The 144179-nt window shown below is 37.9% G+C and overlaps 1 protein-coding gene across 3 annotated transcripts; it reads left to right on the top strand.

Moving 5' to 3' along the window:
• The first annotated feature begins 55006 nt into the window (after window positions 1-55006).
• Window positions 55007-131344, top strand: Tmem161b (transmembrane protein 161B). Of its 3 annotated transcripts, XM_041663750.1 has the most exons (14): window positions 55007-55142; window positions 78178-78281; window positions 82966-82991; window positions 90603-90686; window positions 92865-92962; window positions 93186-93203; window positions 99357-99513; window positions 118769-118920; window positions 119350-119410; window positions 119999-120139; window positions 122785-122898; window positions 127941-128115; window positions 128939-129035; window positions 130123-131344. In XM_041663750.1, the coding sequence occupies exons 7-14, from the start codon at window positions 99449-99451 to the stop codon at window positions 130395-130397; spliced, it is 1080 nt and encodes a 359-aa protein (XP_041519684.1). In that variant the 5' UTR covers window positions 55007-55142; window positions 78178-78281; window positions 82966-82991; window positions 90603-90686; window positions 92865-92962; window positions 93186-93203; window positions 99357-99448; the 3' UTR covers window positions 130398-131344. The 3 variants fall into 3 exon arrangements, with proteins under 3 accessions (XP_041519684.1, XP_041519683.1, XP_041519682.1); XM_041663749.1 differs by lacking the exon at window positions 93186-93203; XM_041663748.1 differs by lacking the exons at window positions 82966-82991; window positions 93186-93203.
• Window positions 131345-144179: the final 12835 nt, after the last annotated feature.

Raw genomic sequence — 144179 nt, 5'->3', positions numbered from 1 at the left:
TGAATTAAAGAAAGAGATGCCTATAAAGGTACAGGAAGCTTACAAATCACCAAACTTAATGGACCAGAAAAGGAAGTTCCCGTGCCACATATTAATCAAAACACTAAATGTACAGAACAAAGAAAGAATATTAAAAGCCACAAGTCAAAAAGGCCAAGTAACATATAAAGGTAGACCTATCAGAATTACATCCGACTTCTCAACAAAGACTTTAAAAGCCAGAAGAGCCTAGACAGATGTGCTGCAAACTCTAAGAGACTACAGATGCCATCCCAGACTACTATACCCAGGAAGACTTTCAATTACCATACAAGATATTCCATTAAAAAGTCAAATTTCAACATATCTATTCACAAGTCCAGCCCTAAGGAAGGTACTAGACTAAAATTCCACCCTAAGGAGGTTAACTACACCCAAGAAAACACAGAAAATATACACCCAAGAAAACAGGGGAAATATGTAATTTTACATCAGCAAAACCAAAAGAAGGGAAGCACACACACACACACACACACACACACACACACAAAAAAAAAAAACAGCGTGACCACTGACAACAAAAACAAAATAAACAGAAACTAACGATCAGTTTTCATCATTAATACCACTCAGTATAATGGACTTGATTCTCCCTGCCCAAAATACAACAGGCTAACAGAATGAATGAGAAAACAGGATCGATCCCTTCACTGAATACCAGAAGCACACCTCAACATCAAAGATATATATTATCTCAGAGTAAAGGATTGGAAAAAGTTTTCCTTGCAAATGGACCAAAGAAGCAATCTGGTGTAGCTGTTTGTTTGTACCCAACAAAAGAGACTTCCAACTAAAATTATCAAAAGAGATGGGGAAGGACACTACATACTCAACAAAAAGAAATTCATCAAAATGGCATCTCAAATCTGAACATCTAATTCCAAAACACAAAAGCGCCAAAATTTGTAAAAGAAACATTACTAAAGCTTAAACCACACATCAAACCCTAAACATTAACTGTAGGACACTTCAACAATCTACTATTGCTAACAGACAGGTCATCTAGATAGAAACTAAACAGAGAAATAATGGAGTTAACAGACATTATGAATCAAATGGACCTAACAAATATCTACAGAGCATTTTATCCAAACATATACCCTATTCTCAGCACTTCAGGGAACATTATCCAAAATTGACCACATATTCAGTCACAATGCAAGTCTCAACAGATACAAGAAAATAAAAATAATCCCTGGTGTCCTATCTCACTACCATGGATCAAAGCTCAATTTCAACAACAAAAACAAGAGAAAGTCTACAAACTCATGGAGAATGAATGACTCCCTAAAGAATGACCACTGGGTCAAGGAAGAAATAAAGAAATATATTAAAGACTTCCTAGAACTCAGTGAAAATGAATGCCAAATTTATAGGAATCATTGAAAGTGGTGCTAAGAGGAAACTTCATAGCACAAGGCACCTTCATAAAGAAACTAGAGAGATCTTTGTACTAACAATTTAACAGCACACCTAGAAGTTCTAGAGCAAATAAGCAAACACACCCAAGAAGAGTAGATGGCAGGAAATAAGCAAACTAAGGACCAAAATCAACAAAATAGGAAAAAAGAGAACAATACAAAGAAACATTGAAACAAAGAGTTGGTTCTCTGCAAAAATCACCAAGAAAGACAAACTGACTAAAAGACACAAAAAGAATATCCAAATTAACAGAATCAGAAATAAAAATAGACACTGAAGAAATCCAAAGAATCATTAGATCATACTTAAAAACTTGTTCTTCATAAAAATTGGAAAAAGAAATGCACATCTTTTTGGTGGATACCACTTACTAAAGTTAAAGCAAGATCAGATGAACAAAATAAATAGGCCTCTAACTCCTAAAAAAATAGAAGTAGTCTTTAAAAGCTCCGCCTCAAAAAAACAAGAAAAACAAAAAACCAAGGCCAGACAATTTTAGTGCAGAATTCCACAAGACTTTCAAAGACCTAAGAACAATTCTCCTCAAATTATTCCACAAAATGGAAACAGAAGGAACATTGCCAAATTCATTTTACGAGGCCACAGTTATACTGATATCCAAACCACACAACAATTATAAAAGAATTTCCCTCATGAAAATCAATGCAAAAATACTCAATAAAATACTGGCAAACCAAATTCAAGAAACCATTAAAAAAACCATCCACCATGATGAAGTACACTTCATCCCAGAGATGTAGGGATGGATCAACATATGAAAATTTGTTAATATATTCAACCATATAAACAAATTAAGAGGCAGAAAAAAGCACATGATCATCTATTAGATGCTAAAAGGTCCTTTGACAAAATTTGAAACACCTTTGTGATAAAAGTCTTGGGGAGATCAAAAATACAAGGGATATACCTGCATATCATAAAGGCAGTTCATACCAAGTCAAATGCCAACATCAAATTAAATGAAGATAAACTCAAAGAAATTCCACTAAAATCAGGAACAAAGCAAGGCTTTCTACTTTGTCCTTATCGATTCAATATAGTACTTGAAGTTCAAGCTAGAACAATAAAGCAACTAAAGGAGAACAAGGGGACACCAATTGGAAAAGAAAATGTCAAAGTACTGCTATTTTGCCAATGACATGATAGTATACATAAGTGACCCAAAAAAATCTACCAAGGAACTCCTACAGTTTGTAATCATCTTCAGTAAAGTGGCAGGATACAGGATTAACTTAAAACAAAAACAAAAAAAGTAGCCTTCCCATATACAAATGATAAATATGTTGAGAAAGAAATCAGGGAAACAACACACCTCACAATAGCCACATATGATATAAAATATCTTGTTGTAACTCTAACTAAGCGAGTAAAAAATCTGTATGAAAATAATTACTAATCTTTGTAGAAAGAAATTGGAGACGATATCAAAAGATAGAAAGATATCCCAGACTCATGGATCAGTAGGATTAACATAGTAAAAATGGTCATGCTACCCAAAACAATGTACAGATTTAATGCAATCCCCACCAAAATTCCAAGACAATTCTTTATAGACCGTGAAAGGACAATTCTCAATTTCATGTGGAAGAACAAACAACAAACAAAAACAGGATAGTATTGGTGTGGGATTCTATGAATATGTTTTATTTCCATTGGTAATTAAAAAGCTGTTTTGGCCAGTGGCTTGGTATTGGCATAAAAATAGACACATTTGGTGTGGGACAATGGTCTGTATTCTGTCAATTTTATTTTAAATAAATGCTCATTGGTCAGTAGCCAGGCAGGAAGTATAGGTGGGACAACCAGATAGGAAGTAGAGGCAGGTCAGGGAGGACAGAAGAATTCTGGGAAGAAGGAAGTCCTATTTGGCAATCCTGTTCCCAGCCACAGAAGAAGCAAGATGTGACAACCCTGCTGAATAAGGTACCAAGCCATGTGGTTATCACAGATAAGAATAATGGGATAATATAAGTTGTTAGAGCTAATAAGAAGCCTGAGATACTGGGCCAATCAGTTTATAACTAATGTAGACCTCTGTGTGATTTCTTTGGGACTTAACGATTGTGGGGACCAGGTGGGACAGAAAACTCAGTCCATACACATTAATCAATGGAATCAAATTGAAGATCCAGATGTAAATCCAAACACGTATGGATAGCTGATTTTTTTGTAATGAAGCCAGAAATATACAATGGAAAAAAAAAGAAAGCATCTTCAACCAATTGTGTTGGTTTAACTGGATGCCTGCATATAGAAGAATGCAAATAGATCCATATCTATCATCCTGCAGAAAATTCAAGTCCAAGTGGATCAAAGACCTCAATATAAAAATAGATACACTGAACCTGATAGAAGAGGAAGTAGGGAACAGTATCAATACATTGACACAGGAAACAAACTTCTGAGCAGAAAACCAATAATGCAGGCATTAAGACTAACAATTAATGAATTGGACCTCATGAAACTGAAAAATTGCTATAAAGCAAAGGACACTGTCAATAGGACAAAAGGGAATTCTATGGAATGGGAAAAGACCTTCATCATTCCCACATCTGACGGAGGGCTGATTGCCAAAACATAAAGAACTCAAAAAACTAGACATCAAAACTCAAATAATCCAATTTTAAAAGGGATACAGATCTAGACAGAGAATTCAACAAAGGAATCCGAAATGGTCAAGAAGCATTTAAAGAAATGTTCAACACCCTTATTCATCAGGGAAATGCAAATCAAAACTCTGAGATTCCTTCTTAAACCTGCCAGAATGGCTAAGATCAAAAACACATATGAAAGTTTGTGCTGGCAAGGATGTGGATCAAGGGAAACACTCCTCTACTGCTGTTGGGAGTGCTAATTTTTACATCAATATAGGAAACCAATATGACAGTTTCTCAGAAAATTGGGAATCAATTTACCTCAAGACCCAGCAATATCATTCCTGGGTATATACCCAAAGGATGCTTATCCTACCAGAAGGACACTTTCTCAAATAAGTTCATAGCAATTTTATTCATAATTATCAAAAACTGAAATCAAACCAGATGTCCATCAACCAAATAATGGATAAAGAAAATATGGTACATTTACACGATGGAGTATTATTTAGCTGTTTAAAAAAATAACATCATGAAATTTGAAGGCAAATAGGTGGAACTAGAAAAAATAATCCCAGGTGAGATAACCCAGAGCCTGAAAGACAAATATGGCGTGTACTAATTTACAAATTGATGCTAACTGTAAAGGATAACCATGTTACAATCCACAAACCCAGAGAAGCTAAGTAACAAGGAGGTCTTAAGAGAATATGAATGAATCCCCCTGGGAAGGGAAAATAGAATAGACATTGAGGATGGGGTGGAGAGCTGGAGATGGGAACAGGAGGGATAGGGTAGGGGAAGGATGGAGAGGGAGAGTACTGGGAGAGACAAATGGGATGCATTTTGGGGAACAAGTTAGAAACCTAGTGCAATGGAAACTCCCAGAAATCTATGAAGGTGACCCAAGCAATAGGATATATGGGGCCTGAACTGGCCATTTCCTATAACTAGGCATGATTTCCAGCAGTAGGATTGGGACACCAATTCAGCCATTCCACAGGGGCATGGGGAGATATCTAGAAGGGTGCAGTGGGGATAAGAACAGGATGGATCAGGTCAGGAGAGGATGACGCCACAAAACACTGGGAGAGACAATTGGAATGGGATGAGCTAGAAACCTGCTGCAATGGAAATTCCCAGGAATCTGTGAAGGTGACCCTAAGATTCCTACCAATGGAAGATATGGAGCCTGAATCAGCCATCTACTATAACCAGTGGAGGGATTGGGACACAGCTACAAAATCTTCAATATATAACTTGTCCTAGTGTGTGGGTACATCCCTCGCGGTCCTGAGTTCCTTGCTCGTGCTCCCTCTCCTTCTGCTCCTGATTTGGACCTTGAGATTTCTGTCCAGTGCTCCAATGTGGGTCTCTGTCTTTGTCTCCTTTCATCGCCTGATGAAGGTTAATATTCAGGAGGATGCCTATGTGTTTGTCTTTGGATTCACCTTCTTATTTAGTTTCTCTAGGAACATGAATTATAAGCTCAATGTCCTTTATTTATGGCTAGAAACCAAATATGAGTGAGTATATCCCATGGGGATGTTCTATTGGGAACTCACCAAGGCCAGCTGGTCTGGGTCTGAAAAAGCATGGGACAAATCCGGACTAGCTGAACATAGCGGACAATGAGGAATACTGAGAACTCAAGAACAATGGCAGTGGGTTTTTGATCCTACTGCACGTTCTGGCTTTGGGGGAGCCTAGGCAGTTTGGATGCTCACCTTACTAGACCTGGATAGAGGTGGGCGGTCCTTGGACTTCCCACAGGTCAGGGAACCCTGATTGCTCTTTGAGCAGATGAGGGAGGGGAACTTGATCGGGGGAGGGGGAGGGAAATGGGAGGCGGTGGCGGGGAGGAGGCAGAAATCCTTAATAAATTAATTAAAAAAAAAAACTTGTCCTGCCTACAAGATGTGTTGGGGTAAATGTGGCCCAGAAATTGTGGGAGTGGCAAACTAATGACTGGTCCAGCTTGAAAGCCATACTGTGAAAGAGAACCACCCACGGAACTTCCCAGAGAGCCAGGACCCTGAGGATAGATAACCCAGAGACCTAGGATAGAACCAAACAGAACTGGCATAAAACAAAAAAAAAAAAAGTCAATGAAATGATTCCTAATAGCATTCTGCTACACTCATAGACTGATGCTTAGTCCAGGTGTCACCAGAGAAACTTCATTCAGCAACTGATGGAAACAGATGCAGAGAGCCACACCCAAACATTAGGTAGAATTCAGGGAATCATTTAGAGGAGGGGGGAAAAAGGACTGTAGGAATCAGAGGGGTCAAAGACACCATAAAGAAACTCACAGAATCAACTAACCTGGGCTTATAGAGGCTCACAGAGACTGAAGTGACAACTAGGGAGCCTGTAGGGTACCTATCTAGGCCTGTTGTATGAGGTTTCTGTCCCACCCAGTCACACAATAAGCACACAGAAACTAAATTATTTGCAATACTATCTGGCCAATAGCTTATGCATATTTCTGGCTAACTCATATCTTAAATTAACCCATTTCCATTAATCTGTATATCGCCATGAGGCTGTGGTTTACAGGGTAAAGTTCCGGCGTTTGTCTCTGGTAGGGCTACATGGCTTCTCTCTGTTAAAGTTTTGTAGTTCTGTCTTCTTAATAATGGACACAGGGGTTGTCTGTCTCTTTTGCCTGCTTTTGGGACCCTTTTCCTCATACTGGGTTGCCTAGTTCAGTCTTAAAATGAAGGGAGGTGTATAGTCTTCCTGCAACTTGATATGCCATGTTTGGTTGATATCGATGGGAACATACCCTTTTCTGGAGAGAACCAGAAGATGAGGTAGGAGAGGGGCAGGCGAGAGATGAAAGGAGGGGCTGGGAGAATAGGAGGAAGATGAAATGGCAGTCGGAATGTGAATAATAATAATAAAAAGAAAAAGAAATTAAACACTGAGCTCTATCAGTTATTTTTATAATTGTTGTGATTTATTTTAGAAGAGACATACTGCATTTAAAATGAAGAAATTCTGTTTAACATTTTAAACCTTGAACCTAAAATCTATGTGGTCAATAACAATTTAGTATTAACCTTGATAATTATTAATTAGAATTAGTTGTTTTCTGTTTACTTCCATTTCCAGAATATTTCTAATATAGTATTATGCTCAATTTTCTAGAGATATTGCAGAGCTTACCAACATGCTTTCACTCAGCAATTGTAAGAGTATTCGGTATACTAAACAAATATGGTATTTGACAGATTTTATAGGGTACCATACAATTAACCTTAATGCTTCATGGTGATTGCCTATGACTACATTACAGATATTATAGTTATATATGTTATATATAGATACATATGCACGGTGTGATGGTACATGCTCATAATTCTACCACTTGAGAGGTAAGGGAGGAAGGATCAGAGCCTACTAGTCATCCTCTGCTTCATTGTAAGCTGAAGGCCAGTTTGAGCCATAGGAGACTGTCTCAAAACACCAACAGAAGTTGGCATGGTGGCACATGCCTTTAACACCAATAATGAGGAAGTGGAGGTAGACATATCTCTATGAGTTACAGGTTAGCTGAAATTGCATAGTGAGATTCTGTCTCAAAAATAAAGCAAAACAATACCTTCTAAAATGTAAAATATTAGCAATTTAATAAATACATGTACATCCTGTTATATAAATGCTGCCTTTCTATGAAACATTGAGTGAATGTTATTTGTTCAACTATACTATGTTCTCTTAGATGGCACTTTCTTGTTTATAATATAAATCAGTTATACTAATCTAGGTCCACCTTAATAAGGGATAGGAATAAGCCCCCATTGAAGGGGGCCGCAAAGGTTCTGAAAGCAGAGGAACGGTAACGAAGCCCAGGGGCTGGCACTAATAGCAGGATTAATGGTAATCCAACCCACTTCTCCTTGGATTTATATTTGCAATTATCTGAGGTCATGTAAATATTTTTATGTGTTAACAGAGTAACTTTTCCTTCCCATGTCTTAGCTTCATAATTAGGATTTGTCATTAAAAAAAAAAATGTTGCTGAATCTCTCTCTAGAGAATGTGAAATAGTTGCCCTAATGGGAATCAGCTGAGTACAAATCAATTGCCACTTGTCACTCCTGGCCTTTTTAAAAGCCATTGCTTGCCTGTTTTTGGTTTGTTTGTTTTTTTTCAGCATGTCTTGTTGCCTATGGCAGACCTCTCCTAGAGCAGTCACACTAAAAGATTATCGCATTTTGGAATCTTTGGTTTCAATCAGACCATTGTAAATATAACTTCAAATATGGTTGAAGTTAGTTCTAAACCTTTTACAAAATGAAATAATGGACAAATAGAATGCAGCTTACAGAGTTTTCTCTCACAGAGATTCTATGATAGAAGAACATAGAATAAATATATCATTGTTCAACATAAACTTAAATCTTCTGCTCTTGATTGAAAAGTAGAAATATGACCTATGTTACATCATTTTTATTCACTTCACACATTTATTTTTCATTAACTCTGTAAAGAAGGTATTTTATTGTCTGCATTTGTATAGAGGACAACAGCTTTTTCAGAGCCCCCAAATGAGAAAGGGTAGGAGTCACTACAGTTTCATCAACGTTTAGGGTTTAGATCCCTAAGTATTGCATACCTATTTAACCTGGAGGTAGTGAAAAGCTAATTAAGAAAGAAACAAGTGAATTCAAAGCCAGTATGGTATACAAAGTGAGTCCAGAACAGCTGGACCATCCCGCAGAGAAACCCTATCTTGAAAAACAAAAGCAAAAACAAACAACAATGACAAAAAAAAAATACAAAGAATCCAAAAGAAAAAATCGGGCATGTAATCCCAACACTTGGGAGATGGTGGGGGTGGGTGCAGGTGTATATCTTTGTAAATTCAAGGTTTATCAAGTCTACATAGTAAATTCCAAGCCAGCTAGGGCTGCATAGCAATACTTTTCCTTAAACAGTAGCATTAACCAAAAAAGAAACAAGCAGAAAGTTATAAGATTAGTGTCATAGTTAGAGTGTCTACTGCTCTGGAGGAACACCATGACCATGACAAACCTTATAAAGGAAAACATTTAACTGGAGTTGCTCACTTACAGTTCAGATGTTCAGTCTATTAACATCATGGCAACAAGCATGTGGGTAGACATTGTACTGGAGAAGGAGCTGAGAGTTCTTACATCTTGACCCTAAGACAACAAGAAGTAATCTGTCTCATTGGGAGTGGTTTGGGCATATCTGAGGTCTCGAAGACCTCCTCTACAATGATACACTCCAACAAGACCATACTTACTCCAACAAGGCCATACATCCTAATAGTGCCTCTCCCTTTGAAGGGTCATTTTCTTTCAAATCACCACAATTACTAAAGAATTGCATCACATTTGATGAGAGTTACATAGCAATAAATAGCTATTAAAGTGCCTATAGGACTGCTTTTTACATACACCTTTTACTGACTTACACCTGTGTGTATGGCAGTAGGGCACATTCAACACATTTTAAGAAAAATAAGTGCTCATAATCTCAAAGTACAAATTTCTACTATAGCTGAACATTCCTTCAGAGTCAGTGATTAATTCTAGATGTTATTTTGTTTACTTGTCTGTTTCCATTCCTCCTTAATCTCTATCTCCCTCAGGGAATTTTATTTTTTTTGGGGGGGGGGGGAGCACCACTTTTCTAGATACCAGTCATTGGTGAAGTGTAAACACTTACAGTTCAGCTCCCACTACTAAGGAAGATCGTGTTAGAGTCTACGGAAATGTCTTCAAGAGTTTGTCATTTCTTAAACAAGACATTAAAGTCTTTAACCCTTTCCATCTTTCTTCTTTTTTCCCCTTCTTTCTCCTTTTTTTAAATTGTAAACTATCCATTGATAAACTCTCCAATTGATCTTTGCAGTTCTATGCTCAAGACAAAATTATTTGGAGTGAATCTGGTACAGCGTAGAGTCTGATAGCTGATGCTTTCTGGCATGGGCTGGCAATTGCCAAGTCTAGTTTCCCGATTCCATTCAGTCAGTTCCTAGAGTTCACTTGAATACCTTTCTTTGACCACTTTTCAGGTTGCCGTCTGAACTACTAGGATGCTGTTATCCCCCTCCACCTCTCATCAGTCTTTCCCTAAGTCCATCAGCTTCCTGTGAACTCCTGAATTGTTTGCTTAGTTGTATTTTAAGTCAAACAAAAACATGCTATGTTTAATTCTGTTTAGAACCTGGCAGTCTCTTGCATTTATTTGTAAATGCATCAGAGATCATGAAACTAAAAACAGTCTTCAGAGAGAACTGCCTCTTCTCCATTTTGGTATGAGTTCAGGTGGATCAATGGAATTGAATCAAACACCCAGGCATAAATCTATAGATCTATGGGCACATGATTTTGTATAAAGAAAAATTATACAATGAAAAAGCATATCTAACAAATTCTTCTGACATAACTGGATGCCTGAATGTGGAAGAATGCAAATAGATCCATATCTATTAACCTAAATAAAACTTAAGTCCAAGTGGATCAAAGACCTAAATATAAATCCAGTTATACTGAACTTGGTAGAAGAGAACGCAGGAAACTGCCTTAACATATTGGCTCAGGAGACAACTTCCTGAATAGAACACCAGCAGCATAGATACTTATATCGACAATTAATAAATTGGACCTCATGAAACTGAAAAGCTTCTGTAAGGAAAAGGACATCAGGACATCATCAATAGATCAAAATGGCAGCCTATAGAATAGGAAAAGATCTTCACCAGCCCCACATCTGACAGGGCTGATCTCTAACACACACACACACACACAATTAAAAAAACTCAAGAAACTAGACATCACCAAACCAAATAATTCAATTAAAAACAGGGTACAGATTTAAAACTCTCAATGGAAGAATCTCAAGTGTCAGAGAAACACTTAAGAAGTGTTCAACATCCTTAGCCATCAGTGAAATGCGAATCAAAATGATTTTGAGGTTCCATCTTATACCTTTCAAAATTGCTAAGATCAAAAACACAAATGACAGCTTATGTTGGCAAGGATGTAGAGCAAGGTGAACACTCTTCTTTTGCAGTTGGGAGTGCAAACTTGTACATCCACTTTGGAAAGCAATATTGTGGTTTCTTAAAAAATTGGGAATCTAGCTCAAGACCCAATGATACCACTCCTGGGTATATACCCAAAGGATGCTCAGTCATACATACCACAAGGACAATTGTTCAACTATGTTCATAGCAGCTTTATTTGTAATAGCCAGAACCTGGAAAGAACCTAGATGCCCATTAACTAGAGAATGGATAAGGAAAATGTGGTACATTTACACAACAAAGTATTACTCAGCTGTTAAAAACAAAGACATCAGAAAACAAAAGAATGAAACTAGTTAAAAAAAATCCTGAGTGAGTTAACCTAGACTCAGCAAGACAAACAAGGTATGTACTCACTCATAAGTAGATATTAGCTGTAAAGTAAAGAACAACTATCCTAGACCCAGAGAGGCTAGGTAACAAGAGGTTTCAAGCGGGGAATGCATGGATTTCCCTGGCAAGGGGAAATAGAAGCGATTCCCTAGGTGGATCAGGAGTGGATGGGGATGGGAAATTGGAGATCATGTTGGGAAGTAGATGGAGTGGGAGAGAACTGAAAGAGATGACTGGAAATGGGGGGATGCTTTTTGAGATCAGGCAAAAATCTGATGCAAGGGAAACTCCCACTAATCTACAGGATGACCTGATCTAACACTCCTAGTAATGGTGGATGTAGGTGGCCCGAATTGGCCATCTCCTATGATCAGATTGACACCTACCCCAATGACTATAAGAAAGCCTTTGCTCAGTAACTAATGGAAACAGATGCAGAGACCCACGTGCAGACATTATGCTGAGCTCAAGAAATCCTGCTGAAGAGACGAAAAAAGGATTGTAGTTTTTACATTTTAAATCAAAAAACTTCAGGAAAAATAGTAGAATTAAAAGCATTTATTAGTAGCAACATTTTCTACTTTAAATATGTATCTGCTTTTAAAAATTACTCTTTAATTAAAGTTAAACACAATCAGTGAAACAATCAGTGAAAATACAGTAGCACTTCCTTTTGAAGTGGGAAATAAAACAGGCCTTGGTCCAACTAGGGAATGCTGATGTGGAAAAATTGGTAGTTTGACACCGTAGAAGAAATAAAATTGTCATGAACAAAGGTGAGGAGGGATTGTATTTGTCAGGAAGAGACTCCTTCAGGATGAACTGCCTGGGCTGTGGCATGTCACATCTTGTCACAGAGAGGTAATGACTAGTAATGTTGGAGGAATAGGTCTTTTGTCAGATCATTATGGTAGTCCCAGCTACAACTGCCTCAGGATGTAGTGACTGTTTCACGGAAAGGCCAAAATACTTCAGGTGAAACATGGCTCAATCCTTTTTCCTGATTAGGAAAAAGAACAAAGCCAGTTTTTATCTAGACAGCACTGAAGGTGAGCCCTAGGGCAAGAACATGGAGCTGCCTTTGGTACCCAGGAAATGAGAACTGAGCATTTGCTTGGCCTTTGATTCTGTGCAACTGGCTGGCTACACTTTGTCTTGCTTTACTAACCACTGAACATGATTAATTTTGTAACTTACTCTTCTTACTTAAGCATCTTGGAAGAGCAGAGAGGGAAAAAATTGAGCTAGAGAAGTGATGTGGTTAAATGAGTCATCCCATTGCTCCAGAATTAATTAAATGAAGTCTTATGTTGCGTCTTAGCAGGAAGAATCAGGTCTTTAAGTATCTCAACAAAGTCGGAAAGGGAATAGAAAAGGTAACTGTTTACATTTACAAAAGTCTCAGAGGTCAAATGTAGGGCTGAGAGACATTGAATAAAAATTGAGAGTTCTTACTCATTACTACATCCTTATTTCTGTTATAATTAGAAAATTCTTATTGGGGGAGAAATCAGTCTTCTCCACGAATGAGCCATCTGTTTAGTCATCCATCCCAAGTGATCACCCTACACACATATTTATAAGGGCGACATTAAATTGGCTAGTAGCTTGCATGCCTGTCTGTCTGTGTGCTGTGTGTAACCATAACAATTATAGAAGAATTGGACACAAATCTGAGGTGGAGTAGAGTCACAAGGGAAGAGCTGGAGGAGAGAGGGGGAGAATTGATGCAAATACAGTACTCTTCTATGAAATTAGGAATTAAGTTAGAGAAAAATGAAATTCTTACTTAAAAAATCTTTAATGAGTATTTTTATGACAGAAATACATTTTTCATAAGGTGACTCATTTTAAAATCACTTTTCTAAGTTAAGGAAGTTATAGAAGTTATAAATGATAACGCCTAGTTTTCTGTCCCACTCGGGGTGGATACTCAGCGTGTGTACGTTGCTGATTCTCTTGGTGCTGTGGTAAGCACCCTGACAAAAGCAACTTCAAGGAGAAAGGGCTTATTTTGACTCTAGGGAGGTGAGTGTACATTGGTGACAGTAAGTTAGAGCAGGATGAGCTGTGGTCACAATCTATCCACAGTGGAAAGCAGTGTGATGGAGGCTTGCTTTCAGCATATTTTCTCCTCCTTTTATTCCAGAGTCCTGCACAGAGGGCAATGCCATGCTCAGTGCATTGCTCTCCACACCTCAGAGGGCCATCAAGTTGGCAGTTGAGATTAACCATCACCCCTGCTAACATCTTTCTATTTTTTTTTCATTCAAAACTTTGCATTTTCTGTGTCTTATCCTGGAATACTAAAAGGATGTTCTCCAACATATCCAACTTCGGTGAGTCCAAAATGATGTGAAAAATCTCAAGCTAGCCACATGGAGAAGCCACAATGAGAGTCACATTCCTTACCAGCACCCTGATGTTCCATTACAGGGTCTAGACAGGCCAGTGAACAATTCTTGTTTGGCCAGCTGGTATTTAATTGTAAGTATATGAGAGCCTACAAGGGAGACCAATTTACAAGACCATGAAAATTAGTAATGACTTGTTTTCAAGCTACGTTTAGAGCAAGAAAAATAGATAACTAGAACCGACTATAAATGACCATTTTAATAAGACACGGCTAGTTCTCTTATCAAACAAACTGAAGAGCAATAAGTTAAAGAGGGAATAGAGAGAGAACAAAAGAGGCAGGGGAATCTCTCTAAAGGAAATGTCTGTGCTCAGTCTTACAGTGTGATGAAAGAATAAGTCAAATGGGGGTATCGAAAAGAATGAATTATAGGGAGAAATCACACCATAACCCAGGGCCAGGAGTGTGAAATACAAGGTGATACAGATAAAGTGATATACTGAGGCATGTAATTCAAAATAACCAGCACATGAGGTCTAGGTAAGTAAAGCGGGTTTGGAGAGGGAATGTGGAATCGGCATTTGGATGTTTTGAATGTCATGACAAGGAAACTGAACACTAATTTGTAGTCTCAATTTCATACTTTTCAGCTTGTACAGAGAGTGGAGCTGTACGATAAACACGATTTATCTTTTTTGGAACGTCTATTTTACTGAGAAGCAAGTAATTTAATGTAGTATTGTTTTTATATTTAAGCAAACAAATGCATTCAGGTGTAGAAGGCAATGTTCTCTGAATTTTAAAGATAATTTACAAGGTTTCAAAGTGGAATGCAATGTGCCTATGGCATCTCCGTGGTTGGGCAAGTTTATCCATTTCTCACATCTTGTCTCTGGAGAAGCTTGACAAAGCAATGAGGAACTATTAAAAACACACAAACATATTCTCAGCTCTTCAGTTTTGTTTTTGTGATGGGGTCTTTCTGTGTAGCATAGGTTGGTCTCAAACTCTTGGAAAATCTTCTGCCTCAGTTACTCCAAATGTTGGGATTACAGGCATGCACCACCAGACACAGCCTGGTTTTTGTTTTATTGAACCATGGGACACCTGTGACCCCCGACTCAGCCTAAGCCTATGTCTTAGATTACTAATTCTTTTTTTTTTTTTTGATTTTTCGAGACAGGGTTTCTCCATAGCTTTTGGTTCCTGTCCTGGAACTAGCTCTTGTAGACCAGGCTGGCCTCGAACTCACAGAGATCCGCCTGCCTCTGCCTCCCGAGTGCTGGGATTAAAGGCGTGCGCCACCACCGCCCGGCTAGATTACTAATTCTTTGCCATGTGTTCATATTTACTCTCCAACCCTCTTTTTTCCCCCAGTACTAAATTTCTATCTCCAGCCTGACTAGAAACTGACCACACTAAAGACTTCCATGGTTAGAATTTTCATATTTGGCTGAAGTTTGGGTATTATAACAGCTACCTGGAACTGCTTAGTCCTGGGATTTCATTCTCTGCTGCATTCATATTTGCTGTGACTATATTCATAACATCCAGGTTATGGAACAAGCCTATATGTCCAACAGAAAAAGGGATTTTAAAAGTGTAGTATGTATATGCAATAGAACTTTTTTGTTTTTTTTTTCCTCAGGGTAAAGTGGGTGGTATGCATGTCTTTACGGGTATATGCAAATGGGCAAATGCATCAGGGCAGAAGAGGACATTGGATATCTTACTTTACCATTCTCTGCCCCTTTCAACTGAAACAGGGTCCCTCTGAACACAGAGTTCACTGCTTCTGTTAGAATGGCTGGCCAGTGAACTCCCAGGATTCTCCTGTCTCCACCCCTCAGCACTGGGGTTAGAGAAGCTTGCAGTCATACCCAGCTTCTGTTTGGGTGGAAGAGAACTCATGTCTTTATGCTTGAGAAGCAAACTATAACCCTCTAAGTCATCTTCCCAGGCCTCATAATAGAGTTTTATGTAGACAGAAAGGACAATGAAGTTGTTTTCAGGTTGAAAATGGAGATTGTCATATAAAGCAAAATAAGCCAGATTCAGAAAGTCAAATATCATATTTTCTCTTACAGTCAAAACTCTGATTGTAAAATACACACATAGAGATATATCTATACATATTTATCTTTATCTATCTACATGTAGGCTATTTTGCAGAGAGAAAAAAAGAGAGGATGGAAGGTAAATATGAGCCAAGTAATGACTTACTTGTATAAAGATACTATAATGAAATCCAGTATCTTTTTTTTTTGAAATCCAGTATCTTGTATACTAATTTAAAAAGTAATTTTCAAAACTTGTTGCTACGCTCTTAAGGGCCAATCCTAATAGATAAGACGATTTCCCAGGTGCAGCTTCCCATTTCCAAACTTTCTGTCTGAAAACTGTTGAGCTTCCCATATGCCTTACAAAGAAGACTGTTTCAAAAAAAATTATACTTTACAAATGCATTCTATAGAAGTGATAGGATAAAATAAACTGCTTCTTATAGTTTAATTTTAAAACTCATAATGTCATGAAGAAGTTCAAATAGAAAATATCTGAGACTTATAGTTTAGCATGTTAAAAAGTGATCCTAATTAATGATTTAAATATACCAGCAAGATGAGGTAAAGATAGTGTTTTCATAAAACTGTCTGATAAAAATCTTCAGGGGGAAAAGCTAAAGAAAAGAGTCCCATGGCTTTAAAAGAATAGGTTCTACTTACAAACCAAAATTTTTAAGCAATACATGAAAGCACAAACGATACAAGAATCAATATGCAGAGAGAGCTCCTACAAAACCTGCCAGACGCTCTGCAGCCTCTTGTCTTGCCTCGACACCTTTATGTGTGTGACATGAGATCCTGGTGAGGCATAGAAGAAACCTCCTAGGAAAAGGCATGGCTTAAGAAGTTCTCAGCAGAATAGAGGATAAAATAGAGTCCCATTTTCATGGAACTTTAAATATGGTAATAAAATATACAAGAAACAATCAAGTAAATGTTATATGTCTCACAATGACAAGTACAACAAATAAAATATACAAAAATTGGAATAGAGAAGATGGACTTGGGTCGAGGAGCATTACAGAGCTCTTTGTCCCTCTTCCTAGTGTGGCCACAGTGAAGAAATCTCTCTTTCATGCTTTACACTAATAATTTGACTCTTTTGATTAGCATATTGAGGATGGATGGCGAAACTTGACTCATTGGGGTGGGGGCACAGACTGTGAACCTTAAGTCTAGAAACAATCTTTTGAAGGGACAAAAGGCACAGTTGTGGGTATTTGGTTACCTTAGCAAAATAGTCAGCATATGGAAAGGAAATTTTTTTTACTTAGCTAGCTAAAATACAAAGATTTAGGTACAATTTTAATTTGAGACAGAAAGGTACTGGTTTTACTGGACTTTACTTCAGGAAGACTCATCTGAAATGCCAAATGAGAAGTTGATTTTCAACTTACTTCTTAATAATTTGGGTCTGGTGCTTCCAAATATTAGTTTTACAAACTGAGACCAAAGAAATTTTTGATTAGAGACTTTAGGAGAGAGAATCTGAATATAGTATAAAATATAAATATATATATACTATGAATATAGTATAAAATATAATATATATTGTTGGCTTTCAACAATGTTTTATTGCCATGAAGAGACACCATGACCACAGCTACACAGGAAAGCTTTTAACTGCGGCTTTCTTGCAGTTAGTCCATTATCTTCATGGAAGGTAGTATAGTGGCACACAGCCGAATGTGGTGCTGGAGAGGTAGCTAAGAGTTCTACAAGCAGATTCACAGGCAGCAGAAAGAAAACACTGATAGACCCAGCATGGGTTTTTAAAATGACAAAGCCTAACCTCAATGGCATACTTCCTTTAATAAGGCCATGCCTACCCCAGCAAGGCCACACCTCCTAAACCTTCTCAAGTAGAGCCACTTCCTGATGATTACACATTAAAATATATAAGCCTATGGGCCATTCTTATTATTCAAACCACTACAAAGGCTAAGAAATTTTTAGAATTGGTTTTCCTAAGCAAACCTGAAGTGTAAAATTCAAAGGTTGATTTTAAGCCAGGTAGTGGTGATACACACCTTTAATCCCAGCACGCAGAAAGCAGAGGCAGGCAGATAACTATGAGTCAGAGGCCAGCCTGGTCTACAGAGTTGGCTTCAAGAGAACCATTGAAATTATTTCTAACAGATATTTTTATGTTTTTTATTAAGTTGAGGGTCAGAAAAAGCAAGTAAATTTAACAATAAAGATCTGTGGATAACTGCAATGAGAGAGAAGATAATGGCACGTAATATAATCGTCAGGAAGACTTAATCTTCACCCAGCACAAGAAACAGAAGTGAGATTCTATTCTTTTAATGAAGAAGTTGTCTCTGTTTAGATTAACAAGATGGAGTTTTTGTTCCAGTCTTTCCAAAAGTAACTAAAAGCCAAGAAATTATTCAGAAATGTTTACTATGTGTGGGAATCTGATGCTAACTGATTGCATTCTGATTTTGATTTCTACTTGTAGTCTGTTTGTGATATTTGTTTAAGACCCAGGCATATTTCACTTCCCAATTGAGGAATTAAACAGAGTGAGGAAATGTCACCAACCTGCCTGGCAGAATGAAGATATTCTAAAGAGACATTTCTGTTCTTCTCTTTGGCTGTAAGACTATTGAAAGAATTGATTCCAAGAAGTTAGAACCTCCTCAAGAATCTTCCACTAAAAGAGGAAATGGATGAAGTCCTGGGATTGCCAGAAGAGAAGCCTGTTCCTGGAGAAAGATTTAGCACTCACTAGACATCCTTGTAGGAGAGACTGAGAGCTAAGACAAAGGTGTGCCGTGGACCGCACCTTGTTACCATCAGGGGGTTTTAGAGAGGGTAGGTTTTCATTACTAAAGAATTAAAAAGCAAGAGATGCAGCAGTCTTAGCACACAGCCAAGTTTTATGGAAAAGCATATACACAGCACACTGCCAGACTCCCATGAGAGGTTATCTGACGCCAATCCATTCCTCCCTGGACCATCTAGGTTTGTATATCTGGGGTATGGGATAAACTGGCTTTTTCTCCTTCTAGACCAGTTAGGTTAGTTCTGGCTGCCATAGGCGATTGTGATGCCGAGTGGAAGAAGAGGTGAACCCTGCTCATGAATTCTTTGTTCTGAAGGGGAACGATCCCAGAAGTCTAAGATCTTTTTGTAAGTTGGAGAAAAAACATTGTCTGCTCATGGTTCTCTGGTGATTTGCCTATCAGGAGGTAGGCTAATTTCTATGATCCCTTGGCAAGTCCTAGATATGCATATTGCTTGCTTTTCATTAGAACCCTGTTCCACTATCAGGAGCTTGAAGATGAACTTGAGGGGAGGGTTACTGAATCTTGTCATCTCTATTCTGAATATGTCCACATTAAATAAATCTTGTTTTCCTGATTTTTACTATGAGATTGTGTGTGTGTGGTAGTGGGGATGGGGTGAGACACTTCAGTGTAAAGTAGGTTCCATGTAATGGTCAGAGAAAGGCTCTCTGATGAGGTAACGTCTAAACAGACATCTGAAGGAAGTGTGTTACCTTGCCACCTGGGGGAAACAGTTCAGATATAGTAAACACAGAGAAAATCCCCTGTGAGTGGCGTCTGCTTGGTGCCCTGAGAACAACGAGTCAGTGGCTACAGTAAGATCAGCAGTGTGCTGTTGCAGCTCCTGAGTGTGGCGGCAGCTGAGCAGAGGACAGGTTGGGCTGCAGTGGGGACTCAGAGTTTTGTTCCAAGTGTGATGAGATGACACGAGTGTTTTGGTGTGATTTGATTTATGTTTTGAACAGGATTAGTCCTGCTTTTACGTGGCAAGTAGAGAACATGAGGGAGGCTGGGCAGAAAAACAGTATGAAGTTGGAGTTGGAGTGACAGGGATATTCTAAAAGATGGTGGTAGTTTCATTGAGGGGAGTGGCCATGGAGGCTGAGTAGGAAAGAAACAAAAACAAAAGCATTGTAAATATGTCAAGATAATTAATAATTATTTGAATTTAAAATAAATTATTTGATTAATCAATGTTTATTTTAGGTCACGAAAATATTCTTCTGTTTTCCTTCAAACACTTCCTTGTTTGGTCTTCACACTTAGAACTTTGACACATTTTCAATTGATTTTGTTTATAATGAGAAGAAATAGTAACAAACAAAACTCACAACTAGAAGATAAAACTTTGGGGTTTTAGCAGGAATGATGCCAGGCAGTGTTACAAAAAAGGCACAGAGATTATGTTGGCTGATTGAGATTCCTGTCTGCATGCTGTGAATATGTTTTATTACCATTGGATAATAAAGAAGCTCCTTTGGCCTAGGGCAGGGCAGAATATAACTAGGTGGGAAAACTAAACTGAATGCAGGAAGAAAGAAGGGTCAGTCAGATGCCATGTAGCTGCCGAAGGAGAAGAATGCCAGAAAGTTACCAGTAAGCCATAGCCTTATGGCGATACACAGATTAATACAAATTATTTAATTAAGATGTAAGAGCTAGCTAGGAATATGCCTGAACCATTGGCCAAATGGTGTTGTAATTGTTATAGTTTTTGTGTGACTTTACGGTTCTGTGGGACCAGAAAACAAAAGTGCAGTCTCTGTTTACAGTCGGCAAAGACAGGCTAGGGTGCTACTAACTCTAGTCTTTCAAAGAGAACATGTATAAAACGGACTATAAAACAAACCTCTATATGCAGAATATAACTATGTATAATGCCTAAGCTAATACAGAAAGAAAGAAAACAACTTGACCAATTTAATCAAGAGAGAAAAGAGAAATTAATGAATGACAGGTTAAAACATCGGGAAGAAGCCACATCACAATACATATAAGCAAATTAAGCCTTGCTGATAACATGAGGCCTTTATCTAGTTTGGGCTTTTGGAAAATCCTTCTATGCAGGGCATGGTGGCTATAATCTCAGCACTAGGAAAGTTAAGGCAGGACCTTCCTAAGTTCTAGACCAACCTCACCACAGTGTGAGACTGTCTCAAAAACAAAATTGCATGCACATCACTAGGCTGGGCATGGGGCCTATAATCTCAGCACTCTGGAGGCTCTGTGAGGCAAGAGGATCACTGAGAGTTTGAGGCCAACCTGGGCTACACAGGAAGTTGCAGGTTAGCTTACACTATACATGGGGACTATTTCAAAGAAATAAATATCCTGCCGTATGCTTTTGAAGGGAGGACAGAAAACAGACTTTTTATATTATACTGGAGCATGGTGTCAGAGCCACAAGAAACTGCTCAACAAAATTATTTGAAATGGGCATTGTGTTAAAAATCAAAGAATATAGAGTATGGGATAAATTTTTTTCTGTGGTATTTAAAATGAAGCTGAGCTACTTGCTCACCAGGACACCACACATGTGGTTGTTTCTGTGAGAAAGAAACAGAGGATACCAAGTGTGTCAGAGTATAAATGACCTGTGCTCTTATGTCCTTGAATTCAGTTTATTAACTCATTTGTTTCTGAATTTTCAACCTATTAAATATGTCTTTTACTCAAGTAATGAGTGTTTTTAAAAGAGCATTTGGGAAAGTTTCACACTTAAACAAGATTTGTAAACCAATATGCAGTTCAGTGGAGAAAGGGTGACTTTTGAAACCAATGATTCTGTATTAAATATCAACATGAAAGAAAACAAACTATGCCTCTTTACTCTCGTTATGTACAAAATTAATTGAAAATATGTGTTAGAGTGCTAAATGTGAAGGGCAAACAAGGAAACTTCTAGAAGAAAACAGACTATGGTCATGACCTAAAAGAAACAATGATTCCTTAACTATAAATTATGGTTTATGATATGAGTTTTACACCTGCCTTCATTGGAGTAAGATATTTTGCCCAAATAGAAACAAAAGACTATACACATATGATTAAGCTGGGCATGAGGCTCATACTTGCAATCTCAGTGTTCTGGGGGCTGTGACAAAAGACACAAAAAGCTGCATACAATACACTTCGTTAAAACTAACTCATGTTCATTAAAGAACACCAGTGAGGAGACAATACAGAAATGAAAGACATAAAAATGACCATTGATAAAAGATTAACATTAAAACCATATAAAGCACTTCTACCAAAGGATAGGAGAAAGCCAGTGTTCTTTATTTATTGTTTTTATTGAGCTATATATCTTTCTCTGCTCTTCTCCCTTTTTCATCCCTTCCCTTCAATTCTCTTCCATGGTCCCCATGCTCCCAAATTACTCAGGAGATCTTGTCTTTTTCTACTTCCCATGTAGATTAGATCCATGTATATCTCTCTTAGGGTCCTCTTTGTTGTCTAGGTTCTCTGGTGTTGTAAATTATAGGCTGGTTTTTCTTTACTTTGTGTCTAAAAGCCACTTATGAGTACATATGATATGTGTCATTCTGGGTCTGGGTTACCTCACTCAGTATGATGTTTTCTAGATACACCATTTGCTTACAAATTTTACATTATATTTTCTGTTGTGTAGTACTTCATGGTGTAAATGTACTACATTTTCCTTATCCATTCTTCAGTTGAGGGCATTTAGGTTGTTTCCAGGTTCTGGCTATGACAAACAATGCTGCTATAGTGTTCGTAAAAATAAATAAAACTTGAGAAAAACCCTTCATTGTTGTGGGAGCTGCGGGCCTGCTTTTCGTCCTGCCCGGCTCCCGCACAGCTAGCTTTACACCAGAAATAACAACACACAAATTGTATTCTTTTAAACACTGCCTGGCCCATTAGTTTCAGCCTCTTAACAAATTTATAATAATCTATGAAGCACCACGAGGTGCGCTTACCAGGAAAGATTCAGCATGTCTGACCTGGTTGCCTGGCTGCATCGTGTCTGCCCTGGAGAGAGCTGCATGGCGTCTGAGCTCACTTCCTCTTCCTCCCAGCATTCTGTTCTGTTTACTCTGCCTATCTAAATTTTAACCTATCAGGGCCAAGGCAGTTTCTTTATTTAACCAATGACCTTCCTCCATCACTTCATAAATTTAGTTTTCTAAATGGCCAACAAGTTTGAAAAAGAAACATTAATCAGGGAAATTCAAATGCAAGCCATGCCTTAGCTTCTTTTCCTGTTACCATGATATAGAATCTTGACAAAGTTGGTTAAGAGAGAAGGGATTCTATTTAGCTCACTGTTCAGGGTATAGTCCACTTGATGGGGAAGTTAAGACAGCAAGAGATGGAAGCAGCTGGTCACATGGTATCTTCAGTGATGGCATAGAGAGTGATGAATGCATGCTACTCGGCTCTCTTCTACATTTATACAGATCAGGGGCCCCTGCCCAGGAAATGGTGCTGCTCACAATTAAAATGGGCTATCCTATATTAACACAATCAAGGTAATTCCTCACAGACAATTTCAGAGACTACCATGAGTCTAGATAATGCCCCATAGGTATGCTTGTCCGCCATGTGGTTCTAGATTATGTGAAACCGACAACGAACGCTAATGATTGCATTACTATACACTAAGATGATCAAAATTGGACATTACTATTCTCAAAATTGCTGTTAGAAGCTGGGTGTAGTAATGTACACCTGTAGTTACAGTACTGATGGGGCTAACACAAGAGTTCAAATCTTCCCTGGGCTACATAGAAAGTTCCAGACCACCTTGTTTCCGAAAGCCAAAATGAACCAAAAAGAAAAAAATGCTGGTAGTATATAAATTGACATAACCTGTGTTCCTGCCATGTTCATCTCTCCTTCACACTCAAGCATATTCCATGTCTTCCACTGTTGACTGATTTTTCTGTCCTGTCTGGCTCCCACGGCCATTTAGTCCCAAAGAAAATCCCACAGAGTCTACATTAGTTAGAAACTGATTGGCCCATTAGCTTGGGCTTCTTATTAACTCATAACTTATATTAGCCTATTATTCTTATCTATGTTAGCCACACGGCTCAGCATCTTTTTCAGTGAAGCAATCATATCTTCCTTCTCCGGTGTCTGGGCAAGACTGGGGAGGAAGGGGCTTCCTCCTTCCCAGAATTCTCCTGTTCTCCTTGATCCACCTCTACTTCCTGTCTGGTTGTCCCACCTATACTTCCTGACTGGATACTGGCCAATCAGTGTTTATTTAAAACATAATTGACAGAATACAGAATTGTCCCACACCATTCCACAAAACCTCTTTGCAGGTGAGAGCATTTATTTTTAATCATGATTTTAAAATATTAACTTACATTTATTTGTGTGTGTAGGTCTTTGTGTATTTGTGTATCTGTGTGTGTGTGTACTTGTGCACATGCCACAGGCCATATGCAGGTAAGGGAACAATTTTCTGAGTCATTTCTCTCTTTCCACTATGTGGGGCCTGGAAATTGACTTCAAGTCATCAGTCTTAGAGGCAAGTGCTTTACCAGCTCTATATTTTCTTCCTTTCCACTACAAGTGACAAATATCAAGTATATAGTGACAAGTTAAAGCCTAAAATCCACACCAGCTTCCTGTTTTGTCTGTTCATCTTGTCTTTACTTAGCTATTTGTTGTCAGACAAAGTGTGTTTTCAACTATCTGTGGAAAGAGCATCATCCATTGTACTAGTGAGGAGTTACTAGAAGAGAGGAGAGCATTGTGAAGATTTAAAGATGGAAACAAAAACTTTCCTACCTTCGGGGGTTCTGTATATCATTCCATAAAGATATATCACATTAGTGTAGTTATGAAAACAGGTAGGAGGTACATGAGCATCCACGGGTCATTTGGCAGGAGTTGAGCATAAACAGAGATCTTCACAAGGACAGAACTATCTTAAGACAAGGCCATAGTTCCTCCATCTTGTCCTTGCTGCAATCAAAGTCTAAGAGATGACCTCCCCCCACCCCCATTCTCTCTCCCCTGGGAAAGTCCCTTAGAAAATCACACAACCCTGTCCCAGGGACTTGAGATAGATATCCCAGCTACCTGCCCTTTTTGTTTCGGTTAAACTACTTGCTTGCTCTACTTACTCCTACAAATGACACCCAGGCTGTGGTTCTTATTTTTAAAATCTCCCTGCAGAAAGCAGTTGGGTCTGCTCCGTGTAAACTATTTCTCTCTAGCCAGTTCTTGGGGGTCTTCGTTTCATGACAGTGTTTAGTAATTTCATAATTCTTTTATATATAGATATAGATATAGACATATATATATAGATATAGATATATACTGTTTGATTTTTTTCCTTCTTTAAATTATTTGAATTGTTAGTACCAAGTCAGTCAGTGTCTTGAGTACCTCTCAGACTCATTCTGATGTCCTGCTTGCTGCCTCAAGGATGAGCTATTAGCTAAACAGCCCCTTAGCAAAGAATGGATCTGCCTCCCAGATGGTCCAGCTGTTTTAAAAGGCAAAAGATTTATATAGTCTGAATAGAAACAAAGGGATAGTTGCACTGATGTAAATAGTTCACTAATATGCAATGAACACTTTACTCCAGCTTCTAAGACAGCTCTGACTGAAGCTGCAGCTCCCAACCCAAAGACTTATCTCTGTTCACATCTCTCTAGACGATCTACATTGGCCATGGAAGACAACACTCCAAGCTGAGCCTTAGTCAACTCTGTAGCCACTGCTCACTCTGCAGGTGTTCTTGCTTAAGCACGAGGTAAGAAGCATTTCCCTTCGTGGCTCAGCAATTACAGTGTAAGGACAATGATTGGCTGCCTGGTAAGGCTTGTAATTAGTAAAACTGGGAGATCTACTATGATTGATAAAAATTACATAACTAAATCTACATGTCACACATATGTGCCATGACATACCATTGTTCTGGTCATATAACTAGGTTTCCTAAGTCAGAGTTTCTATTGCTGTGATGAAACACTATGACCGAAGCAACTTTGGAAGAAAGGATTTATATAGCTTGTTTCCAGGTCACTGTTCATCACTGGAGGAAGTCAGGACAGGAACTCAAACAGGCAGAAACCTGGAGGCAGGAGCTGATTTGGGGGTGACAGAGGAGTGCAGTTTACTGGGTTGCTCCACATGGCTTGCTTTCCTATAGAGCTGAGGACCACCAGCCCAGGGATGGTACCATCCACAATGGGCTGGGCCTTCTCCCATCAATCACTAGTAAAGAAAATGCCCTGCAGCTGGGTCTTAGGGAGGCATTTTCACAATTAGAGGTTCCTCCTTTGAAATGATTCTAGCTTGCGTTGAGCTGACATAAAACTAGCTAGCACATTAGACTCTTTGCCTTACTTTTCAAGTCATTTGGGAGACTGGCCTGTCTTGTCTGGCCTGAGCAGTAACATGGAAATATTAGAACTTCCCCAAAAGCAGTCTTCTCTTGTTACATTGTCCTCTCGATCATGGGTAGAATGGGCTGGGCTGTGAAGTGAAGCAGAGATGGCAGCAGTAGTGGTAGCAGGAGCATCCTGATAACAAAAGGGACAGCAATTGCTGTCCTGGCAGTGGCCATAGCACTAGCAACAAGTGGCAGCAGTGGCAGAAGCAGCAACAGAGCCTCGAGACAGTGGGATGCAGAGGCGGTAGAGATGACAAAGTAGGAAGTACAGAAGTGAGAGAAGGCAGTCAGCTAAGAAGCCGAAGGTGGAAGGCTAGAAAGAGCCAAGCACCAGGAGCCATGGGTCCTGGTCACAGGAACAGTTCCAGGGATTTCCGCAGTTCTAAGAGTTGAGGGTGCTGATGCTAAAACAGAAGAGAAGTGTTAGTAGCCACTGAAAGACCTGAAGTCCCAGTAATTGGAAGTGTAGCACAGCTGAGATGAACTGATCGGAGACACTAGATGCTATTATAGGAACCATATATCCAACACCACGAGCTGTTCCTCTAGCTTGCAAGACCTCTATTACTGCTCACTCCTGTTAACCCAGGATAACCTCAGCTGCTGAGTGCCAGGCTGCAGATTCTAAATGTCCCCAGCAGTAAGCATCTAACCTGAATGCCTACAGTCATGAGCTCTTAGTTTTCCAGACCTAGGGATATACCTCTCTGGGTGTATCAGCCAGTTCACAAGTCTTTGGCACTCCAAGCCACAAAACTGCCAACATTTGAAAAGCTGCCTTTTGCCTAATCACATTTCTGAGTAGTCTGAAAGGACCCTGGCCCTCTGCTTGATAACATCATCAGGGAAATGAAAAACTAATCACTCAAATATTTAAGAAAGTGAAGTTGCTCTAACGGTCTTGGCTTTACAAAGAGATGGTGCTGCCATTTTATCTGAGTGTGCCTTTGGATATATGCACTGCTGATGTAAGTGCAATGCTTATTGTCTTTCTTATCTATATTATTGCATTATTTTTTCTATTATAAATCTCAAGTAAGAAATTTTAAAATCCACTTTCTTTTCCTTTTTCTCCTCATAGTCATCCTCTTCCTCCATTGTCATCAAATGGAGCCTGTTCCTCTGTCCTTTCTCCAGCACAGAGCATCTAGGTTCAGATCAGAGCTTCAGAAGGTAAAGGTAACACTTGGTCTCAGAAATTCCAAAATTCATCTTCGAGAAGATGATTTGATAGAAGTCTTACTGTTAAATCAGAATTATCTCTTAAAATCTTTGAAATTGTTTTTGAAATGAATTTCTAGCAGTAGAGTTTTAAATTCTGAGCAAGCTGGTAGGATAGTCCTTGGATTTTTAGGTTCATGTTCTTCCCTGTAACCTTTACTCTGCCCCCTGTAGATTCAACCCATGAATCTTCTCCAGTAAAGATGATTCTCTTTTCAGCGGCTACAAGTACAGCCATCCGATCGGCCCTCAGTCCCAAGTAACTCTCATCTATTTTCTTTCAGCAACATCAGCTGCTCAAAAAGCCATGATCTAGGAAAAAGTTGAAAATGTTTCCCCCTCTTTTACCCAAACTGAAAAGACCAAATTTGCAAGGGCTGGGGAATCTCGGATATCTCCAGAAAGTACAAGGTTGTTTTCCCTGATTGGTGGGGAGGTAGGGGGAAGAGGAAGAAACTGTATTAGCAGCAGTACAACCACAACCCTCCAGTCTACTCCCTAAACAGGCAGTCCTTTGTGATGGCCATGTCTACAGGTGGGCACAGGGCATGATAAAATGCCACACTTACAACTTTGTAAGAGACATTAGCTGCCTTCTCAATGGAACAGCGCCACTGTCCAACAAGAAGGAAGCGGCAGCTTTAACATTTAATGTCAGTATCTGAGTGTGGAAGCTCTCAGACAGTCCAAAGAGACCAACAGTGTTTTATATGATTTTAATAGGTTGCCATTATTGAGGCTAAAATTAAGATTGATAACGGAGTCTCACAATTAAGTAACCAATCTACAAAATCTGTATAGGAAATGGACTCAACTATTTCTGGTGACTATTATTTAAAAAAAAAACAGAAAAGTATAGAATTTTTGAGATGTGCTCCCTTGATGCTTTACATAAATAGCAAAATACCAAACAACCACCAACAGCTTAGTATTAGCAGCAGGATCCTTATACCTAAGTCAAACTGAACAGTTCAAAGAAGATTTCAGCCACTACTGTGTCTATTTGTTTTTGACACAGTTTCTTATTTACATATAGACACTAGATAGTCTATATTTACAAAAAACAAAACTGAAAAAAAAACAGTGAAGTTATTCAAGGAACTAGTGGTGTGGAACACTCAGTGTGTTACTAATACTAATGAATGCAGTCACCACATACAGTATCTACTTTGTAACAGTATCTACTTTGTATTAGGCATTAAGACTTCGTTATATATTAACTCATTTAAGAATTTTCAAATTTGCTGGGCAGTGCTGGCGAACACCTTTAATCCCAGTGCTCAGGAGGCAGAGGGGCAGGCAGATCTCTGTGAATTGAATGCCATCCTGGTCTACAAGAACTAGTTCCAGGACAGGCTCCAAAGTTACTGAAAAACCCTGTCTCAAAAAAAAAAAATTAAAAATCAGCAAAATGATTGTTTTCAAATACCAGAGACCAACTCTAATGGAACAATGCATTAAAGTCATCCTTAATATTACAGAGTTAGGAGATGACATAATTTAAACCTTGATAGTCTGGTTCTAAAGAAGCATTCATAGTCAAATGAACTCATTAAATTAGGTAATCAGTTATTCATTTTTTTCATAAAATATGTAATATTCCCCCAGTACTGTAGTAAGCATTAGGGAATACATAAGTGAATGATAGCAGATATGGTGCCTGTTCTCATAGTAGGTAGGATATATCTATAAGGGAACCTTATTATTAATCAAATAATGTAAACAATGCCACAAACAAATGTAAAAGTTAATATAATGGGTGTATAAAGAACAAATGTACAATGCTATGAAAATCAAAAGGAAATATCTTGGTAAGAATGTGACAGCTCCATTAACTACTAAGGGTATAAAGCCTTGAGTGGACAAAGAGGAAAAGGAAGGGATTTAAGCACATATAATCATCATTGGTTGCCTGGGCATATTGCATGTGCTTACAGTTCCAACTGCTCCAGAGGCTAATAAAGGAAGAGAAGCTGAGTATAGCAGTTTGAGACCAGCCTGAGAAAGATGGAGAGACCATGTCTCAAAATTAAATGAAGCATCTTTAATGGTCAGAGAAAGCAAGAATACTAATCGCTGAAGGAAGGTTAGTATTGGGAGAATCGCAAAAGCAAGGTGAAGAACGGAAGACAAGGATGGAACGCTCAGACCCAGCAAAGGTTATGTAGGACAGGTTTTGTCTTCATAACTTTTGCTTAATTAACTCTTACAAGCATTTAAAGATTTTTAAATGGGAGAAGAGCAGTGGTGGAATTATAGGTATGTGTTTTTAAAGGATCATTATAACTTTAATGGTTGCGATGAAATGGAAAAGAGCCACTAGATATAAATTAATTAGAAGTTTATGGTAATAGTCCAGGTGAGAGATGATTATATTAGAGTGATGATGGTAATAAAGACAAGTGCATAAAGTCAAACTATTACAAGCATAAATTCAACTTGAACCTCAAAATAACAGAAGACAATTTGATCAGATACAACTATTTGCTTTTATAGATAGATAAAACTAGTATTTATATAGATGGTAGGGATAGCTACAGGGAAAACAAACTTCATAGAAAGACATCGGTGGCATTTATTTTATATTTTGATAATTCCTTACTTGATTCTACCCTTCCCTCTCCCTTTTCTAAATCCTCCCATATTCCCTTTCAAATTCATTATATATATATATATCTTATCATTATATATATATAAAACTTATGTATGCTTTATACATATTCTCTTTCCATTAACAATCATTGACAGCTTATAGTTCTTCGACTCAGGTTGGACTTTGTGAGCCTTCCCCTCTCCATGTTGGCATGTCAGCTGCTGTGGCAGGCTTAATACATTAGTGAGCTCACGGGTGAAACAGTCCTAAAAGAACCAGAAGATGGTATCTCACAGCAGTCCTCCCAGTCCTTGACCCTTACAGTCTTTCCACCTCCTCTTCCTCAATGTTCCCTGAACCTTAGTTGTGTTGTAGATATCCCATTTGGAGATAACCCCTTACTTATTATCTATAATAGTCTTTGTCAACAACAAAAAGAAACTGCTTGACCAAAAGTTGCGCTTATGTATGGCTACAAGGGTGAATATACAGCTGGCAGTTGGAAACTGTAGGTTCTGTAGCAGCTCTCTCCAAAGGTTATTAGCTAGGTTCACAGTCCCGGGTATGAGTTTTCTCCTATTGAGTGGGCCTTAAGTCCAATAAGTAGGTGTTGATTACATCTGCGATATTTCTGCCACTAGTTTACTAATGGAGATATCTTGCTGGCCTGGTCTTTATTGTAGTGTATAGGATTTGGAGCTGGGTGAGACTATTGACAGCTTTTCTCCCTCAGTAGCTTGTGTAGCACCTTCTCATATGATGAGAGCTAGCTTTCAGGGGGGAAACTTCCAGATCAGTACTGGGTTGATTTCTCCAAATCCTGTGGCCAAAATGTGTACTGTCTTTGGCATATTTTGTTTTATTTTTGACAAAGTTTTGCTATGTGGTCCAGGATGATCTTAAACTCTTGATCCTCTGACCTCAGCTTCCTGAATATTGGGGTTATAGACATATACCTTCACACTAAGCTCTGCAAAGATATTTTATATATGAATACTTATTAACAATGAGGCATTTACCAGTTCATATAATCTCCTCTATAAGCAAATTTAAATTTCAGAACTTGGTCCTTTTATGTGTGGTAATAGTTATCTATTTTTCTGTAGCAAATTACTGTTGTGGGTGCCACTGTTAGTTCCTAGTTGCTCAGCCCTGAAATAACAACACAGAAACTGTATTAATTAAATCACTACTTTTCTCATTAGCTCTAGTTTCTTACTTGCTAACTCTTACATATTAATTTAATCCATTTCTATTAATCTGTGTATAGCCTGTGGCTGTGGCTTACCAGCAAAGTTTTGGCCTGTCTGTTTCTGGTAGCAGCTACCTGGATTCTCTGTGACTCCCCCTTCCTTCTCCCAGCATTCAGTTTAGTTTTCCCCACCTAGCTAAGCTCTCCCTTGTTATAGGCCAAAGTAGTTTCTTTATTTATTAACGAATAAAAGCAACACATAGACAGAAGGACCTCCCACACAGAAAAGGGGAGGTGATGTGGGATTCCCCTCTGTATGCTGTGATTACCACTGGTTAATAAAGAAACTAGCTTGGCCTGATAGAGTAGAGTAGAGCTAGGCAGATAAAACTAAACTGAATGCTGGGAGAAAGGAGGCAGAGTGAAGAAGAAGCTATGTAGTGACCACCAGAGACAGACATGCCAAAACTTTGCCAGTAAGCCACAACCACATGGCAATATACAGATTAATAGAAATGAGTTAAATTAAGAAGTAAGAGTTAGCCAATAAGAAGGTAGAGCTAATGGACCAAGCAGTGATTTAATTAATACAGTTTCTATGTGGTTATATTGAGAGTCTGAGTGGATGGGTAATGAACAAGCAGCCTCCTACAACAAATGATCCTATAACTTACTGATGTAAAACAATGTTAAGTGTTGTTTGCCCCAGTTTTTGTAGTTCGGAAATTTGAGAACAGCTTGGCTTCATAGATTTGTTTTAGGTATCCGTCTTGATTTAAGATGGTGTTACCAAATGGCATAAGCATCTTCCATCTTGGCTCATTCCCATGTTTAGCCAAGTTAGCCTATAATGGTGTTAGATGTTGTTAGCTCCTACCAATGTGAATCTCTTCACAGTTTCAACAATGTCACTGCATGGAGCTGTTTTCTTATAGAAGAGATCATCCACATAATATGAAATCTGCAATGTCTTTTAAGACATATACTCAGAAGTAACTAAGCTTTATCCAATATCTTATTGATTACATAGGTCTGGTCTATTTGATCTGAGAGAATACTGTGTGAAGGGACACAAACTAAGGATCACCAGTGTTAGGTCACAAAGGATGTCCCTTAAAGGTCATGTATAAAAACATGGGTTAGTCCTTTAGGAAGTAATTGGGTTAGGAGGGCTCTGCTTTCTCAAGAGTATTAATTAATTCAAAAGTTAATAAAAAATCAATTAAATTATTACAAGTGATTTTGATTAAAAAAAAAACCTGAGCTCTGTCTGTAAAGTTTCTTTCCATGTGATGCTTTCTGCCATGTCATAATGTAGTAAGAAGTCCCTCATTAAAAGCTGGCATCATGTTTTTGGACTTTCTAGTGTACAGAACTATAGCCAGATACATTGGTGTGTCTTGCCTGATACCACTAAAGCAGTTTCTCTCCCATCTACTGGTTCCTGCAGCCTCTTACAAAATAATCATTCAAATGTTTAACATTAATTATAATTGCCAGGATGATGGCTCAGGTTATTACTGACAAGCTCTCTCTATATATTAACCTATTTTAAATAATCTGTATATCGCCATGTGTCCTGTGGCTTACCAGTAATGCCCTGACATCTTAGTCCTCTGGAAACTGTTGGTTTCTCCCTAACTCAGCCTTTTTTCTCCTTTTATCTCTGTTTGGATTCCTGCCTGGCACTATTCTGACTGGCTATTGGTCAAATGAGCTCTGTTTTGAACCAATAGTAATAAAACATATTCACAGCTTACAGAGGGCATCCCACATCACAGAACTATATGTGAAATAAGCCTCTATTTTTTTAATGCCATATCTGGTCTCCAGTATTCTGTTACAGCAGTAGATAGCAACATAAGATGGCCATTTTGAAGGCTGGCCAACACACTTGTGCACACTTGCTTTATTGATGTGGATGTATGCTTTGAAGTAGGCTTTTTGGAACCAGCATACTCTTGAATCAAGAACTGGAAAGAAGATGTTTAGTGTTCAAATTTTGGGTTCCATTTTTCTTATTAATTAGTTTTTATTATTTGACAGTTTCAAATATTTATTAATGAATTTTAGTCATTTTCACAATCCCCCCCCCTCCAATTCTCCTCTCTCACGCAGGTAGAAAGAATATAAGAGACAAAAAATAGGGAGCTGTACAGGACAAAAATATCTTTTGGACATGAAATAGCTGGACTCCAGAATGCAGTGCAGCAGTATCTGTCTGTAATGAGACCTACACATGATTCAGTCCTCAACATTCCATCAAGGATGAAGGGAGGCCTCTTCCTGAGGGCCTATTGGGGAAAGCAAGTACCATTCTCTTCAGTGGCAGAGTCACTGATAAGCTGTCCTAGGGTCCAGTAATTAACTTCCCATCCATGCTAAGACAAGAAACTAATAGAACACAGATGATTAGGCACAAAAATATTGAAAGGATGAATGAGACTTGATGTGAAGAAAGGATCAATTATTAAGGATAGGATTATGATGTTTGCTAGTCTTTTATACTTTGCAAAGAAATATGGAAAATAAATTAGTTATATATTATATGGAGAACAACATTAACTTTACCAAACAAACCTTTTGCTAACATTCACTATGTTAAATAGAAAATTATGGTTTCTATGACCATATACTTGTCATAGCTGTCTTAATGCCTGATCAATTGAAAACTCAGTGAGAGAAATTGGGGATCAACCTGAAGACCCAAAAAGCAAAGCAGCCAACCACTGGCTCTTACCTCAACCTCAGTCCAAAATGTCAATCCCTCCAGGAATCTCAGAAAAGACTGTGTCTGAGAGGTTTGCCCCCACAATCTTATAATCTCTCTAGGGCTGGGATTAAAGGCTTGCACCACTGGGATTAAAGGCATGCACCACCCAGTTTCTATGACAACTAGTGGGGCTACTGGGATTAAAGGTGTGTGTAACCACTGCCTAGCTGTAAGGTTGATCAGTGTGGCTATTTTATATTCCCTATCCCCAAGGAAGCTTTATTTATTAAAATACAATTGAAATACCACTGCATTTTCTCTTTTTGCCTAAAATAAAAAAGAAGGCTGTAACTAATATAAGAAAAACTATATACAATAAGTATAATAACTATATACACTATTTACAGGCAATAAATACATCAACAATGTCTAGTCCATTTGAATTGAAAAATTCAAAGAAAATACTTCATATCTATCCCATCTTGGTGAGTTCAAAGTCTTGTACCTAGTTTACTTTTTATCATTAATTGCTTTCTGTAACAGGTAAACAAGGAAAACTATAACTATGTAGTTTTCAACTCCCTCAGAGATCCGAGAAGGAAATAATATTAACTAAGTAAGCAGGAAGTGCAAGCAAATGGCTTTTAGAAAATGTGAGTAATGACAGAAACAGCTAGCTGCCTGGACAGTCACCCAAAGTTTCTCCACAATGTTGGGACATCCATCTTTGGCCTACAGGCCTAGTATATTCAACAGACTTTCCTGTGAAGCAGGATATCTTGTGTCCTGCTTGTCTAATTAGGACATCATACTGTAAGCAGTTGAGGCAGGGCATTTTCTTTCCCAGTGTCTTACTTTTTCCACAAAGAAAGTAAACTCCATGTGGCGTTTCTTCAATGCCCATTATCTTCTCTGAAGTAGATTGGTACTGCCGGTAGCAGACATGTCTCCTTGTCAAAAAAAAAAAAAAAAAAAAAAACCTAGGTTATTAAAACTTCTTAAATGCCATATTCTGTAGATCTCTGAAGTCTTTGAAGATGAACTGTCTATCTAAAATATATCTTTGTTTGACCTTGAAAACTACCTAATGTGACTACAAGTTCAACTATACTAAGTAATTACTATTAACCTACATTTCCTTATCATTCTAAACAGTTGGTAATAATAATTTTCAAGGATTAGAAAGTTACATTACATTGTTAAATCAGCTATATAGGTACAATACCTTGAACAAGATTAGAAATGTATGTACAGTATATTTTAACAAAATTAATCTCAAATTTGTATCAATACACAAAATTTTTATAAATTATATAAAAGTCCAATCCAGTGTAAAACATTTAAAACTAGTAGTCACTTTTTAAAAGTAGATTCAACAATCTACCATTTTATCTTAACATATCTACCCTTTTTCTTTTCAGAGTAGATTCATTAATATACCCTTTTATCCTATCATATCTATATCTCCTTTTTTTACTTTTCTTAACAAGAAGCTTGAATCTAATTTCCTTTGTTTAGCTTTTGTCCTGACCATTATCCATAACAACTTGTAACCAACACTAAGCAAAGACAAACATCCCTAATCCATTTTTTGGGAATGTTGGCATAGATTTTCAAGCTACATCCTGCTGTTTGGGGCACTGATAATCTTATGGGGACCTAAAGAAAATTTAAGATTATGGTCAAGTCCAGACTGGAGTATTCTGTGAAACTGAATCATCTCAGCCAGCAGTCTTGAAGCTGTCCTTGATGTAGAATTCAAAGAAAACTGCAACAGAAGTGCTCTAAAATGTTAAATCATCTGGAGATTTTTCAGTGGGTCTTCTTTGATTAAACCTTATTTTTCTTAACACAGAATGAATCCACAGCCTCTCACTTCTTGTGCTCATAAAAGCAAAACCTCTTCTCCAAAGTAAAATATCCTTTGACTTAAATTTTGAAGTCAAGGAATTTTCAAAATATATAGATTATATTAGTCCAGTAGTATTTATAATTAAATGTCTTTTAGCAGCTGCTGCTTCTTCCACAGAAGTCAAACAATTCAAAGACAACACAATAACATACAGTATCCAGTTTCGCTGTCTATTTTCCATCTTTACACGGAAGCTAAGCAGGGGTGGATGGGAGTTGGGAGTGCTAGTTTTTCTTCCAAATCCAGATGACTAGATATGGGTCCAGCTCTGACCTGTGCCAGTGGATAAAAAGACTCGGGCAAATGACTTTTTTGTAAATTCATGCCCCAAAAGTTGTGTGCCAAAATGAAGCACAATTAATTAAAAACTCAGAGAGAGAACTTGAGGTTCAATCTGAAGACCCAAAAAGCAAAGCAGCCAACCACTGGTTCTTACCTCAACCTCAGTTCAAAATGGCAATCCTGCCTCCAAGAATCTCAGAATGAGACTGTGTCTGAGAGCTGTCTCCTCCTGTTTAATAATCCTAAATCTGGAATTAAAGGTGTGCACCCCCTGGTTTCTATGGCAACCAGTGTGAATACTGGGATCAAAGGTGTGTGTCACCACTGCCTGGCTGCAAGGCTGACCAGTGTGGCTGTTTTACTTTCTCTTTGCCCAGGCAAGCTGTACTAGGTAACATACAACTGAAACATCACTACACTTTCCCTGAAATATCTCTGTATTAGTTAGGGTTACTTTTGCTGTGATGAAGCATTGTGATCCAAAGCAACTCGGAGAGAAAAGTGTTTATTTTACTTACACTTTCACATTGCTGTTCATCCTGAAGTGACATCAGGGCAGGAACTCAAACTCTCCAGGACTCTTAAGCCAAGAAGTGATCCAAGAGACATTTAGGGTTGCTGCACACTGGCTGGCTCCCCATGGCTTCTCTGCCAGCATTTTTCCAAGACCCAGGACCACCAGCCCAGGGATGGCACCACTCACAATGGGTTTGACCCTCACCCATCAATCACTAATTAAGAAAGTTTTCTACAGGCTTGCCTGCAGTATGATTTTATGGTGGCAATTTCTCGGTTAAGCATTCTTCCTCTCAGATGCATTGTGTCAAGTTCACATAAAACTGGGCAGCAAGGTGTCCTTTTCACTAAAAATCAGTTAACCATACCCAAAAATATGATTTTTAAATTTTGGAGGGCAAGGACACAATGCTAAATTAACAAATACACATGCATCAACACACATATTACATATCCTCAGTTATTAAGAGTACACTACAGACCTCTTAAGACATCTGTGATTAGACAGTGCAACCATGGAAAAACTATTCTGGCCAATGACTGCCATCAAATGGGGCTACTCATACTGGGCAGAGTAATTTTCAAGAAAATTACTGAATACCTGCTAATAAATCATTTCTACTTTGGGACATGTTTCAGGGGGGAAAAAACATGCTCAAAATTTTCAGATTAAGCCATATTTAGATTACAAAGGGTTATTTTGACAATTGCATGAGTTAATAATTTGAAAGCACTTAAGACATAAAGTGCATGGCATAAAGCAACATTATTAGTACATTTTGGTAGTGGTTATTGTTATGCAGGCAGACACATGCCTTTTCATGATTATCAGTTGTATCAAACACTGGGATATACTGACATCCTTATTTATGTCCAAAAGATGAATTTGCTCAACTGCTAGGAATACACAATTCTCAAAATGTTAATTCCAAATAGGAATTGCCCTCAGTTTCAGTCAAGGTCCTATCCACTTTTTGAGGGCAGCCTTTCCAGTGTCTGGCCCTGATAGTTATGCCAAGTTTTAGCATCCTGTCTCAAGTCGGAACGCATTTGAGAGGCTATGTTAGGTTCAGAGCCACCCACAGAGTTGGCGTGTGCTTTACTATAACTGCCTTAGCTCTTCCCTCTGTTCAAGACTGTATTTCTCCACAGTTTTGTGTCCAGGAATACTTCTCAAAAGATTAATGTGTGTGTGTACATTTCAACCTCAAATTCTATTTCCAAGGAAACAGGATAAGATGCCAATGTTATTAGGAAATTTCAAGACTGCTTAAACCAATGTGTCTATTTTTATTGATTAAAAAATTAGTATATTATGGTATAAGTTTGAAAAAAGGTATACATAATAAAAGGTGTTTAAAGCTTTCTTCATTTTGATTAGAAAATTTAATGTTAAAGACTAATGACACAAATTATTGGTTGAGCTGTTTTGTATGTTAAGTACTTTTTGGAAAAGGTAATGATTTACATATAACTAAGTGAGGCATGCTCATCTGAACTATAGAAGCACAAAAAGCCAAGAAAGCTTTCAACTCTCAAGATAATTAGATGTGAGAGGGACATATTTGAACAAGTGAACTAGATAAGTTTTTTCCAGAGATTTCTTTGAAAAGATTATTGTACAACTTTTAAAAAAAAAGATAAACTGAGCTTTCCTTGATCAAATTCACTTGCATATTTTATTGCTCACTCCGTTATGAATAAAAGGAGTAAAACAACCCTGCATCACAACCATTTCACACACCCTTTGTCTTAGTTAGGGTTTCTATTGATGTGGTGAAACACCATGACCAAAAGGCAAGTTGAGAAGGAAGGGTTTATTTCACTTATACTTGCAGATTGTAGTCCTTCACTGCAGGACAGGAATTAAAGTAGGGCTGGAACCTGGAGGCAGAAGCTGATGCAGAGACCATGGAGGAGTGATGCTAACAGGCTTGTTTCCCCTGGTTTGCTCAGCCTGCTTTCTTATAGAACCCAGGACCACCAACTTGATGGCACCACTCATAAAATGGGTTGGGCCCTCCCACATTGATTAGTAATTGAGAAAATGCCTTAAAGTTGGATCATTTCCTCTTCCCTTTATTCCTTCAAATCTTCCCATATACCCCTCCTTGCTGTCTTTCAAATTCATGGCCTTTCTCTCTCTCTCTCTCTCTCTTTCATCTGTCTGTCCTTCCTTCCTTCCTTCCTTCCTTCCATCCTACCTTCCTTACTAAATTATTTTTTGTTTTCAATACATCCCAACCGCAGTTTCTCCTCCATCCATTACTGCCATTCCCCTCACCACTCCATCCCCCCACCCAGGTCTACTTCTTCTTCTTCCCCCTTCAGAAAAGAGAAGGCCTTCCAGGAATATTCACCCAACACTGTATAACAAGATACAATAAGACTAGGCACAAACTCTCATATAAAGGTTGGGTGCAGCCACCCAGTAGGAGGAAACGGGTCTCAAGAGCAGACAAAGAGTCAAAGACACCCCAACTACACTGATAAAGGTCCCACAAAAACACCAAGCTAAGAACCATATTATATAGGAAAGGACCTAGCACAGACCCATGCAGGTTAATTGATTGCTGCTTCAGTCTCCGTGAACACCTACAAGCCATACTTAGTTTACGTTAGTGGACCATGTTCTCCTAGTATCCTTGAACCATCTGGCTCCTACATTTCTTTCTCCCCTTCTCCCCAGGGTTCCTCAATCTCCAGAGGGAGGGACCCAATGGAGGTCTCCAATTTGGGCTCTCTCTGCGACTAATGTTTAGCTGTGGGTTTAGCTTGTCCTCACATTAGCTGCTCTTGGTAGCCTCTTTGATGATGATTGGGTTAAGCACCAATGTATGAGTATATACAAATATCAATGGCAATCATTTTATAGTTTTTTATATCATAAGTTTCTGAGCTGTATAGCCTCCAATTTCTGGTCATCCAAGCAGTATTGGGCATGAACTCCATCTCACGGTCATGGTTTTCAAATTAGGCCCATCATTGCTTGGCCTCTCCTACAAGTTCTGTGTCTATGTGTCCATTGCCCCGTACATCTTTCAAGTGGGATAAATCATAGGTCAAACGTTTGGTGACTATTTTGATGTCCTAGTTCCACCTCTGGAAACCTTGCCTGGTTAGACAGGAAGGCAGGTTCAAGCTTCAGATCCTCGGTAACTAGGAGTACTCACTACGGCCACCCTCACAGAAAAATGAGAGTTTCTACTAGACTAAGTTTCCACATAACACACCCCCAAATTTCCTCTAATTCCAGTACCTTCTACCTCCACACCCCATAGAATCTTTCTTGTCACTTAGTCTTTCTGGGTTTATGGATTGCAGCATGATTATCATTGACTTAACAGCTAATATCTATGTACTCTCTTTTTTATTAATTATTGTTGAATGTATATATGTAGCTACACACACATATATATGTATAATGTATAATGTACCAGTAACATTATGCAGACTGAACAGGTTATACACACACATATACATATATATAATATATGTATGTATAATGTATAATGTACCAGTAACTATGCAGATTGAACAGGTTAAATTTAGGAACACACACACATACATATGGTGACCTTTTGGTATTGGATAACCAATTGGTGTGCTCTTCCCTGGAAAGGATGAATTTCTCCCACTCTCAGCATTCATTTTCCTATAGGGCTTTGTAAATGGTTGAGGCCTTGTGGTCTTAGCCCTATTCAGTTTGACATACCTAACGTTGTTCTTGTGTAGTTCAGTTTAGGCAGCCATTTATTTATGTATATGCTTGCCTGCTTATCTATATGTGCATCATGCACATGTGGATGTCGACAGGAACCAGAAGGGAGTGCCTAATCACCTGAGACCACAGTTACAGGTGCTTTTTATTTGTGCTGGGAACTAAACACATGTGCTCTGCAAAAGCAGAAAGCGCTTTTAACCCCTGAGCAATGTCTGCAGCCCTCTCCTTTCTCTTGACTGCCAGTATGAAACACATAGCTATACTCCATCATGTACACTCAACGTGATGCTCTGCATCACTACATCCTAAAACCAATCAGCCAACTAACTGTGCATGGAAACCTGTGAATTTTAAGTGCAAATGGATCTTTCATCCTTATAAAATTTCTCATATTTTGTTACAGAGTAAAAAACCTAACAGAATTAATAAAAACAAAAAAGAACATGATATATTTATCCCCCCTTTCTCTGTACAAATATGTATCATGATACCTACATAGATGTAAGAGAATAATTCTCACAACCTTAAAAATAAACACATTGTTGACACAGTTTGATATATTTTATTATATGCAATACCATATATATCACCATAATTAGGACACATCATTCTCAATAAGCTTTCTTACATTATTTTTCATTTATATTTACACTTTCTTTCCAAATCTAACTTTGGGCACCACTGACTGACCTGTCCATCACTATGATTTTGTTATTTTGAGAATGTCTTTTAAATAGAATCATACAATACGGTAAATGAGATTGACTTTTTTAAAATCAGGGCAATGCCTTCAAATTGTTGTATGAATTAACTGTTCTTTTTCACTACTATCACCCCACAATGTGAATGTGCCACAGTTCATTCTTTTCTTTAACTGGGGGCATCTGAGTTGGTTTTAGTTTTAGGCTACTTCAAATAAAAGCTGGTATGTAAATGATTTTCTGTGACATTAAACTTTCATTTCTTTATATACTTAGTAGTTGGAGTTCTAGACTACAGGAAGAATTTATACTTACTTAATACTACCGGGTTCACTGTGCCCTCTTATACTTCCATTTGCAACTTGTGAGCACTTGGCGTCAAAAAATTTAATTTTATGTTTCATTTTTTCTTGTATCTGAACTTAAGTATTTATTGTCTGTGGTCACACTAGATATTACCTACACCACTAGAAGGCCATGGTTTATTAACTAGTCCACTTTAATCCAGCAGGGGAGAGGTGTCATGATTGACCAATGTCACACAACTAGAAAGTACAATTTCTGCACTAGACTTCATTGTTTTTTTGTGTCCTGGATATTCTAGTATCAAAGGTCAGAAGAGACACACAGAGTAGTACCACAGGAGCTATAATGTGGGTGCATAGGCTTCTTTAAGGAGACAGGGACAACCAGATCAGAGAAATACACCCAGAACTTGACTCCTGTAGAGAATAGAAACTGGTTGGGGTATCTTTGTAGAATGGGGGTTTGGCTTTGAGCTTGGAACTCTCCCAGGAGTTGGGGGATACTCTGCCTTTCCCACCCTGAGGCCAGAGGACACTGGTAGTGCTTACAACTGCTGCTGCACAGTCCGGGACTGTTGATCCCTTCCATTCTTATTGCAGCACAGTCCTTTCCTCCTTGTCAGCTCGGAGGCCCACTACAAAGGGAATGGCAACTAACTGGCATGAGTTGATTAAAACTCACAGCAATCATGGGATCTTGACTGGCCGCTTTGTTCAAAGCAATGTCAGTATTAGTTTCTGGACTAGCTGGCCTTGTTAAGAGATTGAGCCTGAGATGTGGGGAGAGCTAGAACCAGAGCCATCTTGGCCTTCTCTACTCATGTATATTTCCCTAGTGCTACAGCTGGTAAGGGAGGTTAGCTCTCTTATCCACCACAGTTGGCAGGGTCAAGGCAGGAGGGTATCTTTCCCTCACCCTCACCATATTATGCCTTTTAATATGTGTATAATAACAACTCACTAAGGTATTGTATTTTCTCAATGTCCAACTATATCAAAATAGAGTGACACTTTATATTTACATTATGCTTTGCACTTTTACAAATAATATCTTGGTGTAGGAGGTCCTTCTGTCTTTGTATTGCTTTCATTGGTTAATAAAGTAACTCCTTTGGACCCTTCATAGAGCAGAACTTAGGTAGGCAGAGAAGACAGAACTGAATTCTGGGAGGAAGAAAACAGAGGAGAGAGCTGCCATGGAACCGCCAGAGTCAGACCTGCTGAATCTTTCCTGGTAAGCCACTGCCACGTGCCAATATACAGATTAGTAGAAATGGGTTAAATTAAGGTGTGAGAGTTAGAGGCTAGAGCTACTGGGCCAAGCAGTGATTTAATTAATACAATTTCTGTGTGGTTATTTCAGGTGTAACCTAGCTGGACATCCAGGACAAACAAGCAGGCCCTCTCTCTTGCAAAAGTATCTTAAACATTTGTATTCATTCTCACAAGTATAGTAGAATGTGCTTCAAGTGGTAGAGCTGGTATCATATATTGAACTTGTAAAAGGCAACCATATATGTCTAATTGCACCAACAGGGGCTCAAAACAATGTGAAGTGGATAGGAAAGGTGAAGTGAATTTTCAAGGTTCTCTGTTGCACAATTATGCAATTGTCATTTGTTCCAGAACATGGTATGGCTTTTCACATGCTAGAAATCATAATAAACGCACATGATGTTTGACTATCCTTGAGTATTTCCCATTTAATAGGTTGCAATTTCAGTTTGCATCTTTAAATTGGCTAGGAATCTATTCAGATTTTTGCTCTGTACTTTTAGGAAGTATTTCTTGATACTGAGTGAAATTGCCTATAAACAAGTGAACAGTGTAAGTATTTTGGCATTGAGCTAAAATAGCTTGCTATTTAGGTCCTGTCAATAATCTCATGCAATCCTCTGAGACGATATGATAGAAATGCATTTCTTTCCACACAGCAGGAACTCAGACATTTGAAAACAGTCATCCTGACTTCTCAAATGTATCTCAAGCTAAACATTCATATTTCCCCTTCAACCATTCCTAAAGTCAACTTCTTCACCATGCTTCTTATTCTCATGTGAGACAGTCCTAGATTTATTATTGGGCAAAATACTAAACAAAACATTTCTATTATTTGGTCTATCTGTATCTACAGAAGAAGAAATGAAATGTGTTTTTCATTGAGAATATAGTTTATGTCACTCAGACATTTGGAAAAACATTTTGTAATCTTTTCATTTTAATTTTTCTTTTCTGTTTGGTTTCCCAAGTAAATGTTCTCTGTGTCACCTTGGCTCTCCTGGAGCCTGCTCTATAGATTAGGCTGGCTTCAAACTCACAGAGATCCATCTGTCTCTGCCTCCTGAGTGTTGAGATTAAAGGCATGTGCCACTGCCCAGGTATATTCCGAAATCTTAAGCCAAAAATTTTACCATAAATTGTCATTATTTTTCAAGTATTACATGAATATTTTTGAAAATTTGCTACATTAAAGAAGATATATAATAAAATACCATGGCCCCCTATGTTCTAACTGGATGGGCTGTGATGTGTTCTGTTTGATTCTTTTAAAAAGCACATTTCTTTACATGAATATAGTATTTTTTGCATCGTTATACCATCATCTTTTTTAAAAGTCATGTTAAATTATGTTGTAATTTTCATATATTTATACATATCACTTTATGTTTATATTTTATATTAATTTTAGATTCAAAGAAGAATATTGCTTCATCAAATAGCATTGGTTTGCATAGAACAGCTCTCCACACACACCACCTTATGTTTTCATGAGCAGCATGTAAGTGTTCATCTATGGCAAATTCTTCCAGCCTATCAAACTCTTAGTGGTGATTGACGTATGCTAATGCACATCCAGTCCATATAATTGATTGTAGTTTTTAAAACTTCTACTAAACTTGATACTTTAGAATGTTGTGTTATATTTTACTTTTTACAAATCTGTTTCTATTACCAGATTTTAACATTTAGTCATTGTTCTAAATCCCAACAGAGATATACATGTGGACTATTCAGTAAATGTATGGCATTTAAATGAGTGAAAGAGTGTGAAAATCCCTGCCAGCTTGTTGGATTCTATTTATAATTTGAAATGTTAGCTCTGTCAGTTTTGGCAGCTCAAATTAGGACCATTTAAAAGTATACCCTTCCTGACTTTGAATCAGGTGTAATTTGGATAAGTATAGGTTCTATGTCTTCATTCATTAATGAAACACAATATTGTCCACGAGAAAATGTAGGTCTGTAAGAATGCCCTCTGGAGAGGACGGCTCCATTCAAAAGTCACTGTCCTCTGCTGTTACCATTTTCTGACAGTACTATCATCTATCTTGTCCTCCCACCCTCTGACCCAACTTTTATGTTGAAGAATACCAGAATCCTACTGGCCCCAGGGAAGTACTATGTACTTTTTACTGTTTTATTTTTCTATTTTCCTAGTAACCTCATCATGAGGAAAATTAGAATGCAGCCAGTTATTACAGGTAGTCATACTGTATTACATTGATTAATGTGTTCTATTATTGTGCTGGCTGGTTTTATGTCAACTCGAGTCACCTCTACTGAGACGATTGTCTGCTGTGGGGAAGGCTGTTAGGGCATTTTCTTAATTAGTGATTGATAGGAGAAGACCCAGACCACTGTGGGTGGTACTTCCCTGGGGTGGTGGTCCTGAGGTCTATTAAAAAAAACCATGAAAAACAAACAAACAAACAGAAAAACAGGTTGAGAAAGTCGTGAGGAATAAGCCAGTAAGCAGCACCTTTCATGACCTCTGTATCACCTTCTGCCTCCAGGTTTCAACTTTGTGTGAATTCCTGTCCTAACTTCTTTCAGTAATGGATTACAATGTGGAAAATATAACAAAATAAATTATTTCCTCCCAACATGTTATTGCTCATGTTGTTTCATCATAGTAACCCTACCTAGGACAATGCCACATTAAAATTCTTGCCAAGGATCAACATGGTCCTATCTTGGCATTACAGGTTATCAGGAAATCTTAGCTGAATGAACAAATTCCCAGTTAAACAAATTGAAAGGACAGTTTGCAAGTGATATAATTTCCACTTTATACCACTTTCAATACTTTGTCTATAACTGTATATTTGAGGCTTAAAATATTTTTGAAGTATTTTATCCTATAAATACATTGAATATGATTGATTTAAACATATATGCAGCCACAGATTTATTTCCTCTACAAACAAAAGAAACAGGCAGAAACATTTGTTAATCAAACACGCTTTCTCTGATTACCTGACTCTGGGGAACATTGGGCTTTGCCTTGCTGAAACATGTCTTTCTGCTGTTGGCATGCTAACCCCGTGGGTATCCTTTGAATCCTGGTAACCCATATCACCACAGAGACTGTGCCATTTGTAATTTAAAACCTACATTTTGGTTCAAATAATCACCCTGAAACGTATCTCAGAACTTCTTTACCCTCCTGTGTCCATTTCAGTATCTGTTATTCTGTCTGATTCAACTCAGACTTTCTCACCCTCTGTTGCTCAGTTCATCATCTATTATTTCCTCTAAACCTGACTGTGATGACTAATTTTACATTCCCCAGATTGGGCTAAAGGATACAGAGGTAGCTAGTAAATATTCAAGCGTTTATATTTCTATAAGAGATTAGCCTTTGCATTGTTGGTTTGCCCCATCAGTGCCAGCAGGCCTCATCTAGTTGATCATGACATGCCAAACAGGTACTCTAATAACAGTTTCTTTTGGAGTTACAGAATTGGTGTCCTTTAGCCTGTCCAATACCAGAGCTGGTTCTGAACATCTGGACTTGTGCCAGCACTCACAGACCTCATTCTCGAGTCTTGGGGTAGGAGTGACATCATTGACCCTACAGGTTTTGAGGCCTTCAACCTTCAGCTGAATCATATCACTTACTTTATTGTATAGGAGAAACACATGTGTAAAACAAAGGAAATAATTATTTTATGTGTTTGCAAATCAAGCAATATTACTTTATGAAGCTTAACTTCTTTTTGTTTTTATTTTGCTCAAGCAATATTTTCATTTTAATTATTTTCTCTACACTCCTTCCTTCCTTTCTTTCCTCCTTCCCTTTATTTTCTTTCCTTTATCTTTCCATTTATTTTTCCTTACCTCCTCTTCTCCCCACTTAAAACCAAGAAGATTGCCTCTCCTGGTATTCTAAGTCAAGACTCCAAAATCATGACCTTAGCTGTAAAAATTACACCACTAATGGAAAGGTATCTTGGCACCCAGGAGCCAAGAAATATTACAATCACACCACACAGAAAATTTCACACATACCACAACAACATCACACAGCAAACTTCATACAGGAAATATCACGATCACACCACACAGAAAACATCACTCAAGAAATACCACAATCACACCGCACAGAAAACTTCACTCAAGAAATACCACAATCACACCACACAGCATACCTCACACAAGAAATACCACAATCACATCACACAGCAAACTTTACACAAGAGGTTTATTGGGAGGGAAAATATAGGAGGATGGCTGCTTCTGCTCAGGTGAGAAACAGCAGCAGATTGAACAGGATACAGAGCTTAGATAGAGTTTCTCGGGAAGTGGGTGAAACTTTCCAGGATGGAGATTGGTGGGATTTCACATCCAGAGACTGGGCTTTTTACTCTGTAGGATGGGTCAGGGTCCAGCAGTTAGGGCAGTTAAGAGCACACAGTGGGTGGAACCTGGCAGTTAGAGGTCCTTGTGGGAGGGGTCTGGCCACTCCTGTGACTCAAGGGGCTTACATTCCTAGGCGAGGACTTCCTCTTGAGAGTCTAGGAGAACATGTTCTTAGTTTTCTCCATTTCTGGCAAACATAGTGTTCTTTGATCTGTGGCCATATTATTCCATTCCCTGTTTCTATGGTTAAAATCCCTCTTTTTGTCATGTAAAAATGTTATTGGATTTACAGCTCACCAAATGATCCAAGATAATATCATCCCAAGATTCCTAATAACATCTCTTCCCAATGAAATAATGTTCACAAGGCATAAGATTAGGATATGGATTTTTATCTTATGAAGGTCATCATCAACCACTACTTCCTGTGTTAGTTTCTCTCCTTTTCAAACTGCCTCTTACTGCCTTAATGAAATCAAGAGACCTGTTCTTTCCACAGCATTTTAGTTTCTAAGTATTAAATTTCCACTTAAACCTTTATTCAGTAAATGTATTCTTTTGTTTCTGTATATCTGGAAATCTCTGTCTCTTGGGCAAATAGACACAATATCATTGTGGAAGGAATTCACTAACAGAAGAAAACATAGGCTTGCATCACTTAAATAAAATGGGAGTGCATTCTGAGAAATGCATTGTGAGGTCCTTGTGCCAACATCCATCATAGGCTATACTTAGGCAGAGCTCAAAGACATAGGTCAGTCACTCAACTCTTCTCGAAGAAATCAAGAGATGCGGTAAACACATGTCAGAGATACTTCTGGCTCAGCACCATACATTGTTTTACAGTAAAATTTTTATAATTATCTTAAATTTATTTATATTTGTATGTGAGGGTGTGGTGGATGCCACAGCCTATGTATGGTCAGAGGACAACTTATGGAATTTGGTACTTTCCTCCCATCTGTGGGTCTCAGAGACTAAACTCAGGTTGTTAGACTCAGTAGCAAGCACCTTTACCCACTGCACTATCTTTCCGGCCTAGTAACGTTTTTAAATAAGTAGAACTGCACTCAAATGTGATTAAAAAAGAAGCCCATTGTAATGGTTGGTGTTATGAACTTGACCAGCCCTAGGGTCACCAATGAGTCAAGCCTCTGGCTATGTCAATGAGAAAGTATCTAGTTTGGGTTAACTGAGGTGAAGATCCACAGTAACTGTGGGCCACACCATTCTCCTGTGTAGGGTTCTGGACCGAATGAAGAGGAGAAAGCAAACTGAGCATAGGCACTCATCATCACTCTCTGCCTCCTGGCCTTGGAGGCAATATGACCAGCTGCCCCTTGCTCCGGTCCCATACCTTCCCTTTCATGGCAAATTCTAGCCCCAGAATTATATGCTGAAATTATATCTTTCTTCCTTAAGTAGCTTCTGTCAGATCTGTTGTCAAAAGGATTTAAGAAAATAAAACACATAGCAAATACATAAACCAGTGAGATAACTGTTATCAAGTGTGGACTTGATACAGTAGAGTGTATTTTCTTACACCAAACTACCACAAACATGTAACAATTTTACAACTTTCCAAACGAGTTACAATTTTAGGATGGCTGACATCACACAGCTATGGGAATTTTTTCTCTATATAATAATCTGAAAGGACTATGATCATTTATATGACATGCTGATGACCAAAATATCATTATGTAGCACAGGAGACTTCCATTTCTTGAGCTGGAGAGATGGCTCAGCAGTTAAGAGCATGTGCTCTCCTTGCGAGGACCTGTGTCTGGTTCCCAGGGCCCACATGAGACAGCTCATACCTGCCTACAACACCCGCTGCAGAGGATCGACCACTCAGGCACATGCGGAAGCACACAGGTAAACATGAATACATATTTTCAAAAATAGCTTCATCTCTTACCCTAAAGATGCACACCTGCTTAGGTTTGGTTTAGTTTGCTCCATTTATTTCCTGCAATCCCTTCAATAAGTGCGTGGCTGTTCTCAGACCCGTTTGTTTCCCTCCAATGCCTGGAATGGAAACCCCCATAGAAAATGATGCAAGCTAAGCTTGAATTGTTAGGAACCGTCAGGATGCCACCCCCCCATCCCCCACTATTTAGGAATAGAGTTGCTTTTCGCCACCATTTAACTTCTCTTTTGAGGAGAAACAGCTAGTTGGAGTTACCATTTTTTAGGTGCTATTTGTGTGGTTGTTTGAGTAGGTTTGGCCCCACAGACTCCTGTCTTTGAATGTTTGGCCCATAAGGAATGGCACTATTAGAAGGTGTGGCTTTGTTGGAGTGGGTGTGGCCTTATTGGAGGAAGTATACCACTGTGGGGGTGGGCTTTGAGGTCTTATATGCCCAAACTAGGCTTAGTGACACAGTCTCCTTCTGCTGCCTGTGGGTCAAGATGTGGGACTCTCATCTCCTTTCCCAACAGCATGTCTGCCTGCACACCACCATGTTTCCCACCATAATGTCAATGGACTAAACCTCTGAAACTGTAAGCCAGCCAAACTTAAATGTTTTCCTTTACAAGGGTTGCCATGGTAATGGTGTCCCTTCACAGCTCTACAACTTTAACTAGACAACTTGTGAGCCTGATTCAGTGCTTTAAATGCATGATTTCCATTATTCAGGGAATTCCTAGGAGAAATCCTCTTATAGATGGGAGGATCGCCTACCTGGAATAAGAAAATTAATTGTTGCCAAATGTCAAAATCACAACACATTTGTCTTAAAGACTAGACTGGCTTTTATAGATATTTCTAAAATTGGGTAGTGTCTCATTCTATAATATAGGTGATCCAGCAAGAGGGGATGAGGGGTGGGCTCAATAAGCAGACTAAGGCTAAGGAAAGTACAAACAAGCATTAGGAAGCCAACTGGTCACTTCCAAGTTACTTTGTTAACAGGGCTATGACAGAACATATCCTTTATCACATGTGTCACACTAGCATGTTTAGGGACATGGATGCTTTCAGTTTGCTGATGGCCAGCTTTAGCAGCAGGGCTCTGTTTTTGCCTGGGTTGTTGGAGACACTCAGTATATTTTAATAGTGTGGACAGGAATTAAACCCAGGTTCTTGAGACGGCAAACATTTCTCTTTCACCATGTCATCGTGTGCTTCCTTTGTCACAAACGCAGCCAGACATGGAGCTCTGCTCTCTCTCTGTCAACACTAAAGCAGTACAAGAAGCTGCACATGGCTCACCCACGATTAGCTGGTTCTGAGCAGAATTGTAAAAGGTCCATTATTTGTCCTCTCTTAGATTTTTTTTTCAAGTCTAACCTCATTTGGGAGTTTTAGATTCTTAACACTATTCTTTAGTGTTCATGCTACTTTCTATAATTATCCTTGGTATGCTATTGCTTTCTCCCAAGGTTTCTGCCACTTTCAATTAGCCGAGCAATTCCTCGTTGTTGGTCAGAGTCAGGTTTCCCAGGTGCTGTGCCAGGATGTGAAATCATAAGAAAAGCACGTGAAAAACTTCACTTCGCTTCTTAAAATTTTATCTCAAGAAAACTTTTAAGGGTGTCCAGTTTTTTGAATTTCCTTTTCTGAGTATGACACGGCTAGAGGTATTGAAAAATTGCATATGCTGTATGGTAAAGTATCAACAATAAATTATTTTATGAAGCATAGGCTGTGGCAGTGAATGTCTGAGATAGGCATAAAACCTTCTGTATCAGCTGCAAGCTTCCTCGTGTCTATATGTGATTTTGGTTACTCTAAGACTCACTTCTCAGCCCACAAATTCACTCATAAACTCTAATGAACTGAAGGTATTTGCATATGACTTTTTGATATAATCTAAAGCCAGAAAGTAAGGGGTTTTGTTAATTGAGAAAAACTGCCTACTGTGTGCTGTTTTATTTACATCAGGGATTAAACACAGGATCTGATACATACTAATTGAGTGCTCTCCCTATGTGAGTGTTACAGCTCTGGAGCTGCAAAGGTATCCTGACTTCTCGGGAAGCCAGGCTATACCTAGAGCTGCAATAGGACAGCTCAGCCCTGGAGGGAGAGGTATCTTGACTTGTGAGAAGCCAGGCTAACTGAAGCTGGGGTGTGGTGGGGAATGTTTTCCTGGTGGGATATGGCAATCCTGCTCTTCGAGAGAGCCTCTACAGCAGAGCTGTGCTCTGTTCCCCTAGGGAGAGCTCTTCTGAGGCCCAGTACGTTACTTCTTCTGATACACCCTTCTAAAGGGGAAGCCCCTGCAGAAATATATCAATCTCTGGCTATGGAGAAAAGTTGTTAGTTTTTCTGCTCAGCCTACATCTCAGCAATGTTTTTCTGCTCAATCCCCTAAAGATCGGCACAGCAAGGTTCTTCTATTCTACACAGGTGAATTAAGGTCTTCACCCAAGACTCTTAAGAGAGATTTCCTTGGGAAAGAGGAGTCCAAGTGAGTGTCTGTCTCTGCCAGGGTGGGAAAGGACAGCCTGAAACTGAACAGGTAGAGGGACTTACCTAGTGCTTCTTAGTAGTGTTTTCCCAGGGAGAAGTTTTGCTGCTCAGGGATTAGTTAAATTTTCCTGCTCAGAGATTGCTTAGTTGGTCAGGGGCAGAGATTTTCAGGGCCAAACTGTGTTTCTTTCTCTGGCTCTTTTTAGCCTTTTGGCTCTAATCTTAGGGTCAGGGCATATTTCTTTCACTGGCTCTGATTCTAGGAATAAAGTGTGGGGTTTTGGGGCACTGATTTCAGATCAGGGTGTTTCTTTAGTTTTGAGTTCAGAGATAAAGTGTTTATTTTACTGGTTCAGGTTTCAGAACCTGGGTGTGTTTCTTTCACTGGCTCTGGGTTAGAGTCATGACGCTCAGGGATTGATTGGTTTTTTGCTCAGGGATTGGTTGGTTTTCTTGATTAGGTATTGGTTGTTTCCTGCTCAGGTATTGGTTTTTCTGCTAGGGGTTGGTTGGTTTCTTTGGCCAGTTGGTCAGGGGCAGAGATAGCTCTGATTTCAGATCCTAACTGTGTTTCTTTCACTGGTCTTTTTTTTTTATTCTTTTTGCTCTAATTTTAGGGCCAGGGAATATTTCTTTCTAGCTCTGATTCTAGGGACAAACTATATGGTTTCTGAGTTAGGGTATGCTTCTTTGATTCTGGGTTCAGGGATAAAAATGTTTTTAACTGGCTCAGGTCTCAGATCCAGGGTGTGTTTCTTTCACTAGCACTGGTTTTAGAACCGGAGTGGGTTTCTTTGTCTGGCCCCTTTTCCCTACTCTTCCACTGACCCACACCATATCTGCCATTTCTTTCTGCTGAGCATCAAACACGGGGTCTCAAACATGCTCACCAAAAACTCTCTTGCTGACACACATCTGCAATCATGTCTGCTAATGTTTTTATTCATGTTGGGGATCACACAGGATTCCATATATGCTAACCAAATGCTCTCCCAATGACCCAGTACTACTATTTCCGCTAACTTCTAAGTAAAATCAAATTTCTTCCAATAGTGAATACAGACAATAAATCAGTATTACTACTGTACTGGTCACTTTTTTGCCCATAAAAGGTTATATTTTCTTATCACATTATCATAGTTATGAGTCTCAAGATACAACTGATAGTTCTTTACTTTGGATGTTGTAACAAAACTATCATAAGCTGGGTGATTTAAACCACATAATCGGTTCTCATAGTGATCAAAGGTGGATTTGAAAGGGGCCCTCTTCATGGAGTAGATGACTTCCTGTTCTGTTCTCACACGGTGCTGACTAAAAGGGAAACAGTTCTTTTGTCTCTGACAAAGGCACTAAACAGATTACAGAGGTTCCACACTCATAAACCCTCCTCTAGCTTAAAGACAGCCTTTTTCCACTATTGAGACTAGTGGCTTTTTAGAACAATTACATAATCTTCCATTAACTATACATGGCAGAATATGACCAATATTTTACTGTTACTGGAACACAATTGTGCCTACTATTGCCTATAAAGAATTTTAAGTACAATTTTACTACAGAACCAAAAGCCCAAAAAACAAGAACCATATAGCCACAAATCACAAAGGAATATAAATCACAGAATAAAGCACATAATCACATTTAGTATTGAGAAAACAATGGAACTTTTTAAAGAGGTGAAACAAATCTATACATTTTGTAAAAGACGGGGATTGGTCTTTGAAAAGTGATAGATTTTAATAATTGAAAGAGTTTCAGATCAGAGTGGGCACTGATAAGTAGCTTTCTGTTGATATTGACACATATTTGATACCAATTCTCAAAGAAGCCATTTTTAAGTTTTCACAAATCCCAAGTGGTAACAGCCAAGACTTTTCTGAGATTGTACCCATGACTTCTTTGCCAAAAAAGATGTTTAAATTGTTATCATAACATCTTCCCCTTCCCTTTCATAATTCCCTGTATCTGAATTTTTATCAAAGATCTCGACTGATTTAAGAAATGGAAAGTGGTAAATTCATTTTTAAGAACAAAAATAGATAGGTGATAGCTAGAAAATACTGTTTTATAGGATAAAAAGACTTTATGTAGCTTTAATGTAAACGTATACAAACTAATCTTTAAAATATTACTTGTTTAATAATTTTGTAATTTTGTAACAGAGATAATCATGTGACATTAAAGGATTTTAACCAAGAATTGGCAATCAATGTGCCATGCAGAAAAGAAAGAGTATAGGCTATAACAGTCTATTCAAAGTGATGATAGCAAAAACTGGATGATTTCTTTTCTGGTTTTTACTCTGGCAGGAATGGATTCTACCTTGTTAATAACTCCCATCTTACTGTCATATAGGAGGAGATGTTTTGTGAACCTCCATGAGGCTTCCGGGTTTAGGACAGCTACAAGACCCACAGTGTCATAAATGAAAGAGTAAGACTTCAGAGAATGTGATGTCAATAACAGGCTGAGGGCCACTCTCCTCCACCTTTTCCTTCCTCAACTGCTTCCCCCAGATACCCCAATCCCTCTTTGTCACACTCAACCATCTGCAGTTGGCCCGGGGCCTATTTACAACCTTTTCTCTGGAGATCAGAAACAGAAAGAACTCTTGGGGCAAAGTACTGAATTGATCATCAACAGAAATCTATTTTACAAACTACTCCCCAAGGCCACTGGAGTTGCAGCAGCTTGTGACATTTCTTATCCCTTCTCTATCACCCCGACACTGACCCAACTGAAAACTAACAGGGTATAAACTTTGTCTCCTGTACCCTTTTCAAATAGCCCCATCTAAGTTCTTTAGGTGGCTCAGAACTGATTTCTAGGCCCTTGGGCCATTTACAGGTTGAACAATATTACTTCTAGGTACTCTGTCAGGATGAAAACCACACTATGGTGATATCTCATGCATAAGGGTTAAGGTAGGCAAAATTTCTATAAGGCTTCTCAAACTGTCGGATAAATTTCTGAATTAAAGATGCTCTGTGTAGTTATTTCAAACTTGCCTCCAAGGTTAATTCTCATCACAATAGAGTTCGCCAGTACATATTGTTTTGCCCCCCCCCCCACCCTCAAACATGTTTTGGGACACACCCTCCATGTATGTATGAGAATTTCCCTCTTTTCCGTGTTATCTTTCCTGTTTATATTGGTATTAAGTAGGTAGGTCATGTCCATATTGAATTTTCTTCTTGGCGCTGCTCTTGGTAGATATCCACTGGCTTCAGTCGGCCTCTGTGGAGAGCAAAGAACTTAAAAAGGTCAAATTCCACTGCGTTACGAGAGGTGGGCAAGACGTGGCTTTTAACCAAGACTCCAAGGTACCGCGTAAGAAAAACCTAGACAGAAAGGACGCTGGCTGAGCTAGACGATTTCGGAGCTACCTAGGAACAAATACAGCAGCGGGTCATGCTTTATCCTCGCCCAACCGAGAGGGTGCGAGGTTTTCTCCCACCCAGAGGGATCCCCGGCTCGGGGGAGAGCGCCCAGTCCTCCTAGAAACCCTGCCGGCGCGGCACCCCGCCCCGCCCACCTACCTGTGCGCGTGCGCTCTCGCGCTCTCAAGGTCAGACCGGTCCCCCCCTCTCTAGCCCGGCCCCCGCGGAAGTCGCTTTAGAGGACGCCCTGCGTCGCCTCCTCTCTGCGTGGCTTGGGGTCGCTGGCGGTCAGGAGAGGGAGGAACTTCCTGTCCCGCGCGGGCAGGACTTCCGGCAGAGCCGGAAGACCTTTTCCCTCGCGGTTTGGAGAGGTCCGTTCTGCCGACCCTGGACGGGGAGATTCAGGACGCTGCCGGTGGCTCTCGAGTGTCAGTCTCACGACCTATCCCGGCGTTATGGTGAGTCCTCCTGTGAGGACCAGAGTGACGGCCGTCGGGAGGAAAGGGCGGGGAGGTCAGTCCGTGAAAGAGCCGGTTGATGCCGCTGCGCTGAATGGAACCTGCGGGAGCGTTGGGGTGAACCGACGGGACCCCCACCTGCCCGGAGTGCGCGCAGCCACGGCAGGGACCCTTGGGGTCGCGGGAGGGGCGGGTCTGTCGGAGTGCCCTGTCTAGGTAGCCCCCATCGCTCGTGGCCTGTGGCACCAGGTGGCCCCCAGATGACCTTGCTCAGCTATTCACCTGTCCCTGTCACCTTCGTCACCTTTCCCGCTGCGGGCTTGTGACCAAGATTTTAAGAATATAGAAGTACCTTTTGAACACTGACTGTATCTTTCTTGGAGACAAGCAACGCTAGGCACGTAAGATAAAATTGGGTTTTCTTAAAACTCTACTATTTCAGAACTGGAAATAATATTTCTAAAAAGAAAATATCCAAGTTGAGTATCAACAGATTTAATCAGAAGGAAAATTTGTAAAGGTATTGTTTTGAGAAAAGAGCAATTGCAGCAGAGAGAATAGCTTCAGCCATAATATTTGCAAGTGTCTTAAAGGTTAGGTGAAAAAGATTTCATGGAGAGCCTGGTGTGGGAAGATAGGATGGAAAGGAGTATGGTAGGCAGTAAGCAGAGGGTGTTTTACTGTGAGGTCAGCCATCCTGAGAGTTCCTGAGCTGTTTTAGGCTGAAAGCAGGATAAAGTTTAGGGACCTAGAAAGGAAATTTTCATCAACTTTAGTTAAGAAGCAGTGGGTGTTGACTGATCGCACAGTTCGGAAGTTAACTTAAGAAATGAACAATGGAATTTTGACAGGCCTGGGTTTTGCTTTCTAGGAAAATGGGAGGAGGGCAAGTGGTTGTGTAGGGAACATGATCGCAGTAAACTATGTTCTGGAACATAAGAGAATTTTAAAAGCAGACTCGATGTTTCCAAGATCACAGAATTCTGGGAAAGTTGAACAGACAGCTGACATGAAAGATTTCCAACCCTCATCCGCAGACACTTCCATGTTTGATTCTTGCTTCATTTGGCCATGTCACCTTCTGTGTCCAACAGACTGTCCTCTAAATCAGAGATATCTCTGCCACTGCTTCCTGAGTGTTGGGATCAAAGGCAAGTGCCACCACTCCCAGTTTGGCCATGTCTGCTTTTCAGAGTCAAATATTGCCACTTTTAGCTGTTGTGTGTGATGATTTTAGAAGGACATTGTTGAGAATAAAATCTCATCTGGTTCCTGTTGCACTCTACCAGGTGACTTACATTTCTTTTAGATTTTTTTTTTTTTTTTTTTGGTTTTTCGAGACAGGGTTTCTCTGTGGCTTTGGAGCCCGTCCTGGAACTAGCTCTGTAGACCAGGCTGGTCTCGAACTCACAGAGATCCGCCTGCCTCTGCCTCCCGAGTGCTGGGATTAAAGGCGTGCGCCACCTCTGCATAATATGACTTAACTTCCTTAAGAGAGTTCTGTTTTCATTTGGCATAATGAAATTAGAACGGGAACATTAGAACTGGAAGGAATCAAAATCTAGTCAACCTTCCCACCACTTCAGATTTTTCAGAAGGAAGAATGCAGAGTGTAGAAACAGGCAATGATATACTTGAGGTGATGTCTAATGAGCTTGGTCTCCGTTTCTTAAATGTAAAGTGAGTTTTTGACTTCTTAATCTAGAAAGTTCACGATAGAAATCAATAAAAATCTTCAGTATGTTCTAGTCACAGAGAAGTTGGATCAGAATGTGTTCCCAGCATTCTGAGATCTGTAAAACTACTCTGCCAGCTCCAAAGAAGTAGGTATATTTCCAGCTAATCTCATGGTGATTTTCACAGTGTCAGGCTGGGTAGTTAACTGTCTTCATTGTGACATTGACCTTGTTTTTTTGAGTTGTTTGACTGAAGTTAGTTGTTCACAGTTAGTTGTTCATGTTTGTGTATGTAATTGCAGTCAATGCTTGGAATCCTGAGAATTGAATTTAGTGAGGATGGGCTGAATTTAGGATGTAGCTTAGTTGAAGTAGCAGTTTTTTTTTTTTTTAAATTGGTAACCATACAGTCAGCACCTTCCATGAACTCTGAAGACCCAGAGTCTTCCCATTAGTTATGTGATTTTGTAAGATTCCTCAGCTCAGTAAGAAGTTCTAAATTCCTGGGACTGGAGAGATGGCTCAGTAATTAAGAGCACTGGCTGCCTTTCCAGAGGATCTGGGTACAATTCCTAGCACCCACATGGCAGCTCACAACTGTAATTTCTCTTCCAGGGTATCCAACACCCTCACACAGACATACATGCAAGCAAAATGTCAAGGTATATAAAATACAAGTAAAATACTTAAAAATTATTTTAAAAAAATTATAAGTTCTGGATTCTTTACAAAAGAAGTAGAGTTAATCTTTGAGTCATCTTCTGATTCTTACATTCAATGATTTACTACTTTGTTTCATAATATATAGATATTTCTAATTAAGATTTGTTTTCCTTGGCTCTTTAGCTCCATTTTTTTTTCTTTTAACCTCATTCTCTTTTTTTTTAAAAATATTTTTATACATGATGTGGGTGGTCTTAGAACCTTTGTCCTTATATTTGGCTTTCAGTTTGTGAAAATAGTCTATAGAAAATTTATTAAAGGTATACTAATTCTTTTATACTCTTTGTCATGTTGGAAATTGTATTCATGCTGATTCGTGAGAGAACAGTAAAGCAGAGCTAGCATGTTGAGTTGTGCATGTTCCCTGGCTTGTTTATTCCATGTAGCAGTTTAGAGTTATTAACCACTGTTAGCTAGTTGTAGGGAGGGAAAGCTTTGCTATAGTCAGTTGGTGAGGACCTACTGGTAGGCAGAGTTAATGTGCTGTGCTACACGTTAGGAGAGAAATACATACAGCACAGATCAATGAATTGAGTCTAAATGGGGGGAGTCATAGAATAGGTAGCTTCTCATGAAACTGGAAAGGGTGTTAGGATACTCTTACTTAAGAATGTCTGGGCATGGTGGTGCATCCCTTTAATCCCAGCATGGCACCTGTGAGTTCAAGGCCAGCATAGTATACAGTGAATTCCATGCTTCTCAGGTCTATGTGGTGAGATTCAACCTCAAAACAAACAAATAACAAAAAAACCCAAACCAATGATTCTTAGTAAAAAATCGTATATTTGGACCCCATTATCATGTAGTGAAATTTCAGAGTCTGTGCTTGCTTGTTTGTTCTTTGAAACATGTTCTTACTCAATAGCTCAGGCTTTCAACTCCCTACGATCCTACTTCAGTATCCCAAGTGCTGGGCTTATTGTATGAGCTATCACTCCCAACTCAGAATTTTGTTTCTAATAAATTCTGTAATTAAGTCTTAAATAAGAAGTCTTCAAGCCATACATAGTGGAAAATGGGGTGTATTCATTAGAAGTTCTTATGCTTTTGAATGAAAATCAGACATGCAATTTGAAAGACAGATTCTAAGGAGGTTTTAGCATTAAACATGCAGTGCCAGAGATTTAAGGTTCTTCTGAAGTTTTCTGACTTCCTTTTACTGAGATTCTTTTTTGCTTCCTTCTGTCTGAGGGGAACACTTCAGCTTTATTGCCTACTCTGCCTGGGGGAGGCTTAGTGAATCCGGTCAGTTCCAGGGCATTCTAAAGCTATTTTGAGTTGTTTACCTTTGTGTTTGAAAACTTCTTCCCCAAAGAATGTAATGTTTCAGTAACTGAGGAAACTTTTACCCAACAGGGTGGACTACCATGCTTAGATTGACTAAATTATTTTTAAATACTTTTGTTGTTTTGGTTTTGAAATTATTTTTCTGGGTGGGTTGTCTGCATGCATAAATGTGTACCACATGCATGCCTGATGACTGTGAAGGTTGGAAGAAGGCCTAAGATTCCCTGGACTGGGGTCCCAGACAGCTGGGATCTGCGCTATGGGTGCTGGGAATCAAACCCTGGTCCTCTGGGGTGCAGTTCTTACTCTTCACCACTGATCCATGTCTTTAGCCCCCTTCACTAATGTTTTTCTCTAATGAATGGACTTGGCCTTATTGTTAGGTCTAGAAAATCTATGCTATACCCAAGGTCAACAAGTTGTCTTCTGTGTTGTCTTATAGGGACTCTTTAAGTTTTGTCTTTTACACCTATGATGTTTCAAATAAATTTTTGTAAGAGAGTAAGTGTATGTCTAGTTTCATTTTCAATGTGAAGTAGTTGTTCTAATATCATTTTTTTGAAAAGACTGACTTTTTTGTTTTTCTGATATTCTTGACTGTCAAAGTTCAGTCAAGCAAATTTTTTGTAGGCCTCTATCTGGGCTTCATATCCTATTGTGTTAATTTGTCTTTTTGTCAGCGCTGCACTTTTTTTGAGTACTACAGCATTATAATAAGACTTGAAATCTACTAATGTCATTCTTCTAACTTTTTCTTCAGTATTTTCTTTTTTGTCCTATCTCTTTTGCCTGTCTTTATAAATTTTGGAATTCGTTTTTTAATTTATTGAATAATTTTCCATATTTTGGGGAATTTATTATTTTAAATTATTTGTCTCTGTATATGTGTGCTCAAGCGCAGGTGCCAAAGGAGACTGGAGGCATTAGATCCCTCATAGAAAGTTACAGGCCTGTGGTCTGTCTGCAGTGAATACTAGAAACCACACTGTGGTTCTCTGCAAGAGCGGTACATATTCTTAGCTACAGAGCCATCTCTCCAGCCCTTCTTCCCATGACTTTGCTTGGTCATAAGTTGGTGTGGATCATGCTGAAGAGGATTCATGTCATGACAGTGTTTTGTCTTGCCTGGCCGTGAACCTGGAATGTCTTCCATTTATTTTGCTCTCTGCTTTAGTCATCTATCTTTTAGTTTAGCTCATATTTTATCTTTCTGTTTTTAGGGCAGGGAGGGTCTCACACCATAGTCCTTGCTGGCTTGATGCTTCTTATGGACACCAGGTTGATGTCCAGTTTGTGGTGATTCCTTTCCAATTTCTCTCAAATTGGGATTGGTGTGTGTCTGGCTTATTTTCTTAGACACATAAATCTTTTACTTTGTATGGAATACTGATATAAAAATGCTGTTGTTGTTTTGTTCGATGCTGAAGAATAAGCCTAAGACTTTAATAGTATGCATGTGCTCTACCACTGTGATGTATCTTCAGCTAAACAGATAGTTTTAAAGGCAAGGTCTTGGTCTATGCTGGTGTGAGGTCCTGATTTTTGTATGTTAGATTGTATTCTGCGACCTTCTATTATTGTTGGGTCCATAGTGCGCCTGCCACAAAGTACTCTGCTTTAAGTTCTGAGAAAAATATACCTCAGGCGCCAATAATCTCAGTTGTACCTTCACAACACTTATATTAAACTGAAAGAGTAATTCTATTATTAAAGTAGATGGGATGTCATTTGTGGTTTTCTGGCATAAAGTGTAAGGTTTGGGGAAAAGGGAGAGCAATTTCAGTTTTTCCTAAGAAAATTAACCTTAATTGTGGTAGGAAGGCCCCCCTCTCTGTAGGTGAAGTGTTCCACAGGAAGGAGAAAACAAGGTGATCACTAGCCTGAGTGTGTTGATCACCTGCTGGGTGATCTTGACTTCACTTCCTGCCCCTTCCTTCTCTGCACAGCTAGACTGCAGCTGGAATTGCCTGCCAATAAGCCCTGGCTTCCCCGAGTTACCTTTGTCAGGCTATCACAGCAGCAGGAAGAAAACTAAGAGTCCATAAAGTCAAAGACTTTCAAAGCACTACAGGTGATCAAAATTGAGTTTTACTTTTCATCAGTAACTGTAGTAGCTAAGTTTATTTAGCAGTTGGAATTTATCAGGTATTCTTAAAGTGAACTTCACTGAAATCCTTATGAAGTATGTAAGTTCTGGGGTTTTGTGTTCTTTTAAATTCCATTTTATAGACTGAGGCACAACAAAATTAGAGGAACTTGTCCAAAGAAATAGATAGCAGTGACAGAATTTGACTTCTAAGCCTGTTTTCCTGTTCCACTGTGCTACTTAGCCAGGCTGATTATTGTTTAATTTGATAACTTTTAGTTTATAAAAGAATTAGATTTCACAAGTTTAATCCAATGTTAAAGATTAGAAACCATTTTCTTATAGAAATAATAGTATAATATGAAATAATCAGATTATTTTTGTTAGTCCTGTTGGTTCAAACTTAAAATCCTAGCTATTCTAGAGACTGAGGCAAGAGGATCACAGATTCAAGCTAGCCTGGACTATAGAATGTAAGGCCAGCCTGGACAATGTACTCTACCCAATTTCCACGTAGGCTGGAGATAGATAACTCAAGGGCAGAGTACTTGCCTAGTGCAGCATGTGGAAGACCCTAAATTCAGGCCCTATTGTTATCATTCATGATGCACATGACCGCAGGCTGGGTCCCACAAGGGGTGCAGTGGGCTGGTCCCCTGGGCAGGTGGGATACAGATAGATGGGCCATACAGAGAGTGCTTGGGTTTAAAGTTTATTTGGGTGTGGGGGGAGAAGAGAGAGAGAGAAGGAGAAGAAAGAAGGGGGTAGGGGAGAAGGGAGAGAGGCAGAAGCTGCCTCTCTAGAAGAAGGATAGACAGAGTGGTGGGAGATCCACTTGCCTGGCTGGAGTGGGGAGATTGGGAGTGGACGGAGCTTGTCTCTTAAAGGGACAGGATACCCAGGTGACAGGCCAGGCCAGCAGATTTACTTTTATAACTTCTATAACCAAAAAAAAAAAAAGAAAAAGAAAAAGAAAGTAGTAATTTTTATAGCTGTTATATACTTACTTTTGGAAAATCTTCCCAAGTCTAGTTGATAACATAACAAATAGTATTACAGGAATTAGTCATTACTGTTAGGCATAGTATGGTTGGCATTTCTAAGGCAAGTAAGTGCTCAACTTCTTTCACTGCTACAGTGAGTCACAGTGTAGATTCCGTAGTGCCTCTTTTGCCTTAAATGTATCCAGGGAAGAGATTCCTTTATACCAGAGTATTAATCATTTAAGTCTGGGCATGGGCATGAAGTAAGGGTGATGAGTTAGAAGGAGATGGAGATGTGGAGCTCTGAACTGGAATTCCTTCATTACTGTAGGCTTTCTTTATCACACTCGTCCCAAGCCTGTGGCACCCTGCTTTTTCCCCTTGGTCTCCAGCAGTTGTCTCCCTCCCCTCCCATGTGCTAGTAATGACTGTTGCTTACATCTGAAACTTTACTTCCATGGGAGCTGTAAAATCTCTAATCTTCCCTTCCATATGGTCAGCCAACCCAAAGACCATCTCTTCATGTCACTTCTTCGCCACCACTAATGCGTTAATCATCACAGACATCTTTTTTCAGAGGAAAAATAGGACTTTTGATGAGATACTGTCTTTTTGTTTATGCTCAACAACTTTTTATTTGTGTTACAAGAGAAATCACATTTTAAAAACCTGTCATATTTTATATAAATTTACAACTCTTGGTTCATATTTATAATTACTCTGCCGTACATGTCACAGGTTCGAACACCTGCTGAATGGCAGTGATAGAATCTTTGCAGCAAGTTCTTAGTGCAGAGAGCTTTGGATGGTGAAGAGGTGGTTAATGTGGATGGGCACTGGGAAAGAAAGGAAAGGAAACCCTTACCATTGCAGCCAGCAAGCATGTCAGGAGGAACCTTTAGCAGATTCTGTTTTATGTATATTTCATTGTAGGTTGCCAATAGTTGATGCCTGCCATGAATACTTAGCACCCTAAGGTTTTAGTTTTACTATGTTTGAAATGCTAAGGGAAAGGTTTGACTACTAAGATACAACCCTGTGTTTACCTTTTAAAGCAAACTTCACATTTTTATCTCTGTGATAAATAGTCTTTAATAATCCCAGTTATCTGAATTATCTGCTTGTCCTTCACACTGTGTAGTACTCAACTGGTGTTTGTAATCTTTATTTGATTATTGGCTCTAATGCCATGATCTACTTTTGAAAAGCAAGGTCACCTTCTGTTTTCTGCTTTCTTTTTTTCTTTTTTCTTTTTTTTTTTTTGTGAAGGAAAGTCACACTGGGAGATTTTTTTTCCACCAAAGCCAAAACTCCATTAGCTTGTCATATTTAAATATTTTTATCATTACAAAGACTTGAACCATATTTATGATGATAAGTGATTAATTACGAATAGTTCATATTTTTCAATTTTGTGGGAATGTCTGTGTAAGTGTTCTGTCACTAGAACTATTCCTTTCTGTTTAGCCTTGTTCAAAGAGAAAACTAATTTCTTATCTTAAAGGAATTGCTTTATGCTTTTTGCCACCGTTTCTTGCTAATTACTAAACTAGTATGGGACTTATTACTCTGTCTTTCCTGCTGCCTCGAGCTCTTGATCCCTCCACCACAGCCATCCAGGAGCTGGGATTACATCTGTATGCTACCATGCCCAGCTAAGTTTTTAATTTATTGTGGTTAAAATTTATATTATGTTCTTTAAGACAAAAAATGTAGAAGACTTGGAAACTAAATTTTGGAAGTAATTGTCAGCATGTTTTTCTGATCATTAAAAACACAGAACAAAACCTGAAACACTTCACTACACTGTTAATTATGACCTTAATTTTAAGACTTTTTTTTTAGGATTGAAACTATTTTCTAGTATAATTTCAGCTAATTTTATTGGGTGCTTGCATTTTATTTTTATAATTTATCTATTAATCATTTTTCTAGTAGTGTTTGTGATCATCATAGTTCTTATGTTCTCTGTGTCTCTCCCTCCAGTGTGGACTTCAGGCCGTCTTGGAACTTAACTCTGTAGACCAAGATGGCCGTGAACCCACCATCCTGATAAACATCTCCCAAGTGCCGAGATTACAAATGTGTGCAGCATACCCTCAAATATGAAATTTTATTTCATTTTTTCCCAGTGCTATGTGATATCGCCAACTACTTTCTCTTCATACCCACTGATTAGAGAAAAATCTTGTACCATTAAAACAAACAAAAAAGCCCAAGTCCTTTAAAGAGAGAATTTGACTAAGTTTCTGCAATAGATTTCAAAAATAAAATAAAACATTAGGCTTTCGTAAGTCATAAGTCTCTTATAGCTCAACTCTTGGTTTCCTTTTAAGCTTCTTATAAATTGTAGCTTATTCATTCCTTTTAAGGAAAAGAAAATTATGTATTACCACTAGTTGAAATCCTAACGTTTAACGCTTCTAAGTGCTAGATGTGTATTAAGTTAAAATTGCTACAGTCATAAACAGTAAGAATTGCTTGGGATCTGAGAGATCATTTGCCCGTTATTTTAGAGATAAGAAATAAGTCTGGGAGAGAAAACATTTCTAATTATTGTGTAGCTAGTGCCAGAACTACTTGTACAATGTGTTTTGTTACTTAATTTGTTAAAATATTCACAATATTTAATTTTGGGATATATGTTTACATTTCTTGGCTTTTCTATTTATCACTTTAAATTATAACTGAATTTCTTAATTTAAGTTTGTTTTAGAAACTATAAGTGCACTTAACATGGTTGTGATATACATGGTGTGTAAATGAAAAACTATTACTCTATATTGAGGTGATCATCACACACCCTGTCTTTATTTTGCAGAATGAAAACTACTAGGCTAACCTCCCGAGGTTGCAGTGGGGTGGAAGAAATGAGAGTAGTACAGTTTTAGTTGGGAAGCTCTTTCCATCAGTGGTCAGCAGACATACCCCTGAGCATGCCAGTGGCAGTTTGGAGGTATACTTACTAGTTTTAGTTAGAAAGGGGAAAATTATAGAAGGTTTCAGAGGAACTGAATATTAAAGACCTGAGTTGGAATTGTTTTGAACAAGATGGTTTCTAAAAATCAAATATCTTTTGTTTTTGCAAATAGCTTCATTAAGTTTAGACACAGAGACTTATTTTCTGCTGTGTCAGAAACCATTCTCACAGTTAAGGGAAGTGGGAGGATTTAGGATGTCTTCTTCCACTGGGCCATTTGTTGTTACTTTTAAGTACGATGATGGAACATTTGTTCATGTCTTGGCTAGAGATGAAGTGTCTTCAGTGACATCTTCTGAGATACTTGGTTCTTTATCACTTTTAATGTACTGGTGGTTTGGGGTGTCAACTTGACATAGGCTAGAGTCATCAGAGGAAGGAGCCTCAGCTGAGGAAATGCCTCCTTGAGATCCAGTTGTAAGGCATTTTCTCATTTAGTGATCAATGGGGGAGGGCCCAGCCATGGGCTGGTGGTCCTGGGTTCTTAATAGGTGGGTTGAGGAAGCAAGCCATGGGAAGCAAGTCATAAGCAGCTCCCCTCCATGGTCTCTGAATCAGCTCAGATCCTGCCCTCTGTCTGTCCTGACTTCCTTCAGTGGTGAACAGCAATGATGACATGTAAGCCCTTTCCTCCCAACTTGCTTTTTGACCATGGTGTTTTGTTGCAGCAATAGAAACGCTAACCAAGGCAGTAGTATTGCTTTCTAAGAGGTATTGCATAATTTATTTAACCATATTACTGGACAAATATCCTTCAAAATAAATATTAATTTCACCACCAATATGCTAGAATGGTTTGTAAATTGTATTTACTTAGCTTACCGTCTATTCTTGTAAAACTGTATCTTTAACTTTGCTGTCTTTCTTACTCTGTTTTTTATCAGCTTACATTGAACAAATATCTTCTGTTATTTCTTAATTTAGTCAGACTTACGGTCTCTAGGTATTGAATCATCCATTTAATACCCGTGTTTTTGTTTTTGACTCCAATTCTTATAACATGTAGATGTTCCACCCTTTTATATATTCTCTGCCCATTCTGCTTCGTAGGAGCTAATTTGAAAAATTCAAAAAAAATCTGAGTTTTCAAAAATAACTACATGGTACCAGCAAAGTATCTAGAATCTTGACCTCATTATTTTTAAGATGTATTAGTTTTATTTACAGTGTAACTCACCACGTTTAAAACAGGCATTAAAAAAATTGATGAATCAGGAAGTTACATATAAAAGATGTAACTTTGTTTTGTAGAGAATTTCCCTAGTTAACACAAGACCCTAGGTTCAATCCCCAGCACAACATGAAATAAAAGATCTTTTAAATTATGAGGGAAAGGAAGTATAATGGAGAAAATGCGTCTTTTTAGGATTATTATAAACGTTTTGGCCTATTTGAACTAATTTCTTTGCTTGTTGAAAATCTGTCTTTTTTCATATGATATAGCTTGTTTATTTTCCCCTCCCTCTGCACCTCCCAATCCCTCCCCACCTCCCCTTCTCTCCCTATTAATTTCTTTTCTGTTTCTCATTAGGTAAGAACAGGCTTCTAGGAGATAAGAACCAAACAAGACAAAAAAATAATAATAAGAAGAAAACAAAGACAATTGAGTTGGGATAAGGCAACCCAACAAAAGGGGGAAAAAAAAACAAGAATAGGCACAAGAATCAGAGACCAACTTCTTCTAACACCCATGAATCCCATAAAAATACTAAGTGTAAATGGAGACTGCTTGTTTGTTTCCCGGCCTCTCAGACCCAAACAATCACAGAGAAACTATTAATTACAACACTGCTTAGCCAATAGTTTAGGAATATTTCTGGCTAACTCTTATATCTTAAATTAATTCATTTCTGTTATTTGTATGTTGTCATGATGGTGTGGCCTACCAGCAAGGTGAGCCTCTTTCTCCTTTGACAACTACATGGCATCTCCTTGACTCTACGTACTCTCTATATATCTCTGTTCAGATTTTCCCCTTGGCTTTATTCTGCCCTGTCATAGCCTGAAGCAGCTTCTTTACTAACCAATTCACAACATAGAGAGGAGAATCTCACATCAGCTAAGCTTAAAACTATTATACACACACACACACACACACACACACACACACACACACACACACACAGAGGACCTGGTGTAGGCTCAGTTCCTACTGCTTTACTCTGAGTTCATATGAGCTTTGCTTAGTTGTTTCAGAGGGCCTTGTTTTCCTGGTTCCTCCGTTTGCTCTGGCTTTTAAATTCTTTCTACTTCCTCTTCTACAGGGTTTCCTGAGCTCTGAGGGGAGGGATCTGATGAGACCCCCCCCACCATGTGTGTAATATCTGGCCATGGGTTTCTATATTTGTTCCCATTTGCTTCAGGAGGAAGCTTCTCTGATGATGGTTGAATAAGACACTGATCTATGAGTTTAGTAGAATATCATTAAGAATCATTTTATTGTTACTTTTTAAAAAGTTATTTTTTTTTTCCAGATCCATAGTATTTGGTTTTACCTTAGGTCTCTGAGCTATCTAGGGTCTGGTTCTTGGTCATTCAAACAGTGTTGGCTATGGGTTCCATCTCGTGAAGGGACCTCAAGTCAAGTCAGACACTGGTTGGCTACTCCCTCAAGTTCTGTGCCACTGTTACCTTAACATATCTTGCAAACAGTACAAATTGCAGGTCAAAGGTTTTGTAGGTGGTTAGTATTTAGATTTTTCTTTTGGTAACCTGCAGAGTACTTTCCTGCATCAAAGACACTAGAACAGAGATTAAGATATCATGTAAGCTCCAACCCGATTTCTCTATGTTCTGGCAATGGGGCCCCTCAGTCAGTTTGCAGAGAACAACCCTTTTTCTTAGCAACAGCCTGGATTGTTTGAGGTTTTCCATGGGACCCACTTGGCCAACAACAAAATTGAATGCAACCAGTCCCAGTACTAGTAGTATTATGCCTGTGTTGTGAGACCCCCCCAAACAAGACCACCACAAAGCCTGTATCTGATGCAAACACAAAGGAGTTTAATTGATTACAAGCCTAAGCTTGGTCCACTGTCCAACACTCTGGCGCAGTGGGTGGAGGAGAGTGGTCCTGAGCATTTACAAATTAGGGTTTATATAGGGAAAACCACAAGTGGATCAAAGCCCTGTCAGAGGGTTTTGGGGTAACTGACATTTAACCTGATTGGTTATAGTGAGGGGAGGTACAGAATTGAAGAGTAAAGTAGTTAAAAATACATCAAGCGTGGTTGAGGCGTGTAGTTAGTAGCTGTCATTAGTCATGTCATTAGTGGCTGTCATCAATCTTACCCTCATCAGTCATACCCAGGGTGGAGTTCCACTCTTTTCTGAAATTTGGGGGAACTTGGGATCATGGAGAGGGCATAAAATGGGTGGTTAATAGTTTTGTTCAAATTTGGCCATCACAGTAGACTTGCTTGGTGACAGGGGATGGCCAGTAGGGACTCTATCACCATTATTAGGAAACCTCATTAGGATCCCGTTCATGTATTTTACGAAATTTCCACTATGTACCTCAAACATCCCTTAATTCTAGCTGTGTTGGAGACCAATTTGGACAAGGATACCACTTACCAGGATAGGGGCATGGGGATTAGAAAAATAAGTAAAGAGAATGAGGACACGAGTGAAAATAACAAGCAGAAGCATAGGATAGTATGGGAGGGAGTTCCAGTGAATACTGATACCAGCTGCATTTAGTTTCCATTTGCTTAAAATACCCCCACCCTAAAAGGTAGGAGTAAGATTTAAAAAAAAAAACTGTTAGCATGATACAAGGACCAGTTGAAGGTTGTGAGCTACATTCTTAGTTAAACATTCTGTTTCTAGAACAAGACAAGTAACACTCATATCCTGGATCAAAACATTCTGTAGGCAAACCACTCCTAGGATGCAATCTGTTGTTATCTCCCTAAAGGAGTAGGAACTTAGTTGGATCTTTAGACTTTTGTTTGAAGTAGAAACAGATCTACTTTTTAATACCTGAAATCAAGGTCTAGATATTAGCCACACCTGTTGACAATAACCTTGAGAAAGCAGAACTCTGACCTAAATCAAGGTAGGGCCTTTGTTTGAGATAGAAACAGACTATAACCTTGAAGGGAACAGAAGTAAGTTCCAACTCTCTGACCTTTAGACGGGGTGGAAATAGGCTCACATTTTTGGGCCTCCACATAACAGTCTGTCCCCACATTCTCTTCCTCAACCTTATCTCCTTTCCCCATCCCCACTTGGTCCTCTTTTAGCATCTCGCAGTGCCCCCAGTCTACTCCTATTTCCTCCTTTCAGGGAGATCCACGCATCCCCATTAGTTGCTGCCTCCATACTTAACCTCTCTGGGTCTAAAGATTTTAGGTTGCTTATCATTTATTTAATGGCTAATATCCACACATAAGTGAATACATAGCAAACATATTTACCTTTCTGGATCTGGGCTACCTCACTCAGAATGATTTATTTCTAGTTCCATTCATTTGCCTGCAAATTGTCTGATGTAATTTTTTTAACAGCTTCATTGTGTAAATGTATCACATATTTAGGTTGTTTCCTATCTCTGGCTGTTACGACTGGAGCAGCAATGAGCATAGTTGAGCAATGTCCTTGTCATAGGATGGAGCATCTTTTGTGTATATGCCCAGAAGTGCTATAGCTAGGTCTTAAAAGTAGATGGATTTCCATCTCTCTCAGGAACCACCATTCCCATTTCCATAGTGACTGTACAAGTTTGCACTCCCAGCAGCAGTGGAGGAGTGAAGTTTCCCCATTCCACATCATTGCCCGTATGAGCTGTCATTTGTGTTATTGCGTTGATCATAGCTATTCTGATGAGTGTAAGATGCACTTGTATTCTGTTCATGAATTTGCCTCTGTAGTTCCGGTTTCAGTTCCTAAACTTTTCATTCCCAGAATTCCCTTAGTGTGTGTTTTCTTTATTGATTCTCTGTCTGTCTTCAGGAGATTGACAGTTTTATTCATTTCCTTACACTGTTTCTTTTCCTGGATTTCTTTAAAGGATTTCTTAACTTCTTCTGGACCTCTATAATCTTCTTACAGGTGGTTTTAAGGTTTATTGTGCTTCAGCTATGTTGGAATATTCAGGGCCTGCTGTGGTAGAATAGCTGGATTCTAGAAGGGACGTATTGCTCTGGCTGTGTTTTTTTGATTGTGATTTTTAACACTGGTGTCTAGGCATCTGGGATTGGGTTGATTATAGGCATAGGTGCTGATTTCTGTATTTGGCTTTGTTGGGTGGGTGTTTTGTTCCTTGGTTTCTGTTTTTTCTCTGGATTTTTGGGGGAGTGTCATACCTATGTGTTTCCTGGTAGGAAATTTTCTATGGACTTGATAGTAGTGACCACTAGGGGTTCCAGGTAAAACGTTTTTTCTGGGTATTAGGTGCTGACACTTGGGAGTGGGCATAGGCTAGAGGTTGAGAACAGTGGTCAACAAAGATATGCTCACTTTGTCTCCTTGGAATGGGGAAGTGGGTGGTCAGTGGTCACCACAGAGGCTCTGCTATAGCTCTGGGAATGGGACTGCGGGGCGGATCTAGAGGAAATAAGGAGGAGGGGAAGAGCTACAGATGGCCTTCCTGCTTTCTTGGTGGCTTCGAATATTTGCTGGAGTTTGGGTCTGGGATAAAGCAACTAGTGGGGAGATGGAAATTGGAGAGGAAGATCTGTGGGATCCATAGGAGATGTGGGTAGAGGGGAAGGGAGGCTGCAGCAGGTGATCCATTACAGAGCTGGGATTGAGGCTGGGATATTGGATCTGTGGAACAGAGGGAGAAGAATCTATAGATAGCCTACCTGGTTTTCTGTCATGCATAGTCTGAGCCTGCTCGAGTTCGGGGATGAGATGGAGTGATGAGTTGGGCGAAGGAGTTTAGAAGGGGAATGAATACACAGGACATGGATCTACAGGACATGGGAATAGGAAGCAAGGAGTTCTGCTGCAGAGTTGGGGGTGAGACTGGGAAATTGGATTCGACAGGGAGGAGGGAGGGATGAAAGTCTTTAGCTGGCTTACCTGTTTTCTGGCCTGCTTAGCTAGTGTGTTCCCAGGAAATGTCTGCTGGTGTTGGAGGCTGTGATACTGGGGTGAGTTGGAGGAAGGAAGCTTTGAGGGGATGTTGTGATCTCTTGGGGATAGGGTCAGAGAGAAAAGGCAGACCTCAGCAAGCGTTCTGCTGCAGAGGTGGAGATGAGACTTGGGGGGAGGGGGAGGAGTCTAGGGAGAAGCATAGATGTGGATCTGCTGTAAGCCTGCTTGTTGCCCTGACTGGGGCAGCCCTTGAGTGGGGTCCATTTTTAACCTTGTTAGACTAGGTTAGATAACATTCCTTGAACCAGGCTTTCCCAACCACATTTGGTAGGCTTAATTATTCCTTAGGGTTACTGAAATGCTATACAATGTTTATCTTATAGTTTATCATCTTTTGCTTGTAGGTGGTGGTGTGGGTTAACATTTGGATGAAATCAATATACCAGGAAAGAAATATATCCTTTCGTATTGAACTTAGACATTGCTTGACTCCTTGGGCTGCTGGCTCTAGAATAGCCATATCACACTTGTATTTACATGTCAAAAGGAGTAGTGTTTCATTAGTTTTTATCTAAAGAGCAGACAGGTTTGTGTTATCAGTTGGAAGTCTAAAGAAACAACAGTTTAAGTAGCCAAGTAAAACATATTCAGAACTATTTGGGGTTGAATATATTTTACACACTACAAAGATCTACTGTATGTGCATTTTTTTTTATCAGTCTTTAAGCATTGCCTAAGTGAAATGTCCTTCAGTGTTACTTGCTGTGTTCTGTGCTAAATTCACCAAGGATCCTGGGCTTTTGGTTTCTTGTGTAACTCATACATTAAGACAGTAATTGAATGGGTCCTTGGTAAATTTAGTGCTTACCAGCTTACGTTTTCCTGTTAATTAAGCCATAGCACTCTTCCAAACCTGATTTCCGTCAGTCTGCTTCAAGCAGATTGATTATCCTTACCACACCAGTAAACATGTATTTTCTGAAGAGCTGTGCTTAGCCAAGTGTTTTTTTGGGATGCCTCCCTGAGGCTTGTCAGCTGCTTCTTGGGATTCTTTCCGTCTACCACTTCTTATATTCTACCATCCACCCAAACGGAATCAGCTTGCCGAACTGTTGAGCCTTCCTCCTCTGTACCCTTTACACTCAGTCATATTCAGTTTGATTTTTGTCTGGAGTGGTTTCTCTCTGTTCATTCCTCCTGGGTTCAACTGCCCTTTTGTCCTAGAGTTTCTCTTTAATTAAGTAGTTTACTAATGTGTCTAATTTTGTATATGCCATGTTCATTGCCTTATTTCTGATTACTTAGACTTCCAAAGTGATACTTTCATCAAACAGGAAATGAAAGGTATATATCTTCCAAGTTAGATGCTTTGTTGCCATGAAAAAAATACCTGACAAAATTGTTTTAAGAAAGAAAGGTTTATTTTAGATTACAGTGTTAGAAGTGTCAGTCCATGTCAGCTGCTTCCCTGTTTCTGATGCTGTCATGAGGCAGGAGAACACATTTCATTACAGAAGATGGAAAGGCAGATGGGAAGGGGCTAGGAAAGTTGTAGCCCAGGGTGAATAACAACTTTTTGTAGCCAAGTCTAGCATCAAATTTGTAATCTTCCTGCTTCATCTTGCTGAGATTATAGGCATGTGTTATAACTAGCAGGACAGTGTATTTTTGCTTTTTAGATTTATACTTACTTCTATGATGATATAATTTGATTCATAGTGCTTTGTTATTGTTCAAAATTATTAATTTATCTCTGTTACACTATACATACATAGTCAGACTTACATAGTTCTTGTCACTAAAGTATGAAAATGGTGCTTCCCTGCTTACTTAAACGTTAGGTCCACTTCTCAGGTTTGAGCCAGTTGTCCTAGTGCTGCTGGGCTTTCCTCGTTTGTTCTTGGTATCCAGCGGAATATTTCTGAACTACTCATCATATCATACCACTTTCCATGGCATTATAGCCTTAATGTTAAATTTTAAATTCCATAGTCTACCTTTTACTATATGGTTTTGCCTTCTAATCTTTCTCTTAAGGCAGTTAGCAGTGTTGATTGACCAAATTACTGCCCTTGAATACTACTTGACCTCCCAAGGTAATCTTTTATAGTTTGTTCTTAATTTCTCTTTCCTTTTGTTGTGTTATCATAGACTTCCTATCCGCTTATCACTTTTGAATATAATATGCATCTCTCATCTGAGGTATGTGCCAACTGCTCATTAAAGTAAAAAACATGCACTAGTTGCTTCTAGTATTCTAAAGCACCATACAATAGCTTGTTCTTTAATAATGCATATTAATTAAGTGAATTCAGTAGACTTTAGTAAAAAAATCATTACATTTGAAATTAGGTGCCAAGTTTATGAGCAGGTAGTTGTATGATTTTGGTCATTTAAATTCTGCTTTCCTTTGCTAATTGTCTAGAGGCTTGTTTAAATGCTGAAAGTGTGAGTGCTTAAGTTTTTTATCAATCTAGGTTGAAATGGCAAGTCCTATTTTTCGAGTAAAATTGATTTTTACATGTTTAAGAAATCTGCCTCAGTCTGTCTTGATCTCAGTCACTAAAGTGCTTTAAACAGTTGAGAAACAAAAAAGAAAAAAAAATGGGGAAGTCGATGGGTAATAGCCTTTCCCTTTTTTTGTAAGGGAGATGATAATTGAAACCATTTGGGGTGATCCTGAGTCCCAAGTTTATATGCAAATATACCCTCTAATAGTAAACAATGTGTGTTTCCTTTCAATTTGTTTGTCAGCAGGAGAGCTAGTTTAATGAAACATAACAAAATGTCAACTCCACCAAGGGTAACATAATTTTCAAAGTTTGAAATTTAAAATTGCAGCATGTTTGTATTTCACTATAGAAATTTTGTTTCCATTGTTGACAAGCAGAAGAGACAGTTGGTGTTTGTTATATATTTTACTTATTGGAGAATTAGTTTTCATTGGTAAGATTTTTAACCTACTCAGAAACTATTAATGACAAAAATTGAATGATCATTCTTCTAGATACTAAAGATGTAACTTTTCCTTGCTGTCCATGGCCTCAGGTTAGTAGACCTGTAACCACAAGGTACTGTAGGCTTTACCCGAGTCTTGGGTCCCTAAACTATTTCATAAATTAATTTTCCCAGTTTTAGTTGTCAAGGGAGTCTGAACTTAGAGACAGTGGATCCAGATAGGAACTATCTGTTTGGCCAAGCTACTGTTTTGAAGCATTAATAAAACCATTAAGGCCCCTCTGTTGTGGCATGCTGAGATTCAACTGTGATGGTGTTTGTAGCTTCAGTGTATCAGTTTATAAGTCTTTTGATTTAAGTATCCCCTGTTAAAGAAACAAGGAAAAATATTCAGGACATTTAAGAGACTTTAAAATGTTCAATTCTGGGGTGAATATTAAAATTGCTAATGTCTAAGTTAGTACTGGTAAAATAGCAGATTAATGAAACATTTCTCCAAAACTTATATTTTGATAATGTACTCTGGGTGGTCTTCCTGTATGTGTATGAAAAAGAGTATCTGTGGTCAAATTTTTTTCACATAAATTTAAAATGAACTCTTGATGTAGGTTCCCATTTTAGGGTTAAAGTTAGATTTTCTTTTAGTATGACATTTGTAGTCATCTAACAGTGACACACATTCTAGGAAAGACTTCTCTTAGAAAGCTGAACGATTGCTGTTGTGTAAGAATGTGTTTAGCACAGCAGGTTTGTGGAGTTTTGAAAGCTATTTTCAGCTTCATTTCAGAAGAGGAAAGTGACATAGTAATTGAACAGATTAGAGTTATGCTTTTGCATTGATCAGTTTTTAGTCACACATGGACTAAAATACTGAGAATATACCAGCTTTCTTATAGCTAGTTCTAGGATAGGCCCCAAAGCTACAGAGAAACCCTGTCTGGAAAAACAAAACAAACAAATAAATAAATATAAATAAAAACCATTTGCTTTTCTCAAGTTCTTAGTTCTCTTTTGTCTCTATATTTGATCAGTTTCTGAATTTTTCAACATCATCCCCAGAATGCTGGGTACAAAGGTACAGCGTCATTATTTTTAAATCTAGATCATTAAAATGTTTCCCAGATTTTTGTTGGATTATTTGTGTCACTTCCATGGCCTACCTCTTTAGCAGTATCTCACTACAGTTTGTGATTTGAAGGAAGAGGGGCAATATCTTTCCCCTAGTTTATCACATTCTGTCATATACATCTTCTAGGTCAATCTTGCTGGAGTAGCTTTTTATAGTAGCGACTTTTATTAAATGCAACTAAAATATGGTTTTACTATTGGACAGAGATGACTGAACTGTTACATTGTCTGTGTCTGTGAGAGTCAGTACCACTGACCTTGAAGACTCTGGGCTACTGTCAATTTTCAAGGCCAGGTTGAGTGAGGCTCACTTTGTCTGTAACACTTTACTAACTAGAAGTGGTTTGCTTTTTAAATTTATAATTTTGAGTAAGCCAATCTTCTGGCATACTGTTTAGGAGTTTTATGTGCTTATATACAGGGTTAAAAGATGCAGAACTTCTGTTATGAGCAGTAGGAGAAAGAGTGGAGAATGAAATAAAATAATGTAGCCTTGGATGTGAAGGGAATGAAAGATGCCCTATCTGTAATACACAAAAGACATGTAGGCCAAAAGAAATATATATAATTTTAAAAAAATAAAGCCTTGACACAACATTATGAGACAAGGAACCTCCAAAGATGCTCTAGGAGTTTCCTTTGTATTGGCCATCTCTTGCTGGGCATGCAGCAAGAGTAGTTTGTTTCTTCCTGAGAATCCCATAGAAAAATTTTCATTTGCAAGTGGTTGTCACTTGGAGATTATTTCTGGGTAAAGGATAGGGCATGTGTCAGCTTCTTCTTTCAACTCTAGGACCTCAACTGGTGCAGACCTGTGCAGGCTCAGTGCATTCTGCCTCAGTCTCTGTGAGTTCACGTGTGCTTGGATCCTTTTGGTGTGGAAGGCCTGTTTCCTTGGTGTCCTTCATCCCCTCCGGCTCTTGCATTCTTTATTATGCTTACGGCTTCTGCAAGATCTCCTGAGCCTTGAGGGAAAGGACTTGATGGATGTGTCCCACTTAAGGCTGGTTATTCCAAGGTCTCTCACTTTGCATAATGTCTACCTCTGGGTCTCTGTATTTGTTCTTGACTGTCTTGAGAAAGAAGCTTCTCTGATGCTGGTTGAACAAGGGCACTGATCTGTGAGGATAGGAGAATGTTATTAGGAGTCATTTTAATGCTGTGTTCTTTTCCTAGATCAGTGTGTTTGATTTTTCCTTAGGTCCCTGGGCTATCTAATCTCAGATTCTTGGTCACCCAAACAGTGTTGGGTAAGGGTTCCATCACATGGAGTAGGCCTTAAATCAAATCAAATATTGGTTGTTTATTCCCCAAATTTGTGCTCCCATTGCCACTAGCATATTTTGTAGGCAGGACACCTTTGCTGACCAAGGATTTGTAGCTGTGTTGGTATTTTCATTTCTGCCTTTACCAAAGATGCTAGCATGTAGAAAGCTCTATGTAGGCACAAGGTTGACTTCTCCATGTTTAATGAGTTTTGTAGGTGGTATCTTCAGTTATAGGGCCTTGTCATCAGTTTCTCAAGGACAACCTATAGTCTTGGCAACAGCCTGGGTTGTTTTCAATCGCAATAAATGGAGAAAATTAGACATTCCATGATAAAACTAAATTTAAGCACTATAGGTCTATGAATCAAGTCCAACAAAAAGCGCTACACAGGACAAAACACAAGAAATAGTAATCTAGCCGGGCGGTGGTGGCGCATGCCTTTAATCCCAGCACTTGGGAGGCAGAGGCAGGTGGATCTCTGTGAGTTCGATACCAGCCTGGTCTACAAGAGCTAGTTCCAGGACAGGCTCCAAAACCACAGAGAAACCCTGTCTCGAAAAACCAAAAAAAAAAAAAGAAAAGAAAAAAAGAAATAGTAATCTCAGACCAGCAAATCAAGAGAACACAAACACTCACACACACATGGTACTACACACACAAATTAACAGGAATCAACAAACAGTGTTCATTGATATCTCTTATCCTCAGTGGTCTCAATGTCCAAGTAAAAAGACATAGACTAATAGAATGAAAGCAAAAATAGAATTCACCTTTCTGCATCCAAGAAACACACCTTAACATCATGGATAGACATCATGTCAGGGTAAAATAATAGAAAAAGATATTCCAAGCAAACAGATCTAAGAAGCAAACTGGTATAGCCATTTTAATATTTGACAAAATAGACTTCAAACTAAAACCAATCAGAAGATAATAGGGCAGGACACTACATACTCTTCTAGGAAAAATCCACCAAGACATTTAAATTCATAGCATTTATGTAACAAACACAAGGGTACCCAAGTTAGTAAAAGAAACCTTACTACAGCTTAAATCACATATTGACCCTCACAACATGACTGACTCCCACTGAGGTGAAGGCGTAAGTCGCAAACAATGCCACACCAGTTTGGAATTATGATTAATAGGGTGATATTTATTTAAAGGGGAAAAAAACTTACAGATAACCGTCCCAGACAACAGCCCTCTGCGCAATCAGGAAGGAGTCTAGTCGCCCGCAACACCAAGTGGAAGATTTCACTACCTCACCCTCACCAGTTGGGTCATCCAAACGAACACTACGCAGAGAAATACTGGAGCTAACAGACATTAAAAAGCAAATGAGCCAAAATATGTACAGAACATTTCACGAAGCGCACACACACAAAAAATACCTTCTCAGCACCTCAGAATTTTCACCAAAATTGACCGGATATCCTTAATTTATGTTGAGTATTTATTGGGTATAAATTTTGAGTGTTTAGTTTATTTCACTTGGATTTGCATACGTGTGATACTTTGGGAGTCTGAAGAGGTTTATAGGAGTGACATCCCATACTGTGCTTTAAGTTTAAACTATGTATGTGGTCTTGTAAGCCTAAATACCAAAGGAAGAGATTTAAAAAAAAAAAAAAGATTTATTTACTTTTCTATGTCTACATTGTTTTGTCTTCATGTGTGCCTACTCACCAGAAGAAGGCTCCAAATCTCATTTTAGGTATTCCACCATGTGTTTGCTGGGAATTGAACTCATGACCTTTGGAAGAGCAACAGCAGCCAGTGCTCTTAACATCTAGTCAGTTGTTTTAAAATACAGTTTTCAAAATGTATAGAGAGTTTTCCAACAGGGTCCCCAAACATTAATTAATTTATTGTTAAATTTGTTTCCTTTTTCACACAGGGTGTGATAGGTATTCAGCTGGTTGTTACCATGGTGATGGCCAGTGTCATGCAGAAGATTATACCTCACTATTCTCTTGCTCGCTGGCTACTCTGTAATGGCAGGTAAGTAAGGGATAGGCTGTTTGTAATGGGCACTTTTCTGTTTGTTTTGAGAGAGGCTTCCTGTAACCCAGGCTAGTCTCGAATTTATTATGTAGTTTAGGTGTCTTCACTTCCCCGTCTTTTTCTTTCTGCCTCCCAATATCAGTATTGTAAGCATATACCACTTCACCTGGATAACGCCTGGTACCTGTGGTCTCCATTCAGCTTACCAGTCTGAGTAACGTCCTCCATGTACTAATTCAAATCTGTTTCTAAAATTACATTGAAGGATTTTGAGAGAGAATCTTGCTTTCTCTTTACATAGTAGTTTATATGTATTGCACAAAGGCAACAGCGCAAGCAATAAGAATTCAGTTCCTATTTCCAGTCTTCCTTTTTCTTCTTTCATCTATTCTCTGACCACTGAGAATAGGAAGTTTATTTTCTAGTTAAAAAAGCTGGTCAGCAAGAGGGTGAAAAGTTAGAAATCCAAGTGGTGAATTAAATGTTTGAATGAAATTAGAAAAACTTCCTACTTTGGTGGTTTAATTACAAAAATTAGTATAAGAACTAATGTTCTTTGTTTTATTGTTTTAATGTCCTTAATTCAGTACGGACAGAGTGGAATTATGTTGTATTCTTTAAATATATCTGTTGTACTGCAAACTTAATACTGTTTATCTCCACTGCTTCCAAAAAAACCTAGGTTGACATGCTAAAATTTGTATAATATAATAAAATCAGAAGAAAAGAAATTAGATGATAGTATTACAGAAAATCTGTATAAGCCATATGTACTTCCTGTGCCCTTACCGAAAGGTCAGTGATGAATCTGGTGCCATGACTACTTCAGTAACTGACTAGATACCGACTGTGTTACTTTGTTTAGACCTTTTGAGATTTGAACACACTGGGTGGCTCTCTTACTAATACTTTTAGGAAGCAAGACAAATAAGCCTTTAATTTAGAAAGCTATTCTCTTTAAAAAATTTAAGTTTCCTTTATCTAATTTATGTTTCATTTTATTCACGTTTGCTGTTTCATACTTTTTGTGACAGTCAAATATAGAAAAATATTCAGGCTTAAAAGTTTTTAATATTGCCCACTTATATATATATATGTATACTGATAATGTGAAATAAACTGTTTAATGTATTTTAAATAGTGATAAAATATTTTGATAAAATTGAGAAGCCCGTGTATCTATGCCTAAAATTTTGTTATGTAGGTTTACTATACCTTCCATGATCTTGTTTACTTACTTTGTATTCCGTAGACTATGAAAAAATAAAATAACAGCTGCACAATGGATCATTAGTTCTAAGTAAATGACTTAGAATAAAACATGCAAACCTTAAACTATATAAAATAAACTTATTAACTGGAATAATGTGTTATAGAGTTTTTTCTTTTTTTGTGCCACTGGGAATTGTACCCAGGGTACTGTTTATCTGAAGGGTTCTCACTGAGCTATCCCATCACTTAGAGTTTGATCTTTTACAAGAATGTGTCATATTGACTGTTCTTGTTAGCAGATTTTGTATTTTGTAATAATAAAGGTGTTTTTTAATGCTAAGTGAAGTTCTATTAATAGACATAATTTAATAGGATTACTTCTTGTCTTTCATATCCTTACTGTTTTATGTTTTAATATTGTCTACATTTGTAGAGTTTGATGCTAACATTTTGGAGTCACAAAAGCCAACTCTCAGCACTGTCAACTAATTGAGTAGAATATGATCATTGATTTTATAGCCTTCAGAATAATTACTGTTTTGTCAGCCTTCATTACTATGAAACAATACTGTATTAAAATTGAAAAAACACTCAAATATCTTCTTAGTGACTTATGTACTATTGATCATTTAAATGATAATTTTCATTGGAAGCCATTTTAGCAGTTGAAAACTATTGTAGGATGACTTGGGAATGACTATGTTTAATAGAACTGTTTAGCAAGATCATTTATGTGAATGAACAAATGTATAAATACCACTAATCAGCAGTATGCTAAAGAATTTGAGTGGATTCTTTTTTATTTTTGTGTATATCAGACTATTCATTTATTCCATGATAATATAAATAAATCATAATTTTCTTAAAACTTAGGACTTGTGTTCGTGTTGACTTATGGCCTGTATCTCTGACCCTGTGCCTTTGAAGGGCAGAGGTTAAAGTGGCACTTGAGTCAAGTGACTGACCTCATAGTTAAGACAGTTTTCCAAAGGTGTCAGTCAGTACCTTCAAGGAATAAGCAACTGTACCTAGCAAAATGAGCAGTTTTTAAAACTAATAAGACTTTTAATATAAAAAGTTCATTATTTTTCCAGTTTTCACTAAATAACATTTTCTATAATTTTTAACAGTACTTTAAAAAAAAAAACAGTATAAAGCCTTTAATCTGGCTTAATTCCATTGATACCACCTGACAGATCTTTTAAGATCTAGTGCCTCGTTTGGACATTCTGAATGAAGTAGAAGAGACACAGTGGGACATGTTATCCCAGCGCATAGAAATTGATGTAGGTTTGTTTCACTTCTGCCAGACATGAATGGGGTCAAATGGGAATCAGTGTGACTGTGCAGTTCTTCAGGTGAACTCTTCACAAGATATTGATTAAGGAATGTAGTTCTCTTTTAAGTGGTGAAAATTAGGGATCCTAGCTGTCTTGCTTGTGGCTTTTGTGTTCTTCTACGACCTTAGTGACCACTGTTAATGCTGTGCTGGTTGGCAAATGAGAGGAGGGTGGATTATGGATCAAAAGCTCCTGAGGTGTGAAGCTTGGAAATACTCATTCTTTTCATAAGCTGGGGCCTTTGGACTAGGGCTAGCTAAAGGCCACAGAGAAGTGTTTTCATTGTACCTCGGAAATAAAAACAAGATTATTGGATAACTATTTCATTTTTGGAATAGATGGCATTAGTTCCATTTTAACATGTGGGAAAACAAGTTGTAAGTAATGTATTCAGGTTCATATAATGAGAAATAAACAGCTCCAGACCGTCCTGTAGAAGCCCAAGTCACAGCCTAGTATAACAATTTTCCCCCAAACCTGGGTTTTTACTTTCCACTACAGTTCATCCCAGTCTGAAATACTGAATGGAAAAAGCTTCAGAAATAAACAGTTTATCTTTTAAATGGCAAACAATTCTGAGTAACACAATGAAACTGCACTCTGTTCCTAACTGACCAACTACATGCTACCTACCTATTAGTTACTTAAGACCCATGTCAGGGAGTGAGGCTTACTTGTGTGGTATCAGAGTGCTGCATTCAAAGAATCTGTACATCGTAGATTAGGTTGTCTATACCATGTACCCCTCACTTCATCTGATCTCTCAGGCGTTATTTACCTCACCCCATCAAAAGAAGGTTTAGGATAGTACAGTGAGGTTATGAGAGGCAATATTAACTACTTTTATTACAATTTCTTGATAAAGTTTTGCTGTAATTTGGTATAATTTTGCTGCTTGTTATTCATTGTTACTGCCTCTAATTTATAAATTAAACTTTACCAATAAGTATATATAAGGAAAAACATAACATATATAGGGTTTGATAGTGTCTGTAGTTTCAAGAGTACCCATTAAGGGGTATTTTTATACATTCTATCAAGTCTAAAGGGTGAACTCCTGTATTTGCTTCATTGATAGCTTCTCTTATACTTCTCATCTTGTCCTGGAGCTGCCATGTGTGAACAGTGTTTAAAACGTGACATTTTTCTCTAATCACAAGTAGAACTGTGATTTCTGTTGGCAGTTGAGTAATTTCGGATTATTTCTTTGCCTTTTTTTCTTGCAGTGTTTTGTGTTTTAGTATGTCATGAATATGTAATATATACTCACATGTGCACACACAGGTAGTTACAGGTAGTGTATGATTTCTTTTCACTTATTTGTGTTCTTTTTGTTATTCTTTGGCATCTAGCCTTGTTATATTCTAAATCAAAAAGCACATCAGCACTGACTGTTGATTACAGAATCATACTATCTATTACTCAGTCTATACCTCTTGTCATTTGAAATAAAATTTTTTCCATGTGTTTAATGTTCCATCCTTCCAATATTTAATAGGAGAATACATAGTGACCATTCAGAATTGAAAATTCCCAAATCTAAAATTATCTAAATTCTGAAATGTTTTAGACAACTGTGTTTAACACTACAAGTAGTCAGTTTGACATATCATGTTCCAAGTAATAGAGAAAGTATATGTACATTGGAAACACTGTTTAAAATTGCCTTTGGACAGAATGTATATTAAAACAAATAAATTCCACAATTAGATTTGTATTCCAACCTCAGGATACCATATGTATGTAAATATTGCAAAATCTGAACCCTGAAACCCATCTGGTTCGGTTGCAGGTGTACTCAGCCACTATTATATGAAAAGTTAGTTGTAGTTGTACTTTTTAAAGATTATCAGACTCGGTTAAAGGAATTTCTCCTCTATGAGAAACTGAGTAGTTTAGTAAGGAACATCTCTTAGGGCAGTAACTTATGAAGTGTATTGCTGACCTTAGAAAGCAACTCTATAGAGCCTGGTCCTTTCAGTCTTCCAATCCCTTACCTTCAGAAGAACAATCCTAAAAAGTTGCATTTTTTTGTAAAGTTAGAGTGAACAGCTGTGTATATAACCACTCACTTGAGCCAAAGAATTCTCTACTTTCTATTGTAACAAAAGTTACTTTTTGTTTTGAAGTTTGCTTGGCTCCTCTTTGCACAGAGGTAAGTGATAGGTTACTGTCTTCGTACATTTGAATAGTGGGTTTGCATGAACACAGTACTGCTGACTCATGATAGTTTCTTGGCCACCTTGCTTTTCATTTTCCTTGATGCACAGCTTAAACCTCATGCATGCATCTCTCTTTACAGTTCGATTTTTCTAATCTCTCACTTTGGTTTGCTACCTTCCTTCCTGTGTCCCTCAGCAAAACTTTTTTTTGGGGAGGGGGGGCAGTAGTTGTGAGATGGCCCAGTGGGTAAAAGTGCTTGACACATAAACACAAAGACCTGAGTTGAATCACCAGAACTCATGGTAGGAGAAAGCTGACTCCCACATTTGTGCAGGGCATGCATGTTCTTGTACTGTCTGTGCACCCTATCCTGCTCTTTCTCTCATGCCTCTCACACATTAATAATAGTTTAAAATTAAATTATAATTTGGTCAAATGTACTCAAATATTGTCTCATTCCATATTGAGTAAGTAGGATGTCATAACTCCTTAGTGTTCAATTGTTGGAATTTTGTCTGTTGTTGTTTGCATGTTGCCTGAGTCAACAATCTGGAAGTTCCCTTTTGTGAGAGAAACCTACTATTCAAATGCACAGTAGGTAGGACCTAAGACCAAGGGAAAGATTTAAATTTTCAGCTACTGCTTTATGGAATGCTTGAGTCCTTGTTCTCTTTGCCTTAATAACTTCCAGGTCCAAAATGTTCATGATATTCCTTGAAATCTTTTAACAAATAGCAGAGAATTATCTTATCTCCGCCTAATATAATTATGAACATTTAGAATAAAAATTGAAATTGTGATTAGTCACTGCCTTTGTCAGTTTGGGCTGCTCTAACAAAGTACCATCGATTGAGTGGCTTGTGCAATTAGAAACCTGTCTCATGATATCAGGATGCTGACCTGTAAAGATTTATCACTTATATTTGGTTTAATAAAGCGCTAATTGGCCAATGGCTTAGGCATATTCCTAGCTAGCTCTTACATCTTAAATTAACCCATTTCTATTAGTTTATGGATTGCCACGTGGTTGTGGCGTTACCTCATTTCCTATATGTCTTGTTTCCTTGGCGTCTGGCTGGCATCTGCAGACTGAGCCTTTCCTCTTCCCAGAATTCTCCTAGTCTGATCGCCCCTCCTATATTTCCTCCTGCATACACTGCTACTTAAATTTTATAGTAAAGTTCAAACCAATAATTCTTTAGTTTCTGCTTTTTGGCTTTCAGTGTTGCTGAGTTGTTATAATGGTCAGATAATTATTTAAGTAGCTAATATGAGAATGACCATTATAAACTTGATTCAATAATTTAGTTAAGTACAACAACAGCTTAACTTTATTATCTGAAATGTTGCTACTAATAGAAATTCAACATAAGTGAGAAAAAGCACAGAGTAGCCAACCAAATGCATGGAAATTAATATATTTAAATATGAAAGGTTCAGTTCTTAGTGAGAACCTTTTTAAATTTATTTTTGTCTCTTATTGTTTTCCACTTCAGCATATACCTACTGTGCGAAAAACAAAAATGGCAAATTGATAAAAATGTTTTTTTTTAAAAAAAGGTAAATTAAATGCCCATGACCCAAAGGTAATAATAATGTAAATTTTGTTTTATTTCTTCCTAATCTTTTTATTTAATTTCCCCCATTAGTTATGCCATAATATATGTGCAAATTACATTATGCTTTTTGCTTAACATAGTAAACAGTTTTCCTCTAAGTACATTCCTGTAGCTCTGTTAAGAAGGCATAGTGCAGCTCTTGCAAACATGCAGTCATTTTTCTGAGACAAAATATAGAAAGTGGGAACCATGTGGTAGTGAATGAAACTGCAAAGTACTGACTATTATTATTAAGGGAAATTGGGCAAGCATCCATCTGAGTTTTGCCTGGTGAATTGCTGTCCAGAATACATCTTCCTGCTATTGTTTCTGGCCTCCCACTGATATACAGAGCAACAAAATAAATCTTAAAGCATAAATGGAACGACTCCCTCCCAAGTTTGAGACTGTTATTTTAGCATAAAGTCTATACTCCGTACTGTCACCTAGAAGGATTGGCACAATCTGGTCCTTTCTTACCTACCTCTTCAGTTTACCGCTTAGATTTTTTGTTGATGATACTGCTTTGTTGACTTTTTGTTACTGCGTTGTTATGTTTCTTTAAGCTTCTGTGCTTTTTGGACATGCTATTACTTGCTTGAAATGCTTTCTCTCCATTTCCTAACCATTAGGATGCTGGGTTTTTTTTATATGTCTAATTATATCTCTAATAAGTGAAATCTCGTATTTTCACTAATTTTATGTGCTATCACTACCTGCAATTTATTTTTTATTAGAAAATGGTTAAATTCTACTCTGACTAGAATAGAAGCATCAAAAAGTCAGGGCTTTTGACTTTATTGGACTTAATTTTGAATCAAATATATAACCAGGCCAAAATACCTCTAACATGATGGGCTCTTCATAAATGCCTGTGAATGACTGAGAGGTAGACTAGAAATAGATGTTCCTAAAGGGTTCTAGTATCATTGGAGTTGAGATATAAAAATATTCTAATAAAACTAATTTTGAATTATCTAGTAAAAACTATACTATATACTCTATTTTATAAAAACGGACTTATATTTTGGGGCTAGAGAGATGGCCCAGTGATTGAAGCACTTGCTATGCAGCCATGCAGACCTGAATGTGGATCCTAAACACCCACAGAACAAACAAAGGTGGTTCCCTGATGTCCTGTCACCTTGTTAGGGTGGTGGGCAGAGACAGCAGGAGCTGTAGGCTTACTGCCTGCCTAACAAAATACAAACACACTCAATTTGTAAGCTCCATCCAGGTTTCAGGAGAGACAATGGTGTAGGGCAGAAGTGATGGAGGGGATACCCAGTGCACTGCCCCACTAGTTCCTCTGTGCTTGTGAACATATACACATGCATACACCACATTCCACACACACCGGAGTCAGTATGTGGATAGAGCCTTCCTAGTGAGTCATGGATTTCTACAGGGTGGTGCAGAGTTTGTGTGGGCCTACACATATCTTCCCAGTTGGGGCCTAACAAAGACATTTTTCCTGCTTCTTTTGACTCTCATAGTAGACATCCTGTTTGTCTTGTTGAGGCTGCTTTTATTTCACTTTGACTTTTTTTGGATAGTTTTGCTATTTAAAAATCTGACCTCTAGGCCAGGCCCAGCCGTGCAAGTCTTAATCCAAGCGTTCAGGAAGTAGTTTGAGACCAGCCTGATCTACATAGTGATTTCCTGATCAGCCAGGACTACATAGAGAAATCCTGTCACAAATAAAATAAAATAAAATGACCTCCAAACATAAGGCTGAGTCCTTGTCTAATATTCATAAGCACACAAAAGCTGTAATGTAGCTCAAGATTATGTTGGAATGATTCACAGAACACGGGGAAATGCCATATTGATGATTACAGACATTAGAAAGGCTATATTCAGGCATGAGATAGTACTACTTGCTGTGAAGTCAATGTTAATGAATCAGCAATCTTAAATAAAACCTTTTAAAGTAGAAACACGTGTAACAAGATTTTGTTGATCAGTTGATGAAAGCTGTTGTGACCAGAGGCTCGCAGGAACCTAACCCTGTATTTCCCCTAGGAGCAATGGTTCAGTGTTTCGCGGCGACTTAATAGACCATAACTACCGCGAATAACGAGAATCAACTGTAAGTTAAAGTTCTCGGCTTGATTAGAAATAGCAGGAAGTTCCTCCTCATTTGTTAATTGTAATTTAGAGACTTGATTGGTGTGTGTGTGTGTGTGTGTGTGTGTGTGTATTCATTAAACTAAGAGGAAAACTGAATTATTTTGATTCAGTGTTCCTTTTTGAGCACTTACTATATGCCAGTAACTATACTACCTTTGCAGATACACACACACAAAGTAAAATAGTAAGTCAGCTTCAGAAAAGTTAGAGTACTGTTCTGTTTTTAACTGACCAACTGGCAGCTGGCTATGTTGTGATTCTGCTGAGTGACTCATATAATTCGAGAAACTTTATACTTATCATTCTATAAAAGATGCACATATGATAAGATCTGGGGAAAGGCATGTCGTTTCTGTGTCCTTCACATACACAATCAGAATATTATCAGAAAATTTGGGGAGGACTAGAGTCCACAAGCAGACCCCACCCCCTCTTGGGTTCTTAACCTCATTAATAAAAGAGTTTAAGAGCACACTCAAAAGAAACTTTAGGGTAATTTTATTGAGGGCAGGCAAGCTATAAATTTCAGCAATCACCTGGAGAACAGAAAGTACCTCTTAAAGTTAGGCCTTGATTCAGAAACAGGAAGCCACTGCCAAAAACAGGGGCTGGAAAACTTTAGACAAAGAGTATCAGGTCCACATGTTTTCAAAAGAAATGAAGAAAAGGGAAATGGAAAGAGAGCAACTGTCCAGAAGGTGGGAATTGTGGGCAAGGGGAGGTCTGTATTCTCACTAGAGGAGTAGATATTCCTCCCGTTTTTAAAGACAGCAGTAGGTGAAACTGCCTTTCTCAGGGGTGACCCTTTAACCCTTAAGCAATTGACTTGCTCAACTGAATTAACTCCCAAAGGAGGAAACAATGGCTTGTTTCCACTGAGAGGTAGATTTCACATCTATGACGTAAAGGACCTTTTCCTGCCACTTTAACAACTCTTCTCTAAAGAGGTAACCCTGTTGAAGTAATAGGAGTGGCGGGGCTGCGTCCCCAGCACCCCGGCTGCCTGCTAGCTTATGCCCTGAAATAACAACACACAAATTGTATTCATTTAAACACTGCTTGGCCCTTTAGCTCTAGCCCTTACTGGCTAATTCTGATATACCGATCAACCCATCTCTAATAATCTGTGAGCACCAGTCTTACCGGGAAGATTCTAGCCTACGTCCATCCTGGGTCGGAGCTTCATCACGTGTGTCGGCCCGGGAGCGTGGCATGGCGTCTCTCTGAGGCATCTGCCCCCAAGAGGAGAGCTGTGGAGTCTCTGAGCTCACTTCCTCTTCCTCCCAGCATTCTGTTCTGTTTACTCCACCCACCTATGTTCTAACCTATGAGGGCCAGCCAAGCAGTTTCTTTATTTTTTTTAACCAATGACCTTCCTCCATCACCCTGTAACTAGGAGATGGGTTGAAATTGGGGGAAATATGTAATACACTTAAAAGTTTAGACATCCAGTTCCAAAGCTGCTCACTAGAAGGAATTAATGTAGCTTTAGTTCTTCACTTTACACTTTGTGTTGTGTTTGATGTTCAACTTTGTGTTGAACATCAAGGCAAGGGTTTGTAGGAGTCAGGAAAGCAGAAGTCCCTGGTTTTCTTGGACAGAGAGCTGAGGTATGAGATCCAAGTTCCATGCCAGGGAAGAAGGTGGGTCATGGGAGGTCTGAAAGTTTAAGAAGTCAGTAGTCCCAAGCAGGTAAGAAAGACATAGGCTATTTACTCCAGCAAAGGCCTCAAGGCACACACAAAGCTATGCTCAGGAAGACATAGACACATGCAGACAGGCACATAGACAGACACATGTGGGCAAAGACCTCTCTCCTCAAGACCACATTTGTATGAAGCCCATGTGAAAGTTGCATTTTGACCAAAATAGCCATGTAACGGAAAACATCACAGTACCCTTAGGGTTCCCCTGACCTGTGGTGTGCTTGCTTCATAGCCCCTTGAATGTCTAGCATTAGCTATGCTGGACATCCGTAATATCCGTAGCAATGCCATGTTACCAAAACATACATTGTTCTTTGTGGCCATCCCTCTGCTGCCAATACAGGGACATTTTAGGAACTGGTGTTTTGGGCTCCCTATCCCACCTGACCAGTTTTCACTTCTCACCTTGAAGGTTTCCCCTTCTGGGTCCATCCGTGTGATAACCAACCAGAAGATTACAGCAAGCTTTGACATACAGAGCTGAGGGAGTTTCATCCATAGATAGAATTTTATGAAGTAGATTTTATATCATTGATTTAAATAATTGAACTCAAACTCTGGTTCCTTTCCTGTAACTGAAGGTTTAGTGATTGAAAATTCCAATCCTTTAATCATGTTTTTGGCGTTTCCTATGACTAGATTCTATAACAAACTGTCACTTTGAGCTTTTGAAGCGTTGTCCAGAATGAGCAAAGAACAGATGATACATTCTGTATTATAGAACTGAAAGACTGCCTGGTGAAACAGGAAATATACTGCAGTATAGGTGTTTATAGCCAGAAAGAAGAGTGTGTGCAAAAGCACCATAAGATGAAAGAATTTGTGAGAAATAAAATGTCGTTTTAGTCAAGGTAGCCTGTCCTTTTGAAGTAGGAAATGATTGAAAAGTTGAGAAGTGAGCTCTGAGCTCATCATGTAGGACTGTGGAGCAGGAAGTCACAAGTTCTGTACATGTTAAGGCCTTGGGGCATGACTTATAGGAAGTTTCAAACAGTAGACAGACAAATATCATGAATTCCTGTGTCCTCAGACATGTTTCTTCTATTCTTAGCTTCATCTACCCTTACCCCCAACATACTGTATTGCAAATTTTAAACATTGTATTATTTTAGCCATAAATATTTAGTATCTTTCTAAATGTAAACTTAAAAATTAATATAATCCCAATGACATCTCAGAATTTGTATCAAATTCTTTTATATCAAATATCAGTCATTGCCCAGATTGTCAGTTCTATAGGATTTTTAAAAGAGCAAGTTAGTTGTTGATATTTCTTTCCATTTAGATATGTCATATTATAATCTAGAGTTTTATGATTTAGAAAATAGTGCATAAGGTTTGTGTTTACCATTCTTTGTAACAATGTAGTGGCAAGAACCTTGATGAGAGTCCTGGCATAGCCGACTCATTGCACTGCCTTGAGTAGCCTTGAGAAAGATTGCACATGCTAATGTACTTTGACAAGATATCCATTGTGGAAAAAGAGCCAAGTGGGCTCTGAGTGGGTGGATTGGAAGGCTGTCCAGGGGAGCACAGATCAGCGAGGGAGTTTTGTGATAGTCATACCACAGAAGACTGTTAAATTACACTCAGGTTTGCAATAGAGTGCAGAGAGTTTAAAACGTTGGATAAACTGATGGCAACATTTGATTACCCCAAGAGTAAGATAATGATTATTAAATTAAGTGACTGGTAAATAGTGAGACCACTCAGTAAAACAGGAAAGTCTTAGTGAGGCGGTTGGTGCTTGGGGAGATTAAATGATGTGGATATTTTGTGTGGTAGAAAGGAAAAACAGAAAGATGACTTATAAATTTGAGGGAGCATTCAGTCTGCTCTTTTAAAGATAACTATCACTTCATTTAAATGCGGGATAGTGGAGAATTAATGTGTCCAATCTCCTGCAGAGTTCTTATCACTTTGGTTTATGTCAGGACTCCATGCAGCCTGCCAGGGCCTGGCATCTAGTAAGTGCATTGAAGTGTTGCCTGGGTATGCATCTAAGCTTTGTAAGGCTTAAGAACAATGTCTGCATTGCAATTGTCACCTGGTTATTTCCCTACAGTATCTTCACAAATTGGAAACTCAGTAAATATTTGTAGAATATATAAATAATCTGGTAAGTTTCAGTGATTTGTTTAAAAGTGCTTTTTTCCCCTCCCTTAGTTTGAGGTGGTATCAACATCCTTCAGAAGAAGAATTGAGAATCCTTGCAGGGAAGCAGCAGAAAGGAAGAAGTAAAAAAGACAGGTGAGTTAGCTTGATGTGCTTCTAACATGAAACATTTAACATCATTGTGCAGATATAGTTTATGCTTTGATTAAAGGGATGCTTATTAACTATGTTGTAAATAGTTGATAAATTCCAGATCGAACCCGTGCAAATTCCAGTAAAATAGAAATTAGAATAGAAGGACAAAATAACAATTATTTTACTCAAAGAGTAACTTTATTCTTGAATAGTTAATATATTTGACACCAGAACCCATGTAAATCTCCCTAAGTGAAACAGTATGTAAATGTAAGAAGATTGTTGTATTACTTAAAGGTAGCTAATTTGTTTCTTATTTAAATTATGAAAACATTATTTACAGATATTTACTTGGGTTGATTAAGAGAAGAGTTGCATTGATGTCTACAAATCTTTCAAAGATGTCATTTGTGAATCTTTGCTACTACTATTGCTAGATATCATGCCACTGCCTTACCTTGTGTTTCTGGGTAGATTGGACTATCGACTTAGTGTCCTCATATTCAGAGGAATAGAGGTAGATATGACTTTGGAGGGTCCATTCATTGCTTTTCCTCTAGGTGTACTAAGCAGAAGCTCTAGCAGTGAGCTTTAACCCTCAGCCCAGCGCTTTCTATTTTGAGTATATACTAATAACATGCCTCATTGTTAGAAGTCATTGTTGAATCAACTTTGATTGGACATAGTCATATCAAAGAGCTTTTCGGGCTTTAAAATTGCATACCTGTAATTAATTCTGAGAAAGTCAGCATTGATGTCCTCTCCATGTTAGCTTTCGTTTCCTCAACTGGGCTTCAACTAAGGCTTTTTCTTCTTCACTGATTATAATATACACTGAAGTTCATTGAATTATTAGTCCTGAACCTTATTCTTTTTAAATTTCAGTAGTTCTTCAAAAACGTATCAATCAATGTTCTAGCTTCCAAAATACTTCATATACAATTGCAACTTAATAGAGATAACCACCGCAATAATTTAATTGACATTTTTTTCCAAGAGGACTGCATGTATGTAGTACACACATTCTGACAAAAACTCAATAAAACTAATTTAAAAAGTATGAAATGAATTTCCCAAGTTTATATACTTAAGGACCAGAAATTTAATTCTGTTGGTTAGTTTTTAGTTGTTTTTGTTTTTAAGCACTGAAACTCTGCTGATAGCCATTGTTACCATGTCAAACAGTTGTGGGAATTAATTATGTAGTATATTATTCATTTTGTAAATATTTGGATTCTTTTTGCATGCCTTATAATCTGTTGTTTTCCTTTTTTTAGACTGGGTTTCATGTAGCCCAGACTGGTAGCAGAAGACCTCAAACTTTTTGATCCTCCTGCTTCCAGTTCCCAGTAACAGCCATGTATCACCACTCTTGGTTTATGGCATCCTAGGATCAAACCCAGGGCAGGCAGGCAGTGTTCAGCTACGCTGAATGCCCAACCCTTACAGGATTTCCTGGTGTTGTCATTACAGAAAGATGCAGTGGTGATGCTGTCATCTACTCACAGCAGTAGTCATGGTTGGGTTTGCCTACTGAAATTTATCACCGAGATCCCCCATTTTTATTTATTCGAGTAAATAAATCTTATTGAAACGCAGCTTATTGCTTTCTATATTCATTTGATTGTCCTTACAATGTAACTTTAGGAGTGACACAAGTAAACTTAAAAGATCGTTGCTGGTTTTCTGTCTGTAAGTCTTTGTAGTCACCGCCAGTGGTTGCCTTTTATGTTTCTGAATGTCTTACGAACATTCATTTTAATATACTCATTCATCTCTGGCCTACCTACAATTACAGCTGTTTGTGTGTATAGGTGTGTACATCATTTCAAAGAGAATTTTATTTTCTCTTCCATTCCTTCAATCTTGTGCCTACAAAAGAGATACTAGCTTGTTTTTAAATATTCAAAAGAGAGTAGGAAAAATGGGTGTGAAACACTGTGCTAGCCAGCAGGATTTGTTTCTCTTGCTAGTTTAGATAATTTTTTTTCTGGCCAATTACATAGTAACATAATTTACTTGAGCAATTTGTAGCCTCCTTGGAATACTGTTTTTGAGTATCTGACCTCATCTAGGGTAACATTAGAATGAAACTTAAAATCTCTTTTGCATTTAGTGGGATGTAAGCACTTAGATAACTAAATAATTTGGTTTTGTGTCACTTGTCTAATTTTGCAGAAAATACAATGGTCATATTGAAAATAAGCCACTAACCATTCCAAAAGATATTGACCTTCATCTAGAAACCAAGTCCGTTACAGAAGTGGATACTCTAGGTAATGGAGTCCTCTACATGTTCTGCTTACCGTCTATGGCAGCGAGTACCCTTTGTTTGTTGTGGCTGTGGTTTTGTTTGTTTATGGGGTAAGATTTGTGTATTTTCCTAATCGTGAGTTCATTCTATAGAGTGTGAAGTCTAACATATGAACTTAACAGCTCCAAATGACTTTACTCAAATAAAATTTTTCTTTTCTCTTTATATGGTATTATTTTCCCCAGTTCTGGAAAAATAAGTAGGTAAGTTGCTCAGCCTTTTATAGCTTCTGGTTATTAGGCTGAAATCACAGTCTTGTAATCATGACTTCCAAAACTTATTTTCTATAATCTACTTTAACAATGCAATTTAAACTACATTTGCATATTGAGGCATCTGTGTTTTAATAATTCAACTATTGTAATAGTGTTAGATATTAAGTTGAAAAAATTAATCACAAATCAATTTTATCCATTGAATATATCAAAGTAAATAATTTACTTTTCCTCCTCAGTTTCTATAGTAATATGACTATAATGATTTTAAGTTTACAATGAATTCTATATGAAGCTAATTGAATCCTAGATGGGGAGACTTCTGACATGATGTTCCTCACATCAGGATTCCCCTCTAGGTCCTCTAGGCCCTCCCCACTTCTCCACCCTCTCAACTTTGGCCTTCCCCTCTTTAGAGAGTAAAACAAAACACTACCACCAACAACAAAAACAAACCAGAATTTAAAAAAGTTACAAGAAACATACAGACACATCCTCACTACCAAACCACAAAAATTGGAAACCATAATAAATAAGCAAAAGATAATTAAGACAAAAATGGCCAAAACACTCTGAGACAAAACTATACCAAACTGCCATTGAATTTGTTTTGTGTTAGCCATCTTTTGCTTGGCAGGAGGCTTGCCTTAATATATTGGTTAATGTACCCAATGAGACGCTATTGGAGAAAATTATTTTTTTTTTTTTTGCAAACCAGTGTTAGTTGGAGATAACCTTCTTCATTAGGGATGGATCCCCACGTCCATTACCCTTTCTCAACATTGGGACCCCATCTGACATAAACCTTTCCAGGACCTCTGCATGTTACCATCGTCTTCATGAGTTCATATGTATATCAGTGTCAGTGTTGTGTCTGAAAGACACTGTTTCCTTGCAGTCATCCATCATGTCTGGCACTTAAAATCTTTTCTCCTTCACCATATGGCTTCTTGAACCCTTTGGTGGGTATTTGATAGAAAGCAACCAATAGCCTGAGATGTTTGGGAGTTTCCAAGGGGCTCCTTTGACCAACAATGCATCTAGATATAACTCTGGCACTGAAGTTTTCACTTGGTGGTGAGAGTATCTAGTTGGGGTATTGTTATTGGTGACACCAACTATATTTCACTCATATGTGAGTATATACGTATATATGCATGTATTAATACACACATATACACATACATATGTACATACATGTTAGGAAGCTTCTATAGTTGTAGGCATCCGTATGAATCCTCAGCTAGCCCTTAGTGCCACTCTAACTGAATGATGGTGTCCTTTACCATATAGAAACTTTTCAGTGTCATGAAGCTCCACTTAGTAATTGTTCTTAGTGTACGTACTATCAGTGTTCTGTTCAGAAAGCCTTTTCCTTTGCCATGCAGTTTAAGACTATTCCCACTTTCCCTTCTATCAGATTCACTACTTGGCCTTGTGTTGAAGGCCTTGATGCATTTAAAGTTGTGTTTTTGTGCATGGTGATAAATCGGAATCTATTTTAATTCTTCTATAAGCAGCCATCCAGATGACAAAGCATCATTTGTTGAAGATGCTGCCTTTTTTTACCGTTGTATATTACTGACTTCTGTTTCCATAGGTGTGTGGACTTACGTGTGAGTCTTCAATTTATTCCACTGATCAGTATGTCTATTTTAATAACAATATCTTGGTGTTTTTTTATTATTGTAGCTCTGTAGTACACCTTGGCATAGAATATGGTGATACCTCCAGCAGCTCCTTTAGTTTTTATATGAAACTAAAATTGTTTCTCTCAATTTCCATGAAGAATTGCTTTGGCATTTTGATGGGGATTACATTGAATCTGTAGATTAATTTGGTAGGATGACCATTTTTTACTCTATTCCTACCAGTCACTGAGATATCTTTCCATTTTTTGATATCTTCTTCAATTTCCTTTTTCAATGTCTTAAATTTTATCATACAAGTATTTCACTTACTTGGTTAGAATTATCCTAAGTGTTTGTGTTTTGTTTTGTTGTTTTGAGGCTATTGTGAAAGGTATTGTTCCCTTAATTTTTTTCTCAGTTAGTTTGTGGTTTTTATACTAATTTCTGTTTGTTAGCTTTGTATCCTGCTACTCTGCTTAAAGTGTTATCAGCTATTGAAGTTTTCTGGTAGCGTTTTGGAATTTTTTTATATATAAAAGTTTATCATCTGCCAATAAAGATACTTTGACTTCCTTTCTATTTGTATACTATTGATAGTCTTCAGTTGTCTGATTGCTCTAGTTAAGATTACAAGCACTATATATTGAATAAATATGAAGTGAATAGACACTGTTTTTTTTTTTTCTTCTTGGTTTTACTGGAAAGTCTTTAAGGTTTTCTCAGTTTAGGTTGGTTTCAGCTATGGATTTGCTGAAAATTGCCTTTTTTATGTTGGATCCCCAGTCTATCTAGGATTTTTATCATGAAGGAATGATTGAATTTTGTCAAAAGCCTTTTCTGCATCTAATGAGATGATCATGTGGTTTTTGTACTTAAAAATGCATATTACATTTATGCAGTTACATATGTTGAACCATTCCTGTGTTTCTGGGATGAAGTCTACTTTACTTGATCATAGGGACTGATCTTTTTGCTGTGTTCTTAGATTCAGTTTGCAGATATTTTATTGAGTATTTTTGCATCTATGTTCATTTCTTCAGTTTCTGTTTTAGGGAATAATTTGAGGAGCATTGGTGTTAATTCTTTGTTAGTATTCTGTGCTAAGTTTGGTTTTCCTGTTGATAAAGTACAGATTTTTAAAGTCTCTCCTTACGATTCACTGGATTTCCTAATTGTCTGTTGTGATGTCTCCCTTTTTATCTCTCATTTTAATAATTTGGATATTCTCTCCCTTTTAGTTAATTTGATTAAGGGCTTAAACAGTCTTACTGATTTTCTCAAACAATCACCTCTTCATTTCATTGATTTATTTTATTGATTTCAGTCCTTTGTTTGGTTATTTCTTTCTGTACCCTTTTGGGGTGTTATTCCTTCTTATTTTAGAACTCTTGGTGTTAAGTTGCTCATGTGATCTCCAGTTTTTTATGTAGACATTTGTGTTGTATGAATTTGCCTCTTAGAACTGCCCTGATGGTGTCTTATCATAGATTTGGGTGTATTGAGTTTTTATTTACATTCAGTTCTAAATGTTTTTAATTTCTTTCTGAATTTCTGTCTTGTAACACATTTTTTCATTCCCTACTGTATTGGTCATTTTCTATGAATTTGTAAGCTTTTTGATAATCCTGCCCTTGTTATCCATCTTTAATTCATGATGATCAGATAGAACGTGGGCTGTTATTTCAGTTTTCTTATACCTGTTGAAACTTGTTTTCTAACCAGTATGTGTTCAGTTTTTGAGAAAGTTCCATGAGGTGCTGAGGAGGTATTTTTTTGTGTGTTTGGGTGAAATGTTTTGAAAATATCTGTTAGGTCCATTTGGTTTATAATGTCAGTTAGCTTCAGCATTTCTCTGGTTTTTGTCTGGATGACCAGTCTATTGACCAGAATAGGTATTGAAGTCGTCCACTATCATAGTTTGGGGTCAGAATGTGATTTTAGTTGCAGGAGTATTTCTTTCATGAACTTGGATTTGGTGCATAGATGTCAAGGATTTCAATGTCCTCTGGGTGGATTTTGATGAGTTTGTAGTGTCATTCCTTATTCCATCTTTTGGGTTGAGATATATTATGCAACATATTTAAATGGCTACATTAGCTTAAACAATACTTCAGATAATACATAAAATATTATTTTGTAATTTAGTTTTTCCTAGGACTGAGTCATGTCAACTTTAACAAAAATGATAGCAGATTTATCTAGCATCTTATATAAAATTATTTTATGATATAAAGTAACGTCAGAATCTTTACTAGTTGAGGACTGAGTATTAATCATATAAAACTTGGAAGTATCTGTAGGGGAAACCTATAACCCTCAAATGATAGTGAAGAACTTTGTAAATCAATTTCATGAGTTCATTTAAATATTGATTGCCATCCTTTTTCTTTTTACTTTCTCAATGTAATTTTCAAAACACCTTGTTATTTTGATCAGCCATGTTACGTTTCAATGAGTTCTGTATGTGTGTGTACTTGTACAAAAGTGTTCACTGAGTTCTGTATATTGTTGCTGTTTTTATTATCAGCTAAAATTTACTGAAAATTTACAAGCTACTTAGCCAAACATTGTGTCAGTGTTGTTATATTCAGATGTCTTGGGTAGATATCAGTACCAAGCCTCCTTTTTTTTTCTAAACTCATTTATATAAAATTTAATAACTTGGCAGTTATATTCTTTATGTTACATAACAAATCAATGAGCCCGTGACTACTAACTTAAACAATGCACTTAGGTGATATAGCTTTCACATGAAGCTTCTTAACATATGCTATCACAGACAGTTTTTAGAAGTACTTACAAATGGTACTAGTTTAGCAACTGGCTATTTAACATCAAGCACATTCTTGTTAACTAGAGAAGCAGTGGCATGTTGCTTGGTGATTGTGTGTTTTTGTCAATGTACATGCATGTGTATGATTGTGCAGATAGGTTTTGTCTGAGCCTCTTTTCTTTTTTGTGGTACTCTTTTTGAACCAAGTGCCTCATACAAGTAACCACTTTACAACTGAGCTCTCTGCCCTCTGATATTATTTTGACTCCCAGTTTTCTAATGAAGGGACAGATATGCTTATATTATTAAATAGAGATAAAAGAATTTGATCAGATGGGTTAATATATGGCTAAAAATATCAATTTTACTTTAGTTGCCTGTATACATACTTGATAACTATCACACTCTGGAGTATATAGAACACACTATATTTTGTAAAAAGTTCAAATCAAATGAAATACACAGAGCAATAGAATTGCATGTATTGTCAGAATTTTTTTAAATTCTTCATTTTTTTCTTTTTTTAAATTGTTTTATTGAGCTAAATGTTTTTCTCCCCTCCCTTACTTCCTTCTCTCCTTTTACCCTCTCCTATAACCCCCCACGCTTCCAATTTACTCAAGAGATCTTGTCTATTTTACCTTCTATGTAGCTTCTTATATGCCTCTCTTAGGGTCCTCTTTGTTGTTTAGTTTCTCTGGCATTGTGGCTTGTAGACTGGTTTTTTTTGTTGTTTTTTTTTGTTTTTTTGTTTTTTTTGTTTTGCTTTATGTCTAAAAACCACTTATGAGTGAGTACATATTATTTTTGTCTTTCTGGGTCTGGATTACCTCAATGTGGTTTTTTTCTAGATCCAGGTTACCTCAGTGTGTTTTTTTCTAGATCCATCCATTTGCCTGCAAATTTCAAGATGCAATTATTTGTTACTGGTGTGTAGTACTCTATTGTGTAAAAGTACCACATTTTCTTTATCCATTCTTCGAATACGAGGCATCTGGGTTGTTTCCAGGTTCTGGCTAGTAATGTGTGAGTTACTACACATAAACAGTAAATAAACAAACACACTTCTTATCCTGGTATTATGTTGATTTTACATAAAACAACAACCCTTCAACAAATGATTCCATCATTCAAAATGATGCAAAAATACTGAATAAAATACTGGCAAACCGAAACAAAAAAGACATCACAAGCAGGCTTCATCCCAGAGATGCTGGGATAGTTCAACATACAAAAACTTACCTGCCAATGTATACCACCATATAAACCAACTGAAAGAAAAGAAAACACATGAGCATCTCATTAGATGCTGAAAAAATTTTGACAAAATTCAACACTGTTTCACGATAAAAGTCTTGGAGAGAGGAGGGATACAAGGAAAACACTAGTCCTTCATCAGTGGTTTAAATCTGAAATGAATGTAAACCTTTTGTATTTTAAACCAAATTGAATTTATTGAAGTTAACATAGACCAAAGAAAAATTATTTACTTATTTTTATATAAATAAGCTGATTGGTTAGGAAAGCACCAGTATATTTGTATTCATTTTTAATAACAATTTAAATAATTTATAGTAATCAGTTCAACTTTGCTTTTATTACTTAATTTATGAACTATCAAAATTAATGTTAAGTGCTGAAATTTTCGGTCTCCTGCAAGCATACTTAAGGTTATATGGATTGATCCTCATAAGCTTTAAATTTAACTGAAACTTTTCTTGTTCTTTTATTTTTCAGCATTGCATTACTTTCCAGAATATCAATGGCTGGTTGACTTCACAGTGGCTGCTACCATTGTGTATTTGGTAACTGAAGTCTACTACAGTTTCATGAAGCCGACACAGGAAATGAATATCAGCTTAGTCTGGTGCCTCCTGGTCTTGTCTTTTGCAATGTATCCTTCAAACCATCATTATAGTGTTATGAACTTACTGTTTTTTGAACTTGGACCATTCATTGTAACATGAGGGCCTGATTCTCTTCTTTTCTGTCTAGAATTACTTCCCAAGCTCTCTCAGGTTTTATGTGGATGCAGTTGTCCACATGGGCGCCATTCTGTAACATGAGGGCCTGCTTGTTGGGGTTTCTGTCTGCCCAGTTCCCCAGCCATTTAGTCCCAGAGAAAATCACACAGAGGATCTACATTAGATATAAACTGATTGGCTCATTAGCTCAGGCTTTGTATTAGCTCTTATAACGTATATTATTCTAGTATATGTTAGCAACATGGCTCAGTACCTTTTTTAGCGAGGCAGGCCACATCTTGCTTCTTCTGTGGTCTGGGCAGGACTCTGGAAGAGCGTCCTTCTTCCCAGAATACTCCTGTTCTCCACCTCTACTTCCTGTCTGATTTTCCACCTATACTTCCTGCCTGGCTATCGGCCAATCAGCGTTTATTTAAAATATAATTTACAGAATAGAGAATTGCCCCTCACCAATTCGACCTTGTGTTTAATTTAAAACAATTTTGTCAGTTGTTAGAGAATTTCCTTTGTTGAATACAGAATTTTTAGGATACACTAAATTTATTCTTCAACAGTTTCTTCCATATATAGTATAATTTGATCATATTCTATGGAAATTCTTTATGTAACTTCTTAAAATTTCAAAGTAGTGCGTAGTTTAAAAATTTAAATATAGAGATAGATGTCACATCTTTCCATTCCTTTTTCATCCAAATAGAATGCCAGAAAGGCCAGCAGACATTTTAACCTTTTAGAGGGGTTTTTTGTGCTGGCCGGTAGGAGGCTTTCCTTCTGAGTGCTTAATTACTCTTTGAAACTGGGACATTTGATATTACCCTTCTTCCTTTGCTCTTACATTCACCCACTAGAGATAGCATTTTAATAAGTTTCAGTCAGTTTTACAGTGCTACTTATAAAAATATTGTTGTAGCAAAACATATTTTATTTACCATCCTTGAATGGTTTATTTTACTCTATGGAGACTAAGCTTTGCTAGAGCAGTGGTCCATCAGCAGATCAGCACATCATTTCCATTTTGTTTCCTATAGAAGTATCCTTCTGCAGCTTTCTTTTTTTATTTAAACTGTATAGTTGTGTTAGTGCATTACTTTCTGTGTGTGCACATGTGGAGAGCAGAGGACAGCTGCAGGAGCCACTTTTCTCCACCGAATTGCTCTCAGACTGAACTAGGGTCCTCGGTCTCAGTGTCTAGCACGTGCTTGGCCACCCCCAGTTCTGTCTTCATAAACTTTTACATAGCTCATGTCCTAGAACATTGTTCACTGCTGTGTTCCTGAAAAATTCCCTGATTCCTTTTTTAGCTGCCTTGGTCTCTTCTTCCTTGGCTCACTTTCTTTTTCAAGCTTTTCAAGTCTTCTGCAATATCTTTAGAAAAGGTTTTTGAAGTTTTGTGTGCCTTAAGATGTCTTTATTGATTGATAATTTGACTAGTTGCAAAATTCTAAGATAGTTTTTCTGCAGAATTCTGAAGTGTTGGAGAACTGGATGCACTTTGACCTTCATGTTGTACATCCTCCTCCCAATTCAGCTTCATGGAACTTGTTATCTTTGTTACTCCAGATTAAGCAGACAAAAAGTAGATTCTGTGCTTGAGGAAAGAGCTGATCTTATTCTTGTAGAACTTCCAGTTTTGGAAATACATGTTCATGAGATCAGACAAGCTGTTTTGTAGTTATTTGATGAGTTTCTTTTTATTTTGAACATTTTGGGGATGTTTGCTCCTGGGGAAGTAGAATCTCCTACATTAGCATCTAGAATTGTCATCTGTATTTCATACATATAGTCATTATTATTTTAGGTTTCCTAGGAGATATTCTTAACTTTCCCAACTATTTTGTTATGTTTCTTGTTTACACTTTCTACTACAGTTTAAAATGCTCATGAGCTCTTCATTTTTTTACCCCTTCTATGAAACTCTGCTTGTTTTATGACTACATTATTTTGTGTCTAAATGTATTAATGATAGATATTTTTGCTTCTTTCTCTGTTGCAGTTTATGCATGTATGGGAATGTATATGATTCTTATGCATATTATTTTAAGTGGTGTAGCCATTAGTATATTACTACCTGAAGCAAACACACACTTGTAATTAGCTACTCACATATATTCTATCACTTTTCATTTTATTTCATATTGCTTAGTGTGATAGTGGCAATCATACAGTCTTTAGCAATGAACTACCTCTACGCCATTCAAGTAGTGTTCTTATGAAAGGTACCAAACAACTCCATCTTCCCTCAGGAATGTTAGGGTTTTCGGTGTGCTCATAGTAGAGTGTAGAGAAAGTGGTAGAGTTTATAATCCAGGTCATTTATTTTTCTTTGACTCTCTATGAAAAGGTTAGGGAAGAAGAAGGAAGTAGAATTGTATGACTGAGTATGTGAGTTTTATTTATTATTGCTGTGAGATAATAACCTACTGTAGTTATGTGCATTCAAGAGACCAGAATTAAATGCCAAATATCTAGATTTGCAACAAAGAAGAGTCCTGACAGCCTGTGCTTGTTCTAGCTGTACCTGCTGTTTTCAGCTTTATCTCTGTAAACTGAGTCTACTAGAGTGACTTCTGTCTGGGGTTTCTTTATTTCATTATTGTATGCCCCTATTTATGAATCAAACTAGGTCTCCATTGACTTCATGGGACAAGAGTTCTGTTGAATTCCAAGCACATGTGCAATAATTGATTCAGAAAATCTCTTTAGTTGTTACTAATGAAATAGTCTTGGTTAAAGTAGTTCTCAAATTAGATACATGTAACTTAATCAACTCTGTGGATAGTCATGAACCAATTGCGTTATTTCCATAATCATTTTGTTTTCTTTTTTCACTGTATTGACATACTTACATAGGACAGCAGAAATGATTTCTGGAGTATCTTGGCAGTTCTAAAAGGATGAGAATGACATTTTGAATGCATGATGCTAAAGCTTGAGTGTTGGAAGCTGGAAGTGTGCCACCTCTTGTTCTCTCTCTTGCCCCCTCCCTGTCTCTCCTTTTTTTGTTTTGTTTTGTTTTGCATGTGTGTGCTTTCTTTCTTTCTCTCTCTTTCTTTCTTTCTTTTTTTTTTTTTTTTTTTTTTTTTTTTGAGACAGGGTTTCTCTCTGCAATAGCCCTGGCTGTCTTAGAACTCACTCGATAGACTAAGCTGGCCTCAAACTCAGAAATCCACCTGCCTCTGCCTCCTGAGTGCTGGGATTAGAGGGGACGCCACCACCTATCAGTACACTCTTACATTCATACTAATTCTTCACTCCTCCCTCTTTGATTTGTAGCTCTGAGCACTATCGGTGACCCAGTCCTTTATGTTCAGTCCTGTTTTTGCCACCTGTTCCAGTGTAAGGGGACAGCCATAAAGACAGGGAAGCAGCTGTAGTAACTGTCTTCACTTTGTATTGACATCTCAGAATTATGAGGAAATGTCTGTTGGTCTTATGATTATAAAGCATATTATTCTCATTTATGAATAATTGAAAAGTAAAAGGGTAAAATTGTCATAGAGAAAAGCCACTGATCCTATGATACAAATAAACGTTAAATGTTAAAGTAGTTTACGCCATACAGGTAGGATTTTAAGAAACTTTCTTGAGAATAATTTGTAGCACTGTACAATATTGAGTGAATTACATGAATTTCAAGAAGAAAACTATGTTGCAAAGAATTTGAGGCTTCTCAGTTAGACCTATTTTGCTTGGCTAAAGAACTAAATCAGTAGTTACATTTCCACAATGTTTGTATTATACAGTGTCAAAGGTGTAAGCTACAAAAGGCTAAGTTACGCATATTTTTACACTTCATTTTTAATTTGCCATAATTGTGGACATGCAAATTTTTATAAAACCAAAAGTTGTAAATAGTTTAAGTGAAAATAAGTTCTAAGGTTCTCCAGTTGAGTCAGTTTTATTTATAGACGTGCAAATGTATATAAATTAAATGCTACCTTTTTTGCTTGGGAAATATATAGCTTTAGCAAAGTAGTACAACTCAGTTGCCGTTTCTAAATCTCTTCTTTTTTTTTTTTTTTAATCTTTTAAGAAGGTTTAATGTGCTAGCGATAGCTCAAAAAGCAGGGGATAAAACTGGACTCTCTGAATATGGCGGACAATGAGGGCTGCTGAGAAGCCAAGGACAATGGCACTGGGTTTTGATCCTACTACATGTGCTGGCTTTGTGGGAGCCTAGCCAGTTTGGATGTTCACCTTCCTAGACCAGGACGGAGGGGGGAGGACTTTGTACTTTCCACAGGGCAGGGAACCCTGACTGCTCTAAATCTCTTAAAAGGTTGCAAATTACTATATTCTTCCTCTGTACAAATGTTTCTTCTTGAAATTAATATGGAAATTGGAACTCTGAATTAGATTGCTTTATATGTCAAATCTAGTGAGAAAAGAGAATAACTGAATCTTAGTCAAGGTACTTACTTGAACGTAAGGACCCCATATGACAGACATGTTTAAGCTTGTTTTGTTTGTATGTGCACATGTGAAGGTCAGGGGACATCACGAGGGAGTCATTTCTCCACCCCCCACATTGCCTCTTGGGGATCAAATTCAAGGTTGTCAGGCTTGGCAACAAATGCCCTTTAGACTGAGCTAGCTTGCTTGCTCCAGGCTTGTTTCTTAAACATTTACAGGCCTTTTGTGACATTATTCCTTTCAGGGTACTATGATTTCTGGCCAGAACCCCAGAATGAAATAGGGGAGCTTAATCTGAATAATAGTACCTTCCTTCTGTCTGTTGACTTATAATTAATATGACTTTCTCCTTTTACCTGGGAAATGATAATTTTCTTTCTGAAACTAAAATTTCAAGGGTGGCCTTCTATGTTTTATTTTAATCTAGATCCCTGGTCACTTTTGTTTTTAAAATAAAGCTCCTATTTATTTATTTCTTTTAGATATATTTGGTTAGTATTTTCCTCTATAATCTGGTTAGATTGAGCCTGGCTAACTATAAGCTTATCTTGTGACATTGTTTAAAACATGCATGAAAATTTTACTAACATCTGGAAGAATTTTGTTTCTTTTTCTCTAAGTAATAATTAAATGTGCATATTAAAAATTAAGAATAAATTTTAAGGTAATGTTACAAACTTTTTATACCACTGAATAGAAACAATTGTCTTTAAAATGATTTTATTAAATAAGTCATGAATGAGGGTGCTTATTGTTAGCTTTAAATAAAAATCTGTAATAGAGTTTTTGTATTGTTTCTCTAGCTTTGTTTGTCTATTTGTTTTGTGGCGTAGAATGAAAAGTGTAATGTGTTTCAAGTATTTTAGTTGCCTTTCTAAAAAGAAAAATAGATGTGGGAAAATTAATCATTTGAATGGGAGTGGGGAGGACTAGCTTTTTTTATAATAGTCACAAAAAAGTATATATAATCTTGCTTTCCATAATTGAAAAAATTTCAATTTATATGAAAATCACTTAAGTAGAACATATTTTTAAAAATAATTTCAAATTTGTGAAACATGGAGACTATTTTAGGCTTATTCATTAGAATATTAATAACATTTGCATATTGACTAATATTTCTTCTTAGAATATAGTTTCCTTTTTTGTTCTATTTGAATGATTTTAGTGGTCACTTTATATTAGGTATTGCTACACGTGCCAGGATTAAGTATTTGATAATGACAACCATTCTTCCATTCAAAAAAAAAACTGGTAAAATATATTTAAGTATAACAAAAGCCTTGTTTTCTTGATATGAGATTTGATCCCTTTTTTAACTGTATATTTGTCTCTCTGGATATATACTATGAAAGTGCGGGTTCAGAAGTAGGTAGCTGGTCCCTTGGAGCTGGAGATGTAAGTGGTTTTGACCTGCTTGGTGTGGGTGCTGGGAGCTGAACTCAGGTCCTCTACAAGAGCAGTGAGCACTCTTAACCACTGAGCCATCTCTTCAGCCTGGAGAACTGGATCTTTAAGACAGTGAATCATTTGAGCTGGCTCCTAGCAGTACCCCTGCGTGCTGAGACTAAAGATGACGTAGGATTTAACTTGAGCTGGCTCCACACAGTATCCCAGGGTGCCAAGACTAAAGATGACATAGGACGTCTATAACTTGCATCTATCTCCATGCGTACTTTAAATCCAGCTTCTTTTCTATTTTATCTCCCATTGTTGCTGTTTCCTCTCACTTTTAAAAAACAAGATATTTTAGAAGCCAGTGAGGTGACTTAGCAAGTTAAAATACTTGCTGTTCAAGTCTGATATCCTATGTTTAACCCTTAAAACCCATGTAAAGTGGATGGAGAGAACCAGCTCCACAAAGTTGCCCTCTGACCTTTACATATTCGTGGGTAGTGGCATGCATATTGCATATGCTTTCTCCCCGCCCTGTGCCATCTTCTCTCTGTCTCTCTCCCACACATATCATACATGTAATCATAAATCTTTGTATTTCTAAATAAAAGATTACAGTTCTAGAATTTATCTGTTACAGCATATAAAGATTTTCTTCCCCTGAACTGCGAGTTCAGTTTTGTGTTTTGGTTGTTGTTTTAAGGCAGGGTCTATTTGTTTGTCCCACGCTATCTTAGAACTGAAAATTCTGCTGCCCTGGCCAGAGAGGATTTCGTTTTCTTAGAGTATTCTATTCCCTCTACTTTTTTTTTTTTATGTTGCTTACTAGCACACTTTGTACACTTGGTGAAATCAGTAGTCATAGACATTTTTATACCCAAGCATTCAAGTGTGAGCATTTTAAGGCACTGTTTCATTTGTATGTTTTTCATAAATTGCTGTTCTCTGTAATATTTTACTATCCTTTGCATTTCATGTTCATTCCATCAGCTTTTCCGTAGTGGCCTACCCACTCACTTGTAACTGCGTTCTTTCTTACGATTTGGCTCTATTGGGGTTATTTGCCTCTCAGACCAGATGAGTAACTGTTATCTTGGAACTTAGTTTTATGGATTTTGTAAGAATTCCCTGTTCCCTTCTCCCGATCTTAACTTCTGATTTTTAGAAATCATTCCTTTTCTTGATTCGTTCGAATGGTTTGATGAAACTTTCAGTCATAGTGCAGACAGTAGCCAGGTTTTGGACTTTGGGAATTTTGAAGGTGCCTTACTTCTGTGCTGTCATCCAATTGGGTATAGAGTTCTAGATTCTCAGTATTCCTCCAATGCCGGAATTTATTCCACCATCCATAGCTTTCAGATTAAGAATAGCATTCTTGCTGTGATATACATATGGTTTATCCCCCCAACCCAGGAAACAGTGATTATCTGGTTTGTCCCACTTCTATAAGCTAGTTGCCACGTACCTTGAGATTGAGATCTTACATCCTTGGACTAGGCTTCTTGAAGACTCCTGGACTTGTAAACTTCAGGTTTGGAAACTTGGTTTTATTGTCTTTGAGGTCTTCAGGACTGCACCCTGGCCCCACCCCCTACCCTCAAGTACACTTAATTCCTTTTGTCTTTTGTTAGACAGTGTACCTCCTGCACTGATACTCTTTTTGTTTTAAGCTTGATGAAACTTTCTTTAGTCTAATTTTTTTCTTTTGTTTATCATATCTTTTATTAGCTAACCAATTTTATTGCATTTTGTTCTTTGAAAGATGAATTTACCTTTATGTAGCTAATATGAAATATATATGTGTGTGTATACAAAACCATACATAAACTTACATATTTGAAATGTTTCATGTTGCTGCTTGCATCTTTTCACCAAGTTAATTTTTCCTCAGTGATAATTTTATCTTTGATTAAATATGATACAGTACTGTAGAAATAAACAGGGCCTATATTCACAGCTTGTTTTGTTTTTTGTTTGTTTGTTTGTTTGTTTTTGTTTTGTTTTGTTTTTTTTCTTTTTCGAGACAGGGTTTCTCTGTGGTTTTAGAGCCTGTCCTGGAACTAGCTCTTGTAGACCAGGCTGGTCTCGAACTCACCGAGATCCGCCTGCCTCTGCCTTCCAAGTGCTGGGATTAAAGGCGTGCACCACCACCCAGCGACTTCACAGCTTGTTTTGTATAGCTCTGAGGCTAAGAATAGTTTTTTAACAATTTTTTAAATATTCAGGGTAAGGAAAAGCATACAAAATTTATATACAGAAATAGACTGCATATGTTTCTCACAAAGCCCCAAACATTTACTATTTGAAAATTATTGATCCCTACCTTAGTAGATAAGGATTCCTTTTATATTTAGAACTGAGAGTCTAAACTTAAAGAGGAAAAAATGGAAGTTCTGTATATAAGAAGGGTTTGATAGTTTCACTGCAGAATAATTTGGTAATATTGAAGTTCATTTTGTAAAAAGGCCATAATCTTTTGGAGTGATTTGGTTTATGTAGTTCTCAGTCTCCTACCTGCTGTGTGCCAACTCTTCCACTGGTGATTCAGTGAATCCCTCAAGTCTTCTTTCCTTTCCGTTCCTTTCCTTTGAGGTGTGTGAACATACTGCATTCTGGGTAAACCACATTTGAACATTTGGTCTTTACTGGGGTTAGTAATATATGCTGCCTTATTCCCAGGGAGTCAGCCAGTTAGGCTACTAGTCATTGTGTGTTCACAATGACAAATAACCAGTCGTCCACAGTGCAGTGTTTCTTAGCTGCAGTGGTCAGTAGATTAGGGGTAATTTGTGCATTTTTGAGTTTGAATATTTTCAGCTTATTTGTGGGCTTATCAGTATGCACCTTTCACTGAAGTTGAATCGAATATCTCTGGTGTCTTTGCATATATCATTTAACCATTCTGCTTTTAGTATCGTGACCTAATCTAAATTCCGTTTGCCTCAAATTCATTTTTTCTGCAGAGGCAGTTTTTAGTTTTAGAGTCACAGTGGGGTTAGTTCCCCACGTTCACAGGAAGAGTTTTAACTGCTCTCTATCATGGAGGTCAGTTCACCTTTATTTTTAGCTCACAACGTGGCTATTTTACTTTGTGGAATCTTTTACCTCTTGAAATTTCATGGAAAAGCTTAAAAAGTTGAAGCATTATGTGGTCTGTCAGTTCATGTATACATTATCCTTTCCTTCCTCTTATCAGAGTTCAGTTGCCAGTTTAGTTACCTAGAAAACATTGATGTATTGCTGAGCTGAGGAAAAAAAATCTGGTTTTCAAACTAGACTTCTGAGGTCTTGACTAGTGGCTGCACTTGACAGGGAGGAAATAGGAACTCGGAGGGGTTAATGGAGACGGTCCCATGTAATGTTGGAGGTGGTGAGAGTAGAGTAGAAGCACGATCCATCCGGGCCCTGTGGAGCAGTAGAGTGCTCTTTACAGCTTTGTTACAAAGCAGTCCTCATCGCGCTGGCCGCCTAGTGTGTGCATTGTAGACGGCAGCGCTGTCGTGACTGTGGAAGAGAGTGGTGGGGTGAGTCTTCACTTCAGAGGTAGGTGGGAGGGAAGAGGACAGTCCAGATTGTAGATTATGGCCGAAGACAGTGTGTGGGCTACTTCCAGAAGATGGTGGATTTTAATTCAACAGGAAGTTTGGGGATTGTTGAAGAAATCTTGAAGATATGAATTCACCCAGATTGTAGCATTGCATTGCAGAATATTTTTTGTGTATTTTGTAGTGAGTTATGAGGAAGGTTTATTTTAATCTGGTATAAATGAATACTTGGTTTTATAATTTATCTAGTATGCAGTGTGAATTGATTCAGGGATTATTATGTTTTAAGCATCTGTGGTATGGATTATATTTATTAATAGATAACTTGTAAAGGGAAGGCCATGTTTAATGCCTGGGTCATGTTTTGTCTAGTATTGTTTGCTTTCAGTGTGGATGTGTTTTGTAATTTATTCGGATCTATAGTTTGGCATTAGGTGTAGTCTTTGGAAATGTCATTTTGGTCATTTGACATCACTTTGGCCAAAGACTTTTTTTCCTCTCATGTCAATAGAGGAGTTGGAAATTGTCTCATTGGAAATTCTAGTTTCTGTTTTCAATGAAATGAAACAGGTTTGTTTTTTTTTTTTTTTTCAGATCAGGGATTAGGCCCCTGAGTTATTGAATGATGGTAAAACTGTATCTTGGAAGTAGTTTGGGTATGGGTTTGGAGATTTTATATTCTCTGCTTTTTACCTTTATTCTCTTTTCTTGTGCATTTCAATATAATGTCAAAGAGAAGGAATTGTAGTATTTACTTCTATTAAAAGAAACCAATAAAATAAAATTTGCTTCTTTAATTTTGTTTTAGAAAAGATAAATAAAGGAAATGTAGTTTAGACTCATGTGGAAAGAATAGGGAGTAGTTTGAGCATCTGTGTTCCAAAACCCACTGTTGCTCTCAAACAGAGCCTTAGCTGGGTGGATTCTAGCTAGTATGTTAATTAGGTGAAGAGTGTTTAATGTGTTAATTAAATAAAATTTCTTTTAAGACTTAAAATGTTTCCTAATTTGTTATTGTGGCTTTCTCTTTAATTCAGTACTCAAATTTTTAACTTTTTTTTCCCCAGACAGGGTTTTGTTGTGGGACAATGGTCTTGTACCCTGTAAAGATTTGTTACTTGTATTTTAATAAAATGTTGATTGGCCAGTAGCCAGGCAGGAAGTATAGGTTGGGCAACCAGGCAGGAAGTAGAGGGAGGTTGGGTGACCAGAACAGGAGAATTCTGGGAAGAGGAAAGAGTCAATCTGCAGTCGTCACCCAGATGCAGAAAAAGCAAGATGTGAACACCTCACTGATAAAGGTACCAAGCCACATGCCTAACACAGGCAAAATAATGGGCCAATTTAAGATGTAAGAAAGAGTTAATAAGAAGCCTGAGCTAATAGGCCAACCAGTTTATGATTAATGTAGTAGACCTCTGTATTTTTTCTCTGGGACTGAAAAGCTGCATGACTGGACAAGACAAAAACCTCGGTCAATAGGGTTTTTCTGTATAACAGTCCTGGCTGTCCTGAACCTCGTTTCATAGACCAGGCTGGCCTCAAACTCAAAGAGATCCACCTGCCTCTGCCTCCCAAAGGCTGGGCTTGCACCACCACCACCCAGCCAAATTCTTAATGTTTAAATGGCAAATTATGATTCGTATGCATAAAAATTTCAGTACTTTTCTGAAGTACTGAAAATGTTTTTGTTTCTGTCTGTTTGCTTCCACATTTACCCATCATAGGTTGGCTTTCAGTTCTATTACTAAGTATTTAATAATAATGTCCTGAAATGCATAGTTTAAAGACTAGTTGTGTATGAGACTTTCATATATATGTTACACTTTGCTTTCTTTAGTGACAAGCTAGAAAGTCCAAACAGAAAAAAGCTTACTTCGCAGTTTTCTTCAATTAGCCTACTAAAATAAATGTAAGTTACAGTATGTTTATGATTTGTTAACTATTAAGTGGCTCCAAGACCTTAGACCATGCAAGATGCTTTAAAATTTAGATGAAAACATTTAACTTTTCTTTTCTTCTGACACACAGCCAGTTGTTTCCAGTCCATATCATATTTTACTTCAAACTATGTATTCTTTAGATTTGTGTTTAGATTTTACAGTGTGAGGAACTGAGCCCAGAGTCCCTTATATGCTTCCCAAACTCTACCACTGAGCTGGAAAGTGTGACTTTACAGTAATGTTAGAATAGGCACTGCCTGTAGCGTCACTGACTGGCCATTCTCTGCTTCCTCCCTTCCTTCTAGAAGTTCATACATGTATACAATGGATTATGATCATATCCTTCCCCATACAACTTCTGAACCATCTTCCAACATATTTCCCCCCAAACTTCATGTTCTCTCTCTCTTTTTAAACAACTTATAAGACCATTTAATGCTGCCCATGTGTGTATAGGCATGGGGCCATTCATTAGAACATGGTACCAGAGGCTACTTCCTTGAGGTAGAATGATTCTTCCTTCTCCAGTAGTTGTAATTGCCAATAGCCTTTCACTAAGGGATGGAGCTTTAAAAGACCTTCCCTTGGGTGTGCTAGAATTTTGACTGGCTTGTTCTGGTGCACTTTGTACAGATCTGGAAGTGTGTGATCGTGATAGCCATGCCAAATCTAGAAGATAGCAATTCCCAGCACTCCTCCCCATCCTCCAGATCTTCTATTCACTGGACTCTGGAGGTGTGGGGAGGGCAGTCTATTGATGTCCCATTTGGCCCGATCAGTGAGTCAGTTATTAGCTGTTTGACTAGTTATGAGTTTCTCCTTCCTGCTCTAAAAAGAAGCTTCTCTCACCAAGGTTGAACGTAACATGAGTCTATAGGTATAAACATGCTTAGAAGGCCATTTGACAATATGACAGTTTTGTAAAATAATATCAGGGTCCACCTTAGGATCTGTTACCTCTGCAGCCATGAGATTACAATACCATGAAGTTTTACTATAGAGCAAGCCTCAACTCCAATTAAAAGGCAGGTAGTTACGTATAATAGCCTTGCTACTATTGCACCAGTGGGCACATGTAAATAACCTGCCAGGTTGGTGCAGCATGCAGGGTCCAACTCTGAAAAGAGCATTGCTGTCTTTTCTCCTGTAGTAGTCCATGTAGCACTGTGACTAGCTAGTTTTCAGGGAGGAAATTTCCTGTTTGGTCTGAGATTGATTTCTTTATGGCCTGTAGCCCAAGTGTGTGGTGTCTTCCACAACAGGATTTTACCATCTGTCTATGAAAGGTAACAAGTGCAGTGGCCTCTTGGCTTCCCTAACTAATAACTCATAGGGAAGCATCCTGTGCCTTGCACTATGATTTTCATTTAATAGCCGGTGTCTCCTGGGAGTGGCATTGTCCATCTATGCAGGGTTCTTCTGCTCAAACTACTGTTTGTAAATTAGCTTGCTAAACTAGTAGGTTTTTGTAATGCTATTTTATACGTTATTAGTTTTGGTTAACCCACCTATTTTCTTTCCTCTTGCCCATTTCCCCACTCACACCCCCCCCCCATTTAACAATCCAAACTTCTTTCTTTCATTTCACATGTATTTTAATAAACTTAGATTTGTTTTTTCATGCACACTTTCCGTACATGCTCCTACCTGCTTAAACCTCCTTACCCACAGTCGTTCAGCTCTCTGCTCTTCTTACCTGTGATCTACTTTTCTCTCACCTTTAAATTTTCCTGGCTTCAACTTGTGTTCCACGTTTAATACACAAAACGAAAGTTTGCACCTAGGATAAAACTATGAGGGAATTTGGGGTTGAGATACCAGTTTTCCAGTTCTATTCTTCTACCTGCAGATCTATTTTATAGTTCTTTGTACCTGAACAACATTCCACTGTGTGTATATACCACATTTTCCCTATCTCTTTACCTGTTGATGTATTCTGATAGTCTATAATTTTCTTGCTATTATGAATAGAGGAGCAAAGTGTAGCCAGCTTTCTTTTGGGCCACCAACCAGCTCCCAAGTCATGACACAGAGACTTAGTTATGAAAGCTCGTTTGTTTCGTACTGACTCTTATAATTTAGCCTGTTTTTCTTCATCTACATTTTGCCTTAGGACTTCTAACCTCTGTTTCATTCTCTAAGTCCTACTTTATGTCTGCTGGCTGGCTTCTGGCTGGCCATGGACATCTCTTCTTTTTTTCCCTCATTTTCTTCTCCTACTCAAGCCTAGATTCCTCCTTCTACTTAATCTCTTTGCCTGCCAGCCTCACCTTTCCTGCTACTGCCTAGCTACTGGAGATTGAGCTTTTTATTAGGCTAATCGGGTGCCATAGCAGGCAAAGCAACATTTCTTTACATTATTAAACAAATCGGCATAAACAAATGTCTTTACATATTTAAACAAATGTGGCATAAACAAATTTAACACATCTTTGCCTAGTTAAAGTAATTCCACAACAGCAGGTAACATGGTTGTGCAAGTGTTTCTCTAATTAGAGAGGAAGTGCTTCTAGTGTGTCCAGGAGTAGTATAGCTGGGGCATATGGCAGTTTTATATAGAACTTTCTGAGATGCCTTCAGGCTGATTTCCAGTAGTTTATGCTTCCACCAACAGTATGTAAAAATTCCCCTTGCCACATCCATGGCAGCATTTGTTGTCATTTGTATTACTGGCGATGACTGTTTAGATTGGGGTGAGATGAAATTTTTTTAAGTATGCATACTCTGAGTTCTTTTATTTAACATAAAACATTTGAAATCTGACCTTTTCATTGCATGATTGTAATTTTTATTTTTATTCTTTAGTAGTATTTAAGTATACTGTTACAACACTTTGAAATAGTATGTATATTTAATAATTTAAATATATGAATTGTGCCAGTTTGAAGCCATATAGTTACTATTAATACTTACAGATGGATACTTATGTGAGCATGAGTTTTGTAACTTTTTCTTAAATAATAAACTGAGATTTCCCTGCAGATTGAATGTCCAAACATATTTGAACCTGGAGAAGACTTCAAAGTGATTGTCCCCATTTTTGCACCTTAAAAGTACTGGGGAGGTCTTGTTTATAGATTTTCTTTTCTGTTTTTTTATTTTTATTCCTTTTAGATACCAGCCACAATTCTCCCTCCTCCCCTACTCCCATCCACTCCTCAGAGAGGGTAAGGCCGCCCATGGGACGTCAACAAAGCCTGGCATACCAGGTTGAGACAAGACCAAGCCTCTTCCCCTATATCAAGGCTGAGGATGGTATCCCACCCAAAAGATGCACATTCATACCACAATGACACTTGCTCAGCTATGTTCATAGCAGCATTATTCTTAATGGCCAGAAAATGTGGTACATTTACACAGAGTATTACTCAGCTGTAAAAAGCAGTGACATCATGAAATTTGCAGGCAGATGGATGGATGTAGAAAAAATCTGAGCTGAGTGAGGTAACCCAGACCCAGAAAGACAAATATGGTATGTACTCACTCATTCCAGCAAGGTCATACCTTCTAATAGTACCACTATGGGCTGTTCTTTTATTTCCTTGCCTTGTTTATTCTTAAGCATTTTGAGTTTATTTTATTATGGCTATTGTAAAGGGAATTTTCTTTTTTCGGGGTGTTTGTCATTGGTATATAGGAGGGCTACTGTTTTTTCTGTTTTGTATTCTCCCATTTTGCTGATCATGAGTTTATTTTTGGCTAAGTTTTAGGGTTTCTTATATAATGTCATCTGCAGAAAGGGATGCTTTGTCCTTTTTTCCTATTTGTATCCCTTCTATTTCCTTTTTTTTTGTTTGTTTGTTTGTCTAGCTAAGACTTCAAACTGTATTGTATAAAAGTAGAAGGGCTGTTATTATTATTATTATTTTAGTGTGAATGAGTTTGAGTTTTTCTGCATATGATGTTAGTTATAGGTTTGTTGTATATAGCTTTTATTATTTTGATGTATGTTCCCTCCATCACTAGCTGTTTCATGACTTTTATCACGAAAGGATGCTGAATTTCATCAAAGATTTTCTATTGAGGTGATTATGTTATCTTCGTGCTTTGAAACTACATGATGAATTACATTTATCTATGTATGTTGACCTATTCCTGCATTGCTAAAATTATTGGAGACTCTTTATTCTTGTCAGGGTCATAGTCTCTCAGTATATGTAGTATTTTTTAAATATATTTTCAATTAACATAATTACATTGCTTCCCCCTTTTTCTTCCTTCACCCCTTTCCATATCCTATCCTACTTCCTCTCAAATTTATCGCCTTTTCCTCTTTGTGTGTGTGTGTGTGTGTGTGTAGAGATGCAGAAATGCATAAATATAACCTTCTGAGTGTTTTTGGTTTTTTGTATGAATATAATTTCAGGGCTGACAACTTTGTAGTAGATGTTAGAAGGCTCATCCTTTGGAGAAGCTAAGTCTCCCTTCCTCAGCTGTCATTAATTGGCTGTAGTTCTTTGCCTAGGATTTAGACCCATGAGGTTTTTCCCTCTTCCACATTAACATGACTACTGACTGATACTGTCATTGTTCAGGTGTTACATAGGCAGTCATTTCTAGGGATTCAATAGACTTTGTGATCCTCTGGTTCTTACAGTCCTTCTACCCCATAGTCTACATTGTTCTCTGAGCCTTGGGTAACAGGAGTTGTATTGTAGGTGTATTAGGTGGGTCTGAGTTTCCCATAGTCTCTGCATTGTGTCCTCTTGTTGATTTCTGTGATGGTCTCTATTTTCTGTAAAGAGAAGCTTCTTTAATGAGGGATGAAAGTTGTATGTGCTGGTCTAGTAAAGTTTGTAGATCCTCTTCTAAGATCCATGACATCACCCCAGACAGTTGGCTGGATTTCTAGTACCAGGCATGATTTCCCTGCTGTTGGTTACTTCAAAAATATAAATGTCACTATTGTACTGTAGGGATAGCTTGTAGTGTTGATTGTTGTTGTGGTTCATAAGCATCACAGCTATGAATATTGATCATCCAAGTCCTGTGTCTTTATTTTTATTATTATTATTTTAAAAAGAAAACTATTTTTTTCATTTTACGTATTAATCCCAGACCCCACTCCCTCCCCTCCTCCCATCTCCTCCACCTTCCCCCCTCCCCATTGGCTCATCAGAGAGAGTAAGGCACATTGCTTTGGGGAAGGTTCGAGACCCTCCCTACTCTTATCTAGGCTGAGCAAAGTATCCCTCTGAAAAGAATGGGTTCCAAAAAACAGTACAGTCAGTAGAGATAAATCCTGGTCTCACTGCCAATGGCCCTGGAGTCTGCCCCAGCCATACAACTGTCACCCACATTTAGAGGGACTAGTTTGGTCCTATGCTGGTTCCTTCCCCTGTCTGGCTGGAGTTTTAGAGCTCCCATTAGCTCAGGTAAACTGTTTCAGTGGTGTACCCATCATGGTCTTGACCTCTTTGCTTATATTCTCACTCCCACTCTCCAGCTAGACTTTGGTAGTTCAGCCCAGTGCTCTGCTGTGGTTCTCTGCCTCTGTTTCCATCAGTTGCTAGATGAAGGTTCTATGGTGATATTTAAGATATTCATCAATCTGACTACAGGCAAGGCCAGTTCGGACACCCTCTCCTCTATTGCTTACAGTCTTAACTGGGGTCATCATTGTGGATTCCTGGGAATTTCTTTAGTGTCAGGTTTCTTGCTAGTCTCATAATGGTGCTCTCCATCTCTGTCCTTCCTCCACCTTGACTTTCCTGTTCCCTCAAGTTTTTCTCCCCCTCCCCTTCTTCCCTCCTCTTCCCCTTCTGCCCTCCTTTCTCCCCCGACCCCCATGTTCCCAATTTTGTCAGGTGATCTTGTCTATTTCTTCTTTCCAGGTGGATCTGTATATGTTTTTCTTAGGATTCACCTTGTTACTTAGCTTCTCTAGGATCATGGCCTGTGTCTTTAAGTGTGCAGTTTCTCACCTTCAACCTCCAAGACACAACCAAGAAGCGTATTGTTTATGAGTCACTTAGAGAACCCAGACCAACAAGTCAAAATAGGTTTCTCATCCCTGGTACTGGGGTTTCTTTTAGTCTTTAGTTCTTGTGGGGAATATTATCTGTCTAACAGGTAGAATTCTGTTTATATACATACATGTGTGAATACACACACACACATACTCACATATATATACTTTAATTTTAAGGTAAATGTAAAGTAATATGGTTCCTTGAGGTTTTATTAAAAAAAAAAACTTGGTTTCTTAAGAGTCTTTTCTGTAGCTGTAGATAAGAGCATATTTGGTAAAAATCTTATGTATAAAATTTGAGAATAATAATATATGGTTATATGGAAGAGAAACTAAAACAATAAAAAAAATAACATGAAACTCATGCTACTGATAAACCTCTATGAATCATTTTAATTGAAATAGGATAATTTGGTTAAACTTGATAGCACAGAATCATGCCAGGTTAGAGTGCCATAGTATACTCTTAGCTGCTTATGAATGATTGAGTAGATGTTAGTCAGAGTAGGAAAGATTGACTACTGTGTTCAGGTAAGATTTAGTTAGTAATAGTAGGGATTTTAGAAGAAATGAAACAGAAGCAGCACAAAGTACTGCACCGCAAGATACGTGTTTAAAGTCTTTTTGTACTTTAGATTGTCAGCTTTCCAGAGTCAGAAGACTTGAAGATTTATTCTGTGCTATTAAAATAATGTAGCAGGATGTGCATATGTTCTGTGGCCCAGCACATGGCTAGAAAGCATAAGGCCCTAGGTTAGAACCCCAAAACCATGTATCCTTTAATTGATGGGTTAATTAAAATAAAATACAAAAGAAATTAACTTCAGCTTTCACATAGGCCTTTGAAAAATATAACAAGAATGGTTAACTAGTTTGAAATGATTCCATCTTTTATGTCTGAGCTGCAATACATAACTGTTAGGTGCTTTGTATAATTTATGGAGGCACATAAGTGAGTGCTAAGTGCCCAGGCTCTGGATTATGATGGCCTAGGTTTAAATCTCAGTCATTTCAAATCTGTATAACGTTTAGGTCTTTACTTAGCCCCCACCATAGGTTTGTTTAAATGTGTTTTGTTTTTAACGTGACTCATACTAAGTAACAGCTCCTTATTTCTAGTCTTTAGCATTGTATTAAAGTTGCTTGTGTCTAGATTTGTTTACTGGCTTCATTATTTCGTGTATTTGGTTCAGCCTTTCAAGAAGCATGACTTGTATGCATAAGGTTCAAGTTCTAGGTTTAGGTTATATTTGATTTGATCCTAATTAAATGGGTGTGTATTATGTTAGGCTCAGGTAACATGATATTTTAAGTTGATTTTCAAGGTGAACATATTGAAACTGACTGGTTTGGAATCTCAGATGGAACTCATCTTTGTTTAACCCTCCTAGTTTTCATTTGACAGGCTACCAGAAGCTCTATTAGTAATTTTCAAATTTTATTTATTAAATGGTTACAAATTAGTCCTGTGGTGTTATGTTTTGTATCTAACTATAGATGTAACAATAAATATAAATGTTTGATAACTATGCGCAGTAAGATTAACTGCCTAAAATCTCTATGCCTTTTTATGCTACTGTTGTCATAAACTTGTTAGCATAAAATTCTGTAGTCACCCCATTATATTTGAGTCATATACATAAGAAATACATTCTGTAATTGTTGCTTAATTCTAATGTACTTTTCCATAGTTTAAAATATAAGCTCATATTTATTTTCTCCTTATATCTATTCTATTTCCATTAAGGTTTTCACTTCCAAAGTACATCTGACAGACAAACCAATAGAATCAAAGTGAATCATGTTTGTTAGCTTTGGGGGCATTGACTTCATGTGAAGGTGTTGTGCAGAGCTCCCACAAGTTATTTGTGGTTTTCCTGAACTTTTCCTTCTGCAGCAAAGTTCTATTTTCATTAACTACACACTATTTTAAAGTAGAAGACGGTGGTGAAAGGTCAGTTTGTGTCACCTTTGGATTTTTTTTCTTCGTTAAAGCAATGGCAGTTTTGATCGTAACAGAGAATTATCTGGAATTCGGGCTTGAAACAGGTAATAGTTTTACACAACCTTAAAAATAAATTTTATTTGTGTAGTATATTTTGATTTCAGTATTTATCTTAATTTTATGTCTAATAAATACTTAAAATTGACGTTGGTTTATGTTCTAGTTAACCTTTATTCATCTTCAATGAGATCTTGACTGTTGTTTAAGCTAAAGTTTTTATTTACCTTTTTCCCAAAATATTGCAACCTGAGCTTTTTTCTTAATTTATGTAATGCTAAAGAATTAATTCAAAATGTATGTACTTATGGAATATACAGGTATCTAAGGGCTATTTTTAGAGACTGTTCTTGCTAATAACTGATTTTATTGCATTATAGCTTACTGGTTAACACACACAAAGCTAGTCATTAGCCTACAAGATGCTCTGCTGTAGGAGTCTATTCATCCTCATGATAATCTCTTTTTTCCTACAGGGTTTACAAATTTTTCAGACAGTGCGATGCAGTTTCTTGAAAAGCAGGGTTTAGAATCTCAGTAAGTTTTTGAAAAGTTGAACATTATTTAAATTTAACATTTTCCATTCTTAAATAGAGCAATTTTTACTGTAGTTATTACTATATATTTTAGTTATTTTAATTAGTAAAGATAATCCCTTGTAATACCCCCTTCTCTCCCTCCCTCACTGCAATTTGGGGAACAAGCCCAGGGGCTAACCCATGCAGAAGAGCAAGCACTTACCCCAAGCCTGCCTGTCCAGCCCTGGGTCACCACTGCTGGGAACAGCTGACTCGCACTTTTACAGCTCTGAAGTTAGAGTCTTCCATCAGATTCTTAACCTGTATTTGCTCTTATAATCTGACTATCTCCATAGATGAAAACAATTTATATTCAAGCCATATATCATTTGAAAATATGTTGCTTGGATTGGTGGCTTTGATTTAAGAAATACCTGGTTAAGTTTATCATTCACTAAGATCTATTATGAATAATATCAGTATTTTTGTTGATATATTCTTTGATGTTTTAATATTATTGTGATTTGTAAATTAACTGAATGGGGAAAATGGGTTCTTGGTAAGTTAAGTAAATATTTATCTGCTTTTTTTAAAACTTCATTTTTAGGGGTCCTGTTTCAAAACTTACTTTCAAATTTTTCCTGGCTATTTTCTGTTCACTGATTGGGGCTTTTTTGACATTTCCTGGATTACGACTGGCTCAAATGCATCTGGATGCCCTGAATTTGGCAACAGAAAAAATTACACAGTAAGCGGAAAATGTACATAAGCACATGCAGATAAATATATGTTTTCCATCTTAATTAAGGTATATTATTGTGATAAATAATAAGTTATTTTATTAAAATTACTATTAGTAAATATTTGATGTCACACCACTTCCTCTCAGCTATAGGTAGTTTCTCTTTTAAAATTTCAAACCTGTGTTTAAAATGTATTTGTTGTTAAACATGTTTCTACTTGAAATACCAAAGTTTATGTTCATTCTTTTTAATTCAGAGATTTATGATATCAGTCTCTACATTGGAACTGAAGAGCTGTGGATATTTCCCTTTTAAAATTTAAAATACTTAAAGTTTATGTGTTATTCAAATATTTTACTTTTAAACCTAAGAGTTACGTTTATAAGAAATGTTTTATTTAAGTTGCTGATCTGTGGGTTAGACTTAAAATAACTCACTACTTTGTTTTGAGATGGCAAGTAATGTGCAATGTCTTATAGCAGATTAGTTTTAACCACCAAATTCTATTTTGATTCTGAAATGAAGATAACATAGTAAACTTCTGCCTATAGTTCCAAGCCCTTATTCACTGTTTTCTTTGTAGTTGGGTTTTCTTTTGGTTTTGTTTTTTTTTTTTTGGGGGGGGGGGTTATTTGCTTGTTTGCTTATGAATGGAGACATTGTAACAGAAAGGTAGCCTTGTGTATACTTTCCTTTACTTCCACGTTCTTATCTTACCTGCAACCCTGCTTAAGAATATTTCTCATATGCATGTGTGTGGTCATTAAGCTTCTCCAGAGTTCTAAAATTACTCTTCTGTAAAGCACTGTATTTAATGATACTGATTCTCCTGCCTTTGCATTCTTATTTCTTACCTGTGTTTTTTGGTTTTCACTCCTCCTCCTTGACTTCATTTTTGTTTGTTTAATATGTATTTACTTATCTTAACCCCACCCCCATTACACACTACTTCATCTTTGTGTTTGTTTTTTAACTCAACATGTTCTTTCCTATGTCTTGCCTTTTCCTACCACTCATCTCTCTAACAGCTTCTTTTAAGGCAAAACCTGGTTCCCCTGTCTCTGTACATACACTGCAGCCCACTAACCCCAGTGTTATGATTTAAATAAGCTGAAAAGGATGGGTGGAGGAGTGCCCTTCACAAGCTACCGAAACCGCTGTGGGCTGCTCCTTGATACTGGTGTGTTCCCTAGCAACACTGCATACCGAATACTGCTCTTTCTTCCTGCCCTCGATGGTTTACCAAGGCTGTGGGATGAAAGATTCCCTTTATAAAACATAAAGCGTTTAGTGGTGGTTAGAGAGAGGGTTAGCACATCTATCTTCAGTAAAATGTGGCTTCTTTGTAAGCGTTTCCCTTTGGGGATTTGGGATTTTGTTTATTTCCAGTTTATTACAGCCTGATGCTGTAGTACAGCACTCCGCTGTGCTGTACCAGTTGGGGCATGCTCGTTCTGTTGTGGGTAACTTGGGTGGTAAGGGAGCAGCTTTGTCTCTACTCTGTGGCAAGGCACTGGGACTCACATAGTAATAGGGATTGTGGCCAGCTTTTCTTGGCACATCACTGTCCCCGACTCAGCCCTGTGTCCTCACACCCATCACTACCATTTCTAAGTAGTGCTGTGTTAAAATCTGTGGGTTTTGTGTGTATGTTAAAGCCTGTGGTTTAGCCTGTCTGCCGTTTAACTGTATTTCTTGATCATGAAATTAATTAATAATAAAATTAAGCTATAATTTCTTGATAATGGAAACAGTATGTTGCAACAAAACAGTCTGTTGAGTTTCCCTTGTTTTTCTAAAACAAATTTTTAGCAACCATGTGTGTATGTGTAGGATACAAATTTAGATTCTACTTAACAGTGAGGTGTAGCTCAATCCTGAAATCACCTTTCTGCCTTAGGAGTGTAGCTGTGTCTTGAGTAAAGCAAAGCTGGGTGCCACCGGTGGCTCATGTCTGTAGTTCCAGCCCTTGTGAGGCTAAGAGTATCATGGAGTAGAGGCCAAAATTAAAAATAGAAACAAAAAGTAAATTACCTTTATTTCAATATGATAAAGATTAATTTCAACTGTGTTTGTAACAGTCCAAGAAGAAATACAAATTTTGAGTCACTTATAATTTTGGCAATATAATTTTAACATTATAAATGATCGTGACATATTGCAAGGTTCCTCAGTCATAAGTTGTTGTGTTTCATTTGCCATATGCCTTCTGGTATTATGACTTTGCTAATCACTGTCATTTATTTGTGAATTATTAGCAAGCATTTTGTTTAGCTGTGCTGACAACTATTAGATGACTTCTGCATATCTACCATTGGAGTTACTGACTCTAGGGAATTAGAGAATCATTAAAATATCTGTTTGTTGAGTCATGGATTTAATAAGGAATTGCCAAATGCATCTAAAGTAAAGTGAGCAAATCTCAATTGTAATCTTATCTTTAATCTTTAGTCTAACCTACTAAATGGCCTTGAGCAAGCCACTTAACTTTCTATTGTCTCCACGTTCTCAGTTGAAAAAACTAAGATAAATAGCCTTATTTTTTAAGGACTTGGATTAACAGTAAATGATTAAAAATGTAATATACAAGTACACTATACTAGCACATTTTGTTTCTGGATCTTTGTGTTTATTTCCGGTATTCTTTCAGAACATTACTACATATCAACTTCTTGGCACCTTTATTTATGGTTCTGCTCTGGGTTAAACCAATCACCAAAGACTACATCATGAACCCACCGCTGGGGAAAGAAAGTGTCCCTTTGTAAGTATGGAAACTTGAGCCCTGAGTTTTGTTTTGTTATAAATCAAAGCTGCTTTCCTAAATGCCACTTAACTGTATTTTTAGATAGGTTGGTTTGTTTGCTATTTCAGACAGGGTCTCGGTGTGCAGGCTTGGCTGAATTGGAACTCACTATGTGAACCAATCTGGTCTTGAACTCACAGAGATCTGATTGCCTTTGTCTCCTGAGTACTAGAATTAAAGACATATGCCACTACCATGCCTGGTTTATTTCTAAGTTTTTTGTGTTTTGTTTTTTGTTTTTGGATAAATTGAAGTTACTTGCTTGTTTTTTGGTATTTTAATATTAAAGAAATGCTAAACGTTTTTGAAGTTGAAGCTGCAGACCACCATGTAACCCATGTTTGCTCTTTTTTGAATGAATACTAATGATTACTACTCTACACTACTATCAGCCTGTGCATACCTTCAGATTTATCTCCCAATAGCCAGTTGTCATCTGACATATTCTTGTTATTTTGTTTATTTGGATCCTTGTACTTGTTGTCTGCTTTTATTATTGTTCTGTTGTGGAATTTACGGAGGAAAGTGCTGTCAGTGAAAATGTAAGTGGTATTCATTTCTTTGCTCATGGAAATTTTTAACATCTCCTTTTATTTCATGTCTGTTTTGAATAAAATGTTTTTCAAATAAATTAGAGGCATATTTTTATACAGTAAGTACTGCAATTTCCATCTCTACCAAATGAGTTACATACTTAGGAAAATTAAAAATAATGTCTTAACATTATGATTAATACTTGTTCAGATAGATAACTGTGTTAGATAACTGTTTTAACAGTATAAGATGTCAAGAAAATATAGAAGCAGTTTATAGAAAGACATTAATAACTACTTTGTGTATTAGATGCAGTGTTGTGGAATTATGCTACAGCTGTACAACGGTTTAGACAGGTGGTTTGAACTCTATCTTTGCTCCTCCCCAAAATTATCACATGAGGTAGCTTATTGAACTGTACTGAGTCTCTGCATCCCAGTTTGGAAAAATGAAGTGGTATGTACCTCACAGAGTGATTGCTGGAATTAGTGAAACAACAGATATAACACAGTCTTTGAAAATGAGTGCTAAGTAATATTCTTTTCACTCTTGTCTCATCAGAATTAAAATAGAAACACCTGAGTAGTCATTGTCTCCAAAGTGTGCATTGTAAAGTATGTAATTCTTTTCAGTTCTCTATATGGTTGTTTGTCTTGGAGAATAGAACCAGTAAAACCATGACATCTCTTTTTACTTCATATTCTTGAACTAGGGATATATCCACTCTCAAGAAGTAATGTTTATCCTCCATATAACTAAACCAGCTAAATAATAGTTTTAACTAGACAGATTACAAACAAAATTACTGAAAACAAGGGAATTAGCATTTGGCATAAACCAGTTATGCCATATATCAATGACCTGGACATTTTCTCTTGGTCGTTTGCACAGTAATCCTTTGTAGTTACTACTCCTATTGTCTGTGTTATCCTTATCTCTTCTACCCTCACTCCGCTGTGTGGTGGCAGGACATTGAGTTGATGTGCAGCAGCCTGGGATCTTCTCACAGAAACCTTTTCCTCCTTTCCTTTTTTTGTCTCGTCTTTGCTTCTGCCCTAGGGGTTTTTTATTAGTCCTGGAACTACCTCTGTGGACCACCAAGGTGGCCTTGAACTCACAAATGTCCACCTGTCTCTGCCTCCTGAATTAATTAATGCTGGAATTAAAGGTGTGTACCACCACGGCCCAACTATATTTTATAAATAGTCCATCCGTAAGTATGCTTCACCTCATTCTTTTTTTTTTTTTTTTTTTTTTTTTGGTTTTTTGAGACAGGGTTTCTCTGTGGCTTTGGAGCCTGTCCTGGAACTAGCTCTGTAGACCAGGCTGGTCTCGAACTCACAGAGATCCGCCTGCCTCTGCCTCCCAAGTGCTGGGATTAAAGGCGTGCTCGGATTAAAGGCGTGCTCCACCACCGCCCGGCTTTCACCTCATTCTTTAGTTGTGATTTAATAATTCAGTTTAAAATTTCTATTTAAATTCCATTGTCCATGTGGTAGAAGATGAAATAACTATCTACCAGTCAGAAAGGAAACGATGGATATTTCTGTTTGATAACAAATCAGTTTATGGAAAAGTGTTTGTGATCAGAAGCAGAGATATGGTGCTGTTCAATTTCGAAATGTATATTAATTTATGGATATAGTCTCATACTGTACTGAAAGAGTAAAATGTGGCTATGTGCAGCCTTTGTGTGTTTATAGCCCAAGAAGAAAATCAGTAGTTATCATAAAACCCAGCATTACCTTAGAATCTGGGAAGAACCTCTTCTTCGCATTCTCTCTGATTGACTGATTGAGACAGCCTCTCACTTCAAACCTGGCTGGGTTGAAACTCACAGAGATCACATGCCTATGCCTCCACCTCCACACACCTCATACCTGGGTTTCTTTTTCACTTTTTGATAGTCTCAGACTTGCCAGGAACTACTATGTAAGGAGTGAGCTACCACACTTGGCTTCTGCCTATTCCTGACCTGTTATTTTATTCTCCTTGAGACACCCCATCTGATCGAATTATCATATATTTGGATTACCTTAGTATGAGTTAGAAGATACTTAATGGCCATTATACCAAATCTAGAACTTGTAAAATGAGTCAGCCATTTTCTCTTTCTTTCTTTCTTTCTTTCTTTCTGCTTGTTTTGTCTTTTTGAAACAGGGTTTCTCTGTAGCTTTGACGCCTATCCTGAAACTAGCTCTTGTAGATCAGGCTGGCCTCTAACTCACAGAGATCCTCCTGCCTCTGCCTCTGCCTCCCGAGTGCTGGGACTGCCTGGCTGAGTCAGCCATTTTCTATTTTAGTCTAGTAACTTTATGTTTGTTCTCCTTGATGCCTATGAGATAGCCATCTTCGTTGTGCTACCAGTCAGTTCTTATTCCCACTCCAGGGAACAGATTTCTTTATGTCCCTTGGGAAAGCTTCAAGGCTGCAGAAGCCCTTACATCCTGTATTCTGTTACTACTCTGTAGTTGGCTCATTTGTTGCTTATTGTAGTAAAAATGTATTGTTAAAATATTATGTGTTTTTGTTTTCTAGACAACAGTGCCTTCACACTAGAGTTTTGTATCCATGTGCATTCATAACCTTGAAAAATGAAACAAAAGAGTTTAGATTAGAGAGTTTCTGACAAACAATATCACACTTTGATGTGATCCGTGTCCTTTCCTGTTCCACAGCACCTCTATTGGGCTCTAGTTCATTGCCCAGGTGCTTGCTGTTGGACAGAGGGACGGTGTGGTGACACAGCATGTTTGCAGGAGAACTATTGTGAATCACTATAGGCTATTATTATTATTTAACCTTTCCGGACTGGAGAGATGACTCAGTTGGTAACAGTGACAGCTGTGTATGCAGAAAGACCTTGTTGTGATTGGAGTGGCGGGGCTGCGTCCCTGGCACCTGGCCACCCGCATGGCTAGCTTATGCCCTGAAATAATTACACGGAAACTGTATTCTTTTGAACACTGCCTGGCTCATTAGTTATAACTTCTTATTGACTAGCTCTTACATATTGATCTAACCCATTTCTAATATTCTGTGTAGCACCACGAGGTGGCTTACCAGGGAAGATCTTAACCTGCGTCTGTGTCTGGTGGGAGAATCATGGCGACTGCCTGACTCGGCTTCTTTTTCCCAGCATACTGTTCTGTCTACTCTTTCTACCTAATTTTCTGTCCTATCAGGCCAAGCAGTTTTCTTTATTAGTTAACCAATGAAAACAACAGATAAGATACAAGACCCACCTCCATCAAGACCTGAGTTCAAGTCCCTGAAACCCACATAAAAAGCCAGGCCTGACAACCATACTCTTAGAACATCTTGGCAGAAATTAGACTACTAGGAAAAGTTTAAAATATTTTAGTACTGAAGACAGAATTTCTGATCCAGGTTTAAAGGTTTCGATGTTTTGTATGAACTGTGATTTCTGCTTGAAAGGGACCACTCTGTGAGTAGTTTGACATAGTAACTGGATCCAACGTGTTCAGAATCTAATCTGTAGCATGGATCCCAGAGTACTTAATGTAACTGGTGACATACACACACTGATTACCCAAATAGGAGCTGGAACTAAGAAGATGCTTCCTGAAATAGATGGTAGAATGGATAGAAACACACACATGAAGAAAGTTGTGGGTGAGGGTATGTGCGTGTATGTATGCTGGGGGGGGGCAGGGTACATGTGTGTGAGATATGTATGTAAGCATGCATATGGAGTGCCAGTGTCAACATCAGGTGTCTTTCCTAGATCACAGTTTACTAGCATTTTTCTGGGGCAGAGAATTGTTGAAATTGATTGGTTTGACTGGACTGTGGCCTTTGAACTTCAGGAATGCACCTATCTCTGCCCCCCCCCCCCCCAGCCCTCTCTAGTCTTGAGCCAATAGATGTGCTAAAATTGTAAACTCAGTGTTGAGGCATTGCTTACAGCATAATAATAGGTTAATTAAGTGACTTTTAGAGAAATCTGAGATATCTAATACCTTTGTATTATGTAATTTATAATATGTGAGGATGGTTTGAGTTTTCAGTGGTCCTAATTAGAAACAGAATAGACTGAAATCCCCCCAACCAAATAAGTATATAAACAGACAAAACTGTAGCAAATTATAGATAAGTCATGGATTTGCTCAGTTCCTATGGTCTCCTTAGGGACTCTCATCTCTAAGAGCATTGAAACTCGCTGCCTGTGTTAGAGCTTATATTTCTTCCATAAGTACAGGTAGATAGAGGAAAAGAGGGCTCTGTTGTGACTTGTACTTTCATTATACATTTATCTACTTAATTATTTTGCACAAGTGAAGCTATTAGATAAGTTATTGGCAGAATGGAACTCTTGCTCAGGTCTACCAGTTGACTCTGGGGAAGTGTAGATTTCCTGTATTCTACATGGTGAACCAAAGCATGATTGCTGTGTTAGTATATGATGGTCCCTGAGAGCACCATATCAACTTTTTGATCTATAGAATGACAGAAGCCACATTCGATACTCTGCGACTCTGGTTAATAATCCTGCTATGTGCTTTGCGGTTGGCCATGATGCGAAATCACTTGCAAGCATATTTAAACTTGGCCCAGAAATGCGTGGATCAAATGAAGAAAGAAGCAGGCCGGATAAGTACAGTTGAGCTACAGAAAATGGTACGTTTTTTAACGGTCAAAGTGAAACTAAAATAGCACAAGCTATCTCGTGTCTTTACAGTAAACAGGTGTGGAAGCTGTAAGCTGACATTTGTCAGAGAGCTAGTCTGATTCTGGTGCTGAATCAGATCTGACTTACCTTCCTGCTCTCGGTGCTCAGTACAGGTGAGTACTGCAAGGCTGTCATAAGCCTGAGCCAAAACCCATCTCATGATCAGGAAGGCGTTGGAGAATGTTGTCCAGACCTCATGTCTAAAGGGGTAGGAAATTCAGTGCCTTGGAGTGCTCCTTTTAACGTTCTTCTATGTGCTTTCATGTGAATTTTAAGTACTTAGCAGAGATTTTAGAGAAGAAAAATATAAACTGTCACTGTTGCAGTTGGCCTGTAATCCAGTCTTTTTTCTTTTTAGATTTACTATGATTTTGGCCCCTATTTTTGTCTTGTGTTTCACATATTATCATGTTATTCAAAACTCAACCTCAAATATGTTCATATGGAATGAAGATTTAATGTTTCTATTTATAAGGAGTTCCTGTTTGTACATGCCTGCTTGTCACAGTTATTTACTCTGATGTTTAAGTAGCACTCCGTACAAGTTTTAGTATTTTCTTCTACCTCTGAAATGTTTCTTTGAAATTTTTTGTAAAATTTTCCAATTCTAAAAGCTTATCTTTGGGTTGAGCCTTTCTGAAGTACATGTATGATAAAATGTAAATGAATGATACTTATTTTTAAGCAATTCAGTTGGGTAATTTTATAAAAACTTAATTCACTCGTAACATGTCAGCGTTATTAGATACTTAAGCATGTTGTTGGTTGCAGGTGGCTCGAGTCTTTTACTACCTTTGTGTCATTGCCCTGCAGTATGTGGCACCTCTGGTAATGCTGCTTCACACAACTCTGCTTTTGAAAACACTAGGTAGGCATGCCATGCATCTGGTAAACAGCACTTGCTTTCTACCTATAGTTAATTCCTTTTCTGTTACTAGCACAGAAATACACTGCATGATGTTGCTGCTGTTGTTATTGTAGCTTTAGGAGGAATCGGGGAAAGTTTTATCTGTATAAGTTGATTTGTTGATTCTAGAAGCCCAGGTGTATATAGTTTTCTCATTTACTGATTATAAGGGTTTTCATTTTAATGTTAATTTCCACATTTCCCAAGTAATGTGGGTAAGCACTTGTTTAGACATTGGGTAAAAGCAGGTGAATTAAAGGTTTGCTAGTACCTAACCTTGAAATCATCACAAAGTCAATAAATTTGGCTAGACTTCAGGACTGTGTAGAGTTTGACTTTAGGTAACTTGTATAGAAAGGGTGAAGGGTTTTCAGGGAATAAGGAAGGTCTGGACTGTCAAGTCTCCTTGTGTGGTAGCATCCAGGAACTGCCCATTGTTGCCCTGTTTCTCTTTTCTCAGATTGGGTAGCGTGCCATTGTGCAGGCTTAGAAGCACCAAGAAACTCTTTTAAGTATGATCTGAGTAGCCTCACTCATGTCAGGGGACTGATGCTAAGTGTATTTGTGCCTTAGAACCTGTGTCTACACTGGGCAGGGAGCTCAGTGAGCGTGTGTGAGTCACATCCTGGGCAAGGTAGAAAAGCTCTGATGAGACCAGTTAGAAAACCCACTAGTAGTTGCTCCCGTTGACATCCTACGTAGTTTCTCAGAAAGACATTTGTTGTGATACTGTAGAGGTAGAAAGCATTTCTAGGAAGTTAATGAATCTGTTCTGTCAGTAAAAGCAGTCGATTCATAGCTTATGGATTTCCAGATTTTACTGCACTAAATGAGAGTATTATGAGGCTTGTTTTTTTAAAAATACTTTTACTTTAAAACCATTCTGTGATATGGTTCAATTAATCATGTTCTTTTAACAAATAGCAAAATTGTTTTCAACATACAATGATTCGCTATATCACTAACTTAGTTTCTAATATGGATTGGGGATTTAAGATTTTCTTCTGTTAGTTTGTTTTTATCAAGTTTTGTGTCTTAAATATTCTAGGTAATCATTCCTGGGGGATCTATTCAGAAGCTGTCTCTGTCTCCCCAGTGGATAACCTTCCTCCCAACTCCATCTACTCTGAACTGCCGTCAGCTGATGGGAAGATGAAGGTGACTGTCACACAGATCACAGTGGCACTGAGCAGCTTAAAAACCATCTTCACCCCTCTCCTTTTTCGAGGACTTCTGTCTTTTCTGACATGGTGGATTGCTGCTTGCCTCTTTTCTACAAGCCTTTTTGGGCTTTTCTATCATCAATATCTGACAGTGGCATGAATTTCAATCAAAAATGGATATCCAAGTCATACTTTAAATTCAAGTATTTGTGCCCTTAAAGGGTTGACAAAAGAAGAATACAAATACAAAAGAGAAAGAAATTCTTGGAGTATCTTGTTTGGAATGCTCCCTCTGTACTCTCAGGGTGAATCCTTGTTGTAATATTTAAAATCCCAGGATAGGTTGTTACACTGTTACATTGTGCCATTGGAATCGTAACTCACTATAGTAACTAATGGGAGAGGGCTATTTGCAGGGGTGATCCTTCTGATTACCTTGGTTTACAGTGCAAATCTCCAGCTAGGACTCCAGTTACTGGTTACTCTTCATGGTGTTGTGGTACTGTTATTACTCTAGTTGCTGCCTATAGAACAATCTTCAAACTGAGCCATGCTCTATGGGAGGGAAAGGAACTAAAATCACTTCTGTTGGTAATGTATTAGTCTTCAAACAAACAAAATCCAACAGAAAGGAAGAGAAAGCTACTGTATATTACAGTAAGAAAAGCTGCATAGTCATTTTAAATTGAATGGAGATATAAATACCTAATGTCTACAAGTACTGCTACTTGAAAGTAGCAAGAGTATTGTTTTAAAGTGTATGCCACCCAGGTTGAAAGTTTCGTTCAAATGATTGACCATTTGAACATTTGCAGTCCTTCTGTTAGTGTTGGGCCTGCTGTATTTTATTTCTGTGATTCCACATAGTTATGTTTAATCTAAATATATTTATCAATACTGATCAAATTTTAAAAATTACTTTGTAATCCTGCTGACTATGTGTATGTATTGTTTATATTATATATTAAATATATAATATATTGAGGCTATAAAAGATGAAAATATTGAATCCTTATAATATTTTAAGTTGCAGAATGTTAAAATGATTTTAATGAGATGTATTTGAATCGAGAAATTTTGTTTGGAATGAGATTAAAATACGTTTTTTAAAGCTCTACAGAGTGTAATTTATTTGTTGTATATATATGTATAGATTATGTGATTTCATCCAAATTAACTTTTTTCTTTGTTTTTGACTTTTTTAAACATAATTTCTTTTCTCATACAGTATGAGTACAGTTCTGAATACAGTTTCTCTTCCCTATGCTCCTCTCAGTTCCTCCCCACCTGCTCTCCTGTCCAGAGCCATTCCCTTTCTGTCCCTCATTAGAAAAGAACAGACTTCTGAGAAACAGCAATGAAACATAACAAAATAAAATATAAGATAAAATAAAAGCCATCACACTGAAGTTGAACAGGCCAAGCAAACAGGAAAATAAAGAGTACCAAGAGCAGCCCAGACTCAGAGGCCCACTCTTCATACACTCAGGAGTCCCATACAGTGCTAAACTGAAGCTGTGGTGTACATGCAGGGGACCTGATGCAGACCCGTGTCGGCCCTGGGCTGCTGGTTCAGTGTGTGTGTGCAGGTGTGCCTTCCTCAGGAAGGGGCTTGTTCTAGTATCCTCTCTCGCCTTTGTCTCCTCAACCAACACTGTCTGTCTTTTCTGCAGAGTTCCCTGACCTCTGAGGAGAGGGATTTGATGGAGACATCTTGTTTTGAGCTCTGTGTTTCAAGGTGTGCCTCCCATGACGTGTGGCTATAGGTCTGTATTTGTTCCCATGGCTGCAGGAGGAAGGCCCTGTGATGACTGCTGAATAAAGTACTGATGTCTACCAGCCGATACCCAGATTCAAGCAAATCATGCCATATTTCTCTTTCTGGGTCTGGATTACCTCACTCAGGACTACTTTTTTTTTTATTTTTTCAAATTCCATCCATTTACCTGCAAATTGCATGATATCATTTTTTTAAAAGCCGAGTAATACTTCATTGTATAAATGAACCATGTTTTCTTTATCCCTTATCTGTTGATGGACATCTAGGCTGTTTCCAGTTTCTGAGTAGAGCAGCAATACTTGAGCAAATACATCTGTGGTAGGATAAAGCATCCTTTGAGTATATATGCTCAAGAATGGTATAGCTGGATCTTGATTTTCAAATTCTGAGGAATCACCATACTAATTTCCATGGTGGCTGTACAAGTTTGTACTCTCACCAGCAATGGAAGAGTGAACACCTTGCTCCTTATCCTCACCAGCATAAGCTGTGTCTTGTATTATTGATCTTAGCCATTCTGACAGGTGTAAGACAGAATCTCTAAGTAGTTTTGATTTGCATTAACCTGATGTCTAAGGATGTTAAACATTCTTTAAGTATTTCCCAGCCATTTGAGTTTCCTGTGTTAAAAATTCTGTGTAGAGCTTTACCTTATTCGTTAATTGGTTTACTTGTTTTTTGTGTTTTTTGGGGGTTCTTTGTGTTGGGTTTTTTTTTTTTTTTTTTTTTTTTTTGCTATCTAGTTTCTTGAGTTCTTTGTGTATTTTGAATACTGGTCCTCTATCAGATGTGGAGTATGTGAAAATATTTTCCCGTTCTGTAGGCTGCCGCTTTGTCCTGCTGACTGTCCTTCGCCTTACACAAGCTTTTTCAGTTTCCATTCGCTAATTGTTGACCTTAGTGCTTGTGATAGTAGTGTTCTGTTCAGGAAGTTGTCTCCTCTGCCAACGAATTCAAGACTCTTCCTCACTTTTTCTTCTACCAGGCTCAGTGTATCTGGTTTTGATTTAATTGATGAGTGCGTATATTTTTATTCTATTGCTGTGCTTTTTATAAATGTTACTATGGCTTTGTAATACATCTTGAGATCAGGAATGGTGAGACCTCGTACTAGGTCTTTTTGTTGTTGTTCAAGACTTTCTGGTAGGCAGGGCTTTTTGTGCTTCTATATGGAGTTGGGAATTATTCTTTCAAGATTTGTGACAAATTGTGTTGAAATTTTGATGAGGATTGTATTGAATATGTAGATTGCTTTTGGTAGGATGGCCAGTTTTACAATGTAAATCCTACCAATCCATGAACATGGGAGATTTTTCATCTTCTGATATCTTCTTCAGTTTCTTCATACATATCTTTCATTTGCTTCATTAGAGTTACCAAGATAGTTTATATTTTTAGGCATTTTAAAAGGTGTCATTTCCTGATTTCCTTCTCAGTCCATTTGTCGTTTGTATATAGGAGGACTACCAATTTTGGTGAGTTAATCTTATATCCATCCACATCATGCTAAAAGCTGTGGGAGTTCCTGGTGGGATTTGTAGGGTCATTTACTTTATATCATATGCAAATAAACATTTTGACTTCTTCCTTTCCAATTTGTCTTAATTCCTTTAGCCAGAACTTCAAGAATAGATATGAAGAGAGTGGCCAGCCTTGTCTTGTTTGGCCGGCCTTGTCTTGTTCTTGATTTTAGTGGAATTGCTTTGAGTTTCTCTTCATTTAATTTGATGTTGCCTGGCTGCCAGCTTACTTTTATTATGTTTAATTATGTTCCTTGTATTCCTGATTGCTCCAAGACTTTTATCATGAAGGTATTGGATTTTGGTAAAGGCCTTTTCAGCATCTAATGAGATTATCGTGTGCTTTCTTTTTATTTTTTCAGTTTTTTCACATGAGAGATTATGTTTATTGATGTTCATACGTGGAACCATCACTGTACCACTGTAATAAAGCCTTCATGATCATGGCCTGGAACTCAGATCCACCTGCCGCTGCCTCCCAAGTGTTATAATTATAAGGTTATATGCCACCATGCCTGCCTACCAAATGATATTTTTGCATCCGCCAATTAGACCAGTACAGTTCTTTGTAATACTTACATTAGACTCTAATCATCAGAATATGTTTCAAAGGCCGAGTATTTTAATCTATTTGACACAATAAATGAGAAACTTTATAACACTGCCTTGTACAATTTGTAGAATTCAAGATGGCAGTAGTGGCACACACCTTTAATCCCAGCACTCCTGAGGCAGAGGTAGGTGGATCTCCGAGAGTTAAAGGTCAGTCTGGTCTATAGAGCAAGTTCCAGGATGGGCACCAAAATTACAGAGAAATCCTGTCTCAAAAAACAAAACAATAAAAACATCCCACAATTTGTAGAATTCATTTCACAATTTGTAGAATTCATTTGACAGTTTTTGGTCCTGTTTCCTCTTCTTCCCACATTTCTCAAATGAAAAGCATTTAACTTTATCGTAATATTTGTATGTATTTTTATTATCTTTTCTTCAAATCTCAGTTGTGCTTGGAGTGACCAATGCATGAAAGCATGGTCCCGTTGTCTTATTGTTTCTCAAATAAATATCATTGGTAAAAATATCGCCGTTTCTTCCTAGAGTCATGATTCAGAAGAGATAATCATCTATTGATGGAATTATTAGGTCCAGGAAGCAGTGAGTGAAATTCATTATAAAATAAATTAGAATATCACTAGATAGATTTTCTTCTTTTCAATGGAAACTTTAAATTCTCAGTATTCGGAAGCATAAAATGTCAATATTCTCTGAATTTGTACACATTTTCTGAGCCATCACGTAATTGAAAATATTCTTGTGGTATATGACTGTATTCAGCAATAAGCAAAGTGATTTTTTTTTAATGTGGTTCATTCTGCATCTTCACAGAACTTCAAGTAGCTTGAAGTACCAGGTTTTAAGACCTGCAGCTGATAAAGTCTCCCTTCCTCTGCTTTCCTCTCTGTGTATTGTGCTGCTCACAAACAACACGGGCATAACTGATGTTCTCAGTCATCTGTGTTCTTCCTACAGAAGGGAAAACGACGAGGCAGAGCCTCTAAGACTACCTTCTGTTTCTCTACTTGTAATAGCACAGATAGTTTTTACATTTTGTATTACTTCCATATAATTCCCATTTGCCAGAAGATGGTTTATTTTCTTGAATGAACTAACATGATTTTTCAGAAATACTAATCTAATAATAAAAATAGCTCATTCCATTTCTGTTTATAATTAGCCTTTTTGTCTTCTTGTTTTTGCATGCACAGGGTCCTCAGTTCCTGCTAATTAAATACAGCTTAATTGTCTTGGAGGGAATCTAGTGAGGGATGCAGAAAGTAGGCAGGTGCATAAGACTTTTACAGGGTATGTTCAATACGTCTAAGATCTGGTGAGGTCAGGGTAGAAGGATAAACCATGAAAGGGAATGTGCAGTTGGAGATAAAATTTAAATTTTCAGCAAGATAAGAACAGAAAGCATCACAGAGGGTGATTTACTAGGACTTGAAGGAGATGAGTGCGTAGAGGAACATAGATTGTTAGTATCATTATTGCAGTGATTCACTACAGCTCAAACAACCTGATTGCTGGATCTTTGCTTGCTATGAGACTAAGGAAAGAAATACTTTTATGTCTTATTTTAATTTATACAGAGAGTGTATTAAGTGTCATAAAAATGAAAGACAGCACCAGTTGGGAGCATGAGCAAGTTGGAGCTCCTCTACTTGTTTAACGAGAAAGAAGTTTTATTGTTTTTGATGCTGTCTACCAAAATTAGCTTTAGCACATATTTTGTGTAATAGATTTTTTGTTCTTTAATTGTACACTGAAGTAATTCATACTTTTGAATAAAAATCTCCAAAATTAAATATATGAAACTATAAATTAGCAATGAAAAGATACAGGAATTGTTACAATTATTGTTATGTGAATATGATTATGCTTACTTTTGCCTTGTAGTTTTAATAGTTTCTTCAGGCATGAAATAAAATACCAAATATTCAGATTTCTATCATTATGATAATAAGTTCTTATACCTATTTTGAATAAGTGGTATATAAGTAAAGTTAATGTTCTGTTATGGATAGAAATCAGAGGGCTAGGTTACAAAAAAATAAAAATTATCTTAAAATTTTAATTATTAGTTTTAAAAGCTTACTCATAAAATTTGAAAAGTAATAGCATTGTGGAGGAAAAGGAAAAATAATTTAAATGTTAACTTTTTCTGTATTCATATACTTGAAATATTTGAATCCTCGAGGTGAAGATCCTGCCATCTGCTAAACACATACACATGCATGCATACATATCTCAAGTGTGTGTTCCTAAGGTGCAGGGGGAGGGGACTCACATAGACTCAGGGAGCCCCATTGAGTCCAGTGTATGACAGATCCGAGCTAAAATTCCATTGAAAAATATCTTCTAACATGGTAGCACTTTCCTGAAGTCCCAGCACATAGGAGGTGGAATCAGAAGTTGCAGGTCATCCTCACTGAATTTGAGCCCAGTCTGGCCTATAGGAACACTGTCTCAGAAGAACTGGGGAAGGATGGTGGGACAGGTGCTGCCTGAAGGAGTGTGAATAAGGAAGCAAACCCAACTCGCACAGTGCTTGCACAGACTGACTGACACTTGGAAGTCCATATATTAGACTCAGTGTCTGCATCTCGAATTTTCCTCAAGGAAATCTTGCCTCTCCTAGAAACTGACTAGGGGGCTGTGTCTCTATGTTAAAGTAAGTATGAGAGTTGTGTTATACATGCTTTGTAGTTTTACTCGAAACTTCAGAACTTCTGAAGTTTGATTTTTGTACTACTCACAAGGTAAGTGAATTTCAAAATAAGACTCACTTAAATTGGATCACATGATTAAAGGTTATTTTATTATGCTAGTGTGCCAAATGAGCTCAAGTATATTAGAAATGCATGCTAGTATATAAACCCCTCTTAACTATTATCAGTACTGCCCAGTATAAAACTCTATAATGTTCTTAAATGTTATCTTCTAATATGACTTTTTAAAGTTATTCGTTCTTTGAAAATTTCATACAATGTATTTTAATCATATTTACTTCTTCTCCCCTATTTCTCAGATCACTTCATACAACTTGCGTCCTCTTTTTTGTTTATCAGTTTCAATTAGTGCAACCCATACACTCTTGGATGTGTGGACTTCCACTAAAACATGGTTGGCCTTTCAGTTACTCCATCAATAACTGACGTCCTCTCCAGCATTCATCAGTTGCCAGTAGTTCTTGGCTGTGGGTGGGACTTAATGCCCAATTGTCCCCTCTCCATGCTGGAGTTTTGTCCTGCTTGCTGTCTCATAGCTTTGAGTTTCTATATGTAGCTGCTCTCTTGTGTTTGGGAAACACTGCTTCCCTTGGAGTTATCTACCACCCCTGGCTTTTAGAATCTTTGTACCCCTTACTCCTCAATGATCCCTGGACCATGGGGAAAGAGTTTCAATGTGTACTAGAAATCATTAATTAGTACTTTGTGTATAGTTGCGAAATTACTAGTTTTAACACTGGCACTTATTTTGTGGAATTTTAATATAGAAAGCACATGAGGAAAGAATTAGTCCGAAGTTACATGGAGGATATTTTCAAGAAAAAGCCATCTAATACCTGTAAATCTGAAAGTGGTGCTTGTGTGTTCAATAGTCACTTGATAGAGTACAAGTTTGAGGCATCTGGAGTCACTGAGGAGGTTTTCAGCCGTTTGTCCTCCAGGGGCACCGCAGGCATATCCAGCTAGTGAAGTCTTTGGCAAACAGGGATGCATTCATTCCTCTTTCCGACTACATCTCAAAGATCAAGGAAAAAGATTTCACAAGGTATTTTTAGAATAGAATTTAAGTTGATTTATTTTTCAATTAAAAATGCAACAAATGTAATTCCTTAAGATCAGTAGTAATAAATGGGGATTTCCAAGATCTGAGAGGAGTTTGTGCACCTTGTTGGGAATAATATGGCTTTGTTCCTCAGGTAACATTGCTCTTTTTTTTGGTGATTCCTCAATAAAATGCTGTTTTGTACATTTTTACTATAAGATACTGTTAATAAAATGTGCATAAATTATGCTATATATTTGTTTTTATCCTTTTTTTGGTTTTTTGAAACAGCGTTTCTCTGTAGCTTCGGAGCCTTTCCTAGAACTAGCTTTTGTAGACCAGGCTGGCCTCGAACTAACAGAGATCCATCTACCTCTGCCTCCTGAGTGCTGGGATTATAGGCGTGTGTCACCACCACCCAGCTGTTTCTATACTTTTCTTATAACTTCGGATTATTTTAAAATAAATATCTGGCCAGTTGTAGGAAGAATGAATGCAAATGTTTTTCTCAGTCAATAATTTAATGTGTCAAAGCTACTCATTTCATGACACTATATTAATCATAAGTAAATAAAACATTAAATTATTTGGTCAATTAAAAGGTTTTTGTTTTAATATACAGATTATCACAAGTCAGATTGGCAAAGTAACGTTATATCAGGTCTCTACAGCCAATCAGTGGGTAAGACTGTGCTTCAGTAGTTCATAAATACAGCTAAAACTTTTGATGGAGCAAGGAGAATCTTGAGAGCTGCTATTAATGACCATTTGTTCCAGTTATCTATTGCCCCAAAACTATGACAACAAACTTGTCACTTCAATCAGATATGTTATTACCTGTCTGTTGCTGGGTCATAACGTCTTCCTAGGCCGAGGGGGTGAGAAGGGGCAACATCAGCGAACACAGATGCCTGGAGTCGGGTAGGTGTATAGTAGGCTTGTTTATTTAGTGCTGGGGGAAAACATATTCTCCCAGAACCCAAGCATTCTGATCCGTTGACATTGACATCACACGGTCACCCCTTATTGGCTAGGCACAGTCAGGAACTCTTGACAGCTCCTGCTGCTAGACCCTGAGGCAACATTGCTTGATCATCCCTCATTGGCTAGGTGTGATCAAGAACAAACTCCAGGTTTATTCCTTTTGGCCTGGTAGGCTTTAACTTCCTACATATCCACCCTTTTTTATGTATTACATGGGTGCTCAGCAGGAGCCAGAGTTCTTTGCTCATGCCTTGTTTTCTCTGCCTCAGGTGGGCTCAGCAACTAGACTGCTCCTGTCTTAGGTTGGCTGGCCAAACAAGCTCTTGCCTGTCTTGACTACCATCCCTCAAAGAGCATTCATTCCTGGAGAACTGCCATGGTGGGAAGGGTGATGACTAGGCAGCAGCCCTTTGATAAATAACCTGGCATGCATAGCATCCTGTGGGGGACTGCGAGGATGCATAAGAGCCTTAAGCATCTAAAGAGACACCTTAGTTGCTGTCTGCTGATGTTGGATCTGCTGCAAGAGACATTTTTTTTTTCATAGTACCCAGTCTGATGACATCATTTTAATGATATTACAAACTTTATTAACAGTTTTCTTAAATCCAGTCTTCAGGGCATAGGAAAATGGGAATACATAGACAAAACTGCCCTAAGAAGCTGGAGATCAATTAAGAGCACTTGCTGTTCTTCCAGAGGACTCCGGTTCAAGTCCCAGCACCCACATGGTGGCTCACAATTGCCTATTAATTCCAGTTCTAGGGATCCAATTCCCACAAGAGACATTTAAAGAGACTAAGGTTTAACAATGCCACCCTACCAATAAATGCATATGTGAGCATCCAGGAGGGATCCAGTAGCCTTTTTATATTATGCCAAACTATATATATAAATATGTAGTTTATATATATATTCCTTTATTCCTTTCTGGGTTATTTCCTCCTTGGTGGAAGCAGGCTGATTTATGGCTGTGCATACGTGTCTTACTAGGATTTATTTTGCTGTCGTGGCTATCTGAGGAAAAACACAGGAGTACCCTCTCCTGTGGGTTAGCAAGGGAGCTGTCAGCTGCCATTGGAGGAAGATAGGATCTCTCCATTTCACCAGGGGGAGGGACATGTTCCTTGGCAGAGATGCCCAGTGCTTGTAAGCTGGCTGACCCCCTTGTCATCAAAACAGAAAGTTCATATGGAAAAGGACCTCTGTTAAGGCCAGGTGAGGATTTCGCCTAGCCTCTGGTGAGATAGTCCTGGCCAACAATACCTTAAGAGCTCTATTGGTTCTCTCCACAGTGGCTTGTCCCTGTGGATTGTAGGGGATGCCAGTGGTATGGGAAATTTTCCAGGATGGAATTGTTGAGAGGCATAGTCAGGGCCATACATGCAGACATTTACAAATAAGATAAATATGTTAAAAGTATACTATTTTAGTGAACTTATATATCACATCTATCTATTTATCTTGGTTTGCTTCTTTTGGCCTAGTATGCCTTAACTTCCTACACATGTTCTGATGTTGTGAGTTATTTTCAAGCAATACAATGATCCCTCCTCCACAAGGCACAGATTGCGGTACTTTGTGGTATTTAGCTGGGCTGGAAGGGTCAAAGTGAGTCAGTGTATAATCCTGTTGTACTGTCATGACAGATTGGGTACAGGGTTTGACCTCCCTTACCAGTGCCTTTCTCAGACACTGTTCCTGTGGTCACTACAGTTGGTGTAATCACTTGGTTTTCCAGAGAGCAAAGAGAATCTACCTTTTTAGAGGTAGGACTGGATTGAGCACTGTTCTCTACTGCCCAATGCAGTGAAGGACCATCCTTGAAAGAATGGGAAACACCACTCAATGAAGAAACATCAGATAATTACTTCAACATTCCTTTCTTCCTTTTTTTTTAAAGACAGGGTTCCTCAGTGTAGCCTTAGCTATCCTGGAGTTCACTCTGTAGATCAGGCTGGCCTCGAACTCACAGAGCTCTGACTGCCTTTGCCTCTCAAATGCTGGGATTAAAGGCACGTGCTACCATCAGCTAGCTCAACATCTCTTTACAAAAATACTAACAGCTATATTATTGTAATATAGAAATTAGTTACTGAAACTACTGAACAATTTTGAGCATTTCTATCAAGAAAGTTTTTTCCATGGTATTCATTAATTCCTGCAAGTATTGTTCAGTAATTATTACCCCCTAAATATATTTAACTCGAAGTCAGTTTAGGATATAATTGAGCACACCTGGACCCTTAGAGTTACAAAAAGAAGTTTCTGTTTTGTTGGTTTATATATAGCATATATACATATATGTAATATAATATATATTGGTTTATATATAATTTATATATGTAAATTAGATCTGCTGGACCAGTGAATGAAAGATATATTTAAGAATAGCCAAAGATTTAAGTTCTAGGTTATAACCCTGATAGTTCTTCTGTACTTATATTTTTGTTTCAGAATGGTGGCTTCAGGTCCAGAGATCCTGGATTAAGCTATGGTGAAATGACTACCGTATTACTACTATTTTCAAAGTTAGAAAAAATCATTACCAAGTAAGTATTTTAGTTTTTTTTTAAAAATAAGCAAAATAAACTGTAGACATTGGATTAGTATCAACATTATTCAGCAGTTGAAATTTAATTCGGGCTGTAAATATGAGCCTTTTCTCTCCACCTAGTTTAATTAGTTTGAATAAACTAATTAAAATTATAGTATTAACATGTACATGAAAACAAATGCCAGTATGGTGTATATGTGTGTTCCTTATAATGATAGTATATCCATGATGTGTATTTAGGGACCTCAATTTAAAAGTAAGTTAGTATGGGTTCTTCCCATCTGAATTTCAACATTAAGATTTGGTGTTTCCCAATGATAGCTTATGCTGGAGAGGCTTTGGAGTAAAGGAACACTCATCCATTGCTGGTGGGAATGCAAACCACTTTGGAAATCAGTGTGGTGGTTTCTCAGAAAATTGGGAATCCACCTGCCTCAGGATCCAGAAATACCACTCTTGGGCGTATACCCAAAAGATGCTCAATCATACTACAAAGACACATGTTCTACTATGTTCATAGCAGCATTATTTATAATAGCTAGATCCTGGAAACAATCCAGATGCCCCTCAACCAAAGAATGGATAAAGAAAATATGGTACATTCACACATTAGAGTTCTCAATAGTAAAAAAAAAAAAAAAAAGACATCTTGAATTTTGCATGCAAGTGGATGAAACTAGAAACACCATCCTGAGTGAGGTAACCCAGACCCAAAAACATGGATATGGTCTGTACACTCATAAGTAGATACTAGCTATAAAATATAAAGGATATTGAGCCTATAGTTTATGAGCCTAGAGAAGCTATGTAACAAGGTGAACCCTAAAAAAGCATATATAGATCCATCTGGAAAGACAAGATAAACAAGATCACCTGACAAAATTGGGAACATAGGGGTAGGAGGGGGGAGAAGGGAGGGCAGAAGGGGAGAGGTGAGGAGAACTTGACGTAACAGGATAGTTGAGATGGAGGAAGGACAGAGATGAGAGCAAGGAAAGAGATAATTTTGATTGAGGGAGCCATTATGAGGCTAGCAAAGAACCAGGCACTAGAGAAATTCCCAGGAATCCATAAGCATGACCCTGGCTAAGACCCTAAGCAATCGAAGAGAAGGTGCCTAAACTGGCCTTGCCCTGTAGTCAGACTGATGAGTATCTTAAATATCACCATAGAGCATTCATCCAACAACAGATGGAAACAGAAGAAGAAACCTACATCAGAGCACTGGACTGAGTTCCCAAAGTCTAGTTGAAGAGTGGGAAGAGTGAGAATATGATCAAACAGGTCAAGACCATGATGGGTACACCCACTGTGACAGTTTATCTGAGCTAATGGGAGCTCACCAACTCCAGCTGGACTAGGAAGGAACAAGCATAAGACCAAACTGTTCCCTCTGAATATGGGTGACAGTTGCATGGCTGGGGCAGACTGAGGGGCCACTGGCAGTGGCACCAGGATTTATCCCTACTGCTTGTACTGGCTTTTTGAGAACCTATTCTCTTTGGATGGATACCTTGCTCAGCCTAGATAGAGTAGGGAGGGCCTTGGACCTTCTGCAAAGCAATATGCCTTACCCTCTCTGAGGAATGACTGCAGGGGTGAAGTGGGGGGGGGGTAAGTGGAGAGAATGGGAGGAGGGGAGGAAGTGGGAACTTGGATTGGTATGTATAATGAAAAAAACTAGTTGGTTTTCTTTTTAAAATTAAATAGATAATAAAAAAAGATTTGGTGTTGAGATTTCATGCTTTATTTTTTGGATAGGTAAAGCATGGTTCAAAAGACAAATACTTGCAAAGAAACAATGCATTTGGGACTGCTGCTTGTGACTCCAATGTCTGATTGTGGGCTGTGTGTTTCATTCTCTGTTTCCCCAAGAAGAGTCTGAGTTAGTTTTCTCCTAGGCAGTTGACTGGGCTCTAGAGAGACTGGGGACTGTGCGCTGCAGTATGTCTTCCCACTTCCAGTGCAGTCCCCTGCTCACCAGGGTTACAAGAGATCAGCTTGTTTCTCTATTTCTTAAGAAGTATTCACTGTATACTGATGACCTGGTACATCTCTGGGTTGGGGAAGAGGATTTGGGACTTGATACTCTGCTGTTTAGCTGCTGTCACTCTCTGTTTTAGAATTGCTACTTCCATGTGTTAATAGAAAATAACACACTGAATGCTGATATAAGACACATAGGACAGTGTGCTCTATAGATAAAATGCTTTGTTTGTCTTTAGAAAGACAGTCTATGGTCAACAGGACTGCACTAAAATAACATAACATAGGAATTCTGCGGGATGAACCCTTGCTAAAGAAGGGAAAGTGACTGAGGATAGGAAGACAGGAAACACTAAGAGAGCATGGGAGGACAAATCCCTAATCTGGTTAAGTCTTTCACCATGTGAAAGTCAAGATTTTGGTACAATTAACAAAATGCACTGTGTAGGTTGAATATATAGAGACAATATTTCATTTATATTAGAGATATTTCAAAAAGAAAGGATGAAACAGCAGTGAGCCATTCTTAAGACCTGGGCTTATGGGCAAGCATAAGCTCTTTTCCCCAGCGTATTCTTGCGTTTGTAGGAAGCTCATGGGCAGGACTGTAAACTCCACTGCAGTTGAGGACAGGCCTTCGCCACATGTGCAGTCTCTATGACCCATGCTGTTACTTATCAAAGTGTAATCCTCTCGGGGCACTTCAGGAAAGAATAGACTTCCTTTAGTTGTGTTACCAGATATAACTTCTGAAGCCACTCAGACCGTACATAAGGCTATTAT

Source organism: Microtus oregoni, unplaced genomic scaffold, assembly GCF_018167655.1.
Source record: "Microtus oregoni isolate MIOR12 unplaced genomic scaffold, Mior012 000014F_ref0000157, whole genome shotgun sequence".
NCBI classification, from domain to species: Eukaryota; Metazoa; Chordata; class Mammalia; order Rodentia; family Cricetidae; genus Microtus; species Microtus oregoni.
This window is presented reverse-complemented; position numbering and strand designations above follow the sequence as displayed.

Coding starts and splice junctions, on each gene's coding strand:
- Tmem161b (XM_041663748.1), top strand. Junction 99,514..118,768: donor CTGGTCTTGTCTTTTGCAAT/GTATCCTTCAAA, acceptor TTCCTTCTGCAG/CAAAGTTCTATTTTCATTAA. Junction 122,899..127,940: donor GGGAAAGAAAGTGTCCCTTT/GTAAGTATGGAA, acceptor TTTGATCTATAG/AATGACAGAAGCCACATTCG.